The 109655-nt window shown below is 42.5% G+C and overlaps 9 protein-coding genes and 1 long non-coding RNA gene across 13 annotated transcripts; 4 read left to right on the top strand and 6 right to left on the bottom strand.

Moving 5' to 3' along the window:
- Nucleotides 1–14734: 14734 nt before the first annotated feature.
- buc2l (bucky ball 2-like) lies at nucleotides 14735–18651 on the bottom strand. 2 transcript variants are annotated; one of them, XM_069513049.1, is made up of 5 exons: nucleotides 18418–18651; nucleotides 18214–18357; nucleotides 15493–17571; nucleotides 15121–15216; nucleotides 14735–14915 (listed from the first exon to the last, which is right to left on the bottom strand). In XM_069513049.1, the coding sequence occupies exons 1-5, from the start codon at nucleotides 18476–18478 to the stop codon at nucleotides 14887–14889; spliced, it is 2409 nt and encodes an 802-aa protein (XP_069369150.1). In that variant the 5' UTR covers nucleotides 18479–18651; the 3' UTR covers nucleotides 14735–14886. The 2 variants fall into 2 exon arrangements, with proteins under 2 accessions (XP_069369150.1, XP_069369149.1); XM_069513048.1 differs by having other exon boundaries at nucleotides 18214–18650.
- A 1254-nt stretch (nucleotides 18652–19905) lies between these two features.
- buc (bucky ball) lies at nucleotides 19906–23789 on the bottom strand. 2 transcript variants are annotated; one of them, XM_020111387.2, is made up of 7 exons: nucleotides 23354–23789; nucleotides 23091–23243; nucleotides 21561–23000; nucleotides 21372–21473; nucleotides 20689–20769; nucleotides 20538–20605; nucleotides 19906–20154 (listed from the first exon to the last, which is right to left on the bottom strand). In XM_020111387.2, the coding sequence occupies exons 1-6, from the start codon at nucleotides 23358–23360 to the stop codon at nucleotides 20574–20576; spliced, it is 1815 nt and encodes a 604-aa protein (XP_019966946.1). In that variant the 5' UTR covers nucleotides 23361–23789; the 3' UTR covers nucleotides 19906–20154; nucleotides 20538–20573. The 2 variants fall into 2 exon arrangements, with proteins under 2 accessions (XP_019966946.1, XP_019966945.1); XM_020111386.2 differs by having other exon boundaries at nucleotides 21555–23000; nucleotides 23354–23727.
- A 498-nt stretch (nucleotides 23790–24287) lies between these two features.
- kbtbd2 (kelch repeat and BTB (POZ) domain containing 2) lies at nucleotides 24288–33858 on the top strand. 2 transcript variants are annotated; one of them, XM_069512436.1, is made up of 4 exons: nucleotides 24288–24428; nucleotides 26298–26850; nucleotides 29917–30082; nucleotides 30397–33858. In XM_069512436.1, exons 2-4 carry the CDS (start codon nucleotides 26678–26680, stop codon nucleotides 31954–31956), a joined length of 1899 nt encoding a protein of 632 aa, XP_069368537.1. In that variant the 5' UTR covers nucleotides 24288–24428; nucleotides 26298–26677; the 3' UTR covers nucleotides 31957–33858. The 2 variants fall into 2 exon arrangements, with proteins under 2 accessions (XP_069368537.1, XP_069368536.1); XM_069512435.1 differs by having other exon boundaries at nucleotides 26295–26850.
- Nucleotides 33859–34342: 484 nt separating this feature from the next.
- avl9 (AVL9 homolog (S. cerevisiase)) lies at nucleotides 34343–48556 on the bottom strand. Its single transcript, XM_069512433.1, has 16 exons — nucleotides 48328–48556; nucleotides 45612–45732; nucleotides 44081–44166; nucleotides 43698–43769; nucleotides 43187–43276; nucleotides 43045–43111; nucleotides 42789–42829; nucleotides 42649–42687; nucleotides 42484–42553; nucleotides 41686–42176; nucleotides 41363–41497; nucleotides 41054–41273; nucleotides 40702–40819; nucleotides 40334–40387; nucleotides 36531–36619; nucleotides 34343–36327 (listed from the first exon to the last, which is right to left on the bottom strand). The coding sequence occupies exons 1-16, from the start codon at nucleotides 48409–48411 to the stop codon at nucleotides 36200–36202; spliced, it is 1905 nt and encodes a 634-aa protein (XP_069368534.1). The 5' UTR covers nucleotides 48412–48556; the 3' UTR covers nucleotides 34343–36199.
- A 977-nt stretch (nucleotides 48557–49533) lies between these two features.
- Nucleotides 49534–51841, top strand: lsm5 (LSM5 homolog, U6 small nuclear RNA and mRNA degradation associated). The gene is made up of 5 exons (XM_069512457.1): nucleotides 49534–49691; nucleotides 50846–50941; nucleotides 51077–51104; nucleotides 51182–51254; nucleotides 51600–51841. The coding sequence occupies exons 1-5, from the start codon at nucleotides 49646–49648 to the stop codon at nucleotides 51630–51632; spliced, it is 276 nt and encodes a 91-aa protein (XP_069368558.1). The 5' UTR covers nucleotides 49534–49645; the 3' UTR covers nucleotides 51633–51841.
- An 18-nt stretch (nucleotides 51842–51859) lies between these two features.
- Nucleotides 51860–55050, bottom strand: psme2 (proteasome activator subunit 2). Its single transcript, XM_069512451.1, has 12 exons — nucleotides 54990–55050; nucleotides 54851–54905; nucleotides 54563–54595; nucleotides 54413–54475; nucleotides 53972–54052; nucleotides 53373–53418; nucleotides 53197–53294; nucleotides 52976–53044; nucleotides 52643–52710; nucleotides 52474–52528; nucleotides 52224–52310; nucleotides 51860–52136 (listed from the first exon to the last, which is right to left on the bottom strand). The coding sequence occupies exons 2-12, from the start codon at nucleotides 54896–54898 to the stop codon at nucleotides 52056–52058; spliced, it is 729 nt and encodes a 242-aa protein (XP_069368552.1). The 5' UTR covers nucleotides 54899–54905; nucleotides 54990–55050; the 3' UTR covers nucleotides 51860–52055.
- A 214-nt stretch (nucleotides 55051–55264) lies between these two features.
- LOC109644332 (E3 ubiquitin-protein ligase RNF31-like) lies at nucleotides 55265–90142 on the top strand. The gene is made up of 32 exons (XM_069512458.1): nucleotides 55265–56162; nucleotides 57123–57331; nucleotides 57721–57867; nucleotides 58099–58254; nucleotides 58344–58400; nucleotides 58582–58711; nucleotides 58944–59099; nucleotides 59207–59357; nucleotides 59556–59707; nucleotides 59910–60052; nucleotides 60207–60449; nucleotides 60618–60959; nucleotides 61317–61502; nucleotides 61650–61856; nucleotides 62188–62361; nucleotides 62859–62957; nucleotides 63209–63298; nucleotides 63434–63548; nucleotides 63877–63989; nucleotides 64228–64341; nucleotides 64667–64715; nucleotides 64891–64987; nucleotides 80519–80684; nucleotides 82918–83016; nucleotides 84411–84533; nucleotides 84634–84814; nucleotides 86025–86167; nucleotides 86505–86571; nucleotides 86783–86842; nucleotides 86956–87348; nucleotides 87862–87977; nucleotides 88241–90142. Exons 2-32 carry the CDS (start codon nucleotides 57128–57130, stop codon nucleotides 88406–88408), a joined length of 4641 nt encoding a protein of 1546 aa, XP_069368559.1. The 5' UTR covers nucleotides 55265–56162; nucleotides 57123–57127; the 3' UTR covers nucleotides 88409–90142.
- On the bottom strand, nucleotides 80386–82944 carry LOC138405253 (uncharacterized). Its single transcript, XR_011238941.1, has 2 exons — nucleotides 81013–82944; nucleotides 80386–80797 (listed from the first exon to the last, which is right to left on the bottom strand). It is a non-coding gene; the product is annotated as an uncharacterized lncRNA (long non-coding RNA).
- On the bottom strand, nucleotides 89228–92662 carry emc9 (ER membrane protein complex subunit 9). The gene is made up of 6 exons (XM_069512455.1): nucleotides 92252–92662; nucleotides 91839–92059; nucleotides 91407–91483; nucleotides 91228–91297; nucleotides 90915–91009; nucleotides 89228–90411 (listed from the first exon to the last, which is right to left on the bottom strand). Exons 2-6 carry the CDS (start codon nucleotides 92031–92033, stop codon nucleotides 90231–90233), a joined length of 618 nt encoding a protein of 205 aa, XP_069368556.1. The 5' UTR covers nucleotides 92034–92059; nucleotides 92252–92662; the 3' UTR covers nucleotides 89228–90230.
- A 2618-nt stretch (nucleotides 92663–95280) lies between these two features.
- LOC109647295 (neutral cholesterol ester hydrolase 1-like) lies at nucleotides 95281–100175 on the top strand. Its single transcript, XM_069512449.1, has 5 exons — nucleotides 95281–95415; nucleotides 96691–96913; nucleotides 97046–97115; nucleotides 97199–97370; nucleotides 97593–100175. Exons 1-5 carry the CDS (start codon nucleotides 95281–95283, stop codon nucleotides 98211–98213), a joined length of 1221 nt encoding a protein of 406 aa, XP_069368550.1. The 3' UTR covers nucleotides 98214–100175.
- The last annotated feature ends 9480 nt before the right edge of the window (nucleotides 100176–109655 follow it).

Here is a 109655-nt window from a genome sequence, read left to right as displayed (position 1 = left end):
GAGCACATGTGAACTGCCTCCTGGTTAGTTCTAGGCCAGAATGTTTGCCATCTTGTCCGGTTGCAGCTTTTTTCTGAAACTTGTGAAAGTGATCTGCAGGAATGGAAACGGACTGAAGCTGCACAAAGAGCTGTTCACCTGTTTGTTCAAAGTTCAGTGAAGCTCAGAACGCAGAACTAGAGAATCGCTTCGAACATGTCCATTGCCGCTAACGTGTCACCAAATGTCCTCTACCAGTTCACTTTCGACTCATAACTCAAATTAATACTGTATCATACAAAAACTCCTCAGTGCTGCCCCCTGCCCTTATAGGGGGCAAAGGGCAGAATTCATTATTAGCATCCCACAGTAAAAAAAGGACCCTCACCATAACCGGAATTTAGCATGCACCTTTGAAAGTGAGGGCCAAGCCAATATAAGGGGCCAATGAAAAGAGCAGTGGCGGAGAGCACACGGGGGGGGGGGGGGTCAGTTAGATTATGGATGAGTCAAGTTAGGGCCTTGGACTGTGAATAGAATTGGACGTAGACTCCGGGTGCAGAAAGTGATAATTAATGAATTACTATAATTAAATGTGGAGATCAGAGTATAATTAAAAGTAGCTGCGATTAGGTTTTGTGAGACTTTGCAGGGAATGTTCATGTTTGGGATTAAATAATTAAAGAAGACCCTGCAGGACGCATTTAACAAGATGCTGTATGTATTTGTGTGTGTGTGTGTGTGTGTGTGTGTGTGTGCATGTTTGAACAGTTAGAAGCCACCTGGGCTGCAGGCCCGAGCCTCGCTCCCTCTGGAGTTGTTTGCTGACGGTATCGCTGCAGTGTAAGCAGTCTTTGATATATTTGCTTTAATTATGGAGGATAATGAATTTAAATTTGTGATGTATCAAGGCTCTGAAATGGCAGCTCTCCCCAGGAGGCCGTAAATGTCTGATACCGCTTCAGGCCCCAGTGGGAGTTGTGAAAAATCTTATATACGAGATTGAGTTAATGAAAATAGATAGGCGCCCCGAATGCTAATGTTGATGCTTTTGGCGCCTAAATCTGGCAGCGGCCCAACGGGACCGAGCACCGAGCCGCAGTGGTTCAAATATGTGTGTGTGTGTGTGTGTGTTTGTAAAAGAGACACACACTTCTCCAGGGAGAGTAACGCTAACCTTTGGCTTCCCATTAGATAAATGCCGTACGTTTTGTTCTTCGCTCTTCGACAAATTGTTCTGCAGAAACCAACAAATTGTGCTTCTGAGATCAACGGAGGGGAAAAAGAAACATTCACTTCATTCCGTTCGGAGAGCGGCGAAGCGTCACTCTGCCCCAATCTCTCCCCCTTTGTTTCTCACGAAAGTTACACGAGGCGAGTGTTCTGCTCGCCGCCGCCGACGTCCATATTCGCTCCGTCCGCCCACGTGCAGCCCTGAGCCGCTGGCAATTAATTAATGGGACCACATGCACGGCTCAGCCAGCGTGTCAGACCTGCCAGTCATCAGCGCAGCGTGACAATGATCTGACCGTCACCGGCTTAATTGGCATTCGGATGACATGCTCTCCTCCTCACTGTAGACTGAATAAACACACACACACACACACACACACACATACACACACACACACACACACAGGCAGGATGCAACCTTCAGTCCGCACCCCGCTGGATCAATAACCCTGCAACATCTGACATGCAGCAACAGCTACAGGAGTAAATGCTAAATATTCTCTGGCTCTAACTCGTCCCATGTGAGTAGTTTCTGCTCATAAACCAGATTAACCGTTTGCTCGTTTGCTTTGTGATGTCACAGCGTTGTGACGCGTTCTCTCGGGTGTCGAGTGTTATTGAGACCAGGAGAAATAAATGAGTGGATGTAAGATGGAAGTGGAAGTGGAAATAAAATAATTCTATAGGTGTAAAGTTTTCAGCCTAAAATCAAATAACAACAAGTGACATGAGTAAATCCTCATTGTTCACTAAAACGACACACTTTGTGTATAACTCCGTTAGTTTCCTCTTGTTGTCGACCTCCAGCTGCTCACATGAAAACTGTGAGGAAATATTTTCTGCCACATCTTTTTTTCCTTCTGGTTTCTGTTTTGTTTACGTTCTGCATATTTAACCAGGCAGAGGAGACGGACGTGTGTCAGGGCGGAGGGTTTCTTCCGCCACTGACACTTGATTGGTTGATGGATGAAGGGAAAGCACTCTCCCCTCCCTCCCCACCCTCTCCTCACCCTCCATAACCTCCACAACCTCCACTTCGTTGCTTTGTATGAGTGAGTCATAAAAACACAGAGCACTTACATTCCTGGAAAATCAGGTCATCCGCTGAACTGAGCAAAAGTCCAAGTGGGACGGGGTGGGGGGGGGCGAGGGGTAGGACGGCGGCACACTGTCGACTTCTTCATCACGAAACCTCCACCACCTGGAAACGCTGCCGGCTGGATGTAATTGAGGGGGAGGGGTCTTCGTCTTTGGCTCGATTCAAGGCCTCAGAATTGTGGGACTTCCGTGTTCACGAGCAACGACGGCACAAACTCCCCCAGTGTTTCCGAGGAGTAAATAAAGGTGATTGTTATTTTTCCTCCGTCGGGGATCAGACAACTTCCCCTCCTCCCACCTCGTCTCCCCCCTCCGTCACCACCACTGCCCCCCCTCTACTGTTTCCTCCATTATATACACTGTGTTTCCTGTGCTTCCATGGGAGCTTCTAATTGCCTATTGTGCTCGCTGCTCGGCTGTCTGGGTGATGTGCAGTGACAGGCCGCATCCTCGCCAAAATAAAAACTCTGGAGATTCTCTGGGAGTCTCACATGATTTCTCACCCACACACATCTCTTCCCCCCCCCCCCCCCTCCTCACGCCTGATGTAATGTACAACACGTATGTCAAGTAGAAATGTGATGTGCGTGGAGTGGAAAGCAAGCGTCTAACAGTCTAGTTTAAGACGTGTAGAAAATAATATATTTTTTATACAATGAAAAAATACGATATTGTTTTTTTCTGTATGTTTCATGTTGTGAATGAACATAGAGATTATTCTATTCCATGATTTACATACAGGCACAAGATGTTTACAACATTTCTCACAGGATGAATTCGTTTCCAGAAATTCTAAAAGCGATTGAAACAAACACGGTTTTCACATCCACTTTATGTGTTTACATATCGCAAACAACATCATTGACTCCTCACCCTTCTTCACTTTAATATTCATGTGTTTGCTCATTCACAGGATAAAAAAATGAAGTGGTTTGCAAATTGGGAGAAAGAGAAACCCTGAAATGATCTTAAAGCTTAACAGCTCAGAAATAATGTGATGTGACATCTGCACTGACTGCTGAACACGGCCGTTTACAAGGGACGCTCTAAAATTTAAAAACCAAGGTGATAAAAGTGCGACTAATGAAAATGAAAGTCCTGCTTCACCAGCCGGCTCCTGAGGTCCAGTGGAACTGTAAATACAAATGCACGATCCAGCTCCAGTTTTTGTGACTTTCTTTATTTAAATGCTCAGAAACGTCGGCGGCTTGTTGAATTTGTTCTGCAGGAGGAATCTGGACTCTCGACTTCAATATTTCTTAAATCTTTGTTACAACCTCAATGTCAAGTGCTGCTGATAACATGCGGCGGCAGACAGTTTCCAAAACAACAGCATGAAAACATCTGAGGTCAGCACTGTGGAGAGAGCAACAGCGAACGCGGGGAGACGTCAAAAGGACACGGAGGTAAAGTCAGGCAGCTGCACAGCAAGAAAAAAAAAAAAGAGTAACTGAACAACATCCACGTTTCGCCCTGATTCTCACGTCCAGCAGACTGAAAATGAAGCTCATCCGTTAAATTAGAGCAATCAGTGAACCTCTGGGTGGCTCATCAGCGGCATCAGCTCCGTCCCCCATCTGCTCCCTGCCCCCACTGCAGCACCGCAGGTTGATAGGACCCTGTAGAGCGACATGATCCTGCAGAGCGATAGGAACCTGTAGAGCAGTGGTCGCCAACCCGTCGATCGCAGTAGAACCCTGCAGGTTACTGGGAACCCCACGGAACGATAGGACTTCACAGCCCGATAGAGCTTTGCAGGGCGACATGACCCCACATCCCTTTAGGACCTCACAGGCTGACAGGGGCCTGCAGGCCGGGCACCAGGCTCAGCCTCTGTGATGAGGACATTTACATTTATTAAGCATTTGGCCGATGCTCGAACACCGAGAGTGATTTACAGTGAGCAGGACCTGAGGGCAGAGGCTGACCTTGTGTGAATCACTGCTCCCCTTTGTTTTATGATCTCAGCTGTGGCAGCACAGTCACGTTCTGTGAACGGCGTTATCAGACATCAGGAGAGAAGCTGCAGTTTTCCCACAACATCCTACGTTTTTGTAAACACTCCGTATCTCTGGAATGAACCAATCAACCTTGACGCTGAGCGCTAACGCAGTGGAATGTGTTGCTGAGGCCTAACTAATGAACATGCATATTAGATTGGTGTACTAAGTGCTTCTGTTATTTCCAGGCTCATGAGGTATAAAGTATAAACGCTTGTTAAATAAGCAGGAGAGATAGTCCGACCACCGATCGCAGCTCATTTCACCCGAGTCTGCACAACACAGATGAAAACTTTATCTCCTCGATCGTCAGCCGATAGATGATTTCCACAATATCAGAGAGAACCCATGAAGTAAACCGTCACTGAATCACTTAAATTAAAAATGAAATGACTTTGCATTGACTTTCATTCATCGTGCACAATATTTAACCAAAACTATGACCAATTCATGGCTAACCTTACCCAGGACCTCATTAGAGTCAAGTTTTGGTCCTCACAAAATCTACTGGTCCTGACAAGGCCAGTGTTTGTGCTGGAGAAGGTCCTGAAGAGGAAACACTAATGAGTAAACACACACGCACACACACGCAGTACCACAACAACAGGTTTAACAGTGATAACCTGGCAGCTGCCGACTCCCTTTAACTTACTCTCTAAACACTTCTGTCTAAAAACATTGAAACAAGCTGATGCTGATGAAAATTTAGCCAAACCCCCACGCACGCCTCAACCTCTTTCACCCAATCAAATCCTCCTTTCACTCTCGGCCGGATGAGGAGGAGATAGGAGTTAAGGTGACCTCATTCTGAATGAGGCAGGCGAGGCCGTATAATTGGATACACTCTGACGTGAGATTGAGTTTATACCAGGTTTTAGAGAGAGGCCCTCGCTGACCTGCCTCCGATGGATGTTTGTGAATGAGAGAGAGAAGAAACACTGAGGTTTAAACTGCAGCAGGGCGAGGTAAACGCTCCAGAGGTTGACCTTTGTCTCCTGTGAAGGACGCAGCTCCATCGCTGTTTCTCCATCACCTTTTTTTTTTTTTAGCCATGTTAGCTCTGTGGATGGAAACATAGCGATGCAGCGATGAGTCAAGTTATCGTGAAGTTGATTGACAGAGAATTGTGATAACCAACTAGAAATCTCTCCTGCTGAGACGTTTTGAACGGATGCCTTTTTGACGCCGCGCCGCACAGAGAGACATTTCCTTTAAGAGGAAGGACAGAGAGAGAGTGGACCAATTTCAGAGAGAGAGAGAAACCATGTTGTAAGGTTGTAAGGTTTTATCACCATCCATGGGATTTCATTTTAAAAATTCAGCCTCCTTCAGGCTTCCTTTTAAGGTCAGTAAGTATCTCTAGGGTTTTATTTTGAAAAAACAGGCTCTGTACAGGTTTCCTGGTAACATCCTATTACTATGGGGGGGTGGGGGTTCTTTATTTTTATTTTCAAAATATAGGCTCTTCACAGACTTTCAAATGTGATCAGTCAACTGATAGAATGAGCAATAATTTTAATTCTATATTAATCATTTGGAGCAAAAATATAAATAAATAAATAATTACCAGCTTCTCAATTGTGATTATTTGCCAATTCCTTCAGTTTCTATGACAGTAAACTCAAAATCTTTAGGTTTTTGACTGTTAATCAGACAAAACGAACTAAAGCTGAATATGTTTAGGCTTCTGACATCTTCAGATACTCCAGTGTCCTCCCACGGTTTAAAGACATGCAGGTTGGGTGAGGTTATTTTACCAGGGGGCACGACTTCCCCGATAAACCTCTTTACCTCGCAGTCTGGTAAACATTTCCTGTGTCTGTGTGCAATGGCTTCTCGTCGATCGGCAGGTTTGACCGACCCGAGCGACGGAGACGTGGCAACCAGGAGTGTGGTAGAAAAGCCAGGAAGCGTAAAAGAAAAGAGGAAGTTGTCTTTGCAAAGGAAGGATGGAGGAGAAAGTCAGCGACGCATGCCGAACGCCAGGAGACTCACTGGCTCGACGTGATGGACAACACCAGGAGTTGCACAATTACGCCGGCGACTGTTGGAGTCTTTTAAAAAGCTGTAAATCCTCACAGTTTGTGTGTCTCTCTGCAGCCGGCTGTTCAGTATCTCACTCTGCAGACACACACTTCCAACACGCCTCGGTACATGTCGCCCTCTTTTCTCTTCTTTCGCTCACTTTGTCTCTCTCCGCGTTCTCTCGCCCAAATATCGTCCCTCGCATCTCTCACGTTCCTCCCCCTCCACTCGTCTTCCTCACTCTCTGATCTCTCATTCCGTCTAATTATTTCTCTCCTCTCATGTCTCCCAGGCTGCGGGTGATCAATGGTCTCTCACTGATTTATTTGGCAGTGAGGACGGTGTGAGTTGGACGCCGTATCCGGGGGAGTTGGTGGCGGTTACATGTCGGCAGGCGCCCATGTGCGGGGTATGAAATGAAGCGGCCTCTGAGCACACAGGACGATGTATTAAGGTCTGGAAATGAAGCAGAAATTGAATTTTGAGGCTGGCCGCTTCTCATTTCAGCAGCCTGACCTTCAATTCTCATGCTAAGTGGAGATGGATGAATATATTATATGTTGTGTATACAGAGACGCACATGGCCACACATGCATCCTGGCTGCAGAGGTTTTTAAAAAGCGTCCGGGGGTCTAATGACCTTGTTATGAGACGATCTCCGGGGGAAGATTTCATGCATTTTGAGATAAACCAAACCATGACGGTGAATGTGTGCACTTTCACACCTGGATGGCGCCTCTGTCCATCGGCTCCATCTGCCCCCCCCCCCCCCCCCCCCACTTCTGATCTCCAATTCAGCTCCGTTAATCCATGATGGAGGCGCAGCAGGGCGTCCAGGAATCAGCGGCTGGGTCAGATACTTCCCATCCACGAGGGATTATCAGAGCCTTCCTCGGGAAAGTGGAAAAAAAAACCCTCCATATCTTGTGTTAACAGGCTCAGAAAAAGCAGGCGGGAGATCAAATTCTTTTTGGCTCTGGAGGTTTATTCATCGCACTTGAAGGGATGAGTTGATTTTAGAGGGAAAGCGTTAAATTTACTGAGGTTACCTTCGCTTTAGAGCCGAACATCTGAGATAAATCATCGGTGGGTTACGGTAACACGGATTTAATCAGGCAGTGAAGTGTGAGTGTGTGTCGTGGAAGTATCGATGCTGGCGCCGTCCTTCACAGCGTGGATCCGTCTGTACAGTTCTTCATTAATTCTATCAGACCACACGGCAGAAGCTTCCGCACCATCTGTGCTTCGGTTTCCACGTCTTGGTTGGAAATGTACAACAGGGCTTATCACAGGAGAAGCACAACGAGCGCCGAGCTGAAGGAGGCGTTATGGTGTCTGACAGGACGAGGTTGTTCCCGCTGTAGCTTATCTCTCCAACAGCCACGAGGATTCAGGGTTCGAATTATCGGACACAAACAAAATAGACAATGATTTGGGATTAGGAAAAATCTAAGCTAAGCTAAACTGAGCTGTTTTCCTGAAAATGTCCGGAGGGGCTGTTTGTGAGAACGCACACGTGATAGATTGATTAAAGAATGAGCAGAATGAAAATAGAATTAAAAAGTAAACTGGAAAGCTGTGAAGCTAAAAGAGAGTAGAATAGAATAAGCTCTCGCTGAGACAGCACAGGCTCATATGATCCCACGAAGGTCAGGTACAGTTTAATCAACCTGGAAGCTCAGCAGTCAGATTTTAGAATAAATTCAAAAACACATGGTAAAAAGTAAAAAGTCCCAGAACAAAGGTTCCTCATCGCTGACAAAGAAAGAGCTGTTTTTCTCCCATTTCACCTGAAAAATTACCATTTGAATATAAAGTGAAAACTTCAACCATTATCTCCGTCACATGCAGCATCTCTAAAAGCCTCCGCGAGTCATAATTTAGCTCCATTCATGTGTTTGAATCTCCGGAGAGCAGTGGCTCTTCCTCTTGTATCTCAGCGTAATCATCTGTTAAACCTGCAGCTTCACAGGTGGGTGTGATTCTCCTCTGCAGTTCCCCCACCTCGTCTCCGCACCGTGTTACATAAACAGGATTAGCTCATCTCTCCATCCTGCACGTTATTGTCTGCTCCCCCTCGCTCTCCTGTAATCCTTTTCTGCGAATGAAAAGCTCAGCCTCTGATAGCCACATCTGCTGCGCCTTTCTGGCAATTAGGCCTGCAGAGAGGAACACGGCGTTCCCCCGGCTGCACGTGTTAGCAATCTCCCTCTTCCTGAACGCGGTCGTCGCTGGCTCCCCCCCCCCTGCTGTGTTTGTTTGGGTAAAACGCCCTGCGTACGGGGGACGTCCCTCTGCAGAGGTTTAGGCTGAAAGGCCCCAAATGCTGATTACCTCCGGGTGGAGTCTCAGCGCTGCCAAGAACTCAACCCAGGAAAACGACTCAGCGCTCGGAGATTCACAAATGATTCACGTTGTGGGGACTGAAATCTGTTTACAGGCTCATTATGAGGACTTGTCTTTCATATGAGGACAAAAAAACAACGTAAATGTTGATTGAATTAAGGGACTCTTGGACCTGCAGAGATTAATCGAGTCCAGTTTCGAAAAAACATAATAAAAGTACAAAACGTTTCACGTCATCATTTCTGTTGTTAATGTCTTTAATTCATTAGTTGAGGAAAGAAAAACACGAAACAAAACAAAAGTGATTTACTGACTCGTCCACAAACTCAAGTCAAATCAGATTTATTGTGACGTAATCACGACCAAGGAACAAGACAGACACCAAATCTGTAAAAAAAGAAAAAGTCAGTAAAAGACGTAGAAGAGTTTTAGTGATGAGCAGACTCGGAGCAGGGGTCTCATGCATGTTTTCATGGGCCTGTGACAGCAACAGCAACATCAACCTCTGAGATGCACCATCAGCAGCACCCCCCCCTCCGAACCTGCTCCATTAAACGCTTCTTTTCCCCGAGTGCGTTCTCCCTCCTCTTGTAAAACCTTCCGCTCTGGGTTCACCGCCGCTCTGCAACTTCTACACCCGCAGGTCGTTTGTCAAAGTTAAAGTGGCGGAGCGGCCGGTCCTGAGTCTGCAGAGCTGATCTATCTGCCGTCACCTCGCCGGCGGAGGAAGCTGCAGCAGGTCGCACTGAGGCTCTGAGCGGGTGATGGAGCTGTTTTACAGCAGCAGCCAACAAGTGGATAAGCATCGAACGCCTGGAGACCTCACACACCATCTTCCTCTTCACACCACACTGGCTCTATGTCGGTGCTGCGGCCGACAGGATGTTACTGTTCTGATGCTCTCTGGTGCGAGAGGCCACGGCTCCTCCAGCTACGAGCTGCATGATAGCGTGAATCATCCCAACGAGCAGGGCGGGAAAAAAAATACGCACCCTTGACATTTACTTGTGGAGCTCGTGAGCAGCCGAGCGCCGCCCGCTTTCCGGTTTGACCTTCTCGATAAACACTCGTCATGAATGTTTTTTAAATATGTGGTGTCTTTCTCTTTGTTCATCATTTGCTCATTTCAAACAGTGGAGAAGGTTGATTTCACGACCACATGACGTGTGGCTTCAAAACTAGAAGTTGTGTAGAGAGACCGTCGTGAATATCTTGCACTTTTCCGTGTTTTAAATCAGACAGTGTGCTGTTTGAAACCACTTGATATTATCATCAAGTGGAAAAGAGTCGGTTCACAGATCAGTTTCATTTGCTGGTTTTTTCTCTCAGTGGAATTCACAAAATCAAAATGAGAACAGAGTGAAATGGTCTGAAAATGTTGGAAAACAAAATGCCAACCTGAATTCATGTGGCCAGAAATATATGGACAAACTGTAAAGCTGCTTTCAGGCCTGAACTGAGCTCAGGATATTCTCAGGATAAAACCTCCTGAGGGGCTGAGTGAGAAAACGCAAACATCTCAGTCAGCTGCTGCAAGTTTTTCCCGCAAACCCCAAGAAAAACACCAACGTGAGAATCCAACAGGAAAATGTCGGACGTGGTCCGTGTTGTGTGGCGGCGATGACACGGTCAAGGTCGTGTTTCCACGTCCTCCAGCTACATTTCCTCCAGCTCGCTGCTGCCAGGAGCCGAGCGCGACCTTCAGTGTGTTTTTGCTTGAGTTAGTGCGTACACCTGAGTGACGGAGGCCCCGGTGGAAATCAAACCTCCAACCCCGCTGATGTCGGTGCCACTGAACCACACAGGACCACGACTCCGCTGACCACACACCTCACAGAGACACACACACACGTGTTCATGAGAACATACACATTCCTGTTGAAGCTGCAGAGAACTACAGATCCAGCAGCCTCACAGACGTGCTGTTGCTGTGTCAGGTGACCAGCGGACACCAAAAGTCTGCGTGGTCCGCCGAGTGACTGATGCCGCCCTCGCACCTCTCAGTCCGGAGTGGCCAGCCGCAGCCGGCCCCTAATTGGGCGTCCAGATGACAGAAGGGATTCTTCGACCGAGCATCCATCATGTCCTCCAGAGAGCAGACGGTGGTGTCAGGACGCCGGCGGTGTTTGTCTCCGGCTGGAGGGGGGGGTGAGGGTCTGATGATGTCGACAGGTTTTACGCGGTGGTGCGACCGGTTCTGACGGTGTAGGAGCGTTAATGAAGGAAAGAATGACGCACACAAGCACCCAAAGAAATGTAAACTCAAACTGTCTCCTCCTATCTACGTGTTATTTCTGTCTCATTCGTGGTTCCACCAGCGCACATCTGGACGCCGTCATCACGTCCAACTGGTTTTATGCTCCACGACAGACACGCATGTAAACAGCTGGAAACCTCTGGCTGCAGATGTCTCCAGGACGCATTTTGCCGTGAGGACAAACTCAAGGTGAAAACAATAAACTCTCTCTGTTATTTTCTTCTTCCTATATATTTGTAATGGTCTGAGAGAGGAGCAGAGAGCCCTCCTCAGAGTAATCTGTCGTTCTGATTCCATTTACTCGTCTCCGAGACGTCGGCGGATGATGAGCATTTTAAAAACACTTGAACCGTGAAACTTGCTCCGCTGTTCTCCAGGAAAACCCACGTGACAGAGTCACTCCAAACAGTAAAGGAGGCAGAATGGATGCTCCTGAACTCCCACAGCTTTTATAGACATCTCAAGCAGCTGCTCACAAACACACACTCACACACAAACACACACTCACACACACACTCACAGTATAGACTCACTATACACAGAATGTTTTTTCTTTTGTTCATTTGGAAACTCACTCAAACGCAGCTTGACACATGAGCATAAAATCGGAAAACGGTTCAATCACAGTTCACAGACATATTGAAATGCACACGGAAACTTGAAATCTGGAATTAAGCGTCGACCCTGAGGTGAACCGACGCCTCCAAATCTCTCTAATTGTCAGGTTGCGTTCGGTCTCATCCATTCCGTCTGCCGCGGCGTCCTTGGGCAAGATCCTGGATCCGAACGACTGCGTTGACAGAGTTTGATGATGAATGTGTGTGAAGGATAAAAAAAATGAGCTGTAAATTCATCGACACCAGAAAAGAGCTGCACAAATACAAACCATTTGATGTTTGGGGACATAGCTTGGAAAATGTGTTTTTCATACTTGACCTTTGACCTTTGACGGATCAGCTCCGAATTTGTTTCCACGGAGTTTGGTGGAAATCCATTCGTGCGTTTCTAATCATTTTGTAAACACACGTGCAGAGAGTGGCAGAAATAAAACCCTGCGTCCAGATGTTTCTTTGTTGATACACATGCTCATGAAACTTTGTCTGACTAGTCTGCATTTGTGTAAACACGATGCTTTACAGTCTATTTTACTTTAAATTATCACAATTTCCAAATTGAACATCAGCTGTATTGAAGAAGACTTGAAACTATAGAGATTGAGACAAACTCCGACGTTATAAAGTGAGAAGTAGAGTCGTCTGTAGAAACCACCAGAGGAGTTACCGAGATAACGTTAATTATCGTTAAAGTATCATAATCGCAGCCGCGTTCCAATTCTTTTGTCGACTTGTTTCCCGGAAATAAGAAACACAAGAACAATCCTACGTCAAATTAAAATCTTTGTGTGTTTTCAGTGAAACCGACTCTCTACAAGTTCATGAACGTGGTTCGTCTCACAGCGGAAGAATCCCTGAAATAAGAAATGTTGTTACCGGAGAGGATTTCTTCATCTTTCTATCCTTACAAGGATGTTCTCGAGTTCATGCACCGGAACACATCGACTGGCTCCCGGAGGTCGAGGAGAAATCATCTCCGCGCCGCGTTTCTTATACCCACACAGGCCCCAGACTGTTTATGTCCCTCGGCGTGAAATATGTGTGCCTCCTTCGGCTTTATGTGACACACGCAGCGCATCAGACATCCTCTCGCTGTAAATCCACCTGGGAGCCAATCACTTCCAAGCCTCGCACACTTACTCATAATGCCGGCGTCATGAAGATGGAACGGCGGCGTGGAGACCGTCCAAACGCAGTCTGTCCATCTCGGGCCCTGAAACTGACGAATCAGAGGGGAAATCATGTGTTGCACTCAACCGCCGCGACCTCCGTCCCCTCTGACCTCCCTGCAAAGAACCTCCGCTCCCCATTCGCCAGAAATCGTTCTTTCAAAGCTGCAAACGCTTTTGACTCGTCCTCGTAACTGTGTGGGAGCAAAACAAAGCAGATCGTAGTCTGACCTGCTGCGAGACTCGAGAGAAGATCACATGTCGAGGCAAGACTTCTCTCACGTGAAGCAACCGTCGGGAAACATGCGATTAATTACGTCCCCTGCAGCCAGGAACGCTATCACTGCTGCACGTGTCATTAAATGTCTCATGCAGGACGTCACCAGTGGAATTGGTTTCCTTCCTGTTCTCTGAGGCCTGGAGAACCCTGCAGGAACTCTAATGGTCCAACAGGACTCATTATTTATTCAGCGTGCAGTTTGTCCTTCCCCTCGGGCTGTGACATTACGTGTTATTGGTCAATAATGGAGTTCACAGCTTGACACTGGTCTAATAATGTCGGATCTGTCCATTAATTCAACGCAGTGTTGGAAACACGGCAGTTTCAGAGTGTTTTCATGATTTCGCTGACACGTTCAGGAACAAGACACTTTAAACATCTACCAATGTTGACATTCAGGAAACTCCAGGTTTCGTGTTCATCTCCTGTTGATTCCTTTTTGTTCCTTTTTTGTCAATTTTCACTCCGACAAAATGAAGAACTACTTTTGCAAAGTCATTAAAATTAAAAAGTTAAATCCTTCATTTACCAAACGGTTCAGACCGTTCAGCGTTTCTGCAGAAGCCTCTTCAGCGGCTGTGATGGTTTCAAGTCTCCAGCAGATTAGTTCTGCACACCTGGATTTCAGCAGTTTATCCCGTCGAGTGAGTGTTGACTTAAATATGAGAAGAAAGGATTCGATGCGAGTGAAGCAGCCTATTTACTTTAATTTTGTACTTTTAATCTGTGTAGAAAATTTGAATTTAAATGAATTGAACTTATTTAACAGTGAGGCATCAGACACTTCATTCACTTCACTTAAATCTGATCACAACGACTGGAATCATTTATTTTAGATAAAACTACTAAACAAACTAAATTATTAATAAACTTAAATGTTTAGAGACCAGATTCTGGCCCAATTTAACTGCTGAGGCTGATGGATATTATTGAAATTAATCCTAGTTCAGTGTTTTCATTAAAAATCAAGTCAAATTAACGAATGGTTGTTCAGTATGACCTGAATTTTAAAGTTTGGGTAAGAAGAAGAATAAGTGAATGTGTCACTAATGTCAACCACATGGTGGCGCTACAGTGATGGTCGTGGGGTCACCACAGCCGATGGATCTCATGTCAATACTTTCTATTGCTGTTGAGATATTAAAGACAAACCACAACTTTCTACTGGAGGATGTCGTTTCCATTTTTTTCAGGTTTTAGTATAATTTGAATTTTGTGCTCCAAGAGTCACTCTTCAAGCTACAGGCCACTGTGTTATCAAAAGGTCACAGGTTTGATTCCCTGGCAGCCACAGGGAGACCCCCGGTGACTCGGCTGTGTAATGATAAACACACACCTGAAAGTAATTCCAGATAAGACTCAGTCGGAGAAAGGTCTGATGCAAACACTCGATCGCTGTGTGTTTCACAACCTGTTTAAACCAGAACTGATTTAAATGGTTTGTTAAAATAAGTTGGAGCAGAATCCACCAGAGGAAACAAATTCCTCATCTCAATAATATTCTAAATTCTCCATTAATATTAAATTTAATGTTTCACTTCTATAATTTAAACATTTACGAATAGTTCCATCATTTTGAAAAGAATAAAAAGTGTGAGTTTGACATTTATCGCCTGATGATTTGTACTTTATGTAGAAATGGTTCTATCTTGTGGACGACCTCGGTTACTACAGCTTCACCGGGAGGAACAGCAGCAAATTATATCTTTTTGAATCCAGACAAAAACAAAAAGTTGTTATAAATTGTGTTTATTTACATGTTAATAAATAGTGCACATTGTGAATTATTGTACAATTAAATTAGGTGAAATTTTAAATTAAGTGTGTACAGTTCTTTCTTTTTAAAAGTGATTTTTTTTTCTCCACTCTGTGCTCTTGTGCAAAATCAGCATCTTGTGTCTTTTCTACGAGTTCCTGCAGAGAGAAAACACATTTAAAACAGAAAGTCAAACATTTCAGTTTACAATGACAATATATTCTCCATAGAATCTCAAACAGGTCGGAGATATTATAATAATATACGTATATAGATTCTCTGCATTTAGAGTTCCCATCCTTTTTTTCCCCTCTTCTATAAAATAACTTGTCAAGTTGATTCTGGACGACGTCAGAAACAAACCTTGTGATTGTGATTTTTTGTGTTTATTCAAGTGTTGTGATCTGGCCTCCTTCTTGGAGCCGTCGACGTCGGGCATCATCGCTTTCCACGATTTCTCTGTTGGAAGACAAATTGTAGATTTACCAACAGAGTCGAGTTCAACAAATACACAAATGACCCAAAATCTGTTAATTGATTAATAATAAAATCTAAAATGTTTCATTAAAACAAAGAACTGTTTGATGCAGCTTCAGTTATTTTCATTATTAACACGTCTGATGGAGGAAGGTTTGTTTAATTTGTCTGGAGCCAAACTAACATTCAGAAAACTGTTAAATATTCACCCGTGAGAAGCTTCAGTGAATCCTGAACATTGTCATGAGACGTACGTACCACTTTGCCACCTGTGTGTCCAGTAAACCTGATCCACATTCCTCCATTTGTCCTGCACAGAAGCCGGCATGACGCAGTTTTCATCCATTTCCGGGATGTCGTTGCCGTGGTGACAGTGGCGCAGCCGCTCCCATGCGACGGGCTGATGCTGCAGCTCGTTGCACACGCAGTTCTTCTCCCTGAGCTTCGGGTACGCCGCCGCAGGACACTTCTCCTGGTTCTGTTTGGACGCCAGCGGCCTCTTGAAGTCCGCCGGCTTCCTGCGATCGTCGGCTGGCCTCCATTTTGATCCCCTGCGACACGAGCTGTTCTCAGAAGACTCTCCCTCGGTGTCGAGTCCCTGATGGAGACCACGGACGTCAGGGCTGGAGCTTTTTGTCACCGGTTTCTTGGTGTGAAATTTACAAGCTTCACATGTTGGTATGGGAGCTTCATTCCACTGTTGGAGGGGACCAGCTTTTCTCTTTAAGTTCCTTCCTCCGTCAAGTCCTGGACTGGCTGACGTGCAGATACTTCGTTTTGCCGAACACCTGGAGCAGAGTCGCTCCCTCTTGGGCGCGTACGAGGCAAGCGCGTTCTCGTTGAAATTTCTTCGGAGGCAGCATTCGTGGTCAGAGAGGCTTCGCCGATCCACTTTCCCTTTGAGTTTGAACCTCTCCTTTGGTTTGCGGACGTTGTGCTGCTCTTTATACTCTAGTTCTAGTTTTCTTCTTGTGGTGGGAACATCCAAACCACAGCTGTTCGCAGGTTTGCTCTGCTTCTTAGGAGTTGGTGGCATCTTGCTGCAATAGTAGACGTTGTCGAAGTCGGCCAACCAGCTGGATGAGGGGAGGTAGGCGGGCAGCGATTCAAACGAAGTGTCCTGATGATCCTGGACGTCTGTTTCTCTTCTGTGTTGGTTTCTAACTCGCTTCAGAGGGGAATTACCCAACAGATTACCTGCAAGATCCACCTCCGCTGTGTGCATCAGTTTGAGGATGGGAGCGTCCTCTGCGACGTCCATGATGGGGCAGATCTCAGCTGCAGACGCCATCTCATCCACAGGACTCTCCGCAGCGGGGACCATGTCCTCTAGTTCGTCCTCTGCCAAAGGAGGCATTTCGATCATGGTGACCTCTTCTGCAGGAGCCTCCTCTTTCAGTGTCGGCACATCCACCGACAACACTTCAGTGACAGCAGCAGGTGTTTCCTCATGAGAGTCTGTGCAGCCATTTTGGATCAGTGAGTCAGCGGAGGGGATCAAGGTTTCCTCCACCGACCAAACGGTGGACTCCATCTTCCGCAGCTCATCCAGGTACTTGGGGTCAAAGGGCAGGTGAACAATATTGAAACGAAAGTTACTCAGGTCTTCCTCCCTCTTCGTCTCCTCAACATCCCCATGAGTTGCGACTTGAGACCCAACATTCGAGACCTCAGCGACAGGGTCCGTCGGATCCCTGGACTCCTCCAGAGCAGAGATATCTTCACCACCACCAACTAGAAGAATGTCAGGACAAGCTTGAAGAGCCTGCTCCGACTGGTCTGCAGGAAGACGCAGCCCGTCGTCCTGCAGCACGCCACCCTGGAGGATGGCGCTACGCTGAACCACATCTTGTGAAAACCTGTGGGACACCTCTGCCGTCTCACGAGCGTGCAGAAGTTGTAATCCCACCGGTGTCGTGCAGCACTCAATCCTCACTTCCTCCGTCTGAATCACGAAGCTGCCATTCGGTGGCGTCCTGGTCTGGGAAGAGGGCGACGGATCTTCAAGCTCCAGAACATTTTTGACTGGTGAGATCATTTGGTTGGGGGAGTTGCTGCTGCAGACTGAAGCAGCTGAGGCGTCACTGGAGGCCGGCGTGCTGCTCCTCTGGGCTGCAGACAGGGGCTCAGTTTGAACCTGAGAGCTGGTCATTTCCCTGGTCGGGCCGTTTTGTTGGTAGCGGAACCTGCGGGAGTGGTACGCCATGGTCTGGTAGTACTGAGGGTTCAGCAAGCGTCTGTAGTCCATCAGGTGGAGGTGGGTGTGGGGTACCACAAAGCCAGGGGGCTCCATGTATGGATTCGGCTGATAGTGAGGCATCATCGGCATCCCATAACCTTAAACAGAAAACTGAAATGAGTGGCCAACATCTGACTGAATAAATTAATCTTTGTCCGAACAAAGCATATTTCTAAACCACAGGAACGCAGAGTACTAACATGGTCTCAATATAAACTAAGGTACTTTGCTCTTTATTTAACTGTTGGGTGTTTGTATGCAAACGTTGGTGATCTGCATTAAAACACACAGAAACAGCCGAAGCTTCTGGTCACAGGTTTTTGAAAAAAGGTTCTAAGAGGAAAAGAAAATTCAACTTTCATATAGAAAAGACAATTATGAGAAGTAACATTTTCCTCTGGGTTTAGAAATCATGAGGTAAACATGCGTGTGTACAAAACCTCATCTGTCCCATAGTTGTTGAGACATTTAATCCAAAACCACAAATGTGCACCTCATGGTGGCGCTAGAGGAAAAGTCAGGGGGATCAGCAAAGTCATGCATTCACCATCCAGAATCCATAAATGTGAACTTTGTAGCATGAAATTACTTAAATACTTGAAGCGGCAGGAGACACTTGTGCATCTGAGTTCAGGATTAGAAAAACACCAAATACAACAGTGATTCTTGTCACGAAAAGATTTGCATTTAAGATAAATTGCACGAGACAGAAAAGGAGATTGAGACTTTAGCTTCTTTACCTAAACCAGGGTAGCCGTAGTACGGGTTGTAGGACATAGGCATGGGCATCGGCACAGGCCACTGCAGACCCTGCATGGACATGTACGGCTGCGAGGGCTGGATGTAGAAGAAAGGTTTGTGGTGCTGCTCCTCAGCACGTGGAGCTCCTGAAGAGCCTGGAGCTTGTTGATGGGGCCCCTGGGCCTGCGGAGCTCCATGTGGAGGCATCGGACCCCGAGGGCCCAGACCGAAAGAGTGGTGCAACGTAGACGTGGCTGCGTCCATAATATCGGACAAAGACACACCGGACAGTTTCAGAGTATTTTACAGCAGAAAGAGCAAAAAACTAACTTCACTAACAAACCAACACAACTTTCCAATATGGCTGAAGTTGGAAATCAAAGGTGAGGACTGAAGGTTCAGCTCTGCTCCTAAAATGTGACACTGATTGGACAGATTTTTGTCCCAGGTGACGATTGTCCAATTAGACGTTAATGACCTGCACTTACAGCCAATGAAAAGTGTTTGTGTCACTGGTTCCCTCCCACTGCGGCACATCAACTCACCTGTGGAAGGTCACGCAACAGATCAGAGATGGGACGAAAAGGAGGATCAGCGTCTCGGATCAGGTTTCTGTGAGCCGACACTTGGAGGAGGATTGGCTCCTGACTCGGTCGTGTTGTTGGCGAGATGACAGAACCACAGGTTATAGGCGTGAGATGCAAAGAGGAACTTCCTGTTTATTTTAGCTTCGCTCTGAGCTCCAGACTCGTTTGACCCCTGAAAGGTCAGTTATGAAGTTAGATGAGAGTTTTTTTTTATGTTTATATTTTATTTAAATAAACATGCTCTCATAACTTGACTGTGATTTTAAATTATGGATTATTTGTTTAGTGAGATTCACAGCAATGGTCTCATTTAAATCTTATTTTCTTCACACATATCTGCTTTTGCAAATTGTCACAGCAGCTTATTCTGACATTTCGATTCATCAGACATGTTTTTACAAACAGCCCTTCCCTTATGTTTGGAGCATCATCGCCATCCATTGGTGAAATAGAAGAGCTGCGATTAATTCTTTTTAGGCCAATGACAGTGAAGAGTAATTTGCCAAAAATCAAAATAACATCCATTTATCAGTCAATAGACCAATGGAACAGTTCCCTTGTGAAAACACTGCTTCACTAGATCAAGATATTTATTTGTATCTGCACTAGATTACACACACTCATAAATATCAGTCTTTTCATCAAGATCCATGAATTATTCTTTGCAATATCTGTGAAAATGTCTTATCACACAATGTTAAAGACAAAAATGGGTTCTTCTGCAACACGTCCCAGATTCTTCCACCAGGTTTTCTGATAAAGACGTTCATGATTTTTAATAAAGTTGAAATTAAACTTCTCTTTCATCCACTCAACAGCCAATAATCTCTTGAATATTCAATTTATAGTGATGTGATACTGCAGATCCATACATTTGTCTGTATTAAGATTGATTAAACTGATCTGACTGATAAATGCTGTGTCACTGTTCTCTCATTGTGTTGAATCTAAGGAGAATTTATATAAATATTCAAGTTATCCAGAAACAGGGTGAAAAAATAAACCTGCTTCTTCAGGATGTCCAGCTATTTTAACTGAGACACATATTAACCTGGACACTGGAACACAAACACATGATTTCACAAAATAATTAAAAGACAAAACTTAAATAATAATGACAGTACTTTATTGGACTGGCCCCAAACAGTGGCAACACCATCATTCTCAGCCCGTTTGCCTGGTCGTGAAATCCATTTATCATGAATAGTGCAAGGCAGTGTCTCTGCAGAAACTTTATACTTATACATTTTTTTAATTTTCACATTTAACAAAAAGAGGCTTCCTGTGCAGTGCATTTCACCTGGTGCTCTAAGTCATTACATTATCCTGGAACATTAACACCTTCAGGGGGACCTGAGGAGGAGAGGAGACATAAATCACATCTTGTTGTGTTGCAGGTTTGAGAAATAATCATAGACTGTAAATAAAGATGGAAGACGTATTAACTTCCTCCCACTTTCCCAACGTGAGGCTTCCACCAATCACGAGTCAGTCTCAGCTGTCAATCATGTTTCACCGTATTCTAAGTGGCATCAATAACAATAATAATGTATAAAATCAACAAAGAATCATGAATATGTATTGATAAAATAATCTAATACCTCAATCTATTCTGTGTATTTCTTACTTTTTAGTGTAAACCCCATCCACCAACATGGAGGAGGCAGAGTTTATAAGCTATAAGATCGAGTCGTCCATCTTTATTTACAGTCTATAGAAATAACAGTTTCACCTACAGTTCAACACGTTGATCAAAAGTCGGTCCAGGGACGTCAACACCTTGGTTCTCCTCTCATGGTCGAGCCTGCGTAAAGAAATCCCAACATTCAGAGATGTGAACAAAGTGAAAGTATAAATAGTTCTACAGAAGAAAAAGCCTTAGGCCACCTCGCTCCCAGTGTAATGGAGGCGGCGCGTCGTCGTCGTCTCTCGGCCGCTGGTACATCACTTTCCTCTGAGAACTCATCTCTGTCGAAGACAGGAAGTAAATCATCAACGACAGAGTCAGTGTAAATTAAAGACGTCAGCAAACAATCGTGATTAAATACAGTGAAGGTTCTAAAAATAAAATCAAACAAAGAAATAAATGTTATTGTCAAAGTTTCACTCTGGAGAACTAAAGGAACTAAAACTTTAAGCTCTGTAATTACACTTTTCGCCAATAGATGGTGCTGCAGCTCCCTCAGCGCCTCATACTGCAGCCAGGGAAGTCATTTTGTTTTGTTTGTCTTGTTTTGTTTGGATTGTGTAAAAACTGCAGAACAGATTTCCACAGAATTTGGTGGAAGGATGTGATGCGGCAAAGAACCGGTTAAATCCTGGTGTGATCCGCGTCAGGGGGCGGGTCCAGTAGGTTGTTTTATTTTTCATTTTCCACAGAAACTTTTAACATTTTGCTTGATTTTTTTCAGAAAGTTAATTCAAGAATCTTAAATAAACTAATCAGGCATATTTAGGGGACTGAGATTTATGAGTGTGTGAAATTCAAAGCAACTTGATAGAATTTAAAAAGGACTGTTGGGCTGCTCATTCTGATTCTTCTTCGAACTGACGGTTTCTCTTTCTCTCACCTTGTCGGGGCAGAGCGGCTCCTTGTCTCCTCCTGGGAATCACGTCTCCGTCGGCCCACCGGCTTTTCTCTGCAGTGGTCAGATCGTCTCTGCAGACTCGGTCTATAACATGATTCACACGTTTCACACATTTGGGCTAAAGATGACTGTTGAATTAAAGATGTGAAAAGCTGAGACTCTCACCCTCACATGTTCTGAACTGCAGTTCGCCGCCAGTCACGGCTCCGATCTCACCCTCAGCTGCTTCCTGCTTGCAGAGGTCGTGACCTCCCTCCTGGTCGAATGGATGCGAGGGGTCTTTGTACTGGTTTCTTTTATACCAGGGTCTTACTGGATGTCTCAGTGGGACAGACTGAGGCTTCCTGGGTGCAGAATGCTTCCTCACCACCACCCTGACCGGCTGCTCACACCCTCTTCTATACCTGCCTTCCTCCTCAGAGTCCCCGGCTTCGTCTCTGTACACAGTGGAGCTTTGGGCTTTGGTCCTACCTGCACCCTTTGCCAGGTTCTTCCCACAGCAGGCGCACATGAACCTCTTGGAACCCGGCAGCCACACTTCTTCTACTTCTTCGGCAGCCTGAGGCGACGCACCAACGACCTCTGCCAGCTTCTGGCCTGTATACACGTGTTTGGGGAAAAGCTCCACGTCGTCCAGATCTGTGGAGAACATCTCATCCCTGGAGGAAAGCTCATCCAGAGACGGACTGAGGACGCTCATCCGCTCGTGCGTGGTCTGCATGGAGAGGTAGTTGTAGAAGTAGGGGGCTGCAGGGGAGGAGAGGCGACCGGCTCCTGCAGCTCCAGGCGTCAAAATGCTCTCAAAGGGCAACTTGAGGATCTGGTAGCTTGCATCTGATCTGGCTTCATCCGGAGACGCTGCCTGATGTTCTGACTTCAAGGCGGTGTCACTGCTCTTAGGTTCCTTTAGGACTAGCTGACTGGAGAAGGAAGGTGCCAGTGACGACTTCAGGAGCTCTTCCACCTCACATTTGGGAACGCTGGGATCAGTCTCTAAGACATCTGACCGGATATCTGTGACCTTTTCGTTCTCCAGAGGGGGAAAGTGTTGATCCTCTGCCAGCTGCTCGAGCTCTGGGCAGTCTTCATGAACAGAGGAGCTATCGAGGGGAAGCTCTTCCTCCAAGGCTCCTGACCAGCATTCCTGAGGGCTCATGACGTCCAGGCTCCTGTGGCTGGACTCTGCATCGTACACGGCTGTTGTGGAGTCACTGAAGGCAACGGCAGGACTGTCATCCGGCACTGAAGGCAGGATGTGACCCTGCCCTTCACTCTTCCTCTCTTCTCCTGGAGAAAACATGCCCGAGGACTGGGAGGCGACACCAGAGTCAAGTTCTCTCTCGGCGCCCTGCAGCTCGTTGGCTCGAATTTTATCCAGGCACTCGATTAGCTTGGATATAGCATCACTGGGGTCCGTCTGGGCCTCTGAACAGGCCATTTCTCGACGCCCATGAGGTTGCAAGTGATGCTGCTGGTTCCAGGCGGGAGCGTGGAACCGAGGCTCAAACATTCGCCTGTTGTCAACCGGATACATGGGAGCATGAGGGAAAACGTAGCCAGGGTACTGCATGTACTGGTAGGGTGGCATGCAGGGACGGTTGAAATTAAAACCTAGAGGAATAATAAAAACATAAATTTGAGATTTTAGGAAATCAACAGTGGATGGCTGCTGCATAAAGTAAAGTTTAAAGAGCTTGATACCTCCAGGCAAACCATAGTGACTGTAAGGGTTGTTCAGCTGCCAGTGCTGGTAGAGGTAATAAGGTTGAGATGGAGGCTGGACGTAGAAAAAAGGTCTGGGGTGGTTAGTTCTCTGTTGTCCACTCCCAAATGTGTGCGGCTGTTTGTTTCCATCTAAAGAAAGCAGCAGGGGAAATATCACAACAAGAAACGATGTAGAAACGCTCTGCTCGTCAGAGAAATTTCAATTGAATTTGGAAAAATTAACATAAGAAAATCTTTACCCTCCATTTTCGGAATCACGTTCCTGCTCAACCTGTTAGAATAAAACTCTTCAGAGGGAAGACGACGACAGCTTCCGGAAATCAAGTTTTGTTCTTTACAGTCAGTTTTCCTTTAGACAAACAGAAGAAGAGAAGCTTCTGGTTCCACGTGACGCTCGACTCACAAAAGCTGCAACATGTGAAATAATCAGTGGAACAGGAAACAGCTGCTGCCTGAGTTTGATGAGGATCAAATGTTCTGAGACAGAAACACGAGAAACTCTCAGATTATAAACTCGAACAGTTTTAAACATTATTCTGCAGTCTATGAGAGAATGAAGCTGAACATATGTGTGTTTAAAAAAAGATTATTTATCTATTTAGATCATTCTGAGAATATCACGTCTGCAAATGAGCTTCAATTGAAAAAAAAATGTTTGGCTTTGCAGGTGAAATGTCAGATTTTTGTAGGAATTAAAGTCATGTTTCATTAGGAAGCTTATGGTAAAAATAAAATGTCTTTATGACCTTTAAGAACATTCAGGAGAAATAAACGATTTATCTTATTTTAACTTAACTTCAATCTTACCTAATCCTATCTTTATTTTTACTTATCTCATTCTAACTCATCTTCTATTATATTATCTTATTTTATCTTCAATCTCATCTAATCATCTGTCATTACAACTTATCTTCCATTGTACTGTATCACATCACATGAACTCATTTTATCCTTAATCACATCTCGTGTAACTTTATTTTAACTTTAATCTCAATTTATTTGGAATTTAACTTCGCTCTCGTGTTGAATTTGAAACGGCTGCAGTGCCGCGGTGTGTCCAGCAGGGGCCGGTGTTGGCCGCGGCCGTGTGCGCATGTGCGGTATCCTAACATGTCCTCTGCGGTGATGCGCAGATCTTTTCCGCTGGTCGAAGCTTCCTCTCGACTCTCTCGCGTCTAATTCCGGCTCCAGCGGCTCAGTCGACCCCCCGGAGCCGACGAGCGACGCCGCAGCGACGCCTCAGCGTGTGGACAGCCCCGCAGGTCCCGTCACCTGCCGCCGGGACGCTCGTGCTCCCACCGCCGAACTCCTCAGGTAGCTAGCCTCCGTCTGTGTAGCTCCGTTAGCTTAGCGGTGTGTGTGTGTGTGTGTGTGCTAGCAGCAGCGTGACCGCGTCTCTGCGGTTACCGTGTCGCGTCTGGAGCGAGTTCACCGCCGGGCTGGTCGCGGCGGACGCCCGTGTCTCTCGCGGGTCACCGGCGGAGATGCTAACACTTTAGCCGACCCCGGAACTGTGCGGTGGAGGGAAGCTAAAGCTCGCTAACCCGCTGTTTGCTAGTCGAGCTAGCGACATAACGTGACACATCGCAGGGAGACGATCACATGTTTTTATATAAAATCCGAACCGGTCGCGTCGACGAGCGGCTGTTTTGACGCGAACCCCCCGCAGGACGCCACCAGCCGGGTCCGCAGTTAAGCTAACCACCCCCCGCTAGCCAGTTAGCCAACCCCTGGGTTTGTTTTGGACGCGGTGGGCATCGGGCGACGGGCTAAACGCAGCTAGCTAGCTAGCTAGCTAACATCAGGCTACTTCCAAAAAAATGTTGGAAGAACGTTTTAATTTGTCGCGTTCGCCCCCAGAAAGAGCGGCTGCGCGACGCGTGTCGGGAATCGGAAAGCGCTGCGTGAGAGGAACACGCGTTAAACACGAAGCTAACGTGTTCACGCGAAGCTAACGTGTTCACATGAAGTTAGCTTCATCCTGCTCGCACCGATCAACCGCGTCCATCCCCGACCAGGGAGAGGACAACACGTCCGCGTGACATTAATCTTGGAAATAACAAATCCTCATGTTTTCATCCAGGAACCGTCAACTCGTGTTTTTTGAAATCTGTCGATGTTAGCCCGGTGTGCGAAAGCGATGCTAACTGTAGTTAGCCTGGGTTTTTCACTTTGGGTGTGTTTCCTGCAGATCCGCTTCAGCGTGTTGATGCAAAACCATCATGTGCAGCTCTTTGAGTTCAACACATGTTTGATTTGACAGCACACACATGTTAGATCCATCATGTAGCAGCGTCAGATCTTTATATTAATCTCTGATAGCTGCTTGAAGCCGATGGTGTTAAAAGTTGGCTTTGTGAGATTCAGGGTGTGAGCAGTGCAGCTAAACTCTCACAGCTTGATGTTTTGGTCCTGTTTGAATTCTTCATTGTATTTTCTGGCCTGATATAAAAGTGTGTATATATAGAGAGAGAGAGAGATAAAGCACTTTATATTAATCCCCTGGGAAATTGCAGTGTTGCAGCAGCCGCTTCATATAAATCACAAAACCACCGAGGTAGCTAACAATTCAAATAAAGAACACATTATAAACTGTATATAATTGTTTATTCTTTTATTTTTGTATTTGAAGCCTGTTTAGCACTTTGTTGTTTGAAAGGTGCTGTATAAACAAACTTTGACTTGAGTATAGATAAATATAAATGATATAAAGATCTGATCCCTGAAATCATCTTTAATCTGAAATGATGTGATCGAGATCATTTCAGCTTCGAGACGTGTTCGTCTCTGTTTCAGTGTTAATCACAAAACTGAAATTGCATCATTATGTTGTATGTGTATGAAATATCTTTACTTTTTATTATTATTATCATTATTCGAGTGCTGTCTGGCAGTTTACGCCCCGCCCACTTCCACTCAGACTCTCCTATTAGCAACTGTCTGGCTGTCAGCGCAGTTTCTGGAAGCTTTTGATGAAGAGGAGGGAGGGGTGGCAGCAGGTGACCTGCATGAGGAGGCAGGTTTATCACAGTGCATCATAATGACGTTTCCAGTCGGGATGTTTATCAGAGTGACACGTTAGAAAAGGGAAAATAAAGGAAGAGCTCAGCTTTGGTGGGAGTTGTACTTTCTGTTCTCGTCTTCTAATTCCTCATGTTGTTTTTCTGCTGTGTGTTTCAGAAGAGCACTGATGTAACAGTGTTGTGACAGTCGTCGCGCTCTCTCTACCTCTGGTCCCCAGTGCCTTTGCATGACCTCAGACAACAGACATACCTACGAGGGGGAACTGCCCCTTCCTCTGGACGCCTGACGCTTACGCTCGGTTGCCACAACCTCAAAACGTTCTCGTCTTTCAACCCATCCTCAGCCGAAGGAGCAGCAGACATTTTTCCACACAGGAATTGAACACCTCCACTCGGGCCAGTGGAGGTGTTGGAGAGCCGTTTTCCCTCTTGAATCTTGAAGAATATATATATTTTTTTTTTTTCTCCTGGTTGTTTCGTGTCCGGTTCTGCCGGCCGTGTGACTTTTCAAAACTGGGGCGCGATTCATGGGATGCAACCATGTCGGATCTCAGTGAGCGCAGGCCGGTCAACACGGACTACGCTGTCTCCCTGCTGGAGCAGCTCAAGTTCTTTTATGAACAGAAATTACTGACTGATGTTGTGCTGCTGGTGGAGGACACAGAGTTCCCGTGTCACAAGATGGTCTTGGCCACATGTAGCTCCTATTTCAGGTGAGTGCACCGTTATCAGCCTTCTGCTGCTGTTGTATGTGTCGGGGGGGGAGATTACTGTTTTTTAACGACCTCGGGCTGATTGTGACCACGCTTCGTGTGGTATGTAGCCTGCGTTTGTCTCCTACAGTTTCAATAAATAATGCACCACACAGGTTTTTGTGCTTAAGGACGACAATTACGCCTCTCAGTCTGGGGGGGGGGGGGTGTTAGTGATGAGGTGTAGGTACGTCGTCATTATGCAGTGCAATTATTTTGTCTTTAAGTGCTCAGCCCCCACAGTTGCAATGAATAATGCACTATATTGTAGAGCAAGTGTTACCCACACTATACATGGAGGATGGAAAACAAGGGGATGGTGTTTCCCTAGCTGCGGGGGCTCGATGCGCCCTCGACACACCAGTTGTTCTGTCTCTGACATATCAGTGTTTCCGCTACGTTCGTTTCGCGGAGGCGGGCCGGTCTCCTTGCATTGTGCTGTATCACCCTGCTGCATGTGCTCCCTCCTCGCTCTCTCCCTGACCCGCGTTCAATTTACACTTTAACAAATGAACACCAATCAGAATTTATTTGGGCACGTACAGTATTTGAAGTTTTCTTTGTGTTTGTTTGATTCGCTCGAGAGTTGAACAGATATTTCAACAGATAAAGTACATATAAAGGCTATAATCAGTTTTTCACCACACAAGCCTCAGTGCATTGATGTGAAATAGTCCAAATAATTACATCACTATTGAATTGATTTATTCATAAACGTTTGAGGGGGGGGGGTTTGGCTGCATCGCCCTCGCTGCAACAACAACAAAAAAATCCTAAAGGAAACACTGAATATTTCTACATGGAGAAATGAAGCGATCTCTAACCTGCAGTACCGCAGACGTATCCTTCAAGGCCCCTGGGAGGCCTCATTTGTACGCACTACGTTGCATAATAAAGTGTGTGCCCTGCAGTGAATGTGACAGAGCAGCAGCCTCGGCTCTGGGAAGAGTCCATCTGTACATGACAGGGGCTCATGCAGCATTTGGACATGCTATCTACCTCCCTGTCTGTCTCGGCCCCTGCGCCCCTCCTGTCCTCCCACCCTGCACACACACACAAGCATTCCAAGAAAAGGTCTCGACAACTTAATGCCTCCCTCACACCCACCGCTCCCCAATCTTCCCTGCTGTTTCCCACGCACTCGTTATCTGGTGCGAACATGCAAAGCATTTCCCCTCGAGGGTTAAGAGGTGTTGCCGTGCTTCCTCTAAAAACTGCTGCTCCTTCCTTCTGCCGGTCTGCTGCGTCTCCTCCTGTCTCACAAAAAAAGGGGGGACGGCGGGACTCTGGAGGGAGCTCCTGTTTATGGGGGAAAGTCTGGTCACGTAGGTCTTGGTGAGAGATGGAGAGAAAAGGGGAAGAAAGAGAGGAAAAGGAAGGGGGGGTTAGGGTAGGGGTATGCCTGCAGGCTTGCGTAATACAGCCTGGCAGGTTTAATCTCTGTTGTGATTAACCCCCCCCCAAAAAAAAGTCCTGTTCGGGAGGGCAGACAAAATATGACGACAGGCTGCAGCCGACATCATTGATCAATCTTTATATTTATATAGATTAAAAAGTGTAAACTCCTCCTGCAGTTTCTCAAAGCTGAGCGACACATGTGCGAGGGTTTGGTTTCTCTTACCAACAGTTATCTGTTCCATGGTAAACCACACTGATTGTTGGTTTTACCATTTCTAATGTTGCTCATCATTAACACCATGTGACGGAGAACAGGTCTCTGTAATTACTGTCCAGCTTCTACAAGATGTCTCACAGACACGGGAGCTCGATGGGTTTGTTTTGCTTCAGTGAAAACACGAAGGCAGCGACGACACGGACCCCCACTGAAGATCCGTGTCTCTCACGTGTATCTTGACGATAAAGACACCTTTATCATTGTGTCGCTCACGTAGCGTGCATCTCAAATGAATGGAAAGTGTCACCGGCTCCCCAGATGAGAAAGAAACCGAAGTAGTGAAAGAGGTTGAAAAGTCTTAGTCATTCTGAAAACTGAAGAATGGGGATGTGGAAGTGTGGGCGGCCCGACGAGGCTGCTGCAGCTACCTGGGAGTCAGAGCTGAGTCAGAGCTCCCGGCCGGTGCACAGTCATCCCACCCGCCGGGTGTCGACCACATCTCGATTATTTCTGAAGTATAAATCACATTAGTAATAACGACGAGCAGCTGGTGGCGTTCATTTGCTCTCTGAATATATTAATAACATTATTTTAGTATAATTCAAAGTTTTAAACAAGAATAAAAAGTCTTGTTTCAATAAATTGTTTCAGCTAAAATACCCAGAATTCTCTGAAACATGAATTTCTTAGTAGACCAGATAGTAAATTGAATATTTTGCATTGCATTTAATTGAGCAAAACTGGGAATCAAGAACATAATCAGCAGATGAATCAATAATAACATAATTATTTTAATTCCTTTCCGTCCTTGTAGCAGTCACATATTTGCTTGACAGCAGTGGGAAAGTTAACTCCAGCAGCCGCAGCCAGTTTCAGGTAGAGCGGCTCTGGTCGGTAACTTTAGTCTGTTTTTCCAGCCACTTTGGAAACTTTCCAGCTGTCATTAGGAGGCTCTGTTTATTTAAAAGAAAAACATCGGAAGTTAAAACGGCGATCACCCGACGCAGGCTAAAAGGGTTGGTCTGTGTCTGAGGGGTTTATCCTGTCGTCAGAATAAAGAGTTAAATATTTGCAGATATGATGGAAAAAGGTTTTATGAAGAAAATTAACAAGGATTGTTGGTTTTCAAATAAAAACAACAACAACAAATGAGTCCGGTTTCACACAGTCACTTTCTTGTTAAAGAAAAAGGAACAAAAATGTCTTTTCACTTTCTGTTTGTGTATCTGCTCATGAGCTGCTCAGCCGTGATTATGATGATTGTTGAGAAACCACTCGTAAAATAAACGCGCGTTCGAAGGAGATGATACGTTTTATTTTCAACTTTATGCACAAAGTGAGTTTCAAGTGGAAAAAAACAAGAAAACTGAAATAAAGAAACTTCATCGACCCTCCTCGTCTCTCTCCCACAGGGCGATGTTCATGAGCGGCCTCAGCGAGAGCAAACAGACCCACGTCCACCTGAGGAACGTGGACCCGGCCACCTTACAGATCATCATCACCTACGCCTACACAGGCAACCTGGCCATCAGCGACAGCACGGTGGAGCCGCTGTACGAGACCGCCTGCTTCCTGCAGGTCGGTACAGAGGAGGCGTCAACAAGACACCAGAAAACACCAGAAACTTCGAAACAAAGACGATTCTCGTGTTTTCATTTAAATATCTGAGTCTCTATAAATACTTCTATCGTAGTGAAGGTCTTAATTACTATGTTAGTTTTTACTAACCACACAGAAATGACTCATGAAGACGTGTTAATCAATAACAGAGGGTTCACTGTGACTCAAAGTCACACTGGTGTTTTCCACATTTGTTTTTCTACGGTGATACAAAGAGAGATGACTCAGCTCTTCTGACTGTGATTTCTCTCCGTCCTTTTTTCTCCCTTCAGGTGGAGGACGTCTTGCTGCAATGCAGAGACTATCTGGTGAAAAAGATAAATGCTGAGAACTGCGTCCGCATGCTGAGCATCGGCGACCTGTTCAGCTGCACTGAGCTAAAGCAGAGCGCCAAACGCATGGTGGAGCACAAGTTCCCCATGGTGTACCGGCAGGAGGCCTTCCTTCAGCTCTCCCACGAGCTGCTGATAGACGTCTTGAGCAGCGACAACCTCAACGTGGAGAAGGAGGAGACGGTGCGCGAGGCGGCCATGTTGTGGTTGGAGTACAATATGGAGGCGCGCTCGCAGCACCTGTCCTCCGTGCTCAGTCAGATCCGCATCGACGCCCTGTCAGAGGTGACGCAGCGCGCCTGGTTCCAGGGTCTGCCCCCCAATGACAAATCCGTGGTGGTGCAGGGCCTCTACAAGTCCATGCCCAAGTTCTTCAAGCCTCGGTTAGGCATGACCAAAGAGGAGATGCTGATTTTCATGGAGGCCATGTCTGAAACGCAAGTTGAGGGCTACGTGATGACGGGGTCCTTGCTCACCACGGTGGTGTGTTACAGTCCGCAGGCGGAGAAAGTCTACAAGCTCAACAACCCCCCAGGTGACCTGCAGAAGGTGGGGACCCTCGTTACACCTGACAACGATGTGTTCATCGCCGGAGGCCAGATCCCTCTAAAAAACTCAATCACCAACCACGGCAAGAGCGGCAAGTTACAGGCCGTCTTCCGCTCGGTCGATAGCTTCTTTTGGTTTGATGCCCAGCAAAATGCCTGGGTGCCCAAGACCCCCATGCTGTGTGCCCGAATCAAGCCCTCGCTGGTCTACTGCGACGGCTACATCTATGCAATCGGGGGAGATAACGTCGGGGGAGAGTTGAACAAGCGCACGGTAGAGCGCTACGACTGCGAGAAGGACGAGTGGAGCATGATGAGCCCGCTGCCCTTCGCCTGGAACTGGAGCACCTCTGTGGTGGCGCACAACTGCATCTACGTGATGACCCACGACCTGATGTACTGCTACTTCCCCCGACCCGACACATGGGTGGAGATGGCGATGCGCAAGACCAGCCGTTGTTTTGCCTCGGCCGCCGCCTTCGGTGACCTCATTTTCTACATCGGCGGCCTCCACGTGGTCAGCAACTCCGGCATCCGCCTGCCGACGAGCACCATCGACGGCTCGTCCGTCACCGTGGAGATCTACGACGTCAACAAGAATGAGTGGCGCCTCGCCGCCAACATCCCCGCCAAGCGCTACTCGGACCCGTGCGTGCGGGCGGTGGTGCTTCTCAACTCTCTGTGTATTTTCATGCGCGAAACCCACATGAACGAGCGCGCCAAGTACGCCATCTATCAGTACGACGTGGAGCTGGACAGCTGGTACCTGCGGCAGCCCGTGTCAGAGCGCGTACTCTGGGATCTGGGTAAGGACTTCCGCTGCGCAGTGGGGAAGCTGTACCCCTCCTGCCTGGAGGAGTCCCCCTGGAAACCTCCCACGTACCTCTTCTCCCCCGACGGAGCGGAGGAGTTCGAGGTGGACGGGGAGCTGGTGACCCTCCCCCACGTATAGCTCTTAACCTCCCCTCCCCTGCCTCGCTGACTGAACCAGGGATCTGTTACGCTGAGGGATGAACACGAAGGGGGGGCGATGAATTCTCTGAAAGGGTTTGACGTTGTCTGTGTCGTGGACGGTTCCCGGGAGGCTTTGAACGACGGAGCCCGAAACAAACAAGCTCGGAGCGGAAAAACACGCCCCTGAAAAATACTAGTAATCTGAAAATGTCATTTTATTTTTTTTTTCTTTCTTATTTTGTCATTTGTGACATCTGTTAGATATTATTACAAGCCTGTCATACTGTTTCTACAATGTGATGATCTAAATGTCAACTGATTTTTGTGATGATGAGGATGATGATGCACTTAACTGGTTAAAAAAAAAAAAAAAAATGACAATGGCAACTCTACCAAAATCTCCCGGCCCCTCCCCCTCGCTCTCCGACCGTAGGCTTCCCTCTCTTCTCCTCTTCTTCTCTTCTCGCACCACTGATGAAGAGATACTCCGCAAAAAAAAAAATCTATGTTTCAATGAACTCTTGGTTTTAAAAGTTCGGCTCTGAAAAGTTTTTCCCCCGATGATAAAATGACAGAATGGTGAAAAGTAGTTAAAGCCCAAAACTTTTACGACGTTGGAACTTGTATCCAACATCGCGTTAGCTTCTCTAAACAATTTTAAACTAAATTTAGTTAAAATCGATGAAGCGGTAAATAATGAAATCTCCGTCTTTGTCCTCAGAGCTCTGGAGCGACGTCTCTCAAACTGTGACAGACATTTAAGAATCTTAACGACGTCAGCGTCTCGTCAGATTCTGTTTTTATAACGGATTCATTCCAAAGTCTGATATTTTAATCAAATCACGACTTAGTCAAAAGTGAATTAATACATTTCTTATTCTGCGAATTGTTTCTTGCACGAATAATCGATTTGATCGGTTTTCGTGATTCATGTTCTCAATTTAAATGTGTCGTCCAAACGCAGATTCCTCCGCCGCCAAAGAGTCAGAGACTTTTCAGAGACGCCTTTTAAAACCCGGAGCTTCACAAATATAGATTTATGTTTTTGTTTTCATCACAAACGGGATCAATGGGTTTCCTGTAAAGACCCCGCGGACACGAGGAACCGGGGGCTGTAGTTTTCCTGCAGATGGGGGGAGGAGGGAGGGCTGACGGAGGGGAGACAAGTGAGCGGCGGAGAGTTCGTTCAGAAGAGGGCGGCTGCAGGTCCGGTCGCCCATCACCTCTCCTCCCTCACCGCTCGGCCCTCCGCCGCCCGTCTGTCAGTGTGTTCGCACGCAGGTCTTCCACACAGCCGGCATTTACACCTCACGCTGTCCGTCGTCACGTGATCACGACACTTGTGTTTTTCTTTCCACACACGGGTTTTTCTGCAAACACACACACACACACACACACACACGACTCCACTCTCAGTGCAAACATAGGTTTCAGGCTCATGCATTTTTTTTTTTTTTTTTTATTCCCAAGCTGCTGAAATATATATATAATGAAATATATATTTTTCATATGTTTAAAAGACGAAGTGTTTTAGTGTGGGGGAAATAACCAGGTCTATTTTGTATTAGTGTCTTTTTTTTAATTTAATATCAGACATTACTGTAGTGTGATTGTGGGTAGACATCCATTTTCCTATCGGATTTAATTTTCTTCTGAGTGAATTCTTGCTGCTGATTGGTTGTGAGAGGAGAGGGCTGGCCCAGGGCTGTTGCTACGGGAATCGTCCCAGCAACCACTAGCAGTAGTGGAGGGGGGGTGTGGCGGGCTACCTTTAAAAACATGAGCACAGGTGCTTCATGACAAACCCTTACTAGCATGTCTGGCTGCATCATATTCCCATGGCACTGTATTTTGAATGAACGTTAATTTATTAAAAAACATACCAAAAACGTTCCTGAAACTGAGACTCCATGTTTCTTTTATTGGAACTTTGACCTGCCGGTGTTTCAGATCCTGGTTCACGTTATTGAAGTTATTACTTGTGTTTTAAAACCAGTTTTGGTTCAGGTGCAGAAACTAAAGTCGGATGTTAAACCCCGAAGATGTTTAGTGTCAGTTACTGATGTGTTGAAACTGAAAACATCAAAACTATTCACGTGTTTTCACTCTGAACTGTTTCAGCTGCGTTTGAACAAATATTAAAATCACTATGTGACTGAGTGGATGACGCCGTCACTCAGTGTGAGTCTCTCCTCGGGCTCCTGACGTGACCCCGTGATGCTGCTGAATTGTTGTCGGGACGACACGCGGTGCGTTTTTGCGCGGCCGTGTGTTACAGCCACAACAACAACAACAACAACCCCCTCTACCAACACACACTTAGTCTGGCTGACCTACATTTCTGCACAGACGCGAACCCACGAGGAATAAAAAGGCTGCGGATGTTTAATTGTTTTTTTTTTAATACAGCAATATAATATAATATCACTTTCTTTCCCAAATACGTTAAAAGCATCTGTCAAAAAAATATTCTGTGAATCTCGAGTCCACGATACATTCGAATCTTTTAAATACAAAAAAGAAAAATATATCATCAGAGGGTAAAAAAAGAAACAAAAAGCAGCTTCGGGAGCTGAAAACTTTTCTCAAACTTAAACCAGGAATCACTTTCCAGAAATGAGATTTTTTTTTTTTTAAAAGAGAGCAAACATTTAAAGTGTTTCTTAAAGACAGCAGGAGGACACTGATTACAGCTGTAGAACTGGACAGAGCATGCTCGCTGGACCACTTCTCATCCAACACTCCGGTAGTTGTAGCGTGGAGGGAAAAGATGCAGCTACAGTTATAAAGATTCACGTGAACAGAATTCATACCTGCTTGTGCAAATACACACAGTGTTCCAGTGTTGTCATGACAGAACATGGATATTTATGAGATACGTTCATACATGACAAATAAATACGTTTTACTAGCTTCTGATTTACTAAATATAATTCTCCCTATATATATTATATAATATATATCGTGACGGTGCGGTGGAAAAGGGTTCTGGGTTCCTTCAAAGTTAACGAGGGAGAATTTATCACGTTCATCAGGGAACAAACTGGAGCCTCAGGAGGATTCACCAAATAACATTGTGATTGTTTCGGTAACAATTCTCAGATTTAGTGTTTAAATTCTGATATTTTCTGTGTCTGTGCACGAGCAGGAGTAATAGAGCTGAAATATTCATTTGAATAATAATGAGTTATTATAAAGAAAAAGGCCAAACATTGTTTTCTGATTTTCAAAATGTGAGAATTATCTGGAATCTGCAGACGAGTCAGACAAAAACTATTAAAGTTGAGATATTGAGACACAAAATTGTTTGTACTTTTGTTTTAACTTCAGTTGGACGAGATAAGGCATCGAGTATTTCTCTTCATTTACATATTTGGGGGATTAACAACAACAACATCAGTTAATTTAATCACTGGCTCATTTTATTTTTGAATGTGATTAATTGTGTTGTTTTTTTAAACTGACACTTGAGGAAGTTCGCTGGTGAACGATGTTCCTGTCTTTGTTACACAAAAGTCTCAAAACCACAGTGTTGGACTTTACTTAACCTGGGATTTAAATATTTATAACGAAGAGCTTGACTTGATTCATTATTTATTGTACTACTGTTACTGTCACCTCAGACTCTGATGGACATTTTAGAGAATAATAATTTAATGAGAGAAAATCAAACTGAGTTGCCGCCTCACTTCGGTTCGTGTATGATCGTACCCGACACGTTGATTTAAAATGGAAACAACCAGAATGTTATTAAAGAGACGTCACACATGGGCCAGACTGAAAAATCTCAACTGTTAAATCCTTCAGCTCAAATCCTGCGACACAGTTTAATGTTGTTTTTGTTTTTTTTTACGTGAATACTTCAGGAAAATAGTCGACAAAAGAGACAAACTCTTGAAAAAACGCAGCAAAGAGCGAAAACTGCAAACCCAACAACGACGTGTTTAGTGTCAGGGAACGGTTCGGCGACAGCAGCGCGGAGACGCGGGGGGTCGGACACGATGCAAACTGCTGAAACCTCTGGTTTTTGGTAGAAGCGGGGACGGTCTCGGCCTCACAGTGGGTGTGGACTGTTGTGTAATGGCAGTGCTGCCTTCGTGTCCAGGGTCGTATCTGGTGAACATCCAATCAGACGCTCACATCCTTCACGGAACCAGCTCTCGGACCGCTGACCCTCCGGCGTCACGGGAGCCGGAGGGTCAGAGGACGACGGGGGACAGAGTCACTGGGAGTTTGGGTTGTCACGGTTCCGCCTCGGTGGCGGTCTCAGGAGAGGCCGGGGGCGTTACAGCTGCGGGTTGGGCCAGCGTGGAGAACCAGGAGGACATGGCCGACTTGGCGCTGGTCAACGCTCCGCCCACTGACTGACCTGCAGCAGAGGTGGAGATCAGACAGATGTTTTTTGACGTTTCAAAATAAAGGTCTGTTCTGCAGTAACGCAGAAGTCTGATTGATTTGATTTCTCAGACAAGAGAGAAGACGCTCGTCTCTTTCAGAGGTTCTGGGCGTCACCCTGAGCTCCAGCCTCCTCTGCTGTCAGTGTATCTGGAATTGATTTGGGTGTTTTCTCACCCACGGCCTTGCCCGTCTGCACCACGCTGCGACTGGTGGTCATCATGGCGTTCCCGATCTTCTTCCCTCGCTCGCTGTTCTGCACCGAGCTGCAGAGAGAGAGAGAGAGAGAGAGAGAACAGAGAAATGCTCAGCTGAACCAGAAACATGCGCCCGCTTCACCTTTCTGTGACACTGCAGGAATCCTTCCTCCGTTCAGGGAAGCAAACTTCACAGAAGCGCTGCGGCTAAATGTCGCTCCGGCCGCAGGTGCTGCGAGCGACCAGCGAACAGGATGGCATGAACCTGGTGCAGCCTGGTGGGAGTCCAACACGCAACCTTTCACGCTGGATCCCCGCTGACCTGACATTCAGCAGGAATCTCCCTCCTGCATCATCTGGGCCAAACAGCGGCGTTGTTAAAAAAAGGCCACGAGCGCTCGAGTCGGCAGCTGCAGAGCACACACGTCTGTCACTCCAACACTCGCCGCCCTCACAGCCTCTAATGAGCCAATTATTTCATCTGAAAATAAACACCGCCCGCCGTCACCTGTTGCCTCCGAGCAGCGGAGGAGAGTCGCTCTGTGAGTTCGGAGGATTCATGGACAGGAACTCCAGGATTTTCCTCTTTGTTCTGATCAAAGACGACGACATGACTGATTTCTACGACTCACTCAATTTGAATTGGTTATTTTAATAATCTACATATTTCTAACTATTTGATTTTATTATTAATCTTTTTACACAGATTTTTCTTTTTTACTTCTTTTACCTTTTTTACTCTTTTTTTTAACTGATTTTTTTGAATTGTGCTTTTTTGACTTGAACTGAATTTCTTTAGATTTTGTCTCGACGGAATCTTGAATCTACCTTTAAATAAAAAGAGAAGCAGCAAAGTCGACAGAAATCAGTTAAAGACTAAAACAAATATTGATCCTGAGAGATTGAGACAAAACTGATTCAAACACAAAGAGGAAATCCCTGATTTCAACTTGTCAGAGACGAAGGTGACGCCGTCTTCTCTTCTTCTTCGTCTCGATTAATCTTCGACAGAACAAACACAAACTGACGGAGAGAAAATTAATCTCACTTAGCTGGAGCCAAGATTGAGAGTCGATCTAAAAGAGGCGACAGGATGTAAAAGTCCGTCAATGAAACGTAAAACCAGAGAGAAAGTGAGACTGTCAGTGTGTGTGTGTGTGTGTGTGTGTGTGTGTGTGTGTGTGTGTGTGTGTGTGTGTGTGTGTGTGTGTGTGTGTGTGTGTAGCTGCTGTCATTGCTCCACACCACAGACACATCTGACTGCAGCATCAACACGACACCAGCCCGGTGAAGCGTGAGCTGGCACCGCCACTCGCTGCCTCTGCTGCGTCTCGGAGTCAGACGGTGAACAGGGACGAGCTGCGGTTGCTAAGCACTCGTATCCAGGACGTCTTTATTTGACTTATCAGAATAAGAGCAGCTGAGGAGATCAGTGTGCAGAGGATCTTCACTTGTCTCGTCTGGATGTTGATGACGATAATCTTTCCTTGTTTTCAATCACATATTTTTCAAAGTGTGATAAAACTTTTAGTAAATTTAATTCCTTCTAAACTTCACTGACAAAGAAGTTAATTCGGGACTTTAACTTTAATTTCCACTTCAGATCTCAAAGGTTGAATCTGATCAAACGTGATAAATCACAGGAGGATTTGTAGAAAAATATAATAATTCAATGTTTGCACAGAAGAGCATGAAAACTAATGGACCCACAGTGTCGAGATGATCGGATGTAAACTCAAACAGCTTCACACTGTTTTTCCAACAACGTCCGCAGATTGAAGTTTTTCTGCTGAGCTGGACGCTCTGTTGGCTCGGGGAGGAGCCACACTGATTCTCCATCTCTGTGCCTGACCCAAATAAACAGCTCCATATGTAGAGCAGCGCTGACAATATAGAAAGATCCTCTAACAGCGCGTGTCCGCCTGCGGCCGCGCATCTCGTCTTTGTTCGACGCCGATGATGAGGAAACATGAAAAGCCTCTGGAGCTTCAATCACGTACACGGCACATTCACAGGGAGGTCGAGCGTAGTTTTCTGTTTCTGCTTTACAGGTGAATATAAATAGAGCGGCAGCGGCAGAGAGAGTTTTCCTCCTCGTGTGAGAGAGAGCGAGCGACTCGGTTATCCTCTTTCACCTTCTCAAGCAGCATCCGGACAAAACATCAGAGCTGCGTCTGTCCCACTAACCCCAGGTTCCACCCCCCCACACACTCTCAAGTTGCAAAACAGCTCCGTGTTTACTGATGCAGGGAGAGAGAGAGAGAGAGAGAGAGAGGCCGAGCTGCTCTGGCCTCAGGAAACTGTTTTGAAACGACGGCTGATGGACGAAAAAAACAAAACAAGAAGAAAAGACAAAGACGTCATCCAATAATCGTACAAGGGTTTTGCAGGAGCCACTCATACTGATCGTTCTTTTCCTACTGGCTGTGCGTCGGGCCGCCTCACCTGAAACAATAGATGGATTACTGAACGAGCCGGCCAGGGGCCCAAAGTGTAAAGAGTCAGGGGCCCCTGGACGTCAGACACACGGAACCACAAAGACGGAAAGACAGACGGATGTAATAAAACCACTGCAGAGTCTTATTCTGGTTCTGTCTGATTCTTAAAGACGCTGTAAAGTATTATTTACAAATCAAAATACATTTTCAGTTTCGTGCTCTAACGGTTTTGAGTTTTGATTGACGTGCAGCTCAGCTGAACTGAACGCTCCTGCACCGCTTGTGTGTTTGTCCACGGAGGAATGACGCCAAAGTTCACGGCTGACGTGTGACCGAACACCTGAGGCTAAAGTGACAGCTCCGAGTATCACGGCCAAGCAGATCTGGCCGTGGTCTCTCTCCATGAAGCTAAGTTAGGGACGGAGACACACTTGATTCTGTGTGTGTGTGTGTGTGTGTGGTGGGGTGGGGGGGGGGGGGGTGCATTTATCCGACACGTAACCCTAGAAGCGACGCTCCAGCTGTGGACAGAGTCGACTTTCATCCACACTTCCTGGAATGAAAGCGGAGCCGAGGCTGCAGACGTCTCCAGCTCTGTTTTTGAGAATGAAACTCGTCCATAATTAATGACTGTGGTTGATATGAGACCCTCGCTGCCCCCCCCCCCCCCCACGCTGACCGCTGCGCTGCTATATCTGACCACAAACACAGCGAGAAGTGAGACACTGCCTGTAACGCCCAGTATTTCACGAGGCTGCAGCCGTCTGATTGTGAATTTTACTCATTTAATTCACATTCTTGTTAATTTTTCTTTTCTAATTTTCAGTTCTGCAGGTTTCCGTGAATCACCAATCGAGGGGAATGACGTCATATCGCCGTGATGTAGAGCAGAGCGGATGACAAAATAAAACCAGTCACGTTTAGAGGACTGATATTTATGGATTTGTGTAACTTCCAAATAAGAATCTGTGAGAAGTGTCTCGATGGACGTATGAGTCCTCTTCTGGATCATTAATGTTTGAACGTGAGCTTCAATATTATATAATGATAAAACGCTCCTGAATCAAAGTTTGTATATTTTTCATTTTTAAAGCAGCTCGACATTTTGATGGTGAACGTTTCATTCCAAGTATTGAGGTCATGTATACTGCTGTATCGCCTTCTCACCAGAGGGGGGCAGCCTCATGCTTTGAGTGTGAGAATGAAGGCGTCACGGTTCTGTTCTCTTCGCTCCTCTCGTGCGTTTTTCATGTTTCACGTGTTGTTGTTGACGTTTTGTGCAGATTTAAACGACAGTGAACAGTGAAGCTGTTTGGAAGAGAGATGAAATAATAATAATACTCACTGTGAGAGTCGCAGCTTCACGTCGGTGACACTGTACTGACCCTGGAACGGGTGACTGCAACAGAGAGGAAAGACCAACGTCACTTCTATGGGAATAATATTATTTAGAAACACAGACACTAATGTGTGTAATCTTAATCATCATAAATATCATAACGCAGAAATTAATATTTGAGATTACGTACTTTTAAACACATTTTGATAATTGTCATCATGTGAATTTCTTTTCTTAAAATAAAAAAATGATTTTTAAAGCGAAATACATTTTATATGAACTATCAAAAATATTTCCACATAAAATCCCACGTCATTGATTGTAAAAACTTTTCCTGAGAGACAATAAATCCTGTTTGATTCCCGTCCACGTACCCGGGGGTGATGGCGGTCATGGCGGGGTGCTTGTTGCTGTACCACACCCGGTAGTTGTGGGTGATCTTCCACGCTGTGATGAAGGGAGCGCCGTAATCGGCCAGCAGCCTCTCGTTATCTGAGCAGCGACGACGCGAGGAAACAAAAGAGAAGCAGATCAGCGGCGGAACTGGACTTCCTGTCGTTTTCTCCGCGGGGTAATTATGTGTGATAATGGTGATTAGAGCTGCCGTCACCACGACTCTAATAATGTAGAGTCAGTTCAACCAAACAAGGAGGAGACAAATAGAAACCAGAGTGAAGAGATAAGAGGGGAAGATATTGAGTGAATGAGTGAATGACAGGGGCCGACCTGTCTGTATTGCAGACGACAGTAACGAGTGCAGGTAGAGCGTGAACTGGGCTCTGATCCACTCGTCTCCGCCTTCCCAGCCTGTCCCGTCCAAGAAGACGTCGTCGCGGTTCTCCGTCACGTGTTTGACGAGGTAGTCGGCGAAGCGCAGGTCGGCCGTCGTCAAACTCAGGATCTTCCGCAGCTCAGGGTCCTGGATCTGGATTCGAGCCTCTTCCACCTGCGGAGAGAGGAGCCTGAAAGTTAAAGCTGCAAATTTCCACCGCCAAATCGAACGCGAATGAAGCGGTGACGATGCGCAGGACTCACGTCGACAACCGCGTCACTCAGGTGCCTCTGCTGGCGGAAGAGGATGTTGGTCGCCCCGGCAACAAAGCCTCGCACCGTCACGTCTGACAGGAGGTGGTGCTGCTGCAGGGCCATGTAGGGCAGACACAGGTAACCCTGGCAACAACAACAGGAGGGAAGGTCAGGTGCTTGTCTCCGCCCGGCTGCCTGGTCTCATCAGCACAAGGCGAGTGACAGGAGACGATGTTTGAGTAAATATCAAACTCATTTCCTGTTTGGACCTTAAACACAAACGCGGGGTTTCGCTCGGTGAGTCAGCGGCTGAGCGGAGACGCTGCGGTTACCTTCGTGAAGACGGCGAGCGGCAGGCCGTACTGATCCTCCTCCAGACCGGACACCAGGCCCTGGGTGACCCCTCCCTGACCGGTGACCGCCTGCGGCTGCACAGTGATGGGCGTCCCCGGTTGGGAGTCAAATGCGTCCGGCAGCTCTGACCCCGTCTCTTTCCCCTCAATTGCCTCTTTGGCGCCAACTTCCTCTAACACGCTTGGGTCCAGGGTCTCCCAGTCGCTCTCCGAGGAGTCTGGCGAGGTGCGTGACGGGGGTTTGAGGAGGTGGTTGTCCCCCTCTGTGCTGTTGCCGGACGACAGAGACTCTGGGGCAGGCTGGGCGGTGTCCTCCCCCACCAGCTCCAGGGCGGTGCTGGCGATGTCGGTGACGGACACAGAGACGAACTCCTCGGCTCCGGAGAAGCTCTCCACCAGGCTCAGGTCCTCCGACACGCTGCTCTTGGGTTTGTAGTGGGACGAGTCCACCAGGCCGTGTTCGATCATACCTGCACAACAACAACGAGACATGAACATGAGCTGTCGGAGTTTCATTAACTTAGAAAACCTTTTTCTTGACCTTTAAAACAAACTCAACTCTCAGAGTCCAAATAAAATCTGTATCTTGTAAATTTAAATGTCTGTTTGCAGAATACGTGATATTCTCAAAACTTGGTGGAAGGGTGTGTTCATTTTTCTCTTTCATTAACATTAACGATAAAACATTGAAATCATTTCAAGGCCTTTAAGTTTTTATATCATCTGCACATGAGGATTCAATTTAAAAACTCTTCTTCTACTTTGTTCTCTACTGACCTGGAAACAGCGACAAAACCGTCATGAGGGCTCCGACTAGTCTGTTGACGGGAGACACGTAGAACAGAACCTGAAAAACATTCACCACAAAAATAAAAAAAATCAATCATTTTCCAAAAAAGTAGTGACGGAATGTAAACGTGGACATAAAGCGTTTGTTTGTACCTTCTTCTCCAGCAGAATGAGTTTGAAGAGGATGAGAACCTAAGATGTGAAATAAAGATGTTAACTCATGTGATAGAAACATAAAATATAAACTTACTTCACAAAACAAATGAGATCAGGAAACACATGTTCTCTTCTACCTTGTGTTGAAAGTGCAGTATGAGATCTCTGGGCGATAATCCTGAGGAGAAAAACAAACCTTCAACTCATGTGGAATTTTCCCTGAGAGAAAAATGCATGAACATTTTTGTGCAGTTAAAGAGCTGAAGAGACACAACCACAACAAATGTGGTCTGTTCGGAAGAATTTCAATCATCAGCAAAAAAGACCGAAGAACAAAACAAACAGAAACTTGTTCACCAGAAAGTTTGTTCAAATGAATAAAGTTTCACCGACCTAAATAAACCTGCGACCCCTCCAGAGTGGATCCCTTCAAGGAGCCGTTCATGTGGTCGTAGAGTTCCTGCAGGAGAGGGGACGTGAGCGGAGGACGACAACGAGAGAAGAAGAACACGAACGAACATAAACAGCTTCTCACCTGCAGGATGGAGATCTGTGAAAAGTCTTTCTCCTCAAAGTAGGCGTGTGTGATGAGCTGCAGCTTTGCTTGGAGGAGGCCGTAGAGAGGCTGGAAATAACAACAGAGTCTGTCAACATGTAACTTCGGTTTTCAGACCTGCACTGAACTCTGGGGATTTTCCTGAAGTTTTCCGGATGTGAGAACACAAAAGTCTCAGTCAGATGCTAATTTTTCCTGCAGCCCCTTTTTATTTATAATTATTTAAATAAGATCTTACGGTTAAACCATAAAATATCAAACCTCTGATAAATGTTCTTGTCATCAGAGCTTGATTACGACATCTGAGGAGTTTTAAATCCTCGCTGAGTTTATTTCTGGAGGAGAAGATTAATAAAAGCTGAGCTCCAGCTCATTTTCCTTCTCGTGGCACAGAGATCACGACAATATTTCACAGCCCAGTTATTCGACTCTTGATCTCATTTTGTTCCAGCTCGTAAAAAACCACTAAGACTGAAATCAGGTGACTCACCACTCGACTCAGGACGCAGACGCTCTTCTGAACCGTCTCCCTGGTGACGTCAGCCTGCCGCACCTTCAGGGCCTGATGGGGGATTAAAACATCCTTTAACACCAAACCTTCTTCTTCACTGTAGTTCAGAGCAAAATAAGTGATTTCTAATAAAAAATATAATAAGTCTTATAATAATAAGAAGAAACTATGATGTGTTAAAGTAGATTAAATGAATCTTCACAACCTCATCATGTTGTATACATGATTCTGAAATGCATACTTTCGTGTATTTTTACTGTAGCTCAGGTATCGAGTGCTTCTTCAACAGAATTTTGGCCTCAGAACAAAATTCACAGCTTCGTGTCTGAAGAGGAATAAAGAGAGAATTTACACGGACTGACCTTTGCTTCTATTTGACGATAACAGGAAACTCCGTACACACACTTCATGTCTCCAGTGAGCGGCGGCAGGTGGAAATACACAGTGTCTGTAAAACATCAGGATAAACACCGTCATATAATGTTCCAGCTGGTTTTTACGACATGTGTCACCTGAGAGGGAAAAATTAACCGAGGGAGGAAACGCAGTTTAACGGTTAACAGTTACATTGAACGCATCTTCTTCATGTGTGAGTGCAGCTGCGTTCGCTGCTCTCACGCTGCAGACGAACGTTCAGTCTCATATGAGACACTGAAGTGATCGTTTTACAGCCTGACCTGGTTTTAAAAACTGCAGACAAACTGGATGAACCTGCAACAGGAAGCCAAACGTTACTGAACGTGGACTGATACATTGTGGTGCATTCAAGGACTTCACTGATCTCATTCCTGAATGAAACGCTACCCTGGTCACCGACTCGCACATTTTGGAGCTTTTTAAAAACACTTAATCTGCAGTCAGCAGTTCACTTCATGCTGTCACGAGACACGATCCGAGTGTGGAAGGTTGGGAACTGATTTGAAACTGTGTCGTCGCAGAATTTCGTGGTTGTTGAAGCCCAGGAATCCAAGTATGGTCTGTTTATAGCAGTAAAATCACAGGATGAAGAAGTAAGTCCAGCTCTGATGAGACGAGAGCAGGATGGAGAGACGGCTGCAGATTAACCGGAGTCGAGAGAGGAGGCGGAGGCAGGGGTGGGGGGGGTGGGGGGCTTGCAGCGGGGCATCTGGACGGAGGCCACAGCTGCAGTGCATCGACCAGAACTCCTGCGACGAGCCAACGAACAGCTCCAGACTCTCTTCACACTTTACACAGGAGTCACTGAACAACGCTGCTGCTGCTGCTGCTGCTCTACTGTGATAATGCAAACGTCTCATTGTGTCCAAACACAAAATAAAAAACCTTAGTAAATTTGAATGTGCATAGCTTAATTCAAACTGACACACTTGCATGTGGTCAAGTTGTTTTTGTGCAGAAATAAATGTATTAAAACTGTGTCAGAGAAAGAGAAAAGAGAACGTCTGAAATAAGATTTGTTTTCCTGCGACACCCTGAGCTGTCCTCGTTCATCACCAGTTAAATATGTCTCCAGCACAGTAACAGCTGTTGCTGATGGCTGTAGTTTTGAATCCAGAGCTGAACTTTGAGTTTAACTTCCTGTTGGTTGCCTTCGCTGCGACAGAATGAACGATGGTGGCGAAGCACAGGAGCGCCACGTGTCACGTGACCACAGCCACGACACACGGGACAAGAAGACGGAGTCGGATCAGTGTCACCGACGCTCAGTCCTGTTCTCACTTTACCGCCCGGATACAGTTTCTGATACTGTGACAGAATCAACGTACTTAAACAGAAGTGACAAATGAAAGACTATATCCTCCATAACTATTAAATTATGTATTTTCCCAATAAACAAATGTGTAAAATATTGAAACAAACACTGGACACTGTTGGATTTTTGCATTATTGATTTAAAACGAAGAGGACACGTACCTTCCTGGTAGTTGTGCGCCCCGTCAGGCAGAGCGAGGAACGGCAGGTATTTCCACTCCTCGGGAACCAGGTTACTGTCGTGACCCTCGTCCGGCATCAGCGGAGGGTACGAGAATTCAACCTGAGGGTGAAGGAGAGACAGCGTGGTTAGATTTACAGTGATGTCACTTCCTCAAACGTCACACTTTGAGGGGGGAGGGGGGGGGGTGAAACTTCTGGTTTATTTCAGGTTCTGGACAAAACAAGTGATGTAAAGACTGTGTCGCTGTGACTTCTGGGAAACTGACAGCGACTGTTGTCTGACATTTTAAAAACCAGAAGAATCAGATTAGTCGATAATAAAAATACGCTGCAGCCGTCAGAGAACATCAAGCTTTTTGACTTGAAGGTAACGGGAGAGGAAACGTCTGCACGTCAGAAGCTGGAACCTTCTGGATCTTTTCTTGTCTGTGGTGACGTTTAAGAGCCGAGTCCGTCAAGATTAACCTGAAACCTGCTGGTCCTGAACGCCTCACACACCCACAGACAATGATTCACTCTCTCTGAGGATCAACCGCTGCAGCTGCCTGAGGGCGAGCGGCCGCTCCTCAGTCCTGGAGGAGATGCTCACGACAAGAGACACCTGGGCGTCTGACGGAGAAACAGATGGACGACAGGTCAAAGAGACGGAGGGAGACAGAGGACCCAGTCATCTGATACCCAGCAGGAGGTGGTTGACCCCGATCAGATAACTTACAGACACACCTGATACAATAAGCGAGCACTCACTGTCTGCTCTGATGCTGCTTCAGTGAAAAACAAAGTCACATTTTTATCTTTCGCCTCAAACGGCAGCTGCTTCCGAGTTAAAGCGCCTCATCGTGTTTTAGCAGCAGAGACAGATGGAGAGCGGCAGCGACGAGGACGAGGAGGCACGGTGTTTGGTTTTCACCGCTGCCAGCTCGGCCTGCACGTCGGATCATTTTGAGGAGGAGACGAGGTGACGAGTAGACGCTGAATTAGAGCCACTTACGCTGACTGGCTCACGTTCACTCTCACTAATGAAGCAGGTGTTACAGGAGGTCACACTTTACACTTTAATGGTAATTGCTGCCAAACAGGTTTGACGACACAGTGACACCAAAACCAGCACGTGAGCTTTGTCTTCTGTGAACTGTGGCTACAGAAGAAACTAAAAACTCTCTTCTCATAATTGATGAATCATTTTACTCATTTTCTAAAAACTATTCCCAGTTTGCAGCTTCTCAAACGTGCAGATCAGATGAATTTCTGAGTTTTTGCTGCTTTGTGACAGTTTTCAAGCATTACATTACATTTATTTGATATTATACAAACCATCAGGAAATTAATTTACAGATTAATTAATATTTTAAATAGAATATATCCAAAAAATCTGTAGTTACAGCCCAAGTAACTTTCTACTTGTCCTCTGTTTCCTGTTTTCTTTTGAAATGTCTTTCCTAATCACGTGTGCAGTGACTTTACTTCCTGCCTCCAGTTTTCCACCTGTTTCTCGTTTGTCAATCAGCTGCAGAGGATTTAAATCCCTGAGTTTCACTGGTCGAGTTTCCACAAACTTCAGGTGAGTCGTTGTTTGTGTCGTGGTCTGATTCCTCGTGTTCCGCTCATCTGGATTTTTATGTAACCGTGAGTTCCTGGATGAGTTTGTCATGATGGTTTTTACCTGTAGTGTAAGACTTTGTTAATAAATCTGTGGACTTCATCTACTGTCATGTTTTATTTCCTGTTGACCTTTTCAACATGAGCTTGTGACTGTTTGTGCTTAACTTTGCTTTGTTAACGTTTGTCAGAAAAGATGGAGGCCACTGATTATTTTTCTTGGGAACACTAATATATTTTAATTTTGATCAGATGAGGTTTTGAGTTTCATTTGAAAGCAGCATGAAATAACTTATGAATGACGGGTTTACGGTTTCAACCAGTGCTTCTAAAGACGGGTTCAGTAACATCTCCACTTCCTCCCATCGTACAAACATGAAGCCGAAATATCTGTAACATGGACACGGCCGTCTTTAAGTGACGAGGTCGGTCTCAGCTGACAATCGTGACGTTTAAAGCTGTTTTCATATCAAATGACTAAAAACAAAATGCTCAGAAACACTGAGTCAAAGATCAGTTTGACAAGAACAACAACAGAAACCATGTTTTAGTTTGGTCTGCGTCTCGTCTGCCAACATGGAGAAAGTTGTGTTTATACTGCAGTCAGCCACAAGGGGGCAATCCCGGTGTTTTGGCTTCACTTTTAAACTGCGTCCATTTTTTATTTACAATAATTATAAATCAAGGGAGGGACTGAAAAGACATTTTAAAAATGTGCAGCAGCTCATTTCTAATATCACGTTAATGCTCCAGCTTCTCCCGAGTCGCTCATTTCCTTTATGTTTACATCTACGACACATTGAGTCCCACTGACCCACAACATGGCTCCGGTTGTTGTTGTTGTGATAAATCAAACAGTTTAACATCAGGGAGGAGACTCGAGGCTGCAGCCTGAGATTAACGCCAAGAGTCAGACACAGTGAGGAGGACACAGGTTATATAACTCAGAGCCGATGTCACTGCAGAGCTGCATCACTTCAGGTAGAAGAGTCTGCAGCTGCGTCACTTCAGGTAGAAGAGTCTGCAGCTGCACGGTTCTGTCAGTGACGCCGTTTGTTGTCAGTTAGCTTCGTTAGCTCGCGGCGGGTTCACCCACCTGACAGCCTCTCTTGTGGTGGAATCCCACCACCACGATGTGCAGCACCGGCCCTTTGGCGTCTTCTCCGGCCTGAGGCTCCATGTCCGCCTCCCCCCCCTCGACGCGTTGACGGCGAACGAGACGATCTTCGCTCGCGGATCAGTGGAAACAACCCGGAGCTCAGCTGCACCGTGTCCGCAGCGCACAGCGTCCACTTCCGCTCTGCGTCCCGGAGGGGGGCGGGGCGGCCGGAGCGAGAGGACGCCCTGCTGCCCACTTCCGCTTCCGCCTCACAGGACAGTAATAATAATAATAATAATAATAGTGATAATAATTACAACAATCAAATAATAAACTTCATAAAATACATTTACATACAAAAAGCCCTGTAAAAATATTATTTATAAGTTAAAGAGGAAAACAAACAATAGGAATTTAAACGCAATTTGAAGCTTTAGAGCACAGATACAGAAATAAAACATGTTAGAGATGTGTATTATATAATAGTATGTGAATGATCCTCAGCAGCTGCAGCAGTCTAGACTGGGTCTTCAAAGACAGCATTAAAATCTGAAAAAATACATTTAATAATTTACTCTACATTTATAAATATCGTATAAACACTTTAATAATAATAAACTTAATTTGTTTTGCACCTTTCATACAAGAAATGCATTTATATATTAAATGTTTTGTTTCTGTATATGAGATTCATCTGCTGCTCATGTTTGTGTATACAAGGAATATTGTTTCTACTGACTCTGATATACTTACACACACTGTACTTGTTATGGTATATTATTATATAACTGCAGATCACGTGACATAGTATTCATAATTCAATAAAAATGAATCTAGTTTGTGAAATAGTCCACTAGTAGAGGACACAGGAAAGTGAGGAACCATCTTGACCTCAGTATCGCTCTCTTTGTTTGGTGAAAGAATTACGTCATGTATTGGCAGCGCCGTCACGTGGGACTAAATAAAATAAGATTATTTCATATTTAATTGGTTTTAGATCAAAGATCGATGATGAATTAATAAACAGATCCGTAATAAATAAACAACAGATCGATAATAAATAAACAACAGATCGATAATAAATTAAAAAACAGATCGATAATAAATTAAAAAACAGATCGATAATAAACAACAGATCGATAATAAACAACAGATCGATAATAAATTAAACAACAGATCGATAATAATCAACAGATCGATCCGAGTTGAGTCGTCGTCTATATAAACGTCGAGCATCGATTCAGTCGGGTTTGATCGCTTTGGTCGTTGCCGGCTATTCTTCCATCGATTGGTTGCGTCTGCACGTGGATCCAACATGGCGGCGACTCAAACAACGAATCCCTCCCAGCTGCTCCCGCTCGGTTTGTACTTTCTCTGTTTCTGTTGGTTTCAAACACACACTCACACACACACTCACACACAGTTGTATTAAAGCCTCGTGTGTTTGTTTTTGTTAAATCTGCGGGTTGAAGATTTAAAATGTCGGCGTTGTCTCGCTCGCTCGCGGTAGCATTACGCTAGCAGCTAGCAGCTAGCTAAACTCTGCGACAGAATGAATGTCCTCCTGTTCCACATGTTGTTCAAGTGATGAATCATCTGCACCGTTCAAAACTCATTTAAATCAAAGTGTGTCGAGTTTTATCAGCTCGTGGATTCGTCTCGTGGTTTCGTCTCGTGTGTCAAACTTTAGCTTCGTCCTTTACATCGTCCACATGTTTAGCATCAATCTGCATTTCCCTCAAAATAAGTGTCTGTATTGATCGTGGAGTGAATCTGTGGGCAGCAGCGAGTGCAGGAGATGTTACAACAGGTTAAACTAGCTGACATTAACGTCTCTGTGCACTTTATTAGGAACACCTTTCTCTAACCGGACAGTTCAACTTTGGTCTTTGAAGGAAACAAACCCTCAAGACTTCATTTCTGCGGATGTGTCATCTTTACAGCCATGATGCTCATTTTTCTGTCATGTTTGACCTGAAGCTCTTGACTTCTGTCTGCGTTCACTTCAGCTGTGCTGCCACTCGTTGGGCCGAGAAAAGCTGGTGTACAGGTGTTCCTAATAAACTGCTCAGAGACTGTACACAGCAATAAATCTAATATAATGCTAAAAAACAAACTTCTTATTGCTCTGGTGGATAAAATATGTGTAAATATGATATTAAATTAACTGTAGTACGAATGTTTGTCATTTACATCAGTTACACATAGTTGTTATTTAGCACTAATGTGTTGTATCTGCGATTAGAAGATATTGATTGAATTGTCCCGGATGTGAACATTTACATATTTTTACATTTGTAAGAATTTGTGATGAGCATTTTTTCTCTTCTTACAGAGCAAATGATTTCCTGGATGTTTTGAAAAATAAAAAAAATTTGAATTAATAAAGAAAGCAGCCATTTGCTGCAGCCTTGATTATGATATAAAGCACTGATCTGTAATGAAGTGCAGGAAGATAAAACTACGTTCAAACATCAGACAAACTCAGAAGTGATCATTTGAATTTCTCTTTCAGAGCTTGTGGACAAATGTATCGGCTCCCGGATTCACATCGTCATGAAAACGGACAAAGAAATCGTCGGCACCCTTCTGGGTTTTGATGATTTTGTCAGTATCCTTTCAGTCGTCATGGTTACAGTCTCTTAAAAATGTAAAACACACTTTCTCCAGTATTTATCATCGTGGGTGGTTTTTACTGTTTGTTCTGAATTCTGCTCCAGATTTTGTCCTGAACTTGTTTCCTCAGATATGGTCTTGGAGGATGTGACGGAGTTGTAAGTACATGTCTCAAGCTCAGTTATTTCTGAATTCAGCTGCTGTTGAGTTAACTCATCGTAAATATCTGTTTCAGTGAAATCACACCAGAGGGACGGAGGATAACAAAACTGGACCAGATTCTCCTGAACGGCAACAACATCACAATGGTAAGAACATTTCTAGAATCCGATTCATTGAACCAGCTGAAAACAGACGACCTCTTAAAACCCATGTTACACAAAAACAAATAACTAATGAGAGTTAAGAAATATTTTGTTTGTGTTGTATACAATAATTTATATTTTTTATTGGATAAATGTTTTGTGTTCCATTGTCAAAATCTAATGGAAATACATGTGTGATTTTTAATTTACACACAGTCAGACCATTTAATGGATCTATAGACTCTCACATGTATGATACATGTTCACATGATCTGTTCCTGTTGTTTAAAGCCTTCGCAGTAAAATGTATTTCCTATAATATATATATATATATTTTTTTTTTTACAGCTCATACCTGGAGGAGAAGGTCCTGAAGTTTGAATCACTGGGACACTTGTGTTTTGCTTTGTCTACGTTGTGCTTCTTGTTTAAGTCATTATTGTTGTCGGTCTTTCCTCTTGATCTTTTAAAGAGGAAATTATTTTTGTGGTAAGATTCCTCATTGATTTTGTTAATAAAAAAAAAAAGAAAAGATAAATGAGATGATAACAATGAATCACATTTAATAAAAAGGTTTTGTTACAAATAAATCAGCGACTCTCAACATCTTTGTTCATTGTTTTATTTCTGTTTTGCAGCTGTAAAAGTTGAATTTAGTTAAAGTGTTAAAACTCGCTCCGGTTATAATTTTCATGTTTATTGAACTAAAGAAGCAGAGTTGAGTGGAACTCAATGACTGAGGCTAAGGTTGATCGATGATCCAGCCAGCTGTGAAGTGTGTGTCCGTCTTCATCACCTCCAGCTTCAATACATGGACGGCTTCTCCTCTCCTTTAGGATTGGTCACCTTGTCCAGATTCTTGCTGATGATGTCAAAAAACTCGACCTGGGGTGAAGAGGTAGGAGTGAATAAACGAACATTTGAACGTGTTCATGTGTTGGTTTGCGCTTCGGAGAAGTCGGGCGGACTCACGTAGAAGCCGCGCAGGTCAAGAACGATCACTCTGACATCAGCGTAGATGCAATTGTCTTTCTCGTGGACGAGCGAGCGATAGTCCATCTGGAGAGAGAGAGAATGTCAGTAAATGTGTGTGGACTGAATCTGCAGTGGTTGGTGATTCTAGTTTGAATCTGGTGCCTGAACGTTTACTTAACATCTGCATCTTTAAATGTTAACAATAAAAACAATTACTGACTTGAACACCAGAACATTTCAGACTCACCACATGAGTTTCTTTGGAAGCTTTGGCTACAGCATCTCCCCTTTCTGAGAAGTACCTTCATTTAAAAACGAGAAAAACAAAACGCGGGGTTTTAAAAGTTTAAACTAGTTAAAGTCTTCATATCAACCAAAATTACATTTATTACAACAAATATCTACATTCAACCTACTTGTTAATGTTTGTTTGAAAACCGTCAACTTTGGTTTTCACAGCAGCGATTCTCTCCAGGATTTTCTCCTGTGGTGGAAAAGTTTGCAGAAATGAAACATTTCAAAATAAACTAAAATATATTCATGTTGGTGATAATGACGTTATACTGCAATTAAAGAAAATAAGGATAATTTCGATTTACTCTTTATTTCTTTTTGTCAAATTAATTAGACCTAAAATAAATAATGTGTTATACTATCATTTGTGTGCTATTAACAAATTATCGAGATGTCATTTTTTAAAACACCGGGAAACGTTAACACTCCCGGAGTCTTTTGGAAGGAACATGCACCTGAATGGCGACTCCAAAGTCGTTTCCATCTTCTATTTGTGGGACGAGATGTTGAATCCAGCAGGAAACCTGAAGGGAAACAACACAAGTGAGTTTAACTTTGTAAAATGTGAATTTAAACTCAAACACCTGAGCCTGTGGAACATTTTCATATTTAATGTGTGGACGTTGTTCTGTGTGTTCCTGCAGATCCTGGGCTCAGCGTTCGTCTTTGCACTCACTGTGGTGAGGATCTCCCTGAAAGCAACAATCTCGGGTTTCACTTTGTCCAAAGCCAACACGATCTTCTCGTTCCCCTTGATGAAGCCACTTTTCAGAGCTGCAGGTGAAAAGTCACAGTGTTTGTCAAATGTCGGCCTCGACTGTGACAACTTACAAAATTTTAAAAACACCATACCCTTCTTCTTCTTCTCGCCCTCTTCATTCTTGTCGGTCTCCATTTCCTGCACAACCAACCGACCAACAGTCATGTTTGCTTTTGCATAAAGACGAATCTGACGTGTTATAGTTATATTCACATTTACAGCCAATCAGATTAGTTTGTTCATACGAACCAATCCTATGGAACAAGTGGCATCATTACAACATAACAACGTTAGCATTGCTATGCTGTAAATAAAGATGGACGACATGACAGAAACCACCTTTGAGAAAAATGGATTCAACGTGTACTATGATTTTTTTTTGTTTGGTCCATGTACCATCTGCCAACATGGAGGAGGTGGGGTTTTCATTATTTAAAGATTTTAAGGAATTGCCACAAATGCACCATGGGAAATGTAGTTATTTACAGTGATCTTAAGACACAGAATCCTTTTCCTTGCATGTGAGTGTTTTCAGAAACTGGATTATTTAATGTGATTGTAGCTGAACTCACTGATTCAGACGGATGATTTGAACTGAATCTGAAATAAGTGGGTGAAGCGTGTGACAGACTGAATTCTCTCTGTTCAGGTTGTTTTGAGTGACGACGGCTGGGAGCTGCTCTGCACTCACCTCCTCCGCTGAGGGAGGGTCAGGAATGGGGATGTCCAGCGGAGCCATGAGCGAGGACGTGTCCAGGTTCAAGGCACTGTCCTGTCAACGAAGAACAGGAAACACAGGGGTTAACTTCTGTTTTTAACTTAGCTTGTTAACTTTATTTATTTAAAGCTGAGCGGAGAATCTCCTGCTGTGTTGTTCGTGTGTGATTTCCTCCGGAGTTCATGTCTGCAAATGGCTTTTTATGTTCTGAGCTTCTTTTGAGGAACGCTTGAATGAGAAACACATTCCAAAGGTGAGTGGCCTGATTCAAAGCTTCAGTGAAAAAAGAAAGGACTTTAGATGATCTAACTCAATCAGGAACTGCATGAATGATGCCTGATTCACAGAGGTCCCTCATCGAGCGCCTCACATGTCCAATCAAAGAGTGTTGTAACTGAAACTGAACTTTCTGACCTTGAGCAGAGCGTCCAGCTGAGTGATCTTCTGTGGGATGACAGTGGAGAAGAGTTTCTCTGCCTGGAAAACAACCCGATTATTCAGAGAGCTGCAGGGACAACGTGGTTTCTGTTTGAATGAGTGACTTTAATGAGAAGCTGCACAGACCTCATGGTGCAGGTGCTGCTGGACGTTCTCCACCTGCAGGAGACACGAGACAGAAAGTATTCACACTGCTGAGTCATGTTACACTTCAAACTGAAAATCACTGGATTTACTTTCGTTTTCTTCTCCCATGGAACTTTACCAGACGTTTACATGGACTCGTCTCACGTTTCACCAAGTGGACGTGTCCTCACAGCAGAGTTCAGTTTATTTTACAGCACCGTGTGTGTGTGTGTGTGTGTGTGTGTGTCCGTGTCCGTGTCCTGAACAGATTGAGCAGATTGAACTCACCTTCCCTGCAGCTTCCGGGCTGATCCTCAGGTTCAGTGCCTTGGACATGACGACGCTGCAAAACAAGTAAGAGACGAACTAGTGTGAAGCAGAGCTGTGTGAACAGTGGATCTACGAGGTGAGATAATCCCGTCGGTACCTTGTGATTCGGGTATTTCCTCCTCCACGTTACTTTCGATTTTACACCAGTGGAGCAGTTTGCGCCTCCCACTGTCTCCCCCCTTCAGTCACATGCGGAACTGACTCTCACCAACTTCAGCTGCACGAGAGAAAACTTTCAGAAGTTATCCACACAAACAGGAAAACAGAAATACGTTTAACAAAAAAATGTAGAAATAAATAAAGAATATTTTTAACACCAATTTTTTTATTAGATTTTTGGTTTCTTATTTTTTATTGAAAAAAATCCCCCCAAATATATTTAAGCAAATATAGAAATACATAAAGGATATGTTTAACACTAATTCGTTTTTATTTTTCTTAGTGTTTTTGTTTTTAGTATGAAAACAATTAAATGTTAAAATACAAAATTATATTTGGACACGTTTAGAAACGGAAAATAATATTTTTTACACTAACTGTATTCATCATTTGTTTTTTTTTAATTTTTCTTAGTTTCTTAGTTTTTTGCCTAAAAACGTAGAAATACATAAATCACAAAACATGTTTATTTTCAGTTTTGATTTGATTAGTTTCTTTGTTTGGTATTAGTGTGAAAAAAATAAATAAAGAATAGAAAGACAGAAGTTATCATTTTAACAACAACTTGTATTTATATTTAGTTTTCGTCGTCTCTTCTTAGTATCAAACATTCGGGGAAAACATGAAAATGTTTAATATCATAAATGTAGAAAAACCGAAATAATGTTTTAAACACCAATTAATAATTTTAATTGTTTACATCTAGTGGCCACTCAGTGACTCGCAGCCTCCACACAGACTTCCTCCAGATTCAAACCTGTGAAATACTCAACTTTTCTCTTTACTATTTATTTAGTTTGTTAAAAAAAAAACTTTGTTTAAGATTCTGATGAACTTTTTTAATAAAGTTTGATTTTTGGAGACGACTGCTTTTTAATTAGGAGCTTTTATTTTTGAAACAGGAAGTGGAGCGGAGAGGCTAAAGCGTGGAGCGGGCTTCCGGGTTTGAAGCTAAAGCTAGCAGCTGAGCTACAGTCAGTCCGGAGTGAGTGAGGATGAGACTTTAACAGCTTCTTAAAACATTTTATTTCACCTTCTGTCACTAGCGGAGCTGCAGCGACGCGTAGTTCGGGCGGAAACAAACCGCGAGGGGAAACGCCGAAGACGTCAGGTACGAAGCACGAACGATGTTTGTCAAAGTTTCGCTTTCAACTCTGGAGAAATGTTGTTGTCAGCTGTGATTTCACTTTAGTGGAACTTCAACTCGACACAAACCCAGAGCAACAGATTCCCTCTTGAGATTGAACCGATGATTAACGTCGCTCCGAGTTTCTTAGACGTTATCTTACTGTTCTCACACGTTCACTGTCACTGGGTGAAACTATTATTAACCTGGACTTCCCAGATTAGCATCATCTGCTGATGAATTAAAAATCAAATGCTCTTGTTTTTCTGCCGCATACTGAGAAAGGTACACCCACGACACACGCTTCGTTCATTCGCTTTACCTGTTGTCACTGTGATCTGGGTTTTAGGTGATTTGAATTTAAAACAATCCTGACTGGTGCCTTTGGTTTAAAATGTTAATGCCATTAAAAAGAAAACTGTCAATGTCTCACAAAGTTATTTATAGCACTACAGATATATTGCGATTGCAAAAGAATTGAAAGTATTCTGAGCACAAGTTGAGTTAATGCAGTGAAATGCCTGTTTATTAACCTTGTATTCTATTCTATGACGGGACATAGAGTAAAGTCAGGGGAAGCACACACAGGACCCAAGGTTGAGTTCGGAAGTTGGAGGAAGATAATACTTCTGGGAGACACACCCATTTACTTTTTAACTTTCCGCATTTTTTAAAAATACTTTAACTCCAGAAAAAATGTGATTCCTTAACCCTTCAAAATGTCTCTCACATTTATTATTGTATGTATATCACAGGGTACCCACTCACATTTTCCTGCTGTGGTTCATTTTAACCACTTTGTGTTGCGTTTGTTTGTTTATTCTCTATCAGTGACTTACGTTTAGTAAGAGGCGTATACTGCGTCAATATTTGGATGCAATCAAATTCCAGTTTTTGTGATAAATCGTTTAAAAATGAACTTATCATACATTTGTCTCATTTCAGCGGCGATGAGCAGCGGCTCTCTGTCCGTACAGATGGACGAGGTCAGGAGGAGAGCCCAGTCCGTCCTCTCCTCCTCAGGAGTAGCCCAGGATGTGAAGGCTGACGTCCAGACGATGGCGGGCATCGCTCTGCCTCTGTCAGAGAAGTACCGCCACCTCACAGCCGAGGCCATGCTGAGGGAGAACACGGCCAGCCGCAGCAAACAGGAGGTCACGTTTCTATTTCTGTTTCAGATCAGTTTAACCTGCCAGGAGAGAAGTCAGGAAATCTTACATGTTTCTAAAAATTGAAAGGGCAGAAAGTCTTTACTTGTCTGTACTGTACTTGTCAGACTTATAACAACTTAATGTAATGAAACAAAAGCTCTTGTTAGAATGAAAATTACTCAGATAAATGTAAAAGTACAACACAAAATCATTGTATGTGCCGTGATTTATTTTACATAAACTAGTGTTCTGCCAGCGTTAATGTGATGTTTAGGATTGTAAGTAATTCAGACTTGGACATGTTTGTTTAGATATAGTTTGACCCTCGACCTTTCTTTAAGTGTTGTCACCCGAAGGACTTTACCGACCCAGCAACTTCATCTGCACAACAGGTTCTGGAGTCTTTGACTCGACTGGTCAAGGCCTTGGGTATTCTGGAGAAGTACGGCTGTAACCTGACCTTCCCCGCCAGGCCCAGATACTGGAGGAGCGTCAAGCACAACAACCCCGTCTTCAGAGCCACAGTGGACGCCATCAAGGTGAGAAGATGTTGAATAGTTCTGACTTCAACATTTCATCCAGCGCAAATCTTCCTGAATTTACAGGAAACTTTCAGCGTCATTTTGTTTTTAAATTAGTTTTGAATCAGACTTTGGTTGAAGTTTGAGGGTTTGTTTTTGCTAATGAGTCTTAATTTTGTGCCAAAGTTATAAAGTCAGTGGTGTGATTATGGGTCAACCAGCTGCTTGAACAAAGCTTTCCTTTCACAGGGAGGCCGCAGAGTCCTCTTTCTCTACGGTTACACCAATCAGCAAATCGATGGCCTCAGTTTTCCGGATGAGGTCAGCGAGCCGGACTCTGAAAAAGTTGCCGCAGTGACGCTGGAGGTCATGACCTTACGCACCGAGGTGGACATGATCATTAAGGTTTGTGTCTGTACGTTGTCAATCATCCCTGCTGTAAACATCGAAGGTTTTTCTCTAAGTGATTCACCATATTCCATTTGTTTGTTCAGGGCACCCATCCTCACCTAGAACTCTTCAAAGATATCTTCCCATTTCTCGAGCAGCAGGTCTGTACAAACATTTGTGTTTTTATTACTAAATGTTTATTTACCCCACATCTACGTCCACATCTTCTATAAATGTCATTATTTTTTATTTAAATTTAAAAAAAAAACAATTTAAGTTTTTCTTCCAAAGTCTTACATATTTAACGTGAAAAACGTTTTTACTGTGATGCTGTTTCTTTAGGTCGTGGCGGTGAGTGACCCAGTGGTTATTCCGCCTGCGGAGGAGCAGCCTGGAGACAATCCACAGGTCCTCTCTCCTTCGCCCAAACCTGCTCAGGGCCCCGTGGGACAGCCCCTGAAACCGTCAGCAGGTGAGCTGCTGCCATACCACAGAAACGAAAAGTGAAACCCAATCAAAATGTGGCTTAGATGGTCATTTATTCTTTTACATACTTGTTATTTCTTTATATACATATATAATGTTGAGCATAGAGTCTAAAGTCTACTTCTGTTTTTTCATTGTTTTTATTCATGTGCTCCTTCATTTGTACCAGTAACATTGAGTATTGTATCGTTTCCATCCTTTGTTGCTCGTGTGTCCAGGCTCTCTCGCAGCTTGTAATTTGTGTGGTAGCCCTCCGTCACTGGTTTGCTCCTCATGTGACAATCGGGCTTTCTGCGACGCATGTGATGGGCTCTTTCATCGCCACCCTTCCAGAGCCAGTCACAAGAGAGACAAAATACAGAAAAGCAAACTGGGTATGCCACATCACAACGGGCCTTAAAACAGAAGTAGAGTTGTTTTTTTTGTTTTGCCGTCTGGTTTTTGAACTTGTTTGTCATGTGTGGTTTTTTTGTACCCACAGAGACCTGCGGCATCTGTGGTGTTTCCACTGTCCAGTCTCAGTGCTCCACCTGTGTCCAGAGATTGTGTCTGAACTGTGACCGACTGTTTCACTCTCACCCCGACCGCCAAGGACACAACAGATCTGTCGTCGCAGCAGCCAAAACAGCCAGGTGAGGATATTCAAAGCCTTTTTTACTGCCTTGTTCACCTGGTTCACCTGGTTCTCGACTGACTATCGACACAGAGTTGCACACTAAACAATCTAGTACCAGGAGAAACCTCTGACTAGTATGTCTGGTCTTGAAAATCTATTCTGCGTTCACTTTTTGCCAAAATTTGTCTGTGAGTCTTTTTCTGTCTTCTTTCAGTCCGTCTCTGTCGCCTTGGGAGTGTTCACATTGCACCACAGTGAACGAGATGCGAGCTGTTCTCTGCTCAACCTGCGAACGGCCTCGACTCTCCACGGCTGCATCCACCGCTCAAGAAAGCCCCACGTCAGTTCCTACCTCACCAAACACAAGTAAGACGAAACAACAATAAACTTAACTCATGCTGCACGTCATTAACTCAAGTTACACACTGTGCTTTTAAAGAGGGAAAAGATGAAAACACTTAAGCTGACAACACAATAAAATAAGAATGAAGGCAGGCGGATAAATAATGGGATTATGCAGCGGAGCAGTAAGAATGTTGTGTGTACTTGTGTGTGTCTGTTCCCTCAGAGTGGCAGTGTAAGAGCTGCACTGTTGTGAATCAAGGCAGCAGCATCTTGTGTGAGGTGTGTGAGCGCCCTCGTCTGGCCACTCGCCCGCCTGTCGCACCAGTCCCGTCCAGCTCTGCATCTCAGTCTGATATTAAAACAAAGGTTTGTCTCACTGTAACTCGACTACCTGCTCAGGTAGTTAATACTGTGTGAGCAGTTAAATGGCTGAGCTAATCTCATGCTGCAAAAAAACAGTTTGAATGATGAGCAACTCTTAAAAATCTGGTAAATATAATATTTTCTGTCTCCTTCACAGTGGACTTGTCAGTTCTGCACCTATGTGAACACCAAGCCGACTGCGGTGTGTGAGATGTGCAGCCTGTCATGTAAAGACTCCCCTGGCGACTCGGTGCCTCAGTCTCTTCAGCAGACTTTGTCCATGGCTAAGGATCAAACTCAGGCAGGTGTGAAGCCTACTGCGAAGCCCCGAGTGAACCTGGAGCTGAAGAGCCAAAAGATGATGAGGGAGGACGGACTCAGCCTCATCCACCAGATCAGGGTGAGTCTTCATCGAAAATATATATATATATATATATATATATATATATATTTTTTTTTTAAGAAGTTAAGAAAAAATGATATCGTCTAATCAATCAAATTACATGAAACCCGATGACATCTTGAAATGTAGACATACTCAACGATTTATCCTCTTTCTCCATCCTAGGAAGCAGAAAAACAAGGTGTCAGCCCAGAGGAGGTGTACGCAGCCCTGTGTGTGTGCCGCGGCAGCAACGTCAACCCCTGTGATTGGCTGACGTCAGAGCTGCCTCACCTGCTGGATGAAATCTGCGCTATGGCGGCATCTGTCCAGCTGAACTACAAGACAGGGGATTCTGGGATACACGCCGTGGTGGAGAGAGACGGACAGGAGATGGTAGAGAGCGAACCCAACGCCACAGTTGAAGATGTGAAGCTGTCCAGAGCCGAGGCTAAGCTGGCGTGGTTGGCAGCAGGAGGAGACACAGACAGGGCCGTGACGCAGCTGCTGAGAGACCGACAGGCCAAGGTAGGAAAATGAATCTGTCAACCAGACACTCCCAGGTAATGCAACTTTTTTTAACCTTTAACCAGCAGCTTGATTAACGTGAGTGTAATTGTTCTGCGGGTGTGAATGAGGAGAAACGTTCCTCCTTCACTGCCTGAGCGTCTGTTCTCTGTAACTCTGGTGAGTGTGAACATGGAGAAAGTTGCGATTTAGTGAGTGACTTCCTGATCAAGACCAGTGGGTTTTAAAAGGGTTACAACGTCTATCCATGGTATAAGACACTTCCTGGTTTTTATCAGGACATGTTCTGTTGAAGAAAGATGTATCACGTCTGTAAACACCTGCCTGAGCGTTTCCTCCTTGTGTCCTTGTGTCCAGATGAAGGAGCTCCACTCTCTGGGTTTCCGGGATGTGGCCCAGTGTGAGGAGGCCCTGCGGCTGAGTGGAGGTGAGGTCAAAGGGGCCTTGTCTCTGCTTCAGCGCCCCCTACTGGAGCCTTTCCACCAGCGTATCTGGACCACCCAGCTCGAGCCACCGATTGATCCCAAAAACCCGGACAAACAGGTTGCGTAATCTACAGATGCCAGCGGTTTTAAATTTGTACATCTTGTACATGTGCTGACGTGAAAATGTTTTGTGTACTGAAATATCCTGGGTGTGGTGTTTAATCCACCTTCTTTATTCTTTAACCCCTTGTCATCCTCCCCTCAGAGGATGTGCAGGCGTCTGCTAGCGTTGTACGACCTGCCCAGCTGGGGGCGCTGTGAGCTTGTGCTCGCTTTGCTTCAAGAGCCAGATGTCACGTACTCCCTGGAGGATGTAGTTCAAGCTGTGAAGGAGTCACATGACAAAGATTTCATCAGGCGTCTCCTCAACAATGAGTGTCCGTGCTGTCTGTGCATCTTCCCTCGGAGCAAGGTGAGTCAGTGACGGGATGTTCGGACGAATCTGGAAACTTATGCTTCAGGATGTTGATGCCAAATCCAGGGATTTTTCCACCAGCACTGCACAAAATATCATCATTTCTTTGTCATTAGCTGAAGCACATTGTGTTTATATTTAAGACTTGAATGATGACAAGGTCGCTTTTTTATTTAGGTTTATGCAGAAACCAAGTAATTCAAATTTGTCTTGCCCCCATTTAATTTTGTAAGATATTCAGTTGATTCTTTTAACTCAGACTTCTGAAGATTTGCTCTCATCTGCAGAGGCGTTTATCATTTCCTCCACGTCTGTTTTTCTTTTCCAGATGCAGTCTCTGACTTCCTGTCAGTGCTCGGTGTGTCATGAGTGTTTCGGTCTGCACTTCACCGTTGCTGTGAGAGATAAACACATCAGAGACATGGTGTGTCCCGTCTGTGGCGAGCCGGACATCAATGACCCCGAACAACTGGACAGCTACTTCTCCACTCTGGACATACAGGTGAGCTGAGGAAGAGGAGCATCATTATTCTGATTCTCCTATTCTATTTACTATATTTGATTAATTTTGAAACACAGCAGCTATTTTTTCACATTATGTTTTACCTTGTTTTCAAGTGAAATAATAGTGAATTCAGTGTAACAGCAGCACTGAAACAACCTGGATACATAGATATGTTAATGTCACGTTTGTCTCCCTGAGGTTTTTATTCACTTTTCTTTCAGTTGAATTTCCTGTTCTTGTCAACTTATAAACAGACTTTTACATATACTCAGATATACATGGATCAAAAGCAACTAGCTTGTAGAATTTGCAGGAGAGGGAGGAAGGTCATAGCTTTTGCAAATACCTCTCCTAAGCTAACAAAGTAAGAGAAACAGAATTACATGAAATAATAATAATGAGGGACATAAACAGTACTGCAAGATAAAGAAAGATATACAGAATAGATTCATAATAATACTTTGAATTGTTTGAGTAACATTTTGTCCCTGCAGCTGCGGGATTGTCTGGAGTGTGATGTGTATGAGCTGTTTCATAAAAAGTTGACCGAGCACGCTCTCATGAAAGATCCAAAGTTCCTCTGGTGCTGTCACGTGAGTGAAACTAACGATTTTTTATTTTAAAAGTGATTAACATCCTTATAGATAGTCTCATCAGAAAGTCAAACAAATATTGTTTGTGTATATGTCTTGTAATAATAAAAAAAACAAATGAAAATACAATTATTCAACTGCTTTCGTACCAGAATTCTGGAATGGGAGACTAAAAATGACACGTGAATGTGTGCGAATAACTGAAATGAATGTAAAACAGTCACCATTTCCTCTCCTTCTAATGTCGTCAGTGCATCTCTGGGTTTATCAATGATGGAGACCAGCTGAAAGTCACCTGTCCGTCATGTCGGAAAAGTTTTTGTACCAAGTGCAAGAAACCTGTGAGTATTAGTTCTGTTTTTTTAAATAATTTTTCATCACATGTAGCAACTTTTATTTGATTAAAAGTTATGAAAAGTTCCTCTGACACGGAGCTTTGAGACTTTCCCTCTCATAAACTTTCTCTCTGGTGTCAGTGGGAGTCTCAGCACCAGAATCTGTCATGTGAGCAGTTCCAGCAGTGGAAGAGGGAGAACGATCCGGAGTACCAGAGGCAGGGCCTGGCCGGCTATTTGAGAGACAACGGCATCAGTGAGTCGCTACGAAAACTTTACCTTAAACCACAAGTTTCATTTCAGTGTTTTTACCTCCTGACTCGAGCTTTAATTAAAAAACGTTCACTGTTACTGGGTTGATTTACTCATTTATCGTCCTCCAGTGTTTTTCCTTAAATTAGAGCCGGACTGATTTTTACAGGCTGATCCCGATACAGAGATGAGGGAGTTAAAAATGACGTTCATACTTTGCAGATGTTTATCAGCACCTGCTGACCTGAGCTTTCTGATTCACCTCTCCTGCCACATGTAGCTTTTAGTATTTCATTAACAGAACGAACACAATTGTTTGTCTTCTCTTGCAGCCTGTCCTCACTGTAGGTTCCAGTACGACCTGACGAAAGGCGGCTGCATGCACTTCAGCTGCTCCCAGTGCAGGTACCAGTTCTGCAGCGGCTGCAACAACCCGTACCACAAGGTGAGGTGGATGCACATCGTCACAGTTCCACAGTTTGAGCCTCTGAATGATCAAAACAGCAACAGCAACAGGAAACCATTGTTTGTTTCAGTTGTCCTTCTGGACAAATCCTCACACCTCTTCTCGTTATTTACATTAGTACAGTTTTAAGTACAAACACAAGAAAACATTTTTCAGGACAGGATGCAGACTTTTTAAGTTCTGGAGCTCATCAGAATTTATTTTGTGTCTCCTGCAGACGGGATGTAAGACGCCTCAGTGCGGTTACTCTGGTCTACATGCACATCACCCTCGAGACTGTCTCTTCTATCTTAGAGACTGGGAACCACCGAGACTCCAGGCCCTGCTGCAGGTAACCATGCTGTTCATGGTTGGGGTCGTCTCTGATGCTCTAATTTACAAATGTTTTAATGAAAGACAGAAAATCTCCCATAGACACTCGTTCAAAAAGCTTTTCTTATCAGTCTCAAGTCTATGAACCCTGATGAAACTCTGGTTAAACAGTTTTATGCATTTCATTTCTAGAACATTTCAGGTTTTACTTGATGACATAAGAGTAAACTAACTTAAAAATGTTTTTAAATTTCCTTCCGACATCAGCTCGTGCTGGTAACTCTCTCCTCCCTGAAAATGAAATTCTACATTTCTAGAATAATAGATTGTTTTTCCACTTCCAGAGGAGCGGTGTGGAGTTCAACACGGATCCCTCTAATGGAACTCAAACTGGTAAAGCATCTACCCGTCTTATCTGGAGTCAGTTTTCTGATCCGGTCTCGTTGTTCTCTGAGACTTGTGTTTAAGTACAACACAGAAATACGTTTTTTAATATGAGTAAAATAAACACGTGTTTGATTTGTTCAGGACAAATTCGTGTTTGAAAGTTTTCTCGTCTCTGAACCAGAAACTTGTGGAGTGATGGAGCAGAAAGATGAAGGAGCTCAACAGAGCGATTCACCGTGTGGCATCAAGACACAGCCAGGACAAGCTGGACTCTGCGAGTGAGTTAGTTTCTCTCTTTCCCTCTTTATCTCCCTCTCTTCTCTCTCTTCCTTTTTCATTCTCACTCTCTTTTGTTATTCTGTCTTTCTCACTCTTTCTTTTTTCAGTCTGTCTTTCTCGCTGTCTTTCTTTGTTTCTCCCCCTTTGACCGTACTGTCTTTCTTTCTTTGTCTGTCATTTTTCATTCTGTCTCTCACACTCTTTTTCTTCTCTCTCTTTCCATTCTTTTTAGCTTCTTTCTATCTTTCTCACTCTTTCTTTCTCTACCTTAATTTTTTCAATCTGTCTTTCTTGCTGTCTGTCTTTGTTTCTATCCCTTTCATTTTAGTTTCTTTCTTTCTCTGCCTTTCTTTTTTCATTCTGTCTTTCTTTCTCTCCATTTATTTCTTTCTCTACCTTTCCTTTTAGTTTCTTTTTTCTTTCTCTACCTCTCTTTTACGCTTTCTTTCTTTGTTTCTATCCCTTTCCTTTTAGTTTCTTTTTTCTTTCTCTACCTCTCTTTTACGCTCTCGTTCTTTGTTTCTATCCCTTTCCTTTTAGTTTCTTCCATTCTCTGCCTTTCTTTTTCATCCTTTCTTTCTCTACCTTTCTTTTACGCTCTCTTTCTTTGTTTCTATCCCTTTCCACTTAGTTTCTTCCTTTCTCTGCCTTTCTTTTTCATCCTTTCTTTCTCTTTCATTGTTTCTCCCCATTTATTTGGAGTTTCTTTCTTTCTATACCTTTCTTGCTTTCTTTGTTTCTTTTTTTCTCTCCATTCCTTTATAGTTTTTCTTTCTCTTTCTTTGTTTCTCCCCATTTCTGTTTTTCTTTCTCTTTCTTCATTTCTCTCCCTTTCTTTTTTCATTCCAGCTCTCTTTCTTTTTCTGAAACTTTCTTTCTGTCTTTTTCGCTCTTTTTCTTTATTTCTGGACCTTTCGTTGTAGTTTCTTGCAGTTTTTTTTCCTCTCTTTCTGTCTTTCTCACTGTCTTTCTTTCTTTCTGTCTCATTCGCTCATTTTCTTTATTTCTGGACATTTCTTTTTAGTTTCTTTGTCTTTTTTGCTTTCTTTCTTTCTGGACCTTTCTTACTCTCTTTCTTTCTTAATCTCTTTCTTTCTGTCTTTCTCGCTCTTTTTCTTTCTAGATATTTTTTTTTTTTTTAAGTAAAAAATTATTTTCTTCAAAAAATCTAGAAAATAAAATCTGGGTAAACCCCCCCCCCCAATTTTTTCCTTCTAGATTCTAATTTTCTAGTTTTCTATTCTTTCCAAAATAAATTTTCAAGGAGTTTTTTTTTTTTGTTTTAATCTAGAAGAAGAAAAATTTTCTTTTTTTTTACTGTTTGTTAAACTCGCTCATTGTTCAGTAAAGAGTCATCAATGGTGACTCGATATATTTCATTCAATATTTTCATGACTAAATGATTCATTTGAAAAATATTACTTCATAAATGACGCAAGTAAACTCAGGAAAGTTCTAAACGTGAGAGATTCTTGAGGATCATCTGAATGCACCAAAAACATATATTGAGTTAATTGACCACAGTTTGGATCAGTGACATTCTGGTCTCAGTCTTCGGAAGTCATAGTTTACTATGTCGTTTTTTCGAGATTTTGGAAGTCATAGTTTACTATGTCGTTTTTTCAAGATTTTGGAAGTCATAGTTTACTATGTCGTTTTTTTCGGGATTTTGGAAGTCATAGTTTACTATGTCGTTTTTTCGAGATTTTGGAAGTCATAGTTTACTATGTCGTTTTTTCGAGATTTTGGAAGTCATAGTTTACTATGTCGTTTTTTCAAGATTTTGGAAGTCATAGTTTACTATGTCGTTTTTTCAAGATTTTGGAAGTCATACCTTACTATGTCGTTTTTTCGAGATTTTGGAGGTCATAGTTTACTATGTCGTTTTTTTGAGATTTTGGAAGTCATAGTTTACTATGTCGTTTTTTTCAAGATTTTGGAAGTCATACCTTACTATGTCGTTTTTTTCAAGATTTTGGAAGTCATAGTTTACTATGTCGTTTTTTCGAGATTTTGGAAGTCATAGTTTACTATGTCGTTTTTTTCAAGATTTTGGAAGTCATACCTTACTATGTCGTTTTTTCGAGATTTTGGAAGTCATAGTTTACTATGTCGTTTTTTCGAGATTTTGGAAGTCATACCTCACTATGTCGTTTTTTCAAGATTTTGGAAGTCATAGTTTACTATGTCGTTTTTTTCGGGATTTTGGAAGTCATAGTTTACTATGTCGTTTTTTCGAGATTTTGGAAGTCATAGTTTACTATGTCGTTTTTTCGAGATTTTGGAAGTCATAGTTTACTATGTCGTTTTTTCAAGATTTTGGAAGTCATAGTTTACTATGTCGTTTTTTCAAGATTTTGGAAGTCATACCTTACTATGTCGTTTTTTCGAGATTTTGGAGGTCATAGTTTACTATGTCGTTTTTTTGAGATTTTGGAAGTCATAGTTTACTATGTCGTTTTTTTCAAGATTTTGGAAGTCATACCTTACTATGTCGTTTTTTTCAAGATTTTGGAAGTCATAGTTTACTATGTCGTTTTTTCGAGATTTTGGAAGTCATAGTTTACTATGTCGTTTTTTTCAAGATTTTGGAAGTCATACCTTACTATGTCGTTTTTTCGAGATTTTGGAAGTCATAGTTTACTATGTCGTTTTTTTGAGATTTTGGAAGTCATAGTTTACTATGTCGTTTTTTCGAGATTTTGGAAGTCATAGTTTACTATGTCGTTTTTTCAAGATTTTGGAAGTCATACCTTACTATGTCATTTTTTCGAGATTTTGGAAGTCATAGTTTACTATGTCGTTTTTTCAAGATTTTGGAAGTCATAGTTTACTATGTCGTTTTTTCGAGATTTTGGAAGTCATAGTTTACTATGTCGTTTTTTTCAAGATTTTGGAAGTCATAGTTTACTATGTCGTTTTTTCGAGATTTTGGAAGTCATACCTTACTATGTCGTTTTTTCGAGATTTTGGAAGTCATAGTTTACTATGTCGTTTTTTTCAAGATTTTGGAAGTCATAGTTTACTATGTCGTTTTTTCGAGATTTTGGAAGTCATAGTTTACTATGTCGTTTTTTCAAGATTTTGGAAGTCATAGTTTACTATGTCGTTTTTTCGAGATTTTGGAAGTCATAGTTTACTATGTCGTTTTTTTCGGGATTTTGGAAGTCATAGTTTACTATGTCGTTTTTTCAAGATTTTGGAAGTCATAGTTTACTATGTCGTTTTTTCGGGATTTTGGAAGTCATAGTTTACTATGTCGTTTTTTCGAGATTTTGGAAGTCATAGTTTACTATGTCGTTTTTTTCGGGATTTTGGAAGTCATAGTTTACTATGTCGTTTTTTCAAGATTTTGGAAGTCATACCTTACTATGTCGTTTTTTCAAGATTTTGGAAGTCATACCTTACTATGTCGTTTTTTCAAGATTTTGGAAGTCATACCTTACTATGTCGTTTTTTCGGGATTTTGGAAGTCATACCTTACTATGTCGTTTTTTCAAGATTTTGGAAGTCATAGTTTACTATGTCGTTTTTTCAAGATTTTGGAAGTCATACCTTACTATGTCGTTTTTTTCAAGATTTTGGAAGTCATACCTTACTATGTCGTTTTTTCAAGATTTTGGAAGTCATAGTTTACTATGTCGTTTTTTTCGAGATTTTGGAAGTCATAGTTTACTATGTCGTTTTTTTCAGGATTTTGGAAGTCATAGTTTACTATGTCGTTTTTTCAAGATTTTGGAAGTCATAGTTTACTATGTCGTTTTTTCGAGATTTTGGAAGTCATACCTTACTATGTCGTTTTTTCAAGATTTTGGAAGTCATAGTTTACTATGTCGTTTTTTCGAGATTTTGGAAGTCATAGTTTACTATGTCGTTTTTTTCGGGATTTTGGAAGTCATACCTTACTATGTCGTTTTTTCGAGATTTTGGAAGTCATACCTTACTATGTCGTTTTTTCGGGATTTTGGAAGTCATAGTTTACTATGTCGTTTTTTTCCTGATTTTGGAAGTCATACCTTACTATGTTGTTTTTTTCGAGATTTTGGAAGTCATAGTTTACTATGTCGTTTTTTCGGGATTTTGGAAGTCATACCTTACTATGTCGTTTTTTCGAGATTTTGGAAGTCATAGTTTACTATGTCGTTTTTTTCAAGATTTTGGAAGTCATACCTTACTATGTCGTTTTTTTCAAGATTTTGGAAGTCATACCTTACTATGTCGTTTTTTCGGGATTTTGGAAGTCATAGTTTACTATGTCGTTTTTTTGAGATTTTGGAAGTCATACCTTACTATGTCGTTTTTTTGAGATTTTGGAAGTCATACCTTACTATGTCGTTTTTTCAAGATTTTGGAAGTCATACCTTACTATGTCTTTTTTTCGGGATTTTGGAAGTCATAGTTTACTATGTCGTTTTTTTCAAGATTTTGGAAGTCATACCTTACTATGTCGTTTTTTCGAGATTTTGGAAGTCATAGTTTACTATGTCATTTTTTCAAGATTTTGGAAGTCATAGTTTACTATGTCGTTTTTTCGAGATTTTGGAAGTCATACCTTACTATGTCGTTTTTTCCAGATTTTGGAAGTCATAGTTTACTATGTCGTTTTTTCAAGATTTTGGAAGTCATACCTTACTATGTCGTTTTTTCGGGATTTTGGAAGTCATACCTTACTATGTCGTTTTTTCAAGATTTTGGAAGTCATACCTTACTATGTCGTTTTTTCCAGATTTTGGAAGTCATAGTTTACTATGTCGTTTTTTCAAGATTTTGGAAGTCATACCTTACTATGTCGTTTTTTCAAGATTTTGGAAGTCATAGTTTACTATGTCGTTTTTTCGGGATTTTGGAAGTCATACCTTACTATGTCGTTTTTTCAAGATTTTGGAAGTCATAGTTTACTATGTCGTTTTTTCAAGATTTTGGAAGTCATAGTTTACTATGTCGTTTTTTTCAAGATTTTGGAAGTCATAGTTTACTATGTCGTTTTTTCGGGATTTTGGAAGTCATACCTTACTATGTCGTTTTTTCGAGATTTTGGAAGTCATACCTTACTATGTCGTTTTTTCAAGATTTTGGAAGTCATAGTTTACTATGTCGTTTTTTTCGAGATTTTGGAAGTCATAGTTTACTATGTCGTTTTTTTCAAGATTTTGGAAGTCATAGTTTACTATGTCGTTTTTTCAAGATTTTGGAAGTCATAGTTTACTATGTCGTTTTTTCGAGATTTTGGAAGTCATACCTTACTATGTCGTTTTTTCAAGATTTTGGAAGTCATAGTTTACTATGTCGTTTTTTTCAGGATTTTGGAAGTCATAGTTTACTATGTCGTTTTTTCAAGATTTTGGAAGTCATACCTTACTATGTCGTTTTTTCGAGATTTTGGAAGTCATAGTTTACTATGTCGTTTTTTCAAGATTTTGGAAGTCATAGTTTACTATGTCGTTTTTTCAAGATTTTGGAAGTCATACCTTACTATGTCGTTTTTTTCAAGATTTTGGAAGTCATAGTTTACTATGTCGTTTTTTTCCTGATTTTGGAAGTCATACCTTACTATGTTGTTTTTTTCGAGATTTTGGAAGTCATAGTTTACTATGTCGTTTTTTCGGGATTTTGGAAGTCATACCTTACTATGTCGTTTTTTCGGGATTTTGGAAGTCATAGTTTACTATGTCGTTTTTTCGAGATTTTGGAAGTCATAGTTTACTATGTCATTTTTTCAAGATTTTGGAAGTCATAGTTTACTATGTCGTTTTTTCGAGATTTTGGAAGTCATACCTTACTATGTCGTTTTTTCCAGATTTTGGAAGTCATAGTTTACTATGTCGTTTTTTCAAGATTTTGGAAGTCATACCTTACTATGTCGTTTTTTCGGGATTTTGGAAGTCATACCTTACTATGTCGTTTTTTCAAGATTTTGGAAGTCATAGTTTACTATGTCGTTTTTTCAAGATTTTGGAAGTCATACCTTACTATGTCGTTTTTTCGGGATTTTGGAAGTCATACCTTACTATGTCGTTTTTTCAAGATTTTGGAAGTCATACCTTACTATGTCGTTTTTTCCAGATTTTGGAAGTCATAGTTTACTATGTCGTTTTTTCAAGATTTTGGAAGTCATACCTTACTATGTCGTTTTTTCAAGATTTTGGAAGTCATAGTTTACTATGTCGTTTTTTCGGGATTTTGGAAGTCATACCTTACTATGTCGTTTTTTCAAGATTTTGGAAGTCATAGTTTACTATGTCGTTTTTTCAAGATTTTGGAAGTCATAGTTTACTATGTCGTTTTTTTCAAGATTTTGGAAGTCATAGTTTACTATGTCGTTTTTTCGGGATTTTGGAAGTCATACCTTACTATGTCGTTTTTTCGAGATTTTGGAAGTCATAGTTTACTATGTCGTTTTTTTCGAGATTTTGGAAGTCATAGTTTACTATGTCGTTTTTTTCAAGATTTTGGAAGTCATAGTTTACTATGTCATTTTTTCAAGATTTTGGAAGTCATAGTTTACTATGTCGTTTTTTCGAGATTTTGGAAGTCATAGTTTACTATGTCGTTTTTTCAAGATTTTGGAAGTCATACCTTACTATGTCGTTTTTTCGGGATTTTGGAAGTCATACCTTACTATGTCGTTTTTTCAAGATTTTGGAAGTCATACCTTACTATGTCGTTTTTTCCAGATTTTGGAAGTCATAGTTTACTATGTCGTTTTTTCAAGATTTTGGAAGTCATACCTTACTATGTCGTTTTTTCCAGATTTTGGAAGTCATAGTTTACTATGTCGTTTTTTCAAGATTTTGGAAGTCATACCTTACTATGTCGTTTTTTCGGGATTTTGGAAGTCATACCTTACTATGTCGTTTTTTCGAGATTTTGGAAGTCATACCTTACTATGTCGTTTTTTCCAGATTTTGGAAGTCATAGTTTACTATGTCGTTTTTTCAAGATTTTGGAAGTCATAGTTTACTATGTCGTTTTTTCGGGATTTTGGAAGTCATACCTTACTATGTCGTTTTTTCAAGATTTTGGAAGTCATAGTTTACTATGTCGTTTTTTCGGGATTTTGGAAGTCATACCTTACTATGTCGTTTTTTCAAGATTTTGGAAGTCATAGTTTACTATGTCGTTTTTTTCAAGATTTTGGAAGTCATAGTTTACTATGTCGTTTTTTCGGGATTTTGGAAGTCATACCTTACTATGTCGTTTTTTTCAGGATTTTGGAAGTCATAGTTTACTATGTCGTTTTTTCGAGATTTTGGAAGTCATAGTTTACTATGTCGTTTTTTTCAAGATTTTGGAAGTCATACCTTACTATGTCGTTTTTTCAAGATTTTGGAAGTCATACCTTACTATGTCGTTTTTTCAAGATTTTGGAAGTCATAGTTTACTATGTCGTTTTTTTCGAGATTTTGGAAGTCATAGTTTACTATGTCGTTTTTTTCAGGATTTTGGAAGTCATAGTTTACTATGTCGTTTTTTCAAGATTTTGGAAGTCATAGTTTACTATGTCGTTTTTTCGAGATTTTGGAAGTCATAGTTTACTATGTCGTTTTTTCAAGATTTTGGAAGTCATAGTTTACTATGTCGTTTTTTCGAGATTTTGGAAGTCATAGTTTACTATGTCGTTTTTTTCGAGATTTTGGAAGTCATACTTTACTATGTCGTTTTTTCGAGATTTTGGAAGTCATACCTTACTATGTCGTTTTTTCGGGATTTTGGAAGTCATAGTTTACTATGTCGTTTTTTTCGGGATTTTGGAAGTCATACCTTACTATGTCGTTTTTTCGAGATTTTGGAAGTCATACCTTACTATGTCGTTTTTTCGGGATTTTGGAAGTCATAGTTTACTATGTCGTTTTTTTCCTGATTTTGGAAGTCATACCTTACTATGTTGTTTTTTTCGAGATTTTGGAAGTCATAGTTTACTATGTCGTTTTTTCGGGATTTTGGAAGTCATACCTTACTATGTCGTTTTTTCGAGATTTTGGAAGTCATAGTTTACTATGTCGTTTTTTCAAGATTTTGGAAGTCATACCTCACTATGTCGTTTTTTCAAGATTTTGGAAGTCATAGTTTACTATGTCGTTTTTTCAAGATTTTGGAAGTCATAGTTTACGATGTCGTTTTTTCGAGATTTTGGAAGTCATAGTTTACTATGTCGTTTTTTCAAGATTTTGGAAGTCATACCTTACTATGTCGTTTTTTCGGGATTTTGGAAGTCATAGTTTACTATGTCGTTTTTTTGAGATTTTGGAAGTCATACCTTACTATGTCGTTTTTTCAAGATTTTGGAAGTCATACCTTACTATGTCGTTTTTTCGGGATTTTGGAAGTCATAGTTTACTATGTCGTTTTTTTCAAGATTTTGGAAGTCATAGTTTACTATGTCATTTTTTCAAGATTTTGGAAGTCATAGTTTACTATGTCATTTTTTCAAGATTTTGGAAGTCATACCTTACTATGTCGTTTTTTCGGGATTTTGGAAGTCATACCTTACTATGTCGTTTTTTCGAGATTTTGGAAGTCATACCTTACTATGTCGTTTTTTCAAGATTTTGGAAGTCATACCTTACTATGTCGTTTTTTCAAGATTTTGGAAGTCATACCTTACTATGTCGTTTTTTCGGGATTTTGGAAGTCATAGTTTACTATGTCGTTTTTTTCAAGATTTTGGAAGTCATAGTTTACTATGACGTTTTTTTCAAGATTTTGGAAGTCATACCTTACTATGTCGTTTTTTCAAGATTTTGGAAGTCATAGTTTACTATGACGTTTTTTCGGGATTTTGGAAGTCATAGTTTACTATGTCGTTTTTTTTCAAGATTTTGGAAGTCATACCTTACTATGTCGTTTTTTCAAGATTTTGGAAGTCATAGTTTACTATGTCGTTTTTTTCAAGATTTTGGAAGTCATACCTTACTATGTCGTTTTTTTCAAGATTTTGGAAGTCATAGTTTACTATGTCGTTTTTTCGAGATTTTGGAAGTCATACCTTACTATGACGTTTTTTCGAGATTTTGGAAGTCATAGTTTACTATGTCGTTTTTTCGAGATTTTGGAAGTCATAGTTTACTATGTCGTTTTTTTCGAGATTTTGGAAGTCATAGTTTACTATGTCGTTTTTTTGAGATTTTGGAAGTCATAGTTTACTATGTCGTTTTTTTGAGATTTTGGAAGTCATACCTTACTATGTCGTTTTTTCCAGATTTTGGAAGTCATAGTTTACTATGTCGTTTTTTCGAGATTTTGGAAGTCATAGTTTACTATGTCGTTTTTTTCGGGATTTTGGAAGTCATAGTTTACTATGTCGTTTTTTCAAGATTTTGGAAGTCATACCTTACTATGTCGTTTTTTTCGAGATTTTGGAAGTCATAGTTTACTATGTCGTTTTTTTCAAGATTTTGGAAGTCATACCTTACTATGTCGTTTTTTCGGGATTTTGGAAGTCATAGTTTACTATGTCGTTTTTTTCAGGATTTTGGAAGTCATAGTTTACTATGTCGTTTTTTCAAGATTTTGGAAGTCATACCTTACTATGTCGTTTTTTCAAGATTTTGGAAGTCATACCTTACTATGTCGTTTTTTCGGGATTTTGGAAGTCATACCTTACTATGTCGTTTTTTCGAGATTTTGGAAGTCATACCTTACTATGTCGTTTTTTTCGAGATTTTGGAAGTCATAGTTTATTATGTCGTTTTTTTCAAGATTTTGGAAGTCATACCTTACTATGTCGTTTTTTCGAGATTTTGGAAGTCATACCTTACTATGTCGTTTTTTTCAAGATTTTGGAAGTCATACCTTACTATGTTGTTTTTTTCAAGATTTTGGAAGTCATACCTTACTATGTCGTTTTTTCGGGATTTTGGAAGTCATAGTTTACTATGTCGTTTTTTCAAGATTTTGGAAGTCATACCTTACTATGTCGTTTTTTCGGGATTTTGGAAGTCATACCTTACTATGTCGTTTTTTCAAGATTTTGGAAGTCATACCTTACTATGTCGTTTTTTCGGGATTTTGGAAGTCATACCTTACTATGTCGTTTTTTCGAGATTTTGGAAGTCATACCTTACTATGTCGTTTTTTTCGAGATTTTGGAAGTCATAGTTTATTATGTCGTTTTTTTCAAGATTTTGGAAGTCATACCTTACTATGTCGTTTTTTCGAGATTTTGGAAGTCATAGTTTACTATGTCGTTTTTTTCGAGATTTTGGAAGTCATAGTTTACTATGTCGTTTTTTTGAGATTTTGGAAGTCATAGTTTACTATGTCGTTTTTTTGAGATTTTGGAAGTCATACCTTACTATGTCGTTTTTTCCAGATTTTGGAAGTCATAGTTTACTATGTCGTTTTTTCGAGATTTTGGAAGTCATAGTTTACTATGTCGTTTTTTTCGGGATTTTGGAAGTCATAGTTTACTATGTCGTTTTTTCAAGATTTTGGAAGTCATACCTTACTATGTCGTTTTTTTCGAGATTTTGGAAGTCATAGTTTACTATGTCGTTTTTTTCAAGATTTTGGAAGTCATACCTTACTATGTTGTTTTTTTCAAGATTTTGGAAGTCATACCTTACTATGTCGTTTTTTCGGGATTTTGGAAGTCATACCTTACTATGTCGTTTTTTTCGGGATTTTGGAAGTCATAGTTTACTATGTCGTTTTTTCAAGATTTTGGAAGTCATACCTTACTATGTCGTTTTTTTCGAGATTTTGGAAGTCATAGTTTACTATGTTGTTTTTTTCAAGATTTTGGAAGTCATACCTTACTATGTCGTTTTTTCGGGATTTTGGAAGTCATACCTTACTATGTCGTTTTTTTCAGGATTTTGGAAGTCATAGTTTACTATGTCGTTTTTTCGAGATTTTGGAAGTCATAGTTTACTATGTCGTTTTTTTCGGGATTTTGGAAGTCATAGTTTACTATGTCGTTTTTTCAAGATTTTGGAAGTCATACCTTACTATGTCGTTTTTTTCGAGATTTTGGAAGTCATAGTTTACTATGTCGTTTTTTTCAAGATTTTGGAAGTCATACCTTACTATGTTGTTTTTTTCAAGATTTTGGAAGTCATACCTTACTATGTCGTTTTTTCGGGATTTTGGAAGTCATACCTTACTATGTCGTTTTTTTCAGGATTTTGGAAGTCATAGTTTACTATGTCGTTTTTTCAAGATTTTGGAAGTCATACCTTACTATGTCGTTTTTTCAAGATTTTGGAAGTCATAGTTTACTATGTCGTTTTTTTCGAGATTTTGGAAGTCATAGTTTATTATGTCGTTTTTTTCAAGATTTTGGAAGTCATACCTTACTATGTCGTTTTTTCGAGATTTTGGAAGTCATACCTTACTATGTCGTTTTTTTCAAGATTTTGGAAGTCATACCTTACTATGTTGTTTTTTTCAAGATTTTGGAAGTCATACCTTACTATGTCGTTTTTTCGGGATTTTGGAAGTCATAGTTTACTATGTCGTTTTTTTCAGGATTTTGGAAGTCATAGTTTACTATGTCGTTTTTTCAAGATTTTGGAAGTCATACCTTACTATGTCGTTTTTTCAAGATTTTGGAAGTCATACCTTACTATGTCGTTTTTTCGGGATTTTGGAAGTCATACCTTACTATGTCGTTTTTTCGAGATTTTGGAAGTCATACCTTACTATGTCGTTTTTTTCGAGATTTTGGAAGTCATACCTTACTATGTCGTTTTTTCAAGATTTTGGAAGTCATACCTTACTATGTCGTTTTTTCGGGATTTTGGAAGTCATACCTTACTATGTCGTTTTTTCGAGATTTTGGAAGTCATACCTTACTATGTCGTTTTTTTCGAGATTTTGGAAGTCATTGTTTACTATGTCGTTTTTTTCGAGATTTTGGAAGTCATAGTTTACTATGTCGTTTTTTCAAGATTTTGGAAGTCATAGTTTACTATGTCGTTTTTTCGAGATTTTGGAAGTCATACCTTACTATGTCGTTTTTTCGAGATTTTGAAAAGTCATACCTTACTATGTCGTTTTTTCAAGATTTTGGAAGTCATAGTTTACTATGTCGTTTTTTTCAAGATTTTGGAAGTCATAGTTTACTATGTCGTTTTTTCAAGATTTTGGAAGTCATAGTTTACTATGTCGTTTTTTCGGGATTTTGGAAGTCATACCTTACTATGTCGTTTTTTCGAGATTTTGGAAGTCATACCTTACTATGTCGTTTTTTTCGAGATTTTGGAAGTCATTGTTTACTATGTCGTTTTTTTCGAGATTTTGGAAGTCATAGTTTACTATGTCGTTTTTTCAAGATTTTGGAAGTCATAGTTTACTATGTCGTTTTTTTCGAGATTTTGGAAGTCATAGTTTACTATGTTTTTTTTTTCGAGATTTTGGAAGTCATAGTTTACTATGTCGTTTTTTCAAGATTTCGGAAGTCATAGTTTACTATGTCGTTTTTTTCGAGATTTTGGAAGTCATAGTTTACTGTCGTTTTTTTCGAGATTTTGGAAGTCATAGTTTACTATGTTTTTTTTTTCAAGATTTTGGAAGTCATACCTTACTATGACGTTTTTTCGAGATTTTGGAAGTCATACCTTACTATGTCATTTTTTCAAGATTTTGGAAGTCATACCTTACTATGTCGTTTTTTCAAGATTTTGGAAGTCATAGTTTACTATGTCGTTTTTTTCGAGATTTTGGAAGTCATAGTTTACTATGTCGTTTTTTTCGAGATTTTGGAAGTCATACTTTACTATGTTGTAAAAACGGAAAAATTACTCCAGAAAACAGAAGAAAAAATTTGTCCGGAAAACAGAAACAATTAGTCCCATTAACAGTAAAACAAAATGAGTCTGGAAAACAAATCAAAAATTACTCCAGAAAAAAGAAAGTGTCTGAAAATACTGGAAAAAAAATTGTCTGAAAAACAGAAACAAATGTGTCTGATTACAGTAAAAATAATGATTCCCAAAAAAAAAAAATTACTTCGAAAACAGAAAAAAATTAGTCTGATTAACAGTAAAACAAAATGAGTCTGGAAAACTAAACCAAAAAAAAAATTACTTCGAAAAACTGAAAAAAGAAAGTGTTGTCTGAAAATAAGAAAAAAAAACATTTTGCCTGAAAAACAAGAAAAAAAAATTTGTCCGGAAATCAGAAAAAAAATTACTTCGAAAAACTGAAAAAAAAATTTCTGAAAAACAGAAACAAAATTAGTCAGATTAACAGTAAAACAAAATGAGTGTGGAAAACAAAAAAAGTTACTCCAGAAAACAGAGAAAAGAAAGTCTCTGAAAAAACTGGAAAAAAATTGTCTGAAAAACAGAAACAAAATTAGTCTGATTAACAGTAAAACCAAATGAGTCTGGAAAACTAAGCCAAAAAAAAAAGAATTCTTCGAAAAACTAAAAAAACTCAAATTGATAAACTGAAAAAATTCCTCCAGAAAACAGAAGAAAAAATTTGTCCGGAAAACAGAAAAAAATTAATTACTTCGAAAAACTGAAAAATAAAGTGTTGTCTGAAAATCAGGGAAAAAAAACATTTTGCCTGAAAAACAGAAGAAAAAAAAATTACTTCGAAAAACAAAAAAAATTTCTGAAAAACAAAAAGAAATTTATAAGATTAACAGCAAAACAAAATGAGTCTGGAAAACTGAAAAAATTACTCCAGAAAACAGAAAAAAAACTACTTCGGAAAACAGAAAAAAAATGTGTCTGATTACAGTAAAATAATGATTCCAAAAACAAAAAATTACTTCGAAAACTAGAAAACAGAAAAAAAAAATAGTCTGGAAAACAGAAAAAAAATTGTCTGAAAAACTGAAAAAAAATTGTCTGAAACAATTAGTCCCATTAACAGTAAAATAAAATGAGTCTGGAAAACAAAACAAAAATTACTCCAGAAAACAGAAAAAAGAAAGTGTCTGAAAAAACTGGAAAAAAATTGTCTGAAAAACAGACACAAATGTGTCTGATTACAGTAAAAATAATGACTCCAAAAAAAAAAAAATTACTTCGAAAACAGAAAAAAATTACTCTGAAAAACAGAAACAAAATTAGTCTGATTAACAGTAAAACAAAATGAGTCTGGAAAACTAAACCAAAAATAAATAATTACTTCGAAAAACTAAAAAAACTAAAATTGATAAACTGAAAAAATTACTCCAGAAAACAGAAGAAAAAATTTGTCCGGAAATCAGAAAAAAAATTACTTCAAAAAAGTGAAAAAAAATTGTCTGAAAAACAGAAACAAAATTAGTCAGATTAACAGTAAAACAAAATGAGTCTGGAAAACAAAACAAAAATTACTCCAGAACACAGAAAAAAAAACTGGAAAAAAATTGTCTGGAAAAACAGAAACGAATGTGTCTGATTACAGAAAAAAAATTTTTTCTTCGAAAACAGAAAAAAATATGTCCAGAAAACAGAAAAAAAATTACTTCGGAAAACAGAAAAAAATGTGTCTGATTACAGTAAAAATAATGATTCTAATAAAAAAAATTTTTTCAAAAAACAGGAAAAAAATGAGCGAAAAAGAAAGTAAAAAAGACAGAAAGAAACTAAAAAAAGGTCCAGAAAGAAACTAAAAAAAGGTCCAGAAAGAAAGAAAGAAAGACAGTGAGAAAGAAAGAGAGTAAGAAAGACAGAAAGAAAGACAGTGAGAAAGACAGAAAGAAAGAAAGACAGAAAGAGAGGAAAAAAGACAGAAAGAAACTAAAAAGAAAGGTCCAGAAATAAAGAAAAAGAGTGAAAAAGACAGAAAGAAAGTTCCAGAAAGAGAGCAAGAAAGACAGAAAGAAATAAAAGAGAGTGAGAAATACTGAAAGAAACTAAAAAGAAAGGTCCAGAAACAAAGAAAAAGAAGGAGAAAGACCGAAAGAAGGGTCCAGAAAGAAAAAAAGAGAGCAAGAAAGACAAAAGAAACTAAAAAGAAAGGTCTAGAAAGTAAGAAAGAGAGCAAGAAAGGTCCAGAAAGAGAGCACGAAAGACAAAGAAACTAAAAAAATAGCTAGAGAAAGAAAGAAAGAGAGCGAGAAAGATGAAAGAAACCAAAAAGGAAGGGATAGAAACAAAGAAAGAGTGCAAAAAGACAGAAAGAAACTAAAAAGATAGGTTGAGAAAGAAAGAGTGGGAGAAAGACAGAAAGAACCCACAACGGAAGGGATGGTAACAAAGAAAGAGTGAGAAACACAGAAAGAAACACAGAAAGAAAGGTTGAGAAAGAAAGAAAGAAAGACAGCCAGAAACGAAGAAAGAGAGCGAGAAAGACAGAAAGAAACTAAAAAAATAGCCAGAGAAAGAAAGAAAGACGTAAAGAGAGAAAGAAAGAAACTAAAAAGGAAGGGATAGAAACAAAGAAAGAGAAACAGAGAGAAACAGACCTTAAATTACATTTTCAGTAACAAATAATGAGAGATCTAAGCGGACATGTGATCATACATTTTATTTCCTCTGTTATCAAGAGATCTCTCTCTCTCTCTCTCTCTCATCATTTATTCCCTCTCTCTCTCTCTCTCTCTCTCTCTCTCTCTCTCTCATCATTTATTCCCTGCCTTGCTTCAGGAGACACTACTGTGAGTACCTGGTGAGTCTGATCAACGCTCACTCCGTGGACCCGGCTCTGCTGTACGACGCCGTCGAGCTGATTCGAGCCTGTGAGAGATACCAGGTGGACGTGCAGAGAGGAGAGAGCGAGGACGACAACGCGTATCACGCTCGCCTGCTGCAGGTGAGACACTCAGAGCTCAGGCTGAGGTTTGACCAGGAGGACCGAGCGGCTGGCGATGAGACCGACATCAGGAATATCTGACAGTGGATCTTCAAAAGACCCATTTTTAATATCTGAAAGTTGTTAAATGTGGTGTTATTGTTTTCGACAGAAACTTGTAACAGAGTTTAGATATAATATCACGTTTTCAGGTTTAGTGATATCGAATTTAAACAACATACAAACACAAATCATTTTCATTTTTTCAGTGAAACTCCCATGTCAGAGTAAGAGGGTTGTTCACATCAGGAATAGAAATCACACTTGACCTAAGACTGGTTCAACTCACCAAACCAGCAGCAAAGATCCTCAGTGATTTCCGAGAAGTCAGCTGGTCTGGTGTCGCCACAAATTCCAGACTCCAAATTTGGTCGAGGAGTTTGATAACATTTCTCCCACCACGTTTCACAGGGGCCTTTAAGAGAAAGCAGAAGTTATCGTTATTCTTTTAAAACCACTGTTACATACGTTTTTTTGTGCAATGGCCTCTCTCTGGGAAAAAAAAATTTGATGTCGATGACTAAGATTAATTTTTGTTTCCTGACAGAAACTGATGGAGGTACCTCTCGGAGAAAAGGTTCCACGCAACAAATAAAGATTCCTGCTCAGCTCATCATCGCGGGCCTCCGGGAATAAAGATCTGAAATCAAAAACCTCCACAGAGTCAGACTGTTCACTAACGAGAGGTTGATCCAACCATCTGGAAAGAAATTTCAGTCCTCATTCAGTGATGTTGTCACGAGTCTGAGTCCGATTTGAATCCGTTTCTGCTGTTTTCAGTGTTGAAAATCAATATTGTTTTACTTGTTGATCATAAAGAGAAAGTGATTTTGAATCAGAAACAATTCTTCAATATCTTCTAATGTGTTTTGTTGAGTCTTAAAAATGTTGGAAATTCATCTCAGGTCATGTGATGCATAATGTAAACTTTACAAAAAACGTGAAAGGAATGTATCTGTGTTTCATTGGATTATTAAGAAGAAGAAGAATCTGGAGATTTTTCTTATGCACATAATGTAAGTTTAAATAATCTATATCAGAACAATGTAAAGATATTCTGCAAATTACACAAACAAATATTATAATTCACTGTCGGGAGGGGTTTAATGTTCTCTATGAATGATGAATGAATCAAACTCAAATAAACAATATGATTATTTTGAAATGTCGATTTGTTCTTGACTTACTCGCTCACAGTTTTTTGGCTCAGTTGAGAGAGTTTGTCGTTGTAGTGGTTAAGAGTTCATTTAAATTCCAACACGTATTTATCAGGATTCACTGCTAAAATCTTGTAAGAATTTAATTCATCTTTATTTTCTGGAGCTAAATGTTATATAAGTAGGACAATATCTTAAAATGAAGAAGTTGTGATTGTTACTAGAAACATTTACTTAGGTAATTTACTGAAGTATGATTAAGAAGTACTTTTATTTGACTGAAATATTGTCTTTTTATACTACTATATACTTCTGTTCCACTACAGTTAAGAAGGCAAATGTTGTACTTTTGCTGTCCAACATTTATCTTACACTCTTTGTTGATTTACCAAATAACATTTAGTTATAATTTAATGGGAAATTTTTATTTGAAAACCCAAAGTATCCGAACAACCAGGCAAAGATTTTTTAAATCTCAATCTGTGGAGTGAGGAACAGTTTGAATGTGGAGTTAAAACACTGTCCAAACATAACCAGGTTTAAAATAAAGTAAGAGAGAAAAGTGGAGTATGTATATACATACATATTCATATATATATATATATTTATTATTTAGACTGTATTTATTATTACATATGTATTTTTGGCACATTATTTACAATATAGAGGACAGGTAAACAACATATGTATAGATATATAGGAAGCTGTTAAGTATATGATAATGACTGATGAATGAATTATGAAAAAGGGCTGAGATTAAATCAATTTAACTTTAACATTAAATCATTAAGTGTTTGGGAACAATACTTTTTTCTGATTCTTTTTTCACGTTTGTATAATTTCTCTTTTATTTACATTTTCGAAATAAACTAAATGGATGAATAAAAAATATTTCTGTGATTTTTTGGGGGGGGGTTTGTAACTTTTTAAACTTTTGAGCTCAATAAGTGAAAAACTGAAAATAAAACAATTCTAGTTTTAGTGTATTTCCGTGTGTGTGTGTGTGTGTGTGTGTGTGTGTGTTTGTCGCCCCCTAGTGGCGCTCGAGCAGGACCACTTCTCTTAAGTCACGTGACTTCTGTGAAAGGCTCGGTGAGTTGCTCCGCTGCAGAGTCCGTGAGCGTCGGTCGCTGTCAGTGAGTGTGTCCGCGGCACCGACCAGGAGCCCCAGGAGCCCCAGGTAAACCTCGTGTGTCTGTAGCTTCACGCTGAATCCCGCAGGTCCTCGTCTCTCACCAGACTCCGCTCACCGACCTGCGAATTTAAGAAAAGTTGTTCCGATGTGGGCGTTTATCAGAATTCACAGCGACAGCAGGATTTCACTGTTTGTTGGGTTTGTTTAGTTTTTTATGTTTCTTCTTTAAACTCACTCGTTTTTCCTTCACACGTGATTTATCGTCGTTTTTTTTTAATTCTCGCACCAGATTCGGTTCAGAAACGCGTGAATTAAAACCATAAGACCCGCGTGTGGAGCCGCTGACTTCCTGTGTGGGCTTGTTTGTTTCTGTTATTCTCAACTGTGAGAGGAACATGGCTGCGGGACCCGAGCGGACCCACATTCTGGAGGACGAGTAGTTTTAATGTGGATTTCCTCTGACACGAGGAGCTGCTGTTGTTGTTGTTATTATTATTGTTGTTGTTGTTGTTGTTGTCTCTAATAATCGTGCTGTTGTTGTCTCTTATGAATGAACACTGTGTCTTTAACGTGTTGACTCGAGGAGCTCGTCTACTTTCAGATTTTAAAGAATCATGGCTGCGGGAAGAATGCGATGCACGCGACGACTGAGATCCTGGATGATCGAGCAAGTGAGTGTCTCTCTCTCTCTCTCTCTCTCTCTCTCTGTGTGTGTACGTGCGTGTGTGTGTGTGTGTGTGGGAGTGAGGGAGGTAGAGAAGGGAAAGGGGAAACCAGGAGATGCAAAGCTGGACTCACATCAACACGTGACTAATACTAAAGGGAGAGTTCACAGAAACATTCAAACATCCTCTACTCACCACTGTCTATGAATCAATAATCAATGACGTCAATCGGAAATGTTGATTTTTCTCTCTTCTAAAAAACTTTTGTGATGAATTTGACACTTGAACAACTTGAACAAACCTGTAATTACAAACACTACGACGTGTAGTTTGATCCATAGACGCTTGTCGGGCTCCACGTTCTAAATGTTTTATGAAAACACAAAGAAAACCACTTCTCATCTGTGTGTCGGAGCTGAGGAGACGTCTTCGAACCAGAAACCGTGAATATTTTAAAGTTAAAATGTCAGAAGAGTAAAAGAATACCTGTTTTAGTTATTATCAATCGTGACAAAGAAAATCTTCTTATTTGGGAGTTTATTTCTAACTATAGATTAATCAGCCATCATCCTGATATTTATATTATATGTGATATTTGATCTTTTGTTTTCATCTCCTCATGTTTTACTTTTGGTTTTAGTTTTCCCTGAGTTGTGTCTGCAGGGTTTCTCCTGCGGTCAGAGTGTTTGAGTGAAAACATCATGTGTGCTTATTAATTCGTCTGCGTCAGGTCAGCAGTGGAAAATTTTCCGGGCTGGTGTGGGACGACGAGGCCAAAACCATGTTCCGTATCCCGTGGAAACACGCGGGAAAGCAGGACTTCCGCAAAGATGAGGACGCTGCTATCTTTAAGGTCAGACTGCATTTCTGGGTGAAAACTATCAAAACCCTCTGAAGAAACGTCTCCGGAGCCGCTGGACTTGAACAGAACACGTGTCCTCTCGTGTCTGCAGGCCTGGGCCGAGTTTAAAGGGAAGCTGTCAGACGGAGGTCAGGACAACCCGGCCATCTGGAAGACCCGCCTGCGCTGCGCCCTCAACAAGAGCCCCGAGTTCGAGGAGGTAGACGATCGAGCCCAGCTGGACATCTCCGAGCCTTACAAGGTTTACCGCCTGGTCCCCTTCAGCGAGCAGGGTGAGAGTTCAAGACACAACTCATCCGTGTCAATCACAGAGTTTCTGTTTGTGCAACAACCGAAAACTGAAGCAGGTCACACGTGAGCGACTTTACAGATGTTGCATAACACACACATTCACCTGAAGTCCCACAGGAAGTTTTACTTGGGCTTTTTATTGCAGAGGTTTAGAACAAGTAGCTAACGTTCACCACTCAGACAAGTCTCACTTGTTTAATCGTTATATATTATTTATGAAGAATTTTATTCATATTATTGTAACTTAACTTTTTAGTGAATGTTTTAAGAAGCAGCTAAAACAATTGGCTGATTAATGGAGTTGTGTATTGACACATTATGAATCTATTTTCATAATAGAAGAATCATTTATTGATTATTTATTGATTTATTAAATAAGATTCTCCGTTTTCAGTTTCTCACATTTGAGGATTTGCTGATGTTTTTACCTTGTAAATCATTTTAAAATAATCTGGGAAACTTAAATGTTCTTCTCTTTTTTAGACATTTCATAGATTCAACGGTTAATCAATCAAATAAAAGAAATAACGGGCGGATTCATATATTTATAGTTGGTTGTTGCACGTTGTCACTGGAACACTAAGGTTCATTTAAACTGTCTCTTTGTGAGATTTCACAGATGAATCGATCATAAATTATTAACGGGTTATAAACCTACTGAGAACTCGACATGTCATTAAACTCACCTGTCCGTCGACATTAAGCTCCAGATGTGAACTTGACGGATGTATTCAGAACGTCTATGGTTCCCATGAGAACAGAACTGGAAAACAAACAGAGGCAAAGTCAGGATGAAGCTGAGGAAACAGAATCAACATCACTTTGTATTTATTGTGATGTAGTGTTTGATCGCTTTAATTACGTTGTTCAAATAAACCTGCTGAGCTGCCGCATGTTGTCTCAGCAAGAAAAGGCCGAAGTTCAACTACGACTACTTCACTCCACTTGATTATTGATCCTGGGTTTAAACCCCTCAGCACACGTCATTACAAATAATCTCGGTTTCAGTTTAGGTCGTATTATTTTGACCACAGGACGAGAACGGATCCAGGAGACATGAGTCAACACTGAGACCAGAGTCCAACACACCCAGCAACAAACACAAAGAGCTGTGTCTCATTCATCCTTGTTTATATGGAACCACTCCTATTTGCATATGTTTTCAACTGATCGTCTCCCTCGTCTGTTCAGGTTTGATGCTCCCTGAAGAGAAAAGCGTAAAAAAACCGACGAGGAAGTCGAAAAGGAGGAGCAGCGAGTTAGAGAGCGACAACGACGACGAGCACAATGTTCGCGTCAAGCAGATAAAGAAGGAGGAGGCCACGTCTCAGCTGGTGAGTCCGTCACATTCTCCTGCTCGCGTGTGTCACGTCCCCTGACCTTGAAGCCACACGACTCACGAGGCGACAAATAACGGAAAGAAAGATTAAATGAATGAAAGTGAACCGGTAACGTTGTAAACATTACTCTGCGGTGAAGGTGGACCCGGTTTGTCCTCCTCGGGTTCTTAGAAAGAGGGAGGGAGCGGCTGTGCCACATTTCAAAATTACAAATGTTCACGTTCACAGCTTCACTGAACTGAGTTTCCTGTCCTCTGAGGGAGTGTCTCTAACAACATGTCTCCTCCGCTTCTGTCTTTCTGTTCCTCATTGTGATGACAACATTGTGCAGCAGAGTGACATCACGGTCCAGACAGACGAGCCTGTTAAGCACAGCACCGTCACCATCCAGAGAGACGGTGAGTTTAACGGCACCAACATGTTTCAGAGCTCTGGAGGTTCTGTATGTGACAACACCAACATCGAGTCGGCTGCTGCGGACATTTTGCAGAAGTTGTCCTGCAGCGACACTACTAGTTTCTAACACGTGACGGACGTGAAACTGGACGAAAACGATGTCAGAGAATGAACTGACCTGATCTCATAGTTCTTTATTTATCGTCTCTGCAGTGGTCAACGAGATCCGGCTGGACGTTTGGTATGAGGAGAGCGTACCTGCTCCGCAAGAAGGTAAACAACTGACAAGAGTGCAGATGCATGTGCGTTCAGTGGAACTTTGAGCGGCCGGACGGTTTTAGTCGTTGATGATGTTTGCATCATCTTGTGTCTGTTTGTGTTTCCAGTCCACGACTCCATCAACGTGGTGGTTCACTACCTAGGACAGGAGGTTATCAGACGCCAAATCCTGGGCCCTGACGTCCGGATAACGTACCTGCCTTCGTCCCTCCTTCCCCCGACGCCGTCCCACGTCCTGAAGGGCCGGTTTCCACGCATCCCTCTGCCGGAGCCGCCCTCCACGCTGTCGGCCGGCCCGGAGCTGCAGGCGCTGCAAACCCTGCTGCCCTTCATGGAGAAAGGGGTGGTGCTGACCTCCACGCAGCAGGGGGTGTACGGCAAGAGGTACTGCCAGGGGCGTGTCTTCTGGACGGGGCCGCACACGACCACGGCGGGGCTGCACAAGATGGAGAGAGACTCTGAGCCGGTGCTGCTCTTCAGCAGAGACGCCTTCAAGCAACGTGAGTGATCTCAGCGTCAGAACAGATCAGAGCCGAGAGCTAAGAGTTTGTTTCACAACCGATTACAGAGCGAGGGTGAGGGTGGAGCTGCACATCCCATAAACCATTGCAAAATAAAATAATCATGGTGTCTCTGTGGTAAACGTGAAGTAACACTGAACAATACGATTTCCAAAGCTGCTCTCACACCTGAGGATTGTGGGTAGTGTTTCTACAGCTGATCGCCAAAATCTCTTGTCAGAAAATGAACGACTTTTACTATTTTCTTATTCACTACGTGTTAATGAATAAATTGTTTGTATATAAAATGTCAGAAAATTCAAAACCACATGGGACCAAGATAAAATCCTCAGTCGAGAAGATAAATCCGAGAATCTTTCTTAAAAACATTGAATCGATCACGCTCAGGTTTAAATTTACAGATGTTTGAACACAGAATCTGGTTTAACTCAGTTTATCACTTGTTTTCGTCTCTTGTGTATTAAACTCACCTTTTCTGTCCCGTTGGTTCAGAGCTGGATCTTTTCTGTTCGAATGGAGGTGAAGCGCCTCAGTGCGGCTTCACTCTGTGTTTTGGAGAAGAGCTGATCGCGGACGACGATCTGTCCAGGAAACTTATCATCGCTCAGGTGAAGAAGCCGTCACACTTTAAATTCAACACTTCAGGCTCCTGCTGAACATGTAGCCCGACATTTATATTTAATCTTTTCTTCAATGGTTTTTATCTCCAACTTCTAATTTTTGTAATTTTTGGAAAACAATTAAGTTTCCAATAAATCAGCTGGAGAACAAAATAAATAAATACAAAATAGAAATTGACCCAAAGCTCGAAAGCCCCGAGAGCAGAGTCGTTCTTAGTGTTGACACCTTTACCTGTTTCTCTCCGCTGTAGATCACGTTGCCGTGGGCGGAGCAGAAGGTCCAGAACGCTCGCTCCATCTGCGACCCCATCAACATCCTCAAGTCTCTGGCCAGTCAGTCTCCGCTGGAGGAAATAACCCTGAACCTGGTCGCCATCCCATCTCCGACGGCTGACACGGTCATGTGGGGGACGCTCTGAACGCGTCAGGCAACGTGAGGGGTTCATTCCAAAAACACCCCCCCACCCCCCACAGTTACAACCACAATCCTACACTGACATTTACTTTTGTCATGTGATCAAAATGATTTTAAATTTAAAACACAAATCTAATCTCTCTGGATGTGAGATGTAAAAAAAAAAAAAAAGCAGTTTGTCTGGTAATAACATATTTTTTACAATTAAGAAATATTTCTATTAACTTTCTAACACTTTAAGACGGGAGCTCACAGAGTGAGCGCTGTCTCCTGGAAACTGATCCAGGATCTTGAAGAGATCATGTGGTCGACTGGAAGCACTACACGAAACTGAGAGGTCGTCTTCGCTCTATAAATAATGTGACTTTAAATCATTTAATCGAAGCCAGTGGTTCCCAACTGCAGGACCAGGACTCCTACAGAGCTCAAAACAATCACATCAATTCACTTTCGTGTTTAATTAACTAATTAAGTTTAATTTAAAATCAGGGTTTTTGAGAAACTTAGTCTGACCTGGTTTACAGTTTACATGCAGAGGTCAAAGGTTGGGAACCACAGCTTTCACCCACTGATAATTGTGTTTATACTACAGCACTATAGAAACCTTGTGACATATTATTCTATATGGGTTAGTACTATATACACCATATACTATAACCACACAAAAAAAAAATAATCAAACACACCTAAAGCAGGAGCTGAGATAATAACCCAAAGTACTTCAATAGAACAGTAGTGATAGAAAATATGCATATTACTATTTTTTTTGTAAAACTCTTGTTAGTTTTTTTTTCTTAAACACAGACGTGAGTGTAAATACAAGTAGTGTGACTGTCGTCTTTTAATAAAGTTTCACAATGTTGATGAAACAGGCAGAAAAAAGGAGCCTACATTTCAGTGCATTTTAGGAATCATGTTATTACTACTTTAAAATCATAAGGAGTCAAACTTGATATTGGTGTTTTTAAAAGTTGCACTTAACTCCGATGTGTTTCAGCCATTTTAAATGTTTTAATGTCAGTCTCTGTTGTAGCGGATCTGGGTAACGAGAGATCAGCAAAAGAACAGAAACGTGTTGAATCGAATACTTCAGCCCTGCGGTGAAAAACAATCTGCTGAAGCTCAGGAGATTCAGTTTGGTTTTGACTTTTATGAAGCTCGGTGAGAAAACATCCTGTGTAGCACGTTTCCTCTTTCCAACCACAGTCAACGCTTCTCAAACATCAGGTTAGGACAAAAAAACCTGCTCTGTCAAACAAAGGGCAGCGACAGTGAGGCACGAAAACACATCGTTATTAGAGTCTGTAAAAGTTTCAGAGAGAGATTTCAAACGGAATCACCTGCTCCTCCACAAACACTCACATTTCTGAGCTTCAGCAGACGAGAACTCGCTGCACGACTTTTGTACTCTAACGCGTTTCTGTTATTTTGTCCACCGCTGCTGTTTCATGTAATATCTGTGGGGAGTAACAACAGTAAAGAATCAAAAGAGAACGAGAAGAAAGAGAAATAAATAGGAGTAATACTCAGGTGCTGAGTAACAGTGTTAAAGGTGGATTTTCCTTAAGATCAGCAGGTCTGGACCACAAGGCACAGTCTGACGGGGGTGGGGAATCTGTAGGGATTTTCTTATTTAAGCTATGTCGTGTCTCTGTTCAGTTGAAGAAGCATTAAAAATAAACGTCTTCCAAAACTCTTGTGTTGAACGTTTGGTGTTTTCAGGTTATAATTAAGATTTTTTTTAAAAATTCACATTTGTAAATAAAGAGGACGACGGGTGAGAACATAAATAAATCTGCGCTCTGGTAAAAACTGGTTCTACAGTTCTAGATGTTCCCGTTGGCCGGCGACGCCAGCTCCGCTATCTTGGTGTTGAGTTTCTGATTGGTCCAGTCCTTTGTGATGTCGTCCAGATGACTGTCGAAATCCACCAGCTGCATGTGATCGCCCAACTCCAGCATCTGGCTGGCGATCGCCCGGGTCTCCTCCCACTGCCGCAGCATTATCCTGAACAACACGGAACATCGGCGTTAACGCAGCGGTCGGACGGTTCTGCTGCGACATGATCTCCACGACAACGTGTCCGCTCACTGTTCCAGACGTTTAGCACGAGGATAACGGAAGATTTAACAGTTTCTATGATGTGTTGATTCAATGTTTTCTTCTTTTAAGATGTATTAAGACTAATGAATGAAATGTAAGATCTCAGTAAAGTATGACAGATGTTAAGGAAAATCACAGAATCACTTAAAATATTCAAACGTGTGAAAGAGTTGTTAGGAGCCTGCAGACACTGTGTGACATGCACATGAATCAGACCCTTCACAGGGACCTGTGGTGGAACTATGCGGTTTCTACCAAGTTTGGTTCTTGAGTCATTTTGTTCTCAAGAACCTCAGACGCTGACGCGATGATTCAATATCCTGTGATCGTCGTCGGAATTTACACCATTTGAATACCTTCTGAAGCCCCCCCCCCCTCCCCCGTCCGACCCAGCAGCTGTTTCTTACGTGTGTTTGTCTTTGAGCATCCATCTGGAATCTTTGCGCTCATACATCACGATGGGAGGAACCCGATAGTCTGCAGACATCTTACTACCGTCGAGCTGCGGAATAAAACAGACACATCGATCATCCACAGCGAAGCAGAGCGTTCACAAGAGACCAGTACATCAATCTCAGGATTCGTAAAAACGTCACGGCCAGTATTTGATGAATATCCTCATCACTGAAGTGAACTGATTAATCGACAACCTGTTCCAGGTTTAATGTTTTCATAAGAACTCGGGCAGCAAAGAAAACTAATGGTGTTAACTTCACTTACCATTAACAGAACTGCATTATCAAACTGCTCAGCGATCTTGTCAGCGATCTTCAGTGCACACGGCGTCGGGCTGCGGGGACGAAAACACGAGACATTCAAAGAAAGGTGCAGAAAACGTCCACAGACGCTGAACTGACAGAAGGTTCGAGAGGAGAGAATTCATCGGCTGCAGAACTCACCTACTATCCGATACGCAGGCGTTGGCTTGATAGTATCCCACAATCCTCTGCTGCGTCTGCGAACACCACACGTCCACCTGAAACACACGACAGCCACAGGCGTCTTTTAATCGTCTTCTGACATCACAGTTTCTTATTCTTTTGACAGCAGAAATGTTTTCAGGGGACAGAAAAAAAAAAAGAGCTGAACCTGCTGTAGTTCAAAGTGAAGCTGCTGAAGCATCGAACTACAGATTCATCAGTTTGTCGTTTTGTTTATGTTGTGACGCTTTGCAGCGCACGTGTCGTCAAATTGATGAAGTTGTTTCTCTATTCTCACGTGTTTTTACTCCATTTGAACAAGTTTGTCTCTTTTCACACGTGTCTTCAGAACCTGCACTGAGCCGAGCTCCCTCGGCTCCTGTACGTCAGACCTGTGAGCGGGGGCCCCACCTGTGTGAGGGCCAGCTGGGTGATGGGGGCCAGGGGCAGGTGGGAGTGGAGCAGCGGCACACAGTCCGTCACACACACAGCGCCGCCTGCCGGGCTGGACGTCAGCAGCAGCCCGTTGATGCCGCACCGCGGGAACAGAGACGCGTGGAGGAACATCTTCACGTAGGCTCGACAGGACAGCTCCACCTCGCCCATGACGACAGCTGCTGAAGGGGCACGAGCTGCAAAAAGACACGCGACAGAATGTGAAACACGACGATGACGCACATTCAAACAATAAATTTGAATCTTAAACCCGGCGGAGGTCGAGGTTTCAGCAGCAGCTCGATCACCTGCTGTTGTTGTTGTTGCTGCTGCACCGGCTGTTAGCATTAGCCGACGAGCTAACCGAGCGGAGCTGCACTGAATCTTACCTGGAGATGAAAATGATTCGAAGGTGAAGTTGAAGCTTCGAGCAGAAGCAGCGGACGGAGATGTTTCAATGAAGTCTACGTGTGTGTGTGTGTGTGTGTGTGTGTTTTAAAAACCTTGCTCACGAGCTGTGGAAGCTACTGTCTCACTTAGCGGCTAATAACAACTGTTCTTCCGGTACCGCCCACGTGGCTTACATGGAGTGACGCGATTGGCCGGGGTGGGCCTTGACGCTCTGTCATTTGATTGGATTATCGACGCGCCAATCATTTCATTCATCCGTCTTTCAGCGCAGTGGTCACGTTTGACAGCAGCGCCCTCTAGTGGTGTGGGGGTGTCGCGTGACGGCGTTAAGGTTAAATGAATGTTTGACAGATAAAGTTGGTTTAAATTTAAATTAAACAGTTATATTCATTAAGATTGGAGCAAACTTTGTTTATATGAAAATATAAAGAGTCAATGTTTTATATGTTAAATTGTGATAAAGTTGTTTTTATGTTTATCAGCTGTGGAAAAAATGCCTTATTATATTCATAGATAAGAGATAAAGTAGGTTGAACTCGATATGCAAGTAATAACAATGCATTATAGAGTGATGCATGACTTTTAAACTATATAGAGAAATAAGGGATCAAATCAATGTTACTTTTACATTCATATATTAGGTGGTAAAAGTAAAATTCATGAATTGAGACAATTTTCCAACAACAACACTTATTTGATGCAGCAACTCACTAGAGTGCAAACTATTTAAAGCAGTTTTATTTTGGATGGACAGATGTTGCCATTTTAATTTTACTAGAGTTCATCTCCGGCCTAAAAAAAAAATTGATTTCATGTGTTAAAAGTTTTTCTCTTTTAGTTTAAATTCTCATCTTGTTCAGTTGTCTTAATGAAACTCTGCACACAGGCCAGGTCAGACTTAGGGAACCATGACCCATTACTTATCTGCAGTAAGAGACAGGGCCTCCTTATCATCAGCAGTAACCAAGGTGATCCGGGGAGTTGTATAACAACTAAAGGAAAGGTCAACGAGAAGTATTCACGTCTCGGGAGAGCAAACAAACAATCCCTGCTCTTATTAGGGCAGAAGTTACCAGGCTAAAGGACGACATGAGCTAATGTTTAGTTTGAGAACTCTTTTAACCCACAAGAGCTTAGTGTACAAATAGACAAGTTTAGCTCAGGGTTTTTCCAATAGATCAACCACATAGAAAACTGATGTATAAAACCAAAATCCAACTTGTTTTCCATTCATCTAAAACAGTAAAAGAAAAGCAGGTAAACAGCTTCAACCTCGTCTTTTGTCAAGATCTACTGTGCTCATGAATAAAATATGTTTAATACAACCTCACAGCAGGTATGAAACTAGTGTTACATCAAATCTGATCTCAGGCCACTTCTGTTGAATAGCTAATCTGTTTTCAAAAGATTCTCAACCAAGATCAGGACACATTAGTTTATTTCAATACATCCATATAATGGCTCCGTTGAGAGCAGACTCTGAAACACCCAGGTTGTGCTTCCTGAAACAGAAAGAGATATAAAGAGATATTGGAAACGTTAAAATCAACCATCTGCAGAGATGAATATACCCTTCACATGTACACTCAGTCCGAAGCCTATAGCAGTTCCCAGTAGTGTTACTTCCTCCAGAGGTGATGTACCTGGAAGAAATTCAAGTTAGAAAAAGCTGACTCACTTGTCTTCATATGACAATGAGCCAGTGATCACAGCTCACCATTTGAAAACATTTTGGCAGAAGTAGGATAAGGATAACATCTGTTCTGCTGAGGCCGGATGTACGGCCTTTAGGAAAAAGGATGCAGCAGCATCTGGGGCATCTTGAGCACATAGCTAGTCTATGATAGGGGGAAGGGCTGTTTGCGCTGCTTGAGTGGGAAACCATTCTTCTATGGTACCTGCTGCAGTGGGTAGCTAAGCTGCTTGGGCAGGTAGCGAGGTCGCTGGGGTTTCTTGGGGACCTGAGGGCCGCTTGGATGGGTAGACGGGATGCTGGGGAATCTGCTGAGGTCGTTTGGAAACCTGCAGGCGTCGCTTGGGGATGTAGACTGGTAGCTGGGCCTCCTGGAACACAATATTTAGCCAAAATTAAACGTAGAATATATCTTAAAAGTTGAATATCATATTTGACGACAGCGCCTGGGGCTGCAGTCTCTGGGGCACTTGCTGGAGTGGTGGTACCTGTGGATGTTGGGGCACTTGTGTGTGGCTGCAGCAGGTGAGACCAGTTATCTGCAGGGTTCACTGAAGTAAAGTTTGTTCATGTGAACGTGAATCAAACCTCATCAAGAAGACATTTCAACAGAGACGTCAGTCTGCGTCATCACTGTGAGTTATTGGAGCCACTTAAACAAACAGACATATAGAAGCTGCATGACGGCCAAACGTCTTATCTGTCTTTTACACCATCAAATTAAATCTCTACATATTAATTATTTCCTCTTTTAATCTGAAGCAGGATGAACAGTCACTGATTATAACGTCACAAATTCATAATTCTTAAATGTCAAATGTGGAATGGATTTAAAATTATATTACAAAATGAAGTAAAGCATTTTATTAATAATACCCAGGGCTAAAATAAACGAGAGGTCATATAACAAATACAAGTTGTCTAGTATTTAAAGTATGTGTAACACAACAACATATATACTATAAGATAACACGATATAATAACGTATAATATAATATAATACACGTTTCTGTGGTGTTATCTTAAGAACTACATTTCCCAACAATTATCATATTACGAAATGCGTACCTTACTTCCTGGGTCAGATTTTCAAAATAAAACCATTACCGCATGTCATTGTTATGAAATCGACCCAAACATCGACTTTTATTTTGAAATCGGGTTCATTCCCCGGTGATTCGCCGACCTCTTGAGGAAACACGGACCAGACCGGGACAGACCGGGACAACCCGGGACCTGAGACAGCGACAGACCGGGACCAACCGGCACCTCGGGGAGGGACAGACCGACCCCCGGCGGGGACAGTCCGCCGCCATGAGGCTCCGTCTGGCCGGAGCTCTGCTGCTGTCGGCGGCCTCGTACTTCGTCTACCTGCCGCTGCCGAGCGGAGTCTGTGAGCCCTGGAAGCTGATGCTGCTGGACGCACTGTTCAGGAGCTTCATGCAGGCGGTGAGAGGGGGAGACGAGGGGGAGAGGGGGGGGAGAGGAGGGGAGACAAGGGGGGAGAGAGGAGAGGAGAGGGGGGGAGAGAGGAGGGGGGGAGACAAGGGGGGGAGGAGGGGAGAGAGGAGAGGAGGGGAGAGAGGAGAGAGGAGACAGGAGAGGAGACAAGGGGGAGACAGGAGGGGAGAGGAGAGAGGAGGGGAGAGAGGAGAGGAGAGGAGAGAGGAGGAGGAGAGAGGAGGGGGGGAGAGGAGAGAGGAGGAGACAAGGGGGAGAGGGGGGAGAGGAGAGGAGAGAGGAGGGGAGACAAGGGGGAGAGACAGGAGAGGAGAGAGGAGACAGGAGGGGAGACAAGGGGGAGAGGAGAGGAGGGGAGAGAGGAGGAGAGAGGAGACAGGAGGCGAGAGAGGAGGGGAGAGAGGAGAGGAGACAAGGGGGGAGAGGAGGGGAGAGAGGAGAGGGGAGAGGGGGAGAGGAGAGGAGGGGAGAGGAAGGGGGAGACAAGAGGGGAGAGAGGAGGGGAGGAGACAAGGGGGGAGAGGAGACAGGAGGGGAGAGAGGAGGGGAGACAAGGGGGGAGAGGAGAAAGGAGGGGAGAGAGGAGGGGAGAAAGGAGAGGAGACAGGAGGGGAGAGGAGACAAGAGAAGGAGGGGAGAGACATGAGGGATGAGTGAGACAGGAGAGGAGGACGGGAGACGGGAATCAAACAGTGACACATCAGGACGACACAGAAAGAATAAAACCGATCATTGTAAAGTGACCTGATGGAGAAGAACCAGTTCAACATGTTCTTAAATATAATAATATGAATAACTAGAATAATAATAATATTAATGATATTAAGAAGAAGAACACAGTGTCACAAGTTTACAGTAGAATATTAACTGTTATTCAGAGGCTACACAACAATATATAATAATACTAATTAGACAGCGTGAGACAAAGAGACATCAGAGGAACGTACAGAGTGAGAGGACAGACGTGAAACGAGAGTAGAGTTGGACACAGTGGAAGTGAGGTGGAGTCAGGGAGCAGCAGTTTGACGTGTTCTAACTACGTCACCTGTCGGGCTCCTCCTCTGTTCACACTCTCTTTGTTCTAACTAATTATTTTAAAGAGTCAATGCAGCGCAACGAGTTCTTCCACACAGGTGTTCACGCCCTGATGTTTCTCTACGGAGCTGCAGGGTCACAGTGAGAGGGAGCGGCTCCGTCACCTCCTCTCTTCTCCTGAACATTCAGATTGATTCCGGTGTAACGTCAGTGATTTGTGTTTTGCAGAGTGACGTGGCTCACTCGCTGGGCCTGTGCCACCGCGTCCACCTGCTGAACCGGGTGGTGTCCTGGGTGGAGGTGATCGAGGCCCGCTCCTGCTCCGCCGTGCACGTGAGCGACTCCGCGCTGGGCGGCGTGCCCACCAGGGTTTTCCAGGCGAAGGGCGGCGAGAGGCCGAAGAGAGGAGTCATATATTTCCACGGAGGAGGGTGGGCCCTGGGCAGCGGCCGTGAGTTTGACTTCTGCTGAACTTTTTAAATGAAATGATTAAGAAATAGAGAAACGTGATGTAAAGACGTCATCATCGAGCTGCTGAATGAAAGAAGTGTATCTGACGTCAGTAACCATCGCTCTGTCACAGGGATGCGATCCTATGACCGCCTTTGCCGGAAAATGGCGGCGGATCTGGACGCTGTCGTCATGTCTGTTGAGTAAGTTCGGACATTTCGTCATGTTTCACTGATTCCGTCCAACGCAACAGGACACGGGATCATTTTTGTCTTGTTGCCGTTAGTTACCGTCTCGCCCCGGAGGCGGTGTTCCCGGATCAGTACCACGACGCGTTGGCGGCGTCGCGGGACTTCCTGTCTGCCGAGGTCCTGGGGCGCTACGGCATCGACCCGGAGAGAGTGTGCGTGTCCGGGGACAGCGCCGGGGGAAACCTGGCCGCCGCCGTGGCTCAGGAGGTAAACGACGCAGACGCACGATCCATCGGAAACAAACGCGTTTATTAAAAAAATGAACAAAGATCAAAACTTTGTGAAGAATTTGGAAAATTCGGGATAGATTCATGTCTCGCTCGCTGTAAACTCGTAGGTTTGCGTTTGACCTTGACCACAGAACTTTGACGTTCCGTCTCCTCTGACCCCAGAACTCCTCCGGCTGATGCTCCTCCTCTGTTTCCACAGCTCGGCTCAGACGACCGTCTGACCGTGAAGTTCAAGGCGCAGGCGTTGATTTACCCGGTGCTGCAGGCCCTCGACTTCCACACCTCGTCCTACCAGCAGAACCAGGCCGTGCCCATCCTCTACAGACCCATCATGGCTCGTTTCTGGCTGCAGTACCTCGGCGCCGACTCCTCCCTGGCGCCCCTGCTCCTCGCCAACAACCACAGCTCCCTGGACCAGCCGGCCATCAGCGCCGGCACCCGCTCCAAACTGGACTGGACCTCTCTGCTCCCGGCCGAGCGCAGGAAGCACTTCAGGCCGGTCGTCAGGGAGACGGGATCGCCGGGGCTGCTGGGTGAGTTGCCGGCGCTGATGGACGTGAGGGCGGCGCCGCTGCTGGCAGAGCAGAGGGTTCTGGGTAGGGCGCCCAAAGCATACGTGATGACGTGTGAGTTTGACGTGCTGAGGGACGACGGGCTCATGTACGTACAGCGGCTGCAGGACGCCGGGGTCACGGTGACCAGCGATCACTACGAGGACGGCTTCCATGGCTGCATGGTGTTTGCGGACCTGCCGATGTTATCGAACGTTGGACGGAGGAGCATGAACAACTACATCCGCTGGCTGGACCAGAACCTCTAGAACTCAGGACGCGTGGAGTCTGTGAAGCCAAAGATTCCTGCAGCAGGAATTCTGGTTTTTGATCCGCAGAGGAGGCGCGTCTTTATTTCTCGGGAACACAGAGCGTGCGGACGTGAAGCGTCCAACACGTCGCACCGTGTCCTGTATCATGTGAAATCTAAAAACACGGAACAACTCAAACTGTCAACAACTCAAATTCCAAAGCAAACGCGATCGTTTCCGAACTCGCTGATTGATTTAGTTAAGTTAAATCAAACTCGACGGTGACGAAACTTTACACGGTCGCTTATTCGCTTTAAAGCCTAAATATACTGCCGCCTGCTGTCCATGTGCTGAACTGCAGTTTGTCCAAAATTAGATAAACCACAGATTAAAGCACTGATTCATAAAACCAAACAAATCTGATGTCACCAAAGAAAATCCTGCTTTTAGAATATGTTGATATATTTAAAGAAGAGAATCCAGGGATCATCAAAAGTCCAACAGGTCTTATAATAATAATAATGACGATGATAATAATAAGACACAAAAAGAATAAAACGTGAACAAATAAAAACGAACTACTGAAATTTAAACTGTGACTCTTAAGCATTACTACTTCCTGTAGCGTAAAGAAACGTGAGCAAAGAGAATTTAATGTTTAAAATTATTTCCTGAATTTACTTTATGTTCGATATGATTCTTAAATTAAAATTAATCACAGGAAATGTTTTTTTCTTAGCTGTGACACAAATTTTGTTTTAATGGCGATTGTGTTGAAATGTGTATTTAAAACTTCAACAATGCAAAACTCGGAGCCGACCACTTTATTAACGATGCACTGTGCGATGTTTGATACCAGCGACGACACCAGTGTGTGTGTGTGTGTGTGTGTGTGTGTGTGTGTGTGTGTGTGTGTGTGTGTGTGTGTGTGTGTGTGTGTGTACTCACTGGATTGTGTATTTGAAAGCGTCTCTCACTCTCTGACCATCTGATGACCACTGAAGTGTCGGGCCAATGGCAAGTTCTGTTCTTAAAGTGAAAAGACGGTGTACAGTTAATTCCCAGCATGCAATCCAAATTACATTACACTTAAAAAAAGACTTTGTTTAACACGTGTGTGCATCTAAGTTAAACATCTCTTCATGGATTCGGGCTGTGGAGAAAGACTCTCAAATGTTTCCCTGCTGTAATTTTAAGGGCATGTGTGAAATTATGCACAAAATGTTTTTCTATTGCATAAATAAGGTTTGAATGTACGTCAGCGTTGTTTCAGTTAAAACACAGAAACAGCCCCAGATGTGCTCCTGCTGCACAAAGACGTCCCACAAAGACATAAGACACAAAGAAGAGGGTTTACTGTCGCTGTGACGACTCTGGTTGCACGTCGACAGCGGAATCACAATATTTCTGGTTTTCTTTTCTTTTGTTCGTTACCATGTTTTTGTTTGAACGATGCTTTGTGCTGTGAGGCGGTGACATTCCTGGACGTGTTCTGTTGTGATGATGAACCTGTCGCTGCACCTGCAGAGGACGAAAAGAAGAGACGGTTGATTTAGTCACAATAAGAAAATGTTGGTTTTTTTGTGTGAATCTACAACTGCTAGAAAATCTAGAGTGTGAATTACTTGTTAATCGTTCGACACCGAACATTGAATATTAGTGAGAAATGAGGGGAAATATATTTTTCGGTTTAGCTGCTGAAAATCAGCTCGATTCATATTTAGTTTTCTGGTGACACTTTATTTCAAACATCTAACTGAATGTATTTGTAAGAATTTAAGATGGATTTAAATATATATATATATATATATATATATATATTTTATATCATTATTATTATTTTTAAAACGTGATCTGTTCATACAGCAGCCGTCAAATATGTGAAAAAGCTGCTTATTAAAAAAATTACACTGAAAAAACTTAACAAATTTACTTCAACTGGCGACTGATGAAGTTGTTTTAATTAAAACTTTTAATAACTTATCAAACTATTCATTGGTTTTTCATTTGCTTAAAGTCCATTATAATATTTTAAGTGTCATCGTCAGTTTCATTTTACACTATTCTCACCTCTTATAGAAGAAATCTCAATAATCAAATATAAAACTTGTTCAGCTGAAATGTTCGTTGTCCTGACGTCTTGAGGGACAAATCCTTCATGTTTGTTCGGTTAAAATAAAATGAGTTGCAGCCGTCACGTATTACTTGACATATAAATAATTCATATGAAATGGACACAAGCGACGACGTGAATACGAATCCCACTCGTCAGAGTTTTACATGTTAACGTGATGAATTCACATACAGGCACATGTGGTTTATCACCAGTAAACACTGCACTTCACATGTGATGAATCACGTGCAGACATGTTGTGGTTTTCAGACCCTTCACATGTGAAATGTAATATTTTATGTGTGAAAACGTGGACGTCACATGTGCGTGTTCAGTAACGGTTTGATGATTGACAGATGTCAGTGTGGTTAATAAAACCGAAATGTGCTGTAATGGTCGATTGTAAAAAAAAAAAAAGGTTTTATGTTTTGTTTTAATGTTGTTTTGTTTTATTTCATCACGCAGGGTTTTTGTGGAACATACAACTCGACAATCACGAGTTCGCTCAGTTCACTGGTCAGATCCAGATGTTTGTTTTGTGATTTGTGAGGAAACAGAGGAACTTCGTCTTTGTGATGATTCTTAAATGTCTGTGAGTTAATATTGTTCACGAGGACTTTTTAAAGTTTTGAATCACTCAGCTACTGTATCTGCACACAATGTAAAGTATGACTACTTTCTGATTTATTTATAAAAACTAGGATTATAGGAGATTTCTGTCGTTGTTCACGTTTATTTGAGCAGAAATAAAATGATTCATTCCCCGAACAAACTGTAACGACGTTATTTTGTGATTAATAATAAAAAAACATCGCAGCTGTTATGGTTTATCTATTTACTTGTTATTACAGATATCACAAATTCAAAAATATATTTACCAATTTTAATATTTTATTTTATAGTTTATTATAAATATATTTATATATATAGTCCAAATTATCTGCTTTGATAAAAGTATTTATGTGTAATTTTGATATTGGTTATGTTACTTTGATTATCATGGGCATTAAAATATTACATATTATTATAAGTTTTAAATACTTATAAAATTTGTCATTGAATTTTACCACATAAAAAATTAAAAATATTGTAATTCCATTAAAATTGACAGTTTTTTTTGTTGTAAATATAATAAAATTATTTTGCCATTTAAAAGTATTACAATATATTTATGATTATTAGTTATTGTGGATATGAGAATATGGAATTTATTAAAAACTAACTGAGTTGCATTGAGTAATTGCAGTTGGGTTTCATACCATGGGCATTAAAAGCATCATAACGTGTTGTATGTGCAGATGTTTATTAATGCATCATTATTTTTAAGGGTCAGAAACTTGAGAATAAAAGATTTAACACAGAAGATGGCGCCAAACCTCCTCCTGCACATCAGCCTCCAATCAGTAAATCAGCTGTTATGAATACGTGTACATATTATTTATCACATGAATCATGTGTCTTTTATTCCGTTTCTTCTTGTTTTTATCTCAAAGTTTTATGAACTCCATAAAACTTTACGGTTTCTCTTTGAGTCCACGGATTAAAAAAGTACCGAGGTGTAAATCCATCAGAGTTTGAGTCTTTGCTTTTGATTTATGCCTCCGAACTGACGTCCTGTGATATTGGAGAGTAATAAAAACACGTCCAGAGCGACAGATCTGCCAGATTTTCTCCATCTGTCATCCTGGTGAAAAACTGCTCTTTTTTTTTTTTTTCCTGCTTCACCTCAGTCTGTATATCAAAGGAACCTCTGGCTCGGCCTCCTCCTTCACTCCTTCACTCCTTCACTCCTCTGCTCCGCTCTCGCTGCCTCACACCAGCACTTGTGATGTTCAAGTGGAAGCCTGCAGAGACACAAACCGAACCCATCAGGTGGTGGCGTGACAGAATGTGACCTGCCTGTCAGGTCATGTGATCAGAGATGACAGGAACATGCTGACAGACAGGTCTGTGTGTGTAAGTGTGTGTAAGTGTGTGTGTGTGTGTGTGTGCGTGTGCATTCAGACCTGCATCACTAGACCTGCATCTGGAGCGCCACAGGGCACGCACACACCTAACACACTTGATTAGTGTGCGTTTGCCCATCGGGACCTGATTACCCAGAACTCTCTGTCTCTCTGTGTGTGTTTGTGTGTTTGTGTACATGTGAGTGTGTGTGTGTGTGTGTGTGTGTGTGGTTCATGGATCAGTGAAGCAACAGTCGGCCTGCAACGCTACAGGCGGCTGCCAAACATCCTGCATGTGTGAGTGCAGAATCTGTATGGATTTCACTCAGCCATTGTTTCTCCAAAAACCACTTGATCCCATTTAGAGTGACGGCTGAGCGCAGAGATTATTCCACTTATCCCACCGTGCAATTTGTCCACAGATCAGAGGCTGGATCCTCCAGGAAGAACAATTCGAAGCAGAATAAGTCATAACAGGTCAACAAGTCCTGTCACATCTCATCTGAGAGATGCAGATTTCCTTTGCCCACATTTAAAAGAGAAAAGCTGTTTTATTTTCCGCAGCCCTCTGTATCCCATAATGCACTTTGTATAGCAGTGAATTTTAAAATGGTGCATTTGGGGGGGGCGACTCTCTTTAACTCTTTAAAAGCTGCGTCACATTTCTGCTCAACATCTAAACGTGTAAAACCTCGACTGCGTCTGATGGTTTCGCTCAAACGTGACGACGGTGAGAAAACACAATCAAATATTTGAAGAAATTTGAAAATATTTAATTGACGTTCATCTGCAAACGTGTCGTTTACTGTCAGTTCGAGATGTAAAGTGAACGCAGCAAGAGAATCTTCCACAAACAGGAGGGATCGTCTCACGAGTTCTATGATTGGAACTGGAACATTCAGTCCAAAAGTGAAAATCAGCAACAATTAACACTTGTTGGTTACGAGCTTTAAACATGAGGATTTTATATTGTCGGACAAAATCTTTGAAACAAAATCGTGTGATTAACTGATGAATTGTGTAAATAATCATTAGTTGCAGCTGTAAAAGTAACATTTGACCACAAGTTGTGTTTTTATCAGATCATCTTTGAGCAAAATCTATAGAACAAACAAGGTGAAATCAAGAAGCTGTGAAGTAGATATTTATCTGAGTGTCAGGAGGTGGGGGAGGAGGTGGGGGAGGTGGGGGAGGAGGTGGGGGAGGTCCTGAAGGGGCCCAACTGCTCGTATTTTGCCCGAGGGTTCAGCTCCAGCTCTCCACGCCTCTGGGATTCATTTACTGAAGTTTCCACGCTGCCCAGATGGGAAGAAAAAACTTTTCATTGTTATAAAACCCATCAGGTACGACTGTCAGCGGAGAGGAGCCCGTGTTCCGCTGCAGTGCCACATGCACATATTTGGTGCACGTCAGTGTGTGTGACCCTCCGGAGGCCTGACTTCCTCCCCCCCCCCCCCCGGTGCTGCTCGTTAATCACCGGGTGCAGAGATGATCATTTCTAAAGAAAACAGAGCGGCCGGGAGAGAAAACAAGGCGGTGAGAATGTGAAAGGAAAGTCAGAGCGACGGGGAATTCATGAGGGAGAATGTTATCGCTGCGACTAAAGGTCATATTGTTCACTTCTTCCTGACAGGCAGAGAGAGAGAGAGAGAGAGAGAGAGAGAGAAGGGAGTGTAATGCAATTTGGGAAAGAGGTTAAGGGAGGGGGCGAGCGAGGGAGGGTGAAAGTGCAGAAAAAGAGAGAGAGAGCGGAGGGTGGAAGGAGGGAGGACAGAGAAAGATTGCTAGGGAGGGAAACCACAATGTGGGCCTCAAAGTGCACGAGGACACACTGAAGCTTGTTGCACACACACAACGACATGAACACAAAGCCACAGACACACATGTATAAATATGTAAAAACACAATATGGCCAGAAATATGTGGACGTGACCACGGGCATAAATGTGCTGCTGTAACTCACTGAGCTCTTGTGGTTTCACATTTTCCATCAGATGTTGAACGTGGCTGCAGGGACTCGTCGTCGCTCAGACACGAGAGCATCAGCGAGCGCTGGATGTTTGGTGCGCGGGGGCTTTGCCGTGTTGGAACGGGAGAGAGACAAACTGTGCCACAAGGCTGGAAGCAAACGATCGTCTTAAATATTATTGTACTGTGACGTCGATGCCAAAACAGTTTCAGCCTCGGCAGAAAACCTCTTGTGAAGATGTTGCTTGTAGTAAAAAAGCTGATTGAGAAAATGTGTCGTCGAGGCCTTTTGGACTTTCTTTCATTGGAACCGAGGGGCCTCGAACAAACCAAAAAAAATAATAAAATCAAACGTTCTTGTCAACATCTGGATGAAAAAACCGAAAAAATATTGTGTCTATAGTTTAATGAAAACCTTTTCCTCCTCCAATCAAATCCCTCGGCTCTGATTTACACGAGACACGTGTCAATATTAATGTTTATTTCTACGATTTCATGTTTTTTGATGCAGAGAGTTTGGTCTGCTGGGATTAACGGGCACAGAAAAACCCACAAACTCCGGCAGCTCATCGGACAATTCGGCACCTCGCAAACTTTACGTCCGGATCCACTTCAGGACGAGCGTGCAGAGGTCAGGGTGGAGGACGGGTGGAGGACGGGTGGAGGACGGTCGGCAAACGAGTCCCAGGAGACGCTTCACGTCCCATCACCCTCAAGTGAGATCTGTGTTTTTACATGAACCAGAGTTGACACATGCAGATCCTGTATCTGCCAACGAAAACAAGAGGGAGAAGTTTTTTCTGATAAACTCTATTTTTCTTTGTGTGGTTTCAGAAAATTCCTTGAAAGAAAAACGAGCCCATTATCTCCGCTCGTTACGCGACCCCCACTGTCAGGTGACCTCCAGCAGCGATGACGACGAGGAGCTAAGGAGGAAGGAGATTTACAGCAGCAACGGTTTGTGTTCGACAGGAGAGGAGGCGGAGTTAAAGAAAACACACGACTCACACACCGAGCGCTGCTGTTGGTTTCCCACGTGAAACCAGCGACTGTAGAAACATGAAGCCGAAAGCTCTGGAGCACGGGCGTCGCCATCTTGCACCGGTGACATCATTTGGAGTCGAGGTTCCTCTGATGCATCCGATCGCAAATTACCTAAAATGACAGGAGGCAACTTTTGGAAAAAATTAGTTTAACATGCACGTTAATTTTTGTTGTTTTGTTTGGTCCACGTCCCATCTGCCGACATGGTGGGGAAGCTGTAACTATACCGCAGCCGGCCACCAGGGGGTGATCAAGAGTTCTTCTTTTCTGCAGCCATGATTGTTTATACGAACGACGAGGGTCGTCTTCGCAGTCTTTTCGTAAACTTCAGCAGATTCAAACAGAAACTGACGGAAGACGTTTCTCTGTTTGGTGACTCTGTTGTGGACGAGAGGCTCGAACTCAGAGGAGACGTTTGTTTGGAGGAAACATTAGTGTGAACAGAACCACAAGGCCGCGTGTCACGGTGTTGCCAGGACAACGAAGGTCAGGCACGATCCTGTCGTCTCCGAGGTTCGCTCCGCCGATCACGCGTGTGAGTTTTGAACGCAGGCGGCTTCACTTCGCTGCTCTTTCAAACTGTTGATGTTTTTCACACACATGGTTTTCGTGTGTTTATCATCGTGTCACTCCGACCAGAAATAAAGTATGTGGACAGTGTGTCCGCATACTTCTGGCCAAACAGGACAGATGAGAACACACACACACACACACACACACACAAAATATAAAAAAATATCTGACAAAAGCAAGTGGAGCCAAAAAAAGTTCGGAACTTTGGAAAGTCCCCAAAAGTTTCCTGTTTGCCCATTGGTCGCCTTTTCCCACCTCTCCAGTGTGTGTGTGTGTGTGTGTGTGTCTCTCTCTCTCTCTCTGTGTGTGTGTGTGTGTGTGTGTCTCTCTCTCTCTCTCTATGTGTGTGTGTGTGTGTGTGTGTGTGTGTACGTGGGCCAGATATGAAGTGACCTTGTTCAGTATTTATGCTGAAGAGTCAGAGGAAACTTATATTGTGCTCATATTCATATTCTACTTCCATAATGTTAGAAAGTTAATTATTTAAATTCAACCTGAAACTTAACAAACCAAACACCAGGTTTTCACATGAGAAGCAAACATTTGTATTTTAGTTTGTTTAAATTATTTATCTGATGATTATTTAATCATTTGTTTTTCAGTTTTCCTACACTACATGTTTTAAAGATGTGTAAAGTGTAAACTACTATATATGGTTGTGTTTCTTTGTTTTCTCAGATGATGAATGATTTTTATTTTAAATATATATTTTAGTTTCGTTCTGAGCAGGAAACAGAATCTGTGGGAACAAACTGAACAAACACGTTCGAGTCCAAACAGTGAAATAAACGTCTATTTCTGTTCGTCCTCTCGTGATCGAGTCCCCGACAGCGTGTCTCTGCAGAAAGCTCCGAGCCTCGATGGGAACGTCTCGGACACGACAGTCAAACTGTGTTTTTGCAGCAGACGCAGCAGAGAAAGGTTGAGTCACGCTGGAAACTCAGTTTGTTTACAGTCGGTCTAAATTCTCCCAGAGAGGCAGATGGTGACAGTCGTCCGTGATGCTGCAGGTTTCCGTTCACCTGTTTGTGTTTTTCAGGTTCAACCAGAGAAACTAAAAGAAAATCTGTAAATATTTTTAAAAATGTTTTTTTACGCTCACTGAGCTTCATTAGGGTTGGTTCAATCAATGTTTCCCATAATGCATCAGGAAAAACAGTGCTGATTGATGGTCACCAACCGAGTAGTATATCCCATCATGCATTGTGCTCATGGTGGAGACATGAGAGGAGCGAGAGGAACATAAGACTAAGTGTAAAATTAACATGATGCATTTTTCTACCAGTCATTCGTCATAATCCTGCGACAATGACGTCATTACTCCGTTTAGAGTCACGTGACGAACCTGAGCATTTACTCCGGAGCTTCTCTCGCCGTCACACGTCAACGTGTCTGCTGACGTGGAAAAGGCCTCGGAACACAAACACTGTGACAGAGAGAACGCAGCTCGTTCAACCTGCTCCGGAAAATCGACTTGAACAAGAAAACAAAAAATGAATAGGAGAGGCGGATGAGAAAGAACGAGAGAAAGAACGAGGGAGAACAAAGGCAGAGGGGAGTCAGAGTGTTGGTTTGAGAAGCAGGGAAGGAGGGAGTGGACTTTGCGGGGGAGTCGGTCAGCTCTCCTGGTCGTATCCCTATCAAAACTTGGCCGGCGTTCAGGACTCCACTCACAGAGAGTGAGTTTGAGCCTGCAGCGATCACAATGTGGGGCCTGAAATCTTTTCACACACTCACATTTTGGGGGAATTAAATCTCATTTCTGGACAAACAGCTCGTCCTCAGGAGGGACGGATCTGATTTAGAGCAAAGGCTCGTGTTCTGGTCGACATTAGGGAGGAGGATAAACCTGCAGCGGTTGTGGTTTACGTCTCCAGGGATTTAATTTGAGTCAGTGAAATATTCACTTAAGGGACAAACTCAAGTCCATGTGTGTTCGCTCTCTCGGGCGTCCACAGTGAGGACGTCCTCTGGAGCCTCGTGTATTCACACTGGGCTCGATCTCACACACACACACACACATATACACCCACACAAATAATTTGCACACTGTTACCCCCCGCAGCCCCTGCAGGCATGCCTGGTGGAGCGGAGTGAAACCTAAGCAGAGAGTGTCTCCTCGGGGGGATTGCGGGGCGTAGGAGCCAGATTGAGGCCAGATGTTGCAGATGCAGGAACGAGCCAACAGGCCCAGGATTCATTTATAGGCTAAGCTCGCCTAACTGCACAACAATACACTGGTAATAACACAGCCAGGGATTTTCATTACTGCACTGACTGCTGTGCGTCACGTCACGGGGGGGGGGGGGGGGCATTACAAACTTCACAACGTCACGACCGCTCTCGTGTTCGACGCGTAAATCGTAGAGTCGTTCGCTCTGATCGGAAATGCCTGGGTGGTGGATGTGACCAATGTAAAGTGTAAAACTAACCGTAAGTTAGAAATGAGTGGAGACGCAAAGCCGATCGTCCGACTCGTTCACGACAACAGGAACATGTGGGGGACACTCAGGCGAGGGGCGGAGCCTGTAGAGCAGCAGGAGGCGGGACATGTGTCTGAACTCTGCTGTGTGAAGATCAGTGATGTTGGTTGCAGCTCGTCCACACCGGCGTCGGCCCTCATCACCAAAACATCTGGAACCTCCTCGTCTTTCTAAGTCGACGTCTTCGTCTTCTACGTGTACGGCTCCTCTTCTTCATCCTGAGACATTTGTGTTCTTCCAGTTTCACGTCCACTCGCTCGCTGGGAAGTTTCCAGAACATTTTTATTCGGAGGCTGCAGGAAAATTTCCAGAAAATTTCCAGGAACAACCGACAAAACTTCAGGAAAATGTCTGGACTTCAGCGCAGGTCTGAAAATAGTTAGAAAGTAAGAAGGCGATGACCTCATCAGCTTAATTTCCTGTTTCAAACATTCAGTGTCAGGAAAAGTCGCGGCAACAGAAACTCAAACTTCATCGACAGAAAGATCCAAAAAAGAGACAGAGTGATTGATGCCATTTTTCTAAAAAGTGAGAAATGGAGGTGAAGATCTTTCTCCCGCAGTCTGAACTGTTCCTCATTAGTTACAGTCCACATGAAGGCGCCAGGCAACTGGAGGTAGAGGCCGAGAATCCTCGAGACAAACGTCCATCTGAGCAAGTCGAGTGAGAGTAGCTGTTTGAAGCGTGGAAGTTTGAAGTCGGAGTGAAAAAAGTTCCCAGATGTGATGAGTCGTTTAAACGATGAAGCTGCTGCACACGCTCAGACAGTTCCAGTGATTCTTCAACCGGGAGCAGAAAGAGTGAAAGAAGAGATATTTCGTGAGTGAGACTCGAAGTGGTTGCTCACAGCTGGAGGTCAGTGGGAATGATGAATGGCCCGTTTTGGGGAAAAAGCAGCAGAACTTGTTGGACGGACGACAGCGATGAGCCAACGAGCACTTTGATATGAACGGAGTGAAACTGCATCGTCTCCACTGCGTCAAATATTGTGCAATTATATCCACGTACAATAAATGTTGCAGAATCAGTCTGCAGCAAAACCAAAAGCAACAGATACGACTTAATATATAATAATATATTCATATATAAGGATAAATTACATTTGTGTGTCTGTCTTTGAATAATCCAACAAATACTTAAAACAAACCTAATTCTCGGTTGTATGGTTACATGATGCTGCGGTGAATCCTTATTAAAAGAGTGAACATATACATAATGATATTTAAATGATATTCCAGAGCAAATTATTATTATGTAGGTTAAATATACGAGTGAAAACAAATCATGTAACATCCATGTGTTAAATGATGAGAGGATGGAGACTGTTCTGGAG

This window comes from Paralichthys olivaceus, chromosome 17, assembly GCF_024713975.1.
Source record: "Paralichthys olivaceus isolate ysfri-2021 chromosome 17, ASM2471397v2, whole genome shotgun sequence".
NCBI classification, from domain to species: domain Eukaryota; kingdom Metazoa; phylum Chordata; class Actinopteri; order Pleuronectiformes; family Paralichthyidae; genus Paralichthys; species Paralichthys olivaceus.
This window is presented reverse-complemented; position numbering and strand designations above follow the sequence as displayed.

What these genes read in the sequence shown, in the direction of transcription:
- buc2l (XM_069513048.1), bottom strand. Translation starts at nt 18,478, where the DNA reads ATGGACGCAGCCACGTCTACGTTGCACCACTCTTTCGGTCTGGGCCCT. An exon ending in CTACGGCTACCCTGGTTTAG is followed by an intron (nt 17,572 to 18,213) that starts GTAAAGAAGCTA and finishes TTTCTGTTTAAG; the next exon opens with GTTATGGGATGCCGATGATG. An exon ending in CAAAAAATCACAATCACAAG is followed by an intron (nt 14,916 to 15,120) that starts GTTTGTTTCTGA and finishes TTCTCTCTGCAG; the next exon opens with GAACTCGTAGAAAAGACACA.
- buc (XM_020111386.2), bottom strand. An exon ending in TCACTATGGTTTGCCTGGAG is followed by an intron (nt 23,001 to 23,090) that starts GTATCAAGCTCT and finishes TTATTCCTCTAG; the next exon opens with GTTTTAATTTCAACCGTCCC. An exon ending in TCCATTACACTGGGAGCGAG is followed by an intron (nt 20,606 to 20,688) that starts GTGGCCTAAGGC and finishes TTCTTTACGCAG; the next exon opens with GCTCGACCATGAGAGGAGAA.
- kbtbd2 (XM_069512436.1), top strand. Translation starts at nt 26,678, where the DNA reads ATGTCGGATCTCAGTGAGCGCAGGCCGGTCAACACGGACTACGCTGTC. An exon ending in ACATGTAGCTCCTATTTCAG is followed by an intron (nt 26,851 to 29,916) that starts GTGAGTGCACCG and finishes TCTCTCCCACAG; the next exon opens with GGCGATGTTCATGAGCGGCC. An exon ending in AGACCGCCTGCTTCCTGCAG is followed by an intron (nt 30,083 to 30,396) that starts GTCGGTACAGAG and finishes TTCTCCCTTCAG; the next exon opens with GTGGAGGACGTCTTGCTGCA.
- avl9 (XM_069512433.1), bottom strand. Translation starts at nt 48,411, where the DNA reads ATGGAGCCTCAGGCCGGAGAAGACGCCAAAGGGCCGGTGCTGCACATC. An exon ending in TACTGCACTTTCAACACAAG is followed by an intron (nt 42,688 to 42,788) that starts GTAGAAGAGAAC and finishes TTCACATCTTAG; the next exon opens with GTTCTCATCCTCTTCAAACT. An exon ending in TGAGTGACGCGGTTGTCGAC is followed by an intron (nt 41,274 to 41,362) that starts GTGAGTCCTGCG and finishes CTCTCTCCGCAG; the next exon opens with GTGGAAGAGGCTCGAATCCA.
- lsm5 (XM_069512457.1), top strand. Translation starts at nt 49,646, where the DNA reads ATGGCGGCGACTCAAACAACGAATCCCTCCCAGCTGCTCCCGCTCG. An exon ending in CTCCCAGCTGCTCCCGCTCG is followed by an intron (nt 49,692 to 50,845) that starts GTTTGTACTTTC and finishes TTTCTCTTTCAG; the next exon opens with AGCTTGTGGACAAATGTATC. An exon ending in GGGTTTTGATGATTTTGTCA is followed by an intron (nt 50,942 to 51,076) that starts GTATCCTTTCAG and finishes TTGTTTCCTCAG; the next exon opens with ATATGGTCTTGGAGGATGTG.
- psme2 (XM_069512451.1), bottom strand. Translation starts at nt 54,898, where the DNA reads ATGTCCAAGGCACTGAACCTGAGGATCAGCCCGGAAGCTGCAGGGAAG. An exon ending in GCCCGGAAGCTGCAGGGAAG is followed by an intron (nt 54,596 to 54,850) that starts GTGAGTTCAATC and finishes TGTCTCCTGCAG; the next exon opens with GTGGAGAACGTCCAGCAGCA. An exon ending in CTTCCAAAGAAACTCATGTG is followed by an intron (nt 52,311 to 52,473) that starts GTGAGTCTGAAA and finishes CTCTCTCTCCAG; the next exon opens with ATGGACTATCGCTCGCTCGT.
- LOC109644332 (XM_069512458.1), top strand. Translation starts at nt 57,128, where the DNA reads ATGAGCAGCGGCTCTCTGTCCGTACAGATGGACGAGGTCAGGAGGAGA. An exon ending in CCACAGTGGACGCCATCAAG is followed by an intron (nt 57,868 to 58,098) that starts GTGAGAAGATGT and finishes TTCCTTTCACAG; the next exon opens with GGAGGCCGCAGAGTCCTCTT. An exon ending in GCAGCAGCCAAAACAGCCAG is followed by an intron (nt 59,358 to 59,555) that starts GTGAGGATATTC and finishes GTCTTCTTTCAG; the next exon opens with TCCGTCTCTGTCGCCTTGGG.
- emc9 (XM_069512455.1), bottom strand. Translation starts at nt 92,033, where the DNA reads ATGGGCGAGGTGGAGCTGTCCTGTCGAGCCTACGTGAAGATGTTCCTC. An exon ending in GCCTGCGTATCGGATAGTAG is followed by an intron (nt 91,298 to 91,406) that starts GTGAGTTCTGCA and finishes TCGTCCCCGCAG; the next exon opens with CCCGACGCCGTGTGCACTGA. An exon ending in ATAATGCAGTTCTGTTAATG is followed by an intron (nt 91,010 to 91,227) that starts GTAAGTGAAGTT and finishes TTTATTCCGCAG; the next exon opens with CTCGACGGTAGTAAGATGTC.
- LOC109647295 (XM_069512449.1), top strand. Translation starts at nt 95,281, where the DNA reads ATGAGGCTCCGTCTGGCCGGAGCTCTGCTGCTGTCGGCGGCCTCGTAC. An exon ending in GCTGTCGTCATGTCTGTTGA is followed by an intron (nt 97,116 to 97,198) that starts GTAAGTTCGGAC and finishes TGTTGCCGTTAG; the next exon opens with TTACCGTCTCGCCCCGGAGG. An exon ending in CCGCCGCCGTGGCTCAGGAG is followed by an intron (nt 97,371 to 97,592) that starts GTAAACGACGCA and finishes CTGTTTCCACAG; the next exon opens with CTCGGCTCAGACGACCGTCT.